Consider the following 138952-nt stretch of genomic DNA (forward strand, 5'->3'; position numbering starts at 1 on the left):
AGACCTAAGTGGTCGTAAGTAACAGAGAGACAGAAGATCAGAAACAACTCTTTGCTGGCTCCTCCAGCTCCACAAGCAGCAATCCACAAATCAAACAGAAATTTGCAAATTGAACTAGCAGGAGCCCAAGAGGAGAGGCTGCTCTTCCTGCAACAATTTTCTTAGGAGTCAGCCTGTGTCCATTGCTGCCCCCAGCAGAATGGGCATCCTGAGCACCAGAGGGGCTGGAACACACATTCCATGGAGAATGAGGCGTGGGCAGCCCAGAGCTGTTCAGAGTGAATCTTTAGAAGCTGACTGGAGCTTGCAGAAACAACACTGAGCTCACCTGGCTTTTTGTTTGATAAGGGATTCATCATCTCTTCAATGATACTGAAAACAGCATCTGATACTAGAACCGCATTTCCAGGTTAAAAAAAAAAAAATTCTTAAAATTCTTGAAGACCTGGCAAATCAAATATATATAAAGCCCAAGGGAAGAGGAGGGGCAGACACTGATCTTTTCTCTCTGGTGACCAGTGGCAAGACCCAAGAGAATGGAGAGCTGGGCTGGGGCAGGGTCAGGCTGGAGATCAGGAAAGGTTCTTCCCCCAGAGGGTGTTAAGCACTGAACAGGCTCCCTAGGGAATGGTCACAGCCTCAAGGCTGCCAGAGCACCAAGAGTGTTTGGATGACACTCTCAGGCAGAGGGTGGGATTGTGGGGTGTCTGTGCAGGGCCATGAGTTGGACTCTCTGATCCTGACGGCCCCCTCCCAACACACGAGATTCCATGATTGTGTAATTAAGAAATCAATTTGCTTATCCTGCTGTGACAAGGTGAAGTCTAAGGATGTAACCACTCCTCTCAAAGACTTTCTATCCACGCATCTGAAAGGATTTTGCTAAATATCAAAGGCCCAGTGGTATTGCCTTCCCTATCTGTTAGGCTTATGAAAGCAGCAATGTTTGAAGTCAGATTTTTTTGTTTAAAAGCATTGCACATTCCCTGAGCTGCTGTAGAGTCCAGAGTCCTGCTGCTCACCTTACAGCACCTTCGAGGAACACCCTGATAAACCTCACTGTTACCCATTAACAGTGTTACCCAAGAGCCCATTAATTATGTGCCTTTCTCTCCGCTGTGACAAGGCTCCCTGAGTGTGGTAGGACACCTAACAGATGTTGGGTCAGGTACACTTGGAATCTGCGAATTCCGGGAAAGAAAAGTTACCACCCAGACAGGGTCAGCACTGCGGCAGCAACAGCCAAGGTAGAGCTTTCCCACAAAACTTTTTACTATTTCCAAAGATTGTGTGATTATTTCTGGTTGTTCTACATGAAAACAAATGAATAATAAAAAGTTATGTGCAGTGCCCACACACCTGAACTTACCTTTAAAGATCAGACAGGCTGAGGTACTGTATTCTCTTTTCTGTCCCTGGATCACGAACAGAAACCCTGCTGGGAGCAGTCATTAAAATTACTTTTGCCTTTTATGCTTGTGAATAAACCAAATTTTCCAGTTTTCTAAAAAGTGTAAGATCCACAGCAAATTCCAGAACTACAAAGCACCACAGGAAAGAAACCTGGAATCGGTCTCTGCAACAACACTGTACCTGCCCATACCCTACAAGTGAATCCCAAAAGCACAGACAGGATGCTCCCTGCCCCCAGAACACCAAGAGAGAAATGTTCAGAGGTACTCAACTATTTAGGTCGAAAAAAGACATCAGAGATCAAGTCCAGCTATAACCCAGGACCACCAAATCCATCACTACCCTCGTTCCATCAGTGCCACACCTGCACATCTTTTCAACACCTCCAGGAATGATGATTTCTCCACTGCCCTGGGCAGCCTCTGCCAATGCTTAATAACCCCTTTTTTTGCCCCAATATCCAATCTGAACCTTCCCTGGCACAACTTGAGGCCAGTTCCTCTCATCCTGTCCCTCAGGAGCAGAGTCTGACCCCCACCTACCTCCAGTCAGGGAGCTGTAGAGTGCTGAGGTCTCCCCTGAGCCTCCTTTTCTCCAGGCTGAGCATTCCCAGCTCACTCAGCTGCTCCTCACAGGCTTTGTGCTTGCAACAGGAAATGGAAAAGTTCAGGGATAGTGTGTGGACACCTTCAGAGTTCATCCCTGGAGGGCACGAGGGTGTTCTGAAGCTGTTTGAATACCCAAAAATGCACATTAGCTTCAATAACAGGCTCTCCCTGCCTGGGGAGCATCACACTGAGCTACCAAAATCCACAGGAGTTCCACATCCCTGTTTATGTTTTGAGGAAGAAGCCTGGGATCTGAAAGAACAAGTACTTTATATTTCAGTTCAGTATTAGACAGAATTGCCAGCAGACTAACAGCAGGGCATCAAAACAGCATTTATTGACCTGGTTTAACCACATCCTACCATTACCTGCACCATGCCAGGAACAAACTGTCAGTATCTTACTAGAATTCTGTTGTTATATAAACAAAGATAAGCACATATTATCGCAATTGTATTCAAAAATATCTATTAATTTCACCAGAAATATTTACAAGTGACACTTTTTCTTGAAAAGGCTGCTTTAAGCCAGAAAAAAAAATTACAAATAGTAAAGGGAAAATCTAATAAATTAATTGAAAAATCACAATATTTGCCATTGATTGCAAAAGAATCAAAATCACATTTTTGGTTTTATTTTTTAGGGATAGCCAAGAATCCAAAAATAGTGGTTTGAGTCTAGACACTTATATAAATCTTGTGAAAGAATTAATTTGCTCCTGCAGTAACAACAGCTGCCATGTTTCCAAACTAATCTAGTTAAAAAACTGTTCTAATAAAGCCTGTATAATTTTAAGTTATTTATGTAGTCATTTATCTATGAGTTACAGTATTTGCTGGTTTATTTAGAATTTACTTCTAGAATAAAAAAGAGAAAATGCATTTTACAATGGCAGAATCTCAAGTTTCATTTATACAAATAGATTTCTATCAGTTCTTAGAAAGTGCCTGTTTATTTCTTCCACTTTGCTCCATGATATAGCCCAAAATTCAGAAAAAGCAGAAAAGTTTATTCTAATAAAGCAAGAGAACTGATGATTTTGGCCCCATGTATGTAAGAAAGAGATCTGAATGCAGGAAATGGCACCCAAATTAAATGAAAAAAAAAAATTCTATAGAGTTAAAAAAAAGAAAAAAAATCAATCCAAGGGACCATTCTAGCAAATCACCATCACCAAAAATGAATCGTTTGCCAAAGGAGTCATATGATCATAATGTCAAGCAGAGGAAGCCACTTCATGTCCAGATTGTGTCCTCACGAGGACAGGGTGGCTCCCCAGCAGCACAAGGATGACATCTAGTGACAGCCACATCCATCTGTTCCCAACTCCAGCCTTCCTAAAAACATCAGCCCAGGCTGCCATCCTCACCTGGAGTGAGAAGTTAGGGTTGTCCCTACATTTAAATGCCTGTATTAAAAAGATGCACATCTATCAGATATCTTCAAATAGTTTCCTTTCATTACCTGAATTAAAAAAAAAAATAAACCAATACCTAAACATGAAGAAAACATGGAAAAAATCAGTAATTTTATGATATATAATCTATGCACAAATTTGTTTAAACCTTCAATACCAGAGATAAAAAGATCCTCTTGCTATATTAGTGCTATGTTGTTCTAATGCAACCTCTAAAGTGCCATGTTCTTGAGTCATTTGCTGTAACTGGGATACAATCCTTGCAAAAGCTGCTCCCAAAAGATCATCCTGCACAGCATTTACTTACAAAGCTATAGTACAGAGAGATTTTAAAAAGTCACACACTCAAGCAGTAGAAAATTCTCTCAATCTCTTCAAAAACATAGAAGATGCTACAGACTTTTAACATTTTTTTCACCAACAGACAGTGCAAGCCTCACTCTGGAACCAAGAATATCCATTCACACTTCTCTAGTTAGTAAAGAACCTGGGACAAGACCAAAGTGCTTTATTACAAATAGAGCATTATTTTTCTCTGGTTCTATGCACTGCCTCTCTAATAACACATTACAAATAATACAAAACAGTAATTAAGAGTTTGTTGCTCTTTTCTTATACCCTTGTCATGTTTGTGTACTGGGAAAATGAATGTTTTTCTCAAAACATTCTCTTCTGTTTATTCTGGTGATCCAACCCCAATCCTTGTTCCCAGAAATGTAGGCTTCATTTTCACCTTTGACTGCAAAAATTGCACTGCTGAGAAGTGCAAGGAATCACAAACTGCATCATCTGAGAATTACAATACCTTATTTTACAACTGTAGTGTGTGCAAATTGTTATTTCAATTAAATTTAATAGTTACAAATATTCTCAAACCATATAAGTACAGTAGGTTCTACAGAAAGTAACACAGATAACTAATATTCTGCAACTTGAAACAAAAACAATAAATAAAAGTTTGAAGTATTAAAACTAAGAAAAAGTAATCCTGTACATTGTACAGTACCTTTTGGTTAAAGCTTCTTAGCAAAAATATACTAAAGTGTTCTAAGCATTCCAGTTACAGATGGTTCAATATTAAAATTTCAAGGTTTCCTCATCATGAAAAAAATATTGCATTTGTCCATAGGTGCAGCAGAAGATGTCTCCCTCTGAACAAGGCTCCAGTCTTTAAAAATCCAGAGACAGCAAGTCTGAATTCAAAAGAACCATTAGAAAACTCCAATACAGTACTGAGGATGTAGGGTAGTTGTGCATGAGGGATTTTTGACATTCCTTGCTCCCAGAAGCAGCTCTAGAGAGCCCACTGGATATCACTGAGGTCGGCTGGGTCTCCCAGGCCCCCGTCAGCCTCCAGGTAATTCATCAGAGCTGTCATCGCAGTGTCATCGTTCTCACAGATGGCATCGAAGTCCAGCTGGGAATTGCCACCTACACAGTGATTAAAACAGGGAGCTTGAAGCAGGCATGAGCACTGTGAAGCACTGAGAACATGGCATCTTGCAAAACAGAACTGGTTTGAAGCAGAAGTTGCCTTTGAAGTCAAAGCAAATATTTCTATGTTAAAAAAACCCTAACTTGACTCCCTTTTAGTTTAACACTATTCCTTCTTGTTCTGTGTTGTTGGGGTTGTTTTTAATTATTTTTTCCCAATTATTAAAAAATTCCCAATTAATTAAAAAATTTGCCTTTTCTCCTTTGTGTTTCTTTTTCAGTGTTTTTCTTTTTTGGTTGGTTGGTTTGGGGCTGTCAGGGTTTGGGTTTTTAAATTTTTCTGAAAAGGCTCATAGTTCAACCAGAAGAAAGCTGTAGGTTATAAATAAACAAATAAATCCCTGGCAAATGAGGGAGAAGAAGAAGATGGAAAAGTTTCTGAGAGCTGAGATACAGGATCAGCATAAACATGGCTTTTACAGCATTTGCCTTTTATGTCAAACATAATGCAGTGGCATTTTCCTCTTACAGGGCCAGGGAATCCTGCATCCAAACAAACTTAACAAGGGAAAGATAAAAAAAAATTTCTGCTCCCATTTGGAGCAGTCCTTTGTATCAACTACTCCCAGCTTGCAGCTTAGAAAGAGGTAAAGGGCTAAAGGACAATAATTCACGAATTCCAAGAAGTTCCCTGACATTGCATTGAAATACTTTTCCCTCCCTATCTCTGTCCTGGAGAGAGAACAGTAAGGTGCTTAATGAAAGTGTAAGAATACAATGGTAAACTTCACTTACAGATGTTGCTTTTTGTCATGAGATTGCCTCACTTACCAAATTTTGCTGTTTGCCTTGCAGCAATAACACATCTGTTTTCAGAGTGCTCTCATCTTCAGCCAGCCACATCTCTTTACAATTTATACATGGTGCACTCAGAAATGACACCAGTGATCAGAAATGTCAGGCCCTGCAACCCCCAGAATACCCCCAAGAGAAATAAATCTTACTGAGGAGAGGTTCATTACTGGGAAATGGAATAGCACCCTGGGTTTGTTCTGAATTCTCCAGAGCTTCTGTTTCTGAAGGACATAACTGAATCAACTCTTTATTTGGCACCTGAAAGAGCAGAATTGGTAGAAAGGTCAGAATTAGATGCTAAATTTAGTCATGAATATTACATTACAGAAACATCATAGATTCCTGTCAAATTATTAAGAATTGATTAAAGAAAGTGAAAAATATACCTCATCAGGCAGATATTTTGCATTTAGAAACAAATATTTTATAAGTTCATATGGCACTGGACCTGACTTAAATAAAAGTTGTGACTTACACAGCTGTCAAAGGTACTTCACAGCGATGGCACTGCTTGAGGGTCTAACTCAGTGTTCAGTAAATAAATCCAGCACCAAATGTACTGGTTTGCACTTTCCACATCCACTACCATAAACTACAAATTCCCAGTGACCTGATGTTTGTCACTGTCAAAACATTCCAGTTAAGAGATTAAAAAAGCCCTCATACCTCCTAGGTTCAATATGCATTAAACTATATTCATCATAGCAATAGAGATAGAAGTCATGCTAACCCAAAAAAAAGATAATTTTTTTTTCCTGATAGTTGTCTTATTTAACACATACATGTAATTTTGCAGGAGAAATTCCTAGGATTGCCCGACTTGTGTATATCCTACCAGGAAATTAATAAAGGTGAAATGCTTTCCAAAAGTATTTTAGGAACAAATGGGATCCCAAAGCCCAGAATCAAGAAGAATCTTCAATGAATATGATGAAATTATCCTTATGATGAGACATTACATAATTTAGAGAGTTCAGCATAAGTAAGTCATACCTTCCAAGTCACAATTTTAAACATTTCAAAACAGCGCAGATTTTTTTTTTAAAGTCTCTTCAAAACCATTAAGATTAAAAGTACACATTGACAAAAACAAATCAGGGCAGTCTGGCTCAAACACAGGTTGTGAGCTGACATTAACCTTTCCATTTTGGATTCTTACAGGCAGAGGTGTACTCACATCACTGCAGTTTATAGTTAAAGCTGGAGAAGGTGACTTTCTGAGGAGATGTGACGGACTTAACTCTCCAGAGGGTGAAGAATGCAACCTAAAATTGCATGTGTTTAGTTGATTTACCAGGTCACATTAATCAAACACTGAAAAACAGACTGTGTGGTGCAGAACCCACCAGACCTCCCCAGTGACAAAGCACGAGTCTGATAATTTGAAACAATAATGTCTTAAATTCTCCTCAAGATTCTAAATTATCCTGCTCCAAGTTTTGGTAGCAGAAAACAGAGGAGAGATCATAAAAGGCCACGGGTCACAATTCTATTCCTTGAGCACAGTTTTCTTCCTCTCTTGAATCACCAGCACAGTCATGTGCTCTGCCAGGCATGAGACTGACATAATTATAATGATATCTCATAATGCTATTGCTCAACCTAAAAAATGTTATACATATAATACAATAAAAATGAAACTGGAGCAACCCTCACATAATCACATATTCCTCATGCCTATCTTTACCTAAAAGCCTATTGATGGTGTTTTGCATTTATTACCTTTGTAATTCTAATATTTCATTTGCAATTTCGGTTCCTATACTTCCAGCACCAAGAACTGTTCCAGAGGACATTCCAGGTACACTTACTAAAGACTGTTTTACAGCATCTGTAGATAAAAAAAAAACCAAATCCCAAACAAAACCTTAAACCCAGAGCACTTTCATTGCAGAGCAAGGATTCATTTTAAAGTAGTTTTTGTTCTAGATATATGTATACAAGTATATATTTTCATATATGTATTCAGAAATTATATTCCTTTAAATACTGATTCATGGCAGAGGGTGTTGCAATATAAAGTGAATAATCTGTTTGTGAAAATTGTTGTTCTCCAATAGTGAAATATATTTAATCATTGCCACCTCCAGTGTCTCTCACAGACATTGCAAAGAACATGAGTTTAAAATACCCTTGGATTCCTCACCAACTGAAATCAGTTATTGAAAGAACATTTTGAAAAGCCTTGACAGCAAGATGATAGAGCATCACACAGAAACTAGAAACTTTGCATAGCAGAAAAATAATAACAAAATATGTTCTGTATCAGTATTCCCCTGTATTTTATAGATGAACTCAGCCCAGTTACATCTGTTCCAAAAACTGAGCAAAATATGAAGGGTCTGTGACAGAAGCACAATATCCTACTAACCAAATCCCCAGCTCTAACAGAAGCTGCTAGAAATTAAAAGTAGGTTATATGCACTTCTTTCTACAGTTCCATGAATTATATCAATTAGGACTCTGTAAGTAACTGGACACTGAAAAAGAAGTAGCTTTAAAAAAAAATTAATCCTTCTTTGCATGCAACCTAGAATAAAAAAACCCTGTACTGGATAAATTTAAACTGACTGATCAGGAGATGCAGCTGTGATAACTGTAAGAAGTGACACTTGCCTTCTGCAGGTTGGGAACTGTAGAGGACCTCTTCTTCAGCTGATTCCTTATGACCTCTGAGATTTAAAGAAATGAAAAAAATTCCAAACAAACCACAAAAAGTCAGCATGGGGTTTTTCCCATGACCAAAATCCAGCATATATTTATGTTTAATTTCAATAACACTTTACACAGAACCAAAGCTAACATCCTCAAACTAGGGAAATATAAGATATTCCTCACATACTTCCATGTTCAATTCTTTGTAATATTTCTGAGCAGTGGGTGAAATACTAATTTCCACTTACTCTTCAATTTAAAAACAAAGCCAGTAGGATTGTCTGTGTTCCATGACAAGGGAATAGGGCAGTCATTTTTAGTGTTAGGAGGGAAATCAGGTAACCAGGAACAAGAACAGGTCAGTGGCTGCCTTGTGTCAGCAGCTGCTGCCCTCCTTCCCTCCTGCACACAGTTGCAAATGCCCACATCTCCAGGGCAGGCAAAAAAGTGTCCTTGGGCTACTGGCCAGCACAGACTGCCTGAACTGCTCCTTGCTCTTTTCTGGGGGAAAAAGAACATGGGCAAAAGAGTGGGTGATGTTGACCTAAGGCATGAACCAGATACAGAATGGGCAAAAGGCCCCCTCAACAACTTTGTTTAACGGAAATAAAACCCCCTCTGTCCCTGCTCAAAACCCCAATCATTGGCAAAGATCCTCAGTAGCACTGGAACAATCCCAATTACAGCTCCATTGCAAGGTGCGGAGAATGAAAAAGAACTACAAATAAAAAGAAGAATTAAACACACACATTTACTGTGCCCCAGCCTCCACCCTTGCAATCAATTTGGAGAGGATCTTTCTGTCCTGCCTTGCACTTCCACCATCTATCAATTGTGCTTCTCCACCTTCTGACACCTGGGGGTAGGACAGCACTTGGAATTGGGTCAACTGTCACACAGAGGGTTGTAAAGACCAGAAGGAAAAGCAGAATTAACTTGACAGTTCCATTTATTCAAGTCTACTTCTCTTAAAGATCCTTCCCTTCTTCCTTTAACAAGAAACTCTTTCATCTCTTTTTTTCCCTGCTGGGAAACAGTGCAGTTTTTAGAGTCAAATCCACAACTTAGGCCTGAAACAAAAATAGCTGGTAAATGCCAAAAAGTGTTTGTCCAAGTTGTTCAGCCCGTTTTTGTGCAAGGTTGATGTTTTCTAGTCTTGTTCTGCTTTCTAAGCAGGTTATTTTAGTGCTAACTGTAATTATGACAAAAAATTAATGGAGAGTCATATAAATTACTTACAATACCACAGTGTTGTTTGATACAATGTACTCCAGCTCTTTGGTCCAAGGATTCATGAAACTAAACCACTGACTCTTTAAAGTAATGAAAGTCCCATCTTTTGCTCTAAATTTGTAGGAATTTGTAAATACTTTTTCTTTGTTCTGCAGCACTAGATAAGAAAAGGAAAGTTATAATCACCATATTTAAGCTTAGAAAGGTAAAGTTAGAAATAATAAATCTATTTTATAGCATCATAAAACTAAAATGTTTCTGTTGGCCAGACATAGAATAAATATGCCAGAACAAACTAGGACCTGTTCTAGAATCACATTATATAGTTTCAGCAGGGTCATAAATCTTACATAAATAAGCAAGTACTAAGTTCCTGCAAAACACTAGGAGATTCATGACTTGGTGAGCTTTAACTCGTGTCTTTAATTATGTTATCAGACACATCTGCTCTTCAGGATTCCTCTCCTTCCTTACAAAGAATGGAAGCAGATGTGCTGACATTATTCCTCCACAATTAAGGCCCTGCACCAGGAGCCAAGACAACACAAGTTTCTCCCTCCTTTTATTACAAGCCTTACAAATGCTTGTCTTAACACAGACATCACAAAGGGCAATGCTGAGGTTGGGTAGTTTGGGTTTGCAGTGCTCTCACTTGCAGTTACACATAGCTGTAAGTAGTCTGAGAGGACCAACTATTTTGTACCTTCTTTGTGTTTTTCAGCTAGGTGATTGTGATCATCTTGATGGCAGTACTCATAACAAGAAGTTCCTAGAAGCTCTTGTGGCAGATACCCTAGAATTGCTGTTGCACTGTTAGAAATAAAAACGTGAACTACAGCAGATTCAAAGCTGTTTCCTTCAGTATCAGATAAAGCAGAGCATTAATATTTAAACAAACAGATGCCTGTGTTCATGTTTGGGAAAAAAAATATAGCATTAGTACAGCTCTAAAACAATAGGAAATATTTTTCACAGCAAATTATCCATTTGCAATGAATGACAATTCGAAGGCAAAGTAAATGTTTAAACATGCAAACCACATGTACACAGAAAATACTTCTGTTTAGTGGCTCTCCCTTAGCCAGTAACGTGTGTGACAGTACTGGTCACACGCAAGAGCCAATAAAATACTCAGCAGTTGAATTTTGCTCCTCCACTCAAAGGAAGAGCAAACCAACACTTTTAGTAGAAAGAAAAGAAGACTGAAAGCAGTAACATTTCCAGTGACAATGAAATTCCAAATGCAAAGTGGTAGCTAGGTCTCTACAACAAATAAAAGTCTGGTTCAGAAAGTACAGAAAATGGGAATTTAGTTCTCACTTCTAATAAAATAATTTGAAACCTCATTTTGATAGAATGTATTTGTTACAAATGGTAAGACTCTCAGAAGTAATAACTTCTGGTTAAATGTTTTTACTTCAGTCTTGTGAAGAGCTATGAAGCTCTAACTTGAGATTTTTCTTTACGAATGAAGAAGTCCATTTTCTATAGGACAATACACTTCTATACATGATGTATTATTTGACAAAAAACAAAGCCGAAGTACACATGGTTTAAGAATTAACTGCTTCTTGTGTAGAGCAGAAAAACATTCTGAAAATTAGAATTTTTGAGAATTTTCAAAACGTTCTCAAAAACTGAGAATTCGAATTAGAACTTCTACCCTGCTGGAGAAATTACAGTTTTGACAGAGGATCAGAAAATGGAAGCAGTTGTGTCATTTCTCTTCATTAAAGAACAAAACGCTTACCGCTGATCTACATAAACAAATTTTCCATCCATGGCAAATCGTGTAACAAATTCTGTTGCTTTGACTTTTATCTCTCCACTCTTTTGTGGAACAATATAAGGGTGTAACCTCCCAATCGCAACAAGACAGTTAAAGTTACTACTGTCCTTTTCTACATCATTTTCCTCTTCTACTCCCACCTCATTAGGAGGCCAGTTCTTCAAATACCCAGTACAGTGAATGGTGCAGTATTTTCTGTGATCTAATAGAAAGAAATTAAATAAGAAGCAGTTATTGTTCAAAGAGTAAACCAAACTACTTATTTTATTGTGTTGGCTGTGAGACCAGCAATTATATTTCATGCTTACCTACGCCAACTGTACAAAGTTATAGATAATTTCACAGAGTTTTTTTCAATTAATTTTGTTCTATTTCATTTGGGCTTACCTGCAGAGAGAGCTTCTAACCCTATGTAAGATTTAGGAAGATGAGGTATGGGTGTTGGCAGTTCAAACACAAGTTAGACAGAAAACAAAGCAATAACCCAGATATCACTTTGCTTTTATATTGTGAATTAAAATTAACCTGAGGCCCTCTGTAGCTTCCACATCAATTTACCTTTGGTGAGTACAATCACCTGAACATATGCTCACTGCAGCTGAAGAAAGAATCAGCTTATTTTCTATTTATCTCAGGTTTCTGAAGTTTTGTGGGAATACAAATATTTTAAATATCTTAAATTCCAGCATACACTGTCATTCATCCTTTTTTGCTCTCTAAATAACATACATAAGCATCAAGGTTTGACATTATGTATCCTACAGTAGCTGTCTTTCCAAAAAAATGCCAAAGCATTCTTGACAGCTCTATGCTGAACAGGATGCTTTCCATAGCTTTGATTTTCCTCTCTATTACAAAAAAACCCACAGATAAATGGTGCAAAAATGAGACACTGAGTTATACCGCTATGATTTTGTCACAGTTGCTCAGGTGCCTTCCCTCAAAAGTGCTTTCCCAAGAAACACTTACAGAAGGTAAATTCTTATCTCACTGAGTTACCTGACGCATCAAGGGATATCAAATTCTATTTACTTACAATCACGGGCCTCTTAAAATTTGTGGTGTATCTCAACAGTAACAGGTTACATTGAAAAACAGAACTTGGAGGATTTTTTCAGGATCAAACAATTTCAGCACACCTTTGCAAAAATCAATACTAAGTTATTAAAACAAAAGCTGGAAATTGCATTTTACAATTGAAATTTAAATTTTCACTGGAAACTTGACAAGATTATACTGCTCTATGGGCATACCAAAATATCAACTAAAGTAAAATTACTGGGAAAATGAGTGGAATTACACCAATAAATTAACTTTACCACGGAAAGGGGGGGAAAGGAAAATGCATACTTTTAAATAAACACAATACAAAAAGTAAATCAGAAAAAAAAAGTTGGTTTACTTGCTTTTTTCCCTTCAAAATAGTAGAGTTTGCAGGCTTTATTCACTCAGTTATCTTCAAGACATAACTTTAGTTTCATTCTTCTGATCTGCTCCAGTTCTTTCAAATATTTCCCTGAGACTTCTCAAATTTGACCACAACAGACCACATGCTCCTATAGAGCCACTGTACCTCAAGTTCCTCCCTCCCTCTTTCCAGGAGGGCACCGGGAGGAGAAAGAGAACAATTAGACTGTTTTTCAAAAGGTGTCCCTGTTCACATTTACACTGCTCTACAGCTACTTGGTGAGATCAGTAGGAACTAGAAAGCCATTAGTGACTTGGAATTTAAACAAGTTTCAAGAGAGAAAGCCCCCATTTCATCTCCACTCTCTGAATACCTTTCTTCTTTGGGTTGGGCAAGCACTCCTTCTCCTCTTTGACTGTGGTCCTGCTACACTTTATGCGACAGAAGAAGGAACGTCGAGCACCAGAGTTCAGCCGAGCTGGTCCAGCTTGGAAATCTGTGTGTACTTGCAAGCCAGCTTACAAAGATTTAGTAAAGTAGTTAAAAACAACCAAAACCAAGCAATAAAACTTCAGAAAACAAGGTGCTTTCTGCATTTACCTCCCAGTATTGCCCTTACTGTTTAGCTGCCTAAATTTTGTACTTACAATTAAAAAAGTTTAATAGTTTAAATAAGGCAAAGAAAACATGATTGACAGAGATTCCAAAATTAGAAAGAACTACTAAACTATTTTTAGACCCTTCTTGATATTCTTAATAGAATTTTACTACAGATGCTTTATAAACTTTCACCTTGTATTTGGTACAAGGAAGAACTGCAAAGATGCTTGTAAAAGCCAGCTATAAAATAGGCATTAGCTGCATAGTACACAAAAAAGGCATTAGCTGCATAGTACACAATGCTTTCCTTATTAGAAACAACTGTAAACTAAAGAAGGTTTGGTTACATTGGGATTGACACTTAGCATTTTCAGAGAAGACAGTGATTCTTGATATTGAAGTATTTTATCCCATGTTCGACTACATCAGGTCTTTTGTATTGACAAGACCTAGCAAATACAAGAAAAAAAAGCAGTATGCTGGTAGGAAGAATGTCAGACCACATCTTGGTAAATGCTTAACAGTGATTGCAGTAATTTAACAGAATTTCTGTAACTGTTATGATCTAAAATCAATTCTCTTCTGGGCTAGCTTTTCAACTCTAATGCATTTTAAGCAGCAGATACGCATTCAAATGTTTGCTTCGTTTGTTCATCCACACATCCATACAAACACCTGAATACATCCTGACTAATAATTAGATTTATTAACATGTCTTGAAAAAATCTGAGCACATCCAGCTCTGACTTACTTTTGCCATCTACTAGCTTCTCCCTAGGCGAGATGTCCGATGAAGAAAGTTGCTCCTTAACTTTTGCAACATCTTTTGGATGTAAGTAATCAAATAAACTTTGTCCAATTAAACTGGCCTATTAGAAAAAAACAGAAAAACAACACAACCCAAAAGAGATGAGAACCACACGATTTTGGAACAGGACCCCACACATTACTTATCTCAGGAGAACAACACCACTAAAAAAAAGTCAATACCACAGTTACTCCAAACATCAATATTTTGTTTTACATTTCATTTGTCATTGTTTAATATAATTTTTATTCAAAAGGGTAGTAAAAACATAGTTTGTTCCTTCCCTTTGAAAAACAGCAAATTTAGTGGGAGATCAAACAAGTTCTGTACAACCAAATGCTTTATTTATGTAAATAATGCAATTCCTGGTCCTAGCCAAAGAAGGTTATACAGAAAGTAATTCCACTCTTGGATTATTGGGGAAGGAGGGAAGAAATAGAAAGGAGGATGAAATATTCAACTATCTAATGACACTGAGGTCTAATTTGGTTGGACAAACTGGCACCACAGAGCCAGGAGCAGGCTGGAAGCAGGGCTCAGCTCACCACAGCACTCCTTAGCAGATGATATTTTCAGAGATATCTCCAGCTGGGATGCCATCTACCTCCTCACTCTGTTCATCCCAAGTAACTGACCGGCTGCAACACTTTCTTTTGGAACAGGAATGAATTCTCACACGAGTGGGAGAGTTTGGTTTTCCATTGCTTACCTTCAACACAGCAACCAAATCAAAGGACACAAAGGAACTGTGTTGACAAGCTCTACTCCAGACTCAAACTCAGGACAAACACCCAGCCTCCTGCCTTTTCCCAGTCCCCATTTAATCCTCATGCAATAGGAAAATGCTGAGTGCTGCTGAGACAGCCTAACAGCAGCCTTGCCAAAATATACAGGTGTAACAAACCAGATAAAGCTGCAGCATGGGATTCAGAACCTAGAACAACTCCCAAACAAGCTAATAAATCCATGGGTTTTATTACAGTCAGTCATGTCCTCTGAGTCTCCTTGTCTGGAATAGAGGAGATCTTAAGGCTCTGGAAGTAGGTATGTCTAACATGAGTGATTGCAGAAAGGCACTTTCAGTTCTTGAACAAAATCAGTGTAGAAGAAACCAACTCTGCTTTATGCTTATTCCCCTAGGATGATTCATTTCACTTTAATTAAAAACGATAGTTTGGCACTTAAAAAAAAAAAATAAAAATAAATCTATGAAAGAGTCCAGATTGGTTATCTGTACATTTATAAAGAAAACTAGAAAACTAAGATAGCACAAATGGTTTCAAAGTTACAAAAGTAGACAGATGGCAGCACTGTTTTAGCCTCTGTTTGTGAAACAGAAGTCATTGATACAAGAACAAATTATCATCCCTGGATTATTTGTGGTAGTTGCCCATCATGTTAAACACCAACCAATGGAAGGTACTTCTATTTTGCCAATTTCTCTGGCTGTACAGGCTACACTGGCTCCCATTCAGTTTGTCTCAGGTTAAGGGTACAGGCTCGGACCGTTATGTGTTACGCGGCGCATCCAAGCATAAAGGCATCACCAGGGAAAGCTTTCATTAACTTCCACTGCTGAACTACCCACTTTCCTTGGCCTAAAAAAAAACCCTAAATCACTTCACTATGTGAAAGAAAATCTTTTGCACACAGAAATTAGGACATCTTCAAATTATCCCTTCCTCTCAGACTGGCAGTTTTCTTAAGGATGATCAGCTGAAATCTGGTGCTGTTCCTCAGGTTGGGAACACTAATGTACTTGCACTTATTTTCTTACAGATATTCAGCTTTACTCTGAATAAGGTTAAATCAAAGAAATTCCAAGAAATTATACACAAGGATTGGTTTGATGTAATATAAATTAAAATATAAAAGTTTTAAAATTCCTAAGAAAATGCAAGGTAAAAGCAAGCAAGAAACAACAATAACCACCTGATCATAATTCAGTATTTTGCAAACTGATTCAGAGACAAACAGAATTTTTCCTCTGTTGCATCCAACCACAAACAGGAATCCATCTGCAGCCTGAAAATATAAAGACACTGTCTTTAAAAACACACAATTAAAATAAATAATTAATATTAATGACTACAAGGAAGCACACTTTTAAACCTGAATTTTAAAATTAAATACAAGAAAGCTGGAGAGGGGCAAGAGGAAATGGCTCCACATTGACAGATGGTGTGTTTGGATTGGACATTAGGACGAAACTGTGATGGTGGTGAAGCCCTGGCACAGGCTTCCCAGAGAAGCTGTGGCTGCCCCTGGATCCATGGAAGTGTTCAAGGCCAGGTTGGATGGGATCTGAGCAACCAGAAATTGTGGAAGGTGTCTTTGCCCATGGCAGGGCATGGAATGAGATGAAATTTAAAGTCACTTCCAATTCAGGCCATTTTGTGATTCTAAAAAAAGAAGCAATTAAGATTGCAAGGACCAAACCAGGCCTTCAACTACACACAGCTGAAGTTTCTTAACCACATCTTTGGCAAAAGTCCAGCTACAAAACAGCTTCTTTTGGGAGCCATTCACAGATCTTGGCAAAGCATTATTGCAGCAAAGGAAAAAACCTAACTGTGAATGAGGTGTGTGGGTTTATGATGAAGTGTGCAAACAAGAGGGAAAGATTTTATTCCAGGTATTTTCTGCACCTTTTGCAAAGTATATCTTTAAAAATGTCCATTTTGGTCGGACAGCCAACAACTGTGAGGATGTTCCTGCATAATTGGCAGCATTCTCTGCAATTGCATGAAGATTAAACAGGCAGACTGTACACAGATTATTGTCCCTTCCAGGGCTGCTGCCTGCCATACTCCCAAACCATCTCTGCACACCTTCATGAAATCCTGGGCAGTGCACAGAGCTTAGAAATCAGTACAACAAAACACTTGCCTGAAGGAAATAATGGGAGAAAAAGCACTGTCCAACTAAAAACTCAAGCTTTAACAAGGACATGATTTATCTGAGAGCTCCTTCCACTTACCCTAAGGATTAACTGTCGCAGTTCATCATCCTTCAGAAATGAAGGTTTATACCGGACTTCTGAGTAGGAGCTACTGGAACCTGGAAAATGGATGATTCACAGAGAGGATGCCAAAAGATACATTTTAAATTCATTTTTAGCAGAGCTATACTTGTTATGTCTTTCAGATTTTTTCTCTATGACCCCAACAGCTGAATTAAAAAAATAATTCAAGGTTCAAGAAATACTGAAAATAAAATTAAATCAAATCTCAAACATAACTGGTAATGAAAACAGACACATAACCGGTTTTTTTCTTGCCCTTTATTAACACAAACCAAGCAAACTTCTGTTCAGATATCATTAATGTGCTGCAAGAGAAATGGTACTAGGAGAACTGAATTTTCTAGAAATATTTCATAGGTATATTTCAGACCTCTTAACTAAATTCTCTTTCCTGAAACAGAATAATTCCAATAGTATCAATTATCTTTTGGCATTAATAATGCTTCATTAATACTATAAAGCCAACAATCAAAAAAACAGACTATTGTAGTTAAATCGAATGTCTCACTAAATATAGTGAAACTGACTCACTGCATGTACTGTTCTAGCACCCATGGCAAGTACTCTATAAATTAATTTTTGTTCATTACACTTTTATCCATTAAATTTTTTTTTCTTGTTACATTTTTTGTAACAGTTGAATATTTCAGCCAATTTCATCATGCACTATTACTCCACATAGTATATTCTATTCTCTTAAACCATTTGTTTTGAGGTAAATACAACTGTGCTGGGTGAAGTCCAGTTTTCACATCCTGTTGTTAAAATACAAATGCTTGAGCCGAAGATTTCTTGTTTACGCTGCAAGTGTAGTTACTGTCCTGCTGGTTTACATTATTTCCTGCTGGTTCACATTATTTCTTCATGCAGACTCTCAGTCCTTTAGAAAAACCTCAAAACCCTTTACACCTGAGCCATTTCTATGATTCTATTACTGCCAAGGTAGCAATTTAATTAATTTTGTACACTTCTTTGACCCAAAACTAACTGGGTTCTCATTAGACCTGCTTATTCATAATCAGTGGGTTTTGCAATGCAGAGGGTCTTTGATCTTTGCTTAGAGTTGACCAAATTATTATTCTGAAACAGTGGTGCCAAAACACCTAAATATTCTGTGCAGCTGATACAAGTTGCATATTGCAGAGTTTATTTAGGTATATTTTTTTGGGGGGGGGAGGGAAAAAAAAAATCCCAAAACCTAGCAATAGCAAAAGGAGAGCAAATATTCTCTGTGTAGATCCCCACACTAAAGCATTCCCTAAGATCCATTATTAACTTTGCCAGCTGACTGGGCTATCAGAAGTTTCTGTTTCTTGCTACTCTCTATCATGTTAGGGTTTTTAAGACTTTGATGTAATCAAACTCATTGACCATTTTGTTAAACTATTTTCTGTCTTGCAACTTTCCTTTTGACTCCCACACTTTCTAAAAAGGATCAAGGAGTGACCCAAGAGCAAGGCATGCTCTGAGCAGACAGAAAATAGCAGACACTGAAGGGTGGCTTTTTTTCTGCTATACTAAGAAAAAATTTAAAATTAAGTTCTGACAGCTACAGACATGTACATTTAAATGAGAAGCAGACTCGGAACTAAATACAGTAAGGAAATGTAAAATAAAATACTCTTGGTTTATTTAAAACCTGGGAAGATACACACAATAACTCCTACTAGAACAAGGATGTTTCCCAAACTCACCTTTTAAAGACTTCAAGTGCTGCACAGCCATCCGTAGCACTGTGAGTTTGTCCAGCTTTCGGGCCATGGGGTTGCACTGTGGTATCATGGCAGACAATTCCTCTATCAAATTATTCATTTTGTCTCTTCTTCTTTTCTCTGTCTGACTGTGAGCCTCTCTAAGAAGAAAAATTATTTTTAAAGTGTGATGTAGAACACATGATTTTCCCCATAATACTCAATTTCATTTTGGGAATGGAACTATCACCAGTAGCACTGCACTGAAACAGTTTTTCATATGCTACTTGTACTGGACAATTGAATTGGATTCACTTCAACAAAGATGAAATGGTCCCAATAATAATGTGAAATACTGAGGAGAAGAGATATCTCAAGCAACAATTTGATTATATTCGGCAGGAACAAGAGGTTATGAAGACTTCTAAAAGTTAAACCCTTCTTGTGACCCTTGTCATGCAAGTGATGACTTGGATACCTCAGTGCATAATCTACCAGAAATATCTCAGAAAGCTTCCCTGATAAGGTGGTACAAAGGCTGTATCAGGTTTCATCTCCTGCTAAGCCTGTCAAGAACTCAGCCACAGAAAGAGGTTCTCTTCTCAGCCAGTTTTCATCAGGAAACTCCTTCTAGGGCACATGGCTGCACATCACAAATGCATTTATAGCTCAGGTCACCTTTTCTTTACTTCTTTCTCGCACACTATGTCAGCTTTTCAGCCCATCTCCTCCCCTCTAACACCCTCCAGCAGATCAAGGAAAGTTTCATTCACTCTCTTTCTCCTTACCCAGCAAACAAGCCAGCCACTCAATTAAAGCCCAGATGATTTTTTTTTCTGATTGAGGCCAGTCACAGTAGTATAGTTATGCAAAATGAGGAATAAGTTTTGGTTAATTGATCTCCAAAACTTTTCCTCGTAGGCATACTGCAACAGAAGCTATTAAGGGTAATAAAGTTAACTACACCTGGCCTGTTGAGAAGGAACAAAGTACAGTTTTAAAGATTTACCTGAATACTATTTAAATTTTTTTTTTTTTCCAAAAAAAAAGCCTTCACCTTATAATTAATTCTGGGTCATTCTGCCAACCAATCAGCTTTTCTCTCTCAAAAGCCTTTTTTTAGATTTAATTTTTTGAGTTATGCTCACATCTATGGGTTCACGCAACTCTTCCTTTATGTCAGGTAAAAACAATCAAGTAATATCCTGTGTATGCTCCTTGAACTGTGAACCTCAGGAAGACAGATACATGCATTCCAGGAAAGGGAACAACCTTCCACATCTCTGAGGGTCAATAAGGAATTATAAAAAACTGGTCAGGTGGGTGCAGAAATTCAGGGAATGACTGAATGATAGAATAAGCCTTCTGTTGCTTGCCACAGCCACAAAGGCAAAGGGAGAAAAGCAGATTCCACAATAAGCTTGAGACAAACATACTGGAAGGAGATAACTGATAAGCAAACCTCCAGACACCTTTGTACTGATTCTTTTTCCCTCCAACTAATGCACCAAAAAGTAAGGAAAAAAGTTAACAATACCACATAGAAGCCATTAAAGCAATGTACTACAATCTTATAGAGCAATCTGGGACACTCTGTGAAGAAAAAATAATACTGAAGTGAAACTGTAAATATATCTTGGAACATTTTAGTTTCTTTTATTTTGTTTCAATTACAGGAACACTTCATAATTACTAGCTAGCATACTATATAAATAATACTTCTGACAGTATGCTGAGTGGATTATGTATTTCTGGTTGACATCTCACATGAAAAATGAAAGACTTATTTTTAAATCAACTTTACAGCACAGCTCTGGTTTTACTACGTGGTTTGTCTGTAGTTTAAAATATTTGTTTGGCTGCACCGTGGTCACACAACATTTTAAATCTTGCAAGTGCTCTATGTGAATTTCAGTTTATGTGAATTCAAAGTTCAATGACAAAACTTGAATAATTCCCTACACAAAAGCTTGTTCTAGAACAAGAAATCTTTGTCATGCTTTAGTCAAATCCATTTCCATGTGGAATAAATCCTAAACACCTCCAGAAGCAGACAAATCTATAAAAAACAATTCTCAAATTCATAAAGATGAAAGATCAGCTCCTTACACATGACTTGGGTGTACTACATTTAATTCTCACCTTAAAAACTTCAACCTTATGTTTTTGCTAAACCATCTGAAATATCCTGCAGCAACTTTTACCAAAACTATTTGCAAATAAAATCCTCTAGAAGGCTTTAAAAATGACTATATATTTAGCAAGGAAAAGGAAAAGCTTACTGTTAAATATTTTTTAATAAGTTTTAATGAATGTTATCCACAAACTCGTATTTTAGTATTGTGAATCTCAGTCTTCACTAGCAAAACGTATTTCTATTGAAAATGAGTACCTGAAATCTTTTACTTTAACATGTTCTTCATCTTCACTCCTAGAGAAAACAAGATACAGTTTTACATTACATATTTAATACTAGGCACTTCTTTCCTCCCACAAATTCCAGAAGATAGATGATGCTACAAATTTACTGTGGCTCCAGCAAAAGCAAACCCACAAAATCTCTGAACCATAACTGACCTAGCAAGTGATGCATAATAGAAAGAGACCAGAGCACAACTGGCAATATTCACAGTTGTGTGAACATATTAAAGGGATAGTTCATAATTATGGGGCTTTTTTTATTCTGGAGACAACAACATTACTGGAACACTCAAGATTAGACTTGATTTGATTTTTTTTGTTTTAAGTTTTATAAGAGGAGTTATCTATTTACGTTTTTATTTCTCATATCTTACTGTCAAGTTATAAAATAAGCAATCTTAAATTATATTTTAAAAAAACCAAATAACCTAAGCTATTTCCCATACACTACGGCAATGACTGGCAAGTCATAAAGTAATAAAATTGTAAATGCAACACAGTCCTAAGTGTCTGCAGCACAATAAACACTCTGCAACAGGAAACTATAAATGATGATTCAAACAAGGGCAATGAGCTTTTCCTTCCCTATGACCACTGCACTGTTCCCCACTCTTTGTGAAGAATTCATGGCCTTGGTACCATGAGGATCAAGAGGAGAGGCCATGCAGGCAGCAGGTGTCTCGCATGAGGAGATGGAAGCAGGAGGATCCTTGGAGATTACAGCTTCAGGAAGAAAGGTGCCAAAAGCTGCTGCCACCTGTAACTGAGCACTGAACCCAGTGAGGATCCAGAAGCCAAATTAACAAAGCAGAATCTGGGATATCACTGGAACCCAGCAATCTTCTAGACTGTCTGAGAAGCCCAAACACAGGAGGAGGTTTGGCTCACAACACCCCAAGATTTTCATTCACTGAAATTGTTTCAGATTTAGATGAGTTAGCAATAACTAATATTTTCCTTCCATTTTAAAATAAACTTACCAAAAATATCCATATACTGTGAATTCCAACAGAATTTACATTCTCTGACCATAAGAGAAGAGGTAAGGAGGAGCCAGACCAGCTGCAATGCAGCATGTGCCTTATTAATTAACTCTCTTTGTCCCTCAGGAGCTCCACTTGGGGAAAAAATCTAGCACAAATTTGCTGCTCAAGCAATCAGTCCCAGCCTTCAATGGATTTTTATAGCCTCTGTCCTAACAGCTGTGGTGTTGCTGATATGAATAGCTAAATTAAAACCACCTTGACTACATGAACAGAGGGCGAAATTCCACTTTGTGGCTATAATGTGGGTATATTTAATTGGTACTATAAAGGACAGAATGGGTATCAATCAGTAAAAATAAAGAATACCAGCTTTTCTCTACTTTCTCAATTGATTTATTAAATATCTTCTATTTCTTCTAAATGGAAGATATCAAACTTCCCCATTTCTTCTAAAATGGAAGCAAATGTTTTAAAGGCAGAAAATGAGGTGTTTTTACTCATGCTTTCTGTGACAAGCACCATGGAAAAAATCCACAAAGAAACAACCCATTTAACCCCAAAGAAAGAATTTTACACTCCCCTTTAAGTTTTGTACCAAAGAGTGACTTCTATGCAGAAAGGGACCTGGAGGTGCTGGCTGACAGCAGGCCCAGTTCAAAGCAGTCAATAGAGCAAAGCACATCCTGGGCTCATCAAACACCAGATGGGCAAAGAAGTGATTGTCCTGCTGTCCTCAGCACTGGTGTGCCTTCACCTTGAATATTGTGTGCACTTCTGGGCCCCAAAATGTGAGAAGGTGTTTGGTGAAGATGGGAAGGTCCCTGAAGGAATTCAGAGAAAGGCAACAAAGCTGATGAAAGGGAAAGAAGGAATGTCCTGTGGGGAGTGGCCAAGGACTCCTGGTTTGTCTGGTTTCGAGAAAAGGAGGCTGAGGCCACCTCCTTGCTCTTTGCAGGTTCCTGAGGAGGAGAAGTACACAGAGAGGTGCTGAGCTTCTCCCAGGTATCCAAGGATAGGAAACAAGAGAATGGTTTAAAGGTGCAGGGGAGGTCTAGACTGGATATTAGGAAGCATTTCTGTACCAAGAAGTGGGGAAACACTGGAACAAGCTTCCTGGAGAGGTGGGCAATGCCCCAGGCCTGTCAGTGTTGAAGAGGCATTTGGACAATGTGCCCTAACCTTTGGTCAGCACTGAAGTGCTCAGGCTGCTGGAGCGGATGATCACTGTAGGTCCCTTCCAAGGGAAACAGTCTATTCTATAAAAACACAGCACAGCTACTTACAAACAAATATTACCCAAGTAAGGTATCCAGATACAGAAAAAGAAAATGCAACAAAGTAACCATGTAATTAACAACCCTCCTGGCACATATATTCCACAAAGGGTTTGCTTATGCTGCATAGCCACCTTGTAACAGCATTATTTTAACACAGTTATTATCATTGTAATTTTAAAAGCACCTTAAAAGGTAACAACCAACAAAAATGTTTACATTCACTAATCCTGGAAGAATATGAGAATATTTCCTTTGCCTCCGTAAGTCTTCTTATTGAACAGGCACTTTTCACTCCTTCCCATTCTAAACTTCAATACTAACAAGTTTGGTAAGAGCATCATCTTAGAAAGAACTATCAGGAACCCTTAACATTGAATGGACCTGTCCATCCTGTTCCTTAACTAAATGTTTATCACCTTCTGCTGTACACAGACCTGCCCTGGATGAAGGACTCCTCAAGGAACCCCACAGCTCATCTAGGCAAACAGCAAAGTGTGTTAAGTTCACAGAACCCAAAACAGAAATAGATTCATTCATAAAAAGTACCTTTTCTGAGGATCACCATCAGCAACTTCAACTGTATCCCTGCAGAAACAGATGATAAAGTAAGTAAAATGGAGTTTGAAGCACATTAAGATGACTTGATAGACCCAAAAAACTGAAGTCAAAGAAGAAATTTAATGGTAACTCCACTTGATTGGTTATTTTCAGCCAGATCATTAGTCCTAGAATCTAATTACTACTTTTTATTAGCCAGTATTTTTCAATTAATTTTTCAACTTGGACAATAATTTTTTTTTATCTGAGAGATCCAAACTTCAGAGAAACATTACCAAGAAATCAACACTTTACCGAACAGGTAAGAATCAACAAGTGATACTGAAAAAGAATGGAGACCATTTTTTTCCCCCAGAAACTAACATATTGCTGGAGTTTTCAGTTATCCACACAATACACTTGAATCTCCAAATTGGCAGTTACATCAACAGCCACAGTACAGCTACTGCAGATCAATGGACTACATATATGAGAAGCAGTGATTAAAGAGCTTTAATAATCACAAATACATGTAAATCTCCTACTCCCCTCCTTTTTAAACATGGATATTCTTACACTAGTTAAGAGATAGTTGTAGCGCACTACACCTGCACCTTGTGTCCCTTACTTCTGCCTGATTTACACAACTTTGAACACATCACTTTTTTGGTTAACTGGCATCTGTTTGGCAGCTATAGAACAGGATAAAACAGTTCAAAGTGTCCCCTCAGCAGTCAGGTATGACCCACTTGAAAAGAATGAGCACTACAGGACGATAGTCCCCATTTTTAGGTCACAGGTCTGTCTCCACATTTAGGGAAATGGCTGCTCTGGTCACTGAAGCAGCAGTTCTAGAATAAACAATTCAACCACTAATCTTGTCTCATGCTTGAAGGTAAAATTCTAGTATGTGCCTGGGAAACTTCAAGCAACTTAAGAGCTTGCTTTTACTAGTAGGCAAAGAAGGAGAAAAAAAACCTAAAAATTAGGATTGAAATTTCAGCATTAGAGACATGTTATCCAGACACTTCAGGCCAGGAAACGGCATTACAGAATCCTCCATATATCCCTTGGATTTAAGGATTATTTTTTCTATTTTTAATAACCAGGGACTGTCAAAGAACACATTTGGAAGACATTGTAAATGTAATGGTAATGAACAAAGGAAAGAGGATTAGAAAGGAGGGAGGAAGAGGAAAAGGAAAGACAGAGACCATGTTGCATAAACAACAGACAAATGTCTCAGATTTAGACCAAGACACAGAGACTTGATTCACTTACTGGTTATCAGAATCACTTCCCTTGCGTTTCCTTGGAATGTCAGGCACAGCAGCATTGAAAGCAGTGGTGCTGGCAGCCTTAGTGACGGGATTCATGAGGCTGGGCCCTCCGCAGGCCACGCATGGGCTCCCATCCACGGAGAACTTATCTGGCAGAGAGAATAAAGGCTCAGTGTCCAGCAAGAGCTGCATCACTCTGCATCCATTTTCATCCTCACTGGAACAAAAAATTGTCTGTGTGTGGCTTCTGTGTCTCTGACACAAAAAGCCAAGGTTGCACTGCTACAAGCCAAGTCCAGCAAAGAGTGCACCACCTACCCACAGTGCTGCAATGATCTCACCAACCCAATCAACACACCAAGTCAATATGGAACAGTTCTCCCTCACACATCCTTTGCACTTAAATTCCCCTCCACCTCAGACATCCTGCTGCAAAATCACCAGCTGTGCCTTTGTAAGCAGATCAAAATACTGTGGCTCAAACTAAATGAAAATTAAAAATATAATGTGAACTGTCTTTTAATCAAGTGGGGTATCCAAAAAATTGAAGTTTGCTATAATCATATTCCTGACATAAAATCCACAATTACACAGAACATCTGCCATGGAAGTTGGAAGGGTCTCAAAAACTTGTCAAGTTCCCTTCTCAATTCTCCTCTTAAGGAAAACTGTTGTTTCTGTGAAGAACATAAGAGAAGTCAACAAGCCAAAGCAATCCTAGCAACCTACTGGGAAAGGAGAACAGTCTCAAGGAATATGAGCACTATTACACTGTTTTTCTGTCTCAACGCAGCCATCAAAAAGAATCACCCAGCTGATGTTTAGGCAGAGAGCCAGAATTATCTCTGCTTCAGCAAATGCAGGAACTCCTTTAGGCTTCATGTGCCAGTGAGGACAGATGAGAGATGAAGAGATGTCATTTAAGGAAGTGAGCATCTCCTGCTTCTAGCAGGGAGCAAAAACCAAGAGGAGTACTTTGAAAATCCAGCAAGAAGAAAATCTGGACAATTTCTTGTGAGCCTTCTCTTTTTTTTAGCATCTGTGCTGTTTGCAAAAATGTAGAAATGCGCAAGAACAATGATACAAAGGATATTTTTCCCCCCTCTTAGATGTAAACACATCTCATACCAGAAAAATGACCTTCTAGGTTTTCATTTGGTGTTGGAATACAGCTCTGGAGAGTTAAATGAAAATAGGCTAATACTCCAACAACAGCTTGCCTGGTCTTCCACTAATCCTCTCTCTATCAAATCAGACAACACAAAGTCAGCCCCTGTTTTATTTTAGAAAGCTCTTTAACTCATTAAGTCACACAGAAAAAAAGGAGGTGGAAACAAATAATCAACAAATTCTTGACAAGTAAGTGACAACCTTTGGACATCTGTGACAGCAAGAAAATCTAATTATTTGAAATACACATCACATTCAAATTAGGGATGTTAAAAATATATTAAAAGAAATTGCATTATAAATGTATGAGTATTTATATAAGACCGTGGTAGATGTCTGAAATACTTTTATGATGAGTCTCCCTAAAAGTCTCATTTTATATTTCTGTTATTAACACAATTCCAAAACAAACAAAAAATGCTGACAGATCCAAATGAACTGTTTATTTAAAAGGAGCAGTTTTAATTTGCCCAGGTCACAGCATCCTATAATTCCTGCTTAAGCTATTGAAGTATAATCAGTCTTGATGAATATTCATAAATGAGTACTTACTAAACAGCAACCTACATGGTTCCAAGACCAGAATGCCTTCAGCACAACAGATCCTTTCGCCCTGGAACAAAGCAGGACAGCACAGACCCACTGACCTAAATACTGCTCTGCACACAGATGGCCAGCCTGCTTTCCAAACACTTCCCTTTAAAGGAACAAAATCCAAGGCCTCTTTTACAGGTTTTCCAATTTATCTTCAATATTATTAAACAACCAGGTTTTTTTCCTCACATCCAAACAACAATTCCTGAATATTTATCTCTTCTACTTTTATTAAAAACACCCATTTTCATTATTCTTAAGTGAGAAAATAAAATATATTCAGATTACCAGTAGCAGTGACCTATTAAGAACTTCTACACTACAATTATTAGGTGATAAATTGAATCCTTAACACTATCCCTGGGACAAACTAAATGCCAGTATGATGGGTGGCTGATCTTGGACAAAAATGTAAGGTTAAGAATCTGTACTGATCTGTACTGACATGCTCAGCATGCAGCTTATATTCTTTATATATATGTATATAGATATATACACACACATATATATATATATTCTTAAAAAGCCCATGAACCAAACCCAAACCCCCATCAACAACGCAAAAGAAAATAAACAGAGAAATAAATTTAAAGCTTCATAACAACCAAGCATAGCTGAACAGTGATTATGTGGAGTTTAATAGAAGTGAGCAAATCTTTTTAATACCTATCACTCACTGAGCAAGAAGTGGGCAGAAACCGCTAAAGCCAAGGCAGTTTTGAGAAGTCAGGAAGAGTGATGGAAAATATTCTCTGAGGGCTCCATAGTCATCATTATGATACTGGGTGATTCCAGGCTGCCCACTCTCTCCCTGGAGTGTCCCAACCTTGTGTAAGCTGTGATGAAAGATTTCTTTCCCTCTCTGGCTACAACACTTGGTCTAGAATGCACCCCAATAACCAGGATGAGCTTCTATGATCAGAAAAAGTTGGATTGGATTTTTACCTGTCATTTGAGCACCCGGCTGAATTTCTTGCATTTTTTGGTGAATATTTTCATAACACTGCCATCACAATAAACACCTCTAAACACACATGAAGTAAACTGAAATAATTCTCAATTTCATAGCACACTTGCTTCATGAGAAATAATATCCAGAAAGACCAAGCTTTATCACAAGTTGATGTTTCCATAAAACTAAAATCATTAGTGAATTCTATAACTACTAGAAACAGTTTAAATCAACTAGAGATGTTTTGTTTGACCACCCTAAAAGCTGTTACTCACACTAGTCTGGTGTGCAAGCCAAATAAAATTCCAGCTGAGAACTGACATTTTTATTACTGTTCATTCCATTGCTAATGCCCTGGAATACTGATAGCCAGATTTTAATGGCAAGTGAACAGTTCCTCAAATACATGTTTATTATAAACTATGTCTGTCTCTCAGCATTAAGCCTATATGCTTATCTATATTACAAATCCAAAATTTTTTTAAAGCATATTATGCACATTGGGACAGATTAAAATAATGAGAATAATACAGGAATTCCTCCACTGAAATTATTCCCTCTGTGAAAAAGCAAAGGCCATCCAAACAGTACAAACACATACAAAAAACAACTCCTCCACAGCAAGTGTATGTGAAATGAAAAACTGTTAGTTGAACACTCATTTTAGTGTATTTCATAACTGGGCAAACAAAATATTTAAGGGATGGTTATCAATACATATTTCTCATAACAAGAACATCCCCTACTCTTGTGTTTTTTCTACATGGAAAAGAAATAATAATTAGAGTCCCCAAGGGGCTGGCAAAGAAGGGAACAACTGCCAAGGAGCTGCACGAAACTGCTGGGTTTGGGGAGATACAAAGACAAACAAAATCAGCCATATTCCTGTGTCAGCAAAGTTTCTGTGTCAATCCATGCAATGCATTGAGAAACAAGGCTTGGGAGACTTCACATTTTTACAATTACTGACAATAATATTTTCTAATCCCATGCCACATTCCTGAGCTGTTTTCACTACCAACAGTTTTAAGGTTTTCAATTCCTAAGCAAACACAAGCTTTTAGAACAGGTTTATGGCTGAACTCCACCAGCCATAAAAAGGGAGATTCATCTGAGCCCATAATGATGTCCACATCTGAAGTAGCCATTCTGGTCCTTCTTGGAGGGAGGAAGACATTTCTAGGGTGATTCATCTCTCCCCAGAATAGATTCCTACATTTGGCTAGATGAAATAAAACAGTTCTAGCGTGATTCATCTCAATCTAAAATAGATTCCTCCAGTTGGTTAGATGAGATACAGCCCAAGAGTGCCTATCTCAAGTCAGTAATTACACAGGGACCAAAGGAACTGCCTCAGACTTGGACATCTAAAGATAAGTGAGATAAAACCCACCGCATGTACAGAAATAACACAAAATTCTTAAAACATAAGAGCCACAGACAGCACCTATTTGCCTCATATACAACAAGTTCAAGCCCAAGACACATTTTCCAAATTATTGGTCTAATTATCCACTACCTCAAGACCACTCACCCCTAGTAGGGTTAGCTTTTCTGTCCAGGTTTGCAGGATACATATTAGCACTCCAAAAATCAGCAGGAAGATACAAGTCATGTAGTATTAATAAATTAATTAAAAGAGCTGTCAGTCAGCCCTCATTTATTAGCCAGTTTAAAAAAGAACATCCAAATTCAGCTACCAAGATATTACAGCAAAATGGGCTTGAAATAAAATATCATTAAAGAAGTACATTTATAAAGCTTATGGTGACACTTTCCATAGTCTGAGAATAAGTGAGACTTGGAGAAATGTGGCAGCTCTGCAGCTAACTAAATTAATAATGTGTTAACACTGGCACAACCTTTCCAAAAATAAGGAACTTTTAATCCAGCTTCCTATTTTGAAACACTTTCAAAGCAAAGGAGAAGAAAGAGGCTGCTTTGAATTCAGATTTCTAAGATCACGGATACCACAGACTACTAAAATGTGTATTTTCCAAAGGTATGGATGTGGTATGCACAAAACCCTCCAGCTAGGAATCGGAGCTCTGTCAATTTTAAAGAACTCCAAATTCTGGTAGAAGTGAGTGTGAAGTGGCACCTGAGGGTTGTGCAGCCCAGCAAGAGCAGTTCCTTTTAGATTGTGAAGTTCTGTCACAATCAACATAGTTTTTTCATAGTTTTTTTTTGGGGGGGGGAAGTTGTGGGGTTTTTTTTGTTGGTTGGTTGAGTTTTTTGTTTGCTTGGGTTTTTGTTGTTGTTGTTGTTTTTCTTGTTTGTTTGGGTTTTTTTTTTAAGATGTGAGACAAAACAGCTCTGCTGGGACAAAATGCTGAGGGAATCGGGATTGGTCAGCTTGGAGAGGAGAAGGCTTTGGGGTGACCTCATTGTGGCCTTGCAGTGCCTGAAGGGAGCCCACAGGAAAGATGGAGACTCTTGAGAGGGACCTGGAGTGACAGGACAAGGGGCAATGGGTTCACTCTGACAGAGGCAAATAACTCCACACCATGTAAATTGTTTTATTTTACTATGGAGTTAAATTTCTAAACTTCTAGTTTATTTTAATGAATTCTTGGTGCAGATATTCATTAGAGAGTGTGACAGTGACACAGCCTACACACGTACAGGAGTGTGTGAGAAAGAAAGTTTCAGGTGCTGTGATATTAGCACATCTGAACACCTACAGAACAAAGAATGATATTTTCTACGCATAGCTGAGAGTTGTACTAAAAAATTCTTTGAATTGATTTATTTTAGACCTTTAAAACAGGTCATGAAAAGCATTTTCAAACTCACTAACAACAAGTCTGGCATCAAGCTCATCACCAACAGTACCTCTTATTAAAAGCTGGGACAACAATCTTTGGAATGAAGTTCTTAAAACAGTAAAAATGTATGGACTAAAGCTTATTCTTTCCCCAAATTTTATAAGCATGTGTAATGCAGAAGCAAGATACAGAGAATTCAGTAATGAAATTATCTTATGAACAACACTATCCAGAGAATAAACTCTTCTATGTTAAGAACACTGGATTTGGTTTTAATCTCACAAAATGAAAAAAGGAAAAACTTAAAACACTCTGAATTACATACATTTAAATCAAATATTAACACGGGCAACTAATTACTCTCTGCATCTATTTTTACTCATTTTCATCACCTGGAAGAGAAGCAGTCAAGAATCACAACTCACCAGTAAATGACACATTTACTTAACAGATTTCAAACACAAAATATTTGGCCAAATCTATCAGTGTATTAAATAAGGCAGGAGCCAGCTAATGAAAAGATCTTCCTCAAGGCCTGGAAAGGGTACCCTGTCTTCCCAGGCACTTTCAGGTTCACATCAGGTAGAAAGCACTGATAGGAATCGGGAGTTTCATGTATCATAGCTCATTTCTGGGGAAAAAAGCAACAGACAAAAAACAAACCACAAATCCTCTCCAATTATATACTCCTAGAAGAATGGTGGACAGTTGTTTTCTTGTAAGATTGAAAAATGCTGAGTCCTATCAAGTCAGCTGCAGAACTTCCATGGTTTTATCTGGCCCTGCAGTCCAAACAGGGAATTTTCAAAAGTTCACAATGATTAGCTTCCAAAATCACCCACCAAATTATTTCTTCTTACAATGAATTTGACTCTTAGATGTGAAATGTCCTGTTTAGAGTTTGTTTTTCATAATGTGCAAATGTACCAACAATAAGCATATACTCAAGTGAAAAAAAACCCACCCTAAAAACTACTAGGCAAGTAAGTTTAGTGTGGCTATATCCCACAAACAGTTAAGATACTTTTGTCTTAAAAACAAAGAAACCCAAAACTTGTTTCTTTAAAATCCACTAAAAGAATAGGTATAAATATAGGCAGCGGAAGAAAGCAGGGATAAAACACGCTCACAATAAAACATGAAAGCCTATGTTTCACTGATTTCTTAAATCTACTTGTAAATGGAAATGCCTCTGCATTTGAAGGTTTCTTCATTTTGATGATTTTCTCTCCTTTCAGTATATGCATGATATAGAAACAACAAATCTTAAGTTTTAAGCACAGTTGAGCAGACTGCAAAAACGCTACCAAAAAAACCCCGCTGCCACCACCACCTTGTTTTCAAACGCTACATTATTTGCCACAAAATGTTACAACAGTATTTAAACAATCAAGCAGCACAGACAGAAACACGTCAAGGATTTGAGACAACAAGGATCCCCACAAACATTAAAGCACACATAACCCAAGCAGCATTTAGAAAACAACTACTAAACCTAGAAGAATTGGTGCTAACTACACAGAGTTGCAGTGATGGCTCAGGAGGGATTGGACCATTTGTGTTTCCCCACACCCCGTGCAAAACGCTCCCTTCTACTCGTTTCCAAGCAGGAACACGAGCAGCAGCTGGTGGTTTACAACCAGCCTTGATTTAGTATCAGAAACTTATGATTAAAAACATGGAAAGATCAAACCTTGGTCGCCATACAAGCGTGGGCACACACACAGAGAAAAGCCAGAATCACTATACCTAAAATACTAAATCATGTTTACCTACCAAAGGAAAAATCATACTAGAGTTTTAGGAATGCAAGGCTACGTGTGTACCAGAAACAGAGAACTACAAACTTAGTTTAAAAAAAACAAAATAAAAAACCCCAAAACCCCAGATTTTTAGTGCACATTGCATCAGTATGATGACACATCTGTCACAGCAATACAGCACAGTGACCATTAGACAGGCAGATGCCAAGAGGACGGCGCCAGGCTCTTTTCACTGCTGCCCAGTGACAGGACAAGGAGCAATGGACAAACTAAACACAAGAAGTTCCACCTCAGCCTGAGGAAGAACTTCTGCACCCTGAGGGTGGCAGAGCCCTGGAACAGCTGCCCAGGGAGGGCCTGGAGTCTCCCTCTCCGGGGACATTCCAGACCCACCTGGACACGCTCCTGTGTCACCTGCTCCAGGTGACCCTGCCTTGGCACGGGGGAGGACTAGACCATCTCCGGAGGTCTTTTCCAACCCCATTCCGTGATTCTGTTTCCGTGTGGGCGCTCCAGGTACCTCCACTGAACTCCACCGAGCGGGAGCAGCGAGCCAGGAGCGCCCAGCGGGAATTAGCCATAAACGCGAGCGGCCCCGGAGTGGCACCGGGCACAGGACCGGCCCCGAGCGCCCTCACGGAAAGACGGCAGTGCCCCACGGGCACCAGCCCCACAACAACACCCGCCCGTGCCACATCACCGAGGCGGGCGGACGGACAGACAGACGGACAGACAGACACAAACAGGCAGACACACCCTACACACGGCACCCGCCATCGCCCCCCACGCACGGAGCAACGCGCGAGAAGGGAGAGGGAGACGGGGCGCCCACCGCCCGCTCCTCCGGCGGACCCGCTCCCACCTTCCGCCGCCCGCCGCTCCTCCTCGGCGCCCTCGGCGCTTCCCGCTCCTGCTTCGGCCATGGCGGGCGGCCCCGTGCCCCGCTCCACAGCGCCCCCGGCACCGCCGGCATGCAGGGGGTGAGCTGAGGTGAGCAGAGGAGGAGCCGCGGGCGCCGGGGAGGGACCGCGGGCTGCCCCGCCAGCCGCCCCTCAGCGCCCCCGCCCCGCCATGGTCCCGCCCCGGCCCCGCGCCGCCTCTCGCGAGATGTGCGGGGCTGGCGGCGCCGTCGCGGTCCCCTCACGGTGGCCCCGCGGGTGGGGTTGGATCCGCGGCGTGCGGCGGGCCAAGGGCTGCAGTGACAAGTGCAGTAAAAGGCGATTACTGGAGAGACACACCGATGGCTTAATTCAGAACACCGATGGCTTAATTCAGAGCTGCCCGAGCCTGGGTGCTCTGTGGTGATACCGCAAATAAAGCACTACCGCCGGACTTTTCATGCCATTATTTATACACGGAAATTCAGAGTAAGGTTCCAAGCACAGCAACTCTTTTAGGCTTGTTTAGGATTTTTCATGTAAGTTTCCATGCGGCCGATTTCTATGCATGTCTTCACTTAGGCCGGGTCTTTTTGACATACAGACGTGATCGACCTGGAGTATTTTGCCAAGTTAGCATTGTATACACAGACATACATCAACACTGATTTACTACATCCTTAAAACATGTTAGTTCCAGGATGTTCTTGAGTAAGGGATGCTGGCAGCTGCCTCTTCCACTGGTTAGATCTCCATTCTTGCTGGTTAGGCTTGGAAATATACAAAGATCTTACATGAAAGAATATCCTGATTTAAGATAATCTTGACGTATTCCCCATTTTGCAACACTTGGGCTGGGCAGGGCTGGTGTTCTTTCTCTGGGTGCTGTACAGAGGATGTTTCATCTGAGGAAGCATCAGGATCCTGGAACAGTTTTGGTTGGCAGAGGACCCTGTGAGTGGTCAGAGAGCAGTCCCATCTGTCAGTGAAAAGTAGCATAAAATAGGGATAACTTTCACGAGTGTGCTGAAGTGTGTTGGCAGAGCTGTAGCTGGTTTTTTGGCAGTAGCAGGAGCACGCTTCTGAAGTGAATCTGCCATCACGGTGCTGTGGTTCACACCCTGGAGCGCTGGTGTGAGCAAGGGGTGTTCCTTGAGCACAAAGAACTCAAGGTGCACCTGTCAAAGAGTAGTGTGTTCCAGCTATTCCCAGGCATTCCTTCCCTCCAGAAGATCCCACTAGAACCAGTCTGTGAAATGAAATGAAACCCCAACAACACAAATGGACCTCAGCAGTGCCTCCTCCACAGGACAGAGCCTCTGTCCCTGTCCTGCCCCATGTTGCTGCAGCCTGTGCCCACTCAGTTCCACTTGCAGCTGTGACAGAAGAGGCTTTTGCTCAAGCACACAAGTCCTGACCTGTTCCATCTCCATGGCTGCACAGGTGCTGCTTCTCTCTGTTGGGGCACCACAATATAAGAAACATCTAAAGCTCTCAGAGAATGTCCGAAGTAAGGTTATGGAAATGATGCTGATGGGCCTGGAGGTGAAGCCACACAAGGAGCAGCTAAGGGCACTTGGTCTGTTCAGCTGAGGTCAGAGCTCACAGCACTTCTGCAGCTTCCTCACAAGGGGATGAGGAGGGGCAGGCCCTGATCTCTGCTCTGTGTCACCAGGGCCAGGACCTGAGGGCACGGCTGGACCTGGGGCAGGGGAGGGTCAGGGTGGATATCAGGAAAAAGTTCTTCCCCCAGAGGGTGCTGGGGCACTGACCAGGCTCCCCAGGGATGGTCACAGCCCCAAGGCTGCCAGAGCTCCAGGAGTGTTTGGACAGTGCTCTCAGGGATGCACAGGGTGGGATTGTTGGGGTGTCCTGTGCAGGGCCAGGGGCTGGACTTCAGTGATCCTTCCAACTGAGGATACTCCGTGATTCTATGAACGAGGGAACCTAAAGTACAGGTGGTATTGCTCACCAGTGAGGCCAGAGCTGCAGAGCTGGTGACGTGTGTGTGGAGGAAACTCCTTCTGCAGGTGTTCTTCTCCCACTGTTCTGGGGGCTTTCCCCTGTCTGTTATTAGTAATGGGGATCCTGTGGAGCTGGCAAGAGTAGCTATAATATTTTGCAAAGGATATTATGTTCTTCCATCATCAGTTCTAGTGGTCACTATCTAGGTTAAATTTTATGTCTTTAGAGCTGCAGACAAGGAATCAGTTTTTCAGATCTGGGGGCAGACTCTAGATGAAAACATCCTTTGCTAAAAGTGAATAAGAAAATGTCACTAAATACACATGAAAAGGCAATTGGGATCAGTCTCTTCTCCCAAGTAAAAAGCAATAAGATGAGAGGGAACAGCCTCAACCGGTGCAAGGGAAGGTTTAGATTAAACATTAGGACAAAATTCTTCATTGAAAAATTGGAAAAGTCTGTCAGGAAAGTGGTGGAGTCACCAGCCCCAGAGGTGTTTAAAGCATGTGTGGATGTGGCACTAGGGGATGTGGTTTAGTGTTGGATTCGGCACTGCTGCGACTTGATGGGACTCAATGATCTCCAGGGTCTCCTCCAAGCAAAATGATTCTGTGATTCTAAGGGCTTGAGAAAGTAAATCCTCGCAAAACACTGTGAGCCAAATGCATTTGAATACCTATGAATTTTATGTAATGTGGTGGAAAATCGGCAACTCACCTAGGTAGGTAGAGTTGGGGGGAAAAAAACCCAACCAGAAAACAAGGATGTGTTTCCTTCGTAGCTTTCAGAGATGTAGGCAGAATTCACTTGTCTAAACTCCAAACTATAATCTTGAGGCTGGTTCCTCAGACGCAATCCTGAACTCCATTCATGACATCTTTTATAACTGGAAGCTCCCTGCACATTTCCCATCTGATGGGGAAGCCCCTTGTCTATGTGGGAGCGGGCAGCTCAGCATCTTGCCCGTGGCAGAGCCCAAGGGTTAGAGCACATGGAAGGAGTGGGTGCATGGCTCTGACAGAATATTCCAGGGAAGAGGCCAGGGAATCATGGCTCCCAGCTGCTGAAGAAATCCCATGGTACTTCTGTGACAGGCTCAATGCACACTTCTTCATAGGGTGCTTTTTTCCCTTGAAAATCTGACTTTTCATTTTAGAGATTTATGTTCTATGTAATCCCACTGTTACTACTGCAACTATATAAATATATATATATATATATATATATATATGTGTATGTATATCTCCAGCACGATGGGTTCAGCTGGTCTTGCAGAGTTTGCATTGAAGAGAAGGAATTACAAACCCTTTCTGCCCTAAATGAAATAAAAAACAGAAGGGAGAGCTAAAAAATCAGTTAAGGTGCTGTTGCTGTCTTTGAGAAAACTGCTAGCATTAATGCACACTTGTTTTATTCATAAACCACAACTGATACTGAGAAATTTTTCTAAGGATTTATTCCCAGGGAGCTTAAATATCATCTTTTGCCCTGTTAAATACTGTCTTGCCCCAGTTTTGAAGCTGGGAGCTCCCTCCTCCAGGTTTCATCATCAGTGGACACCCAGATGCTAAGGGGATTTCAGAAGTGAGTCAGCCACACTGACTGAAAATGTTTCAGGGACTCAGGAACCACAGAAAACTGAAGATGGCTGTTATAGAGCTCAATGAGTTAAACATTTAAATAGTTCCCTGAAACTGTTTTAACAAGCTTAATAGCTAAACAGCTATTAAATACAAACTCTCTCCACATGGGAACATTAATGAGGACATTTAAAATTTTTGGGTTTTTTATTTAACTGACTCACTAGAAAAAGAACTACTGTACCTGATTCACATTTTGTTTCATATTTTTTTAGTGCAGTTGCAATTCACTGCAGAAGTTTTTGGCACTTGGTCAGAAAATCAGATCAGTCTCTTGGCAGTATTTCTCCCTGTCGTGTTCCTCCTCCATGGTCAGTGTCATGTCAGCCAGCACTTGGATAATTCCTACAAACATAAAGGGCTGCCAGATCATTAGCACAGATCTGAGAATAATTTATTATACTCATTTCTTATTCAAAGGTGGTGATGGGCTCTTCGCTGAACCTTTAATACATGACAGTAACTCGTGTTTATAGCACAGTTTGCCTCCAGTCTTGGCAGAGCAGGATCCCAGTTTATGTAAGGCACTGATTTTGAGTAGGCCACACTTGATATTTTTGCCCCATTTTAAGGTGAGCACTTTCTCTTGAGCAGCTTTCAGCAATAAAATAGGGAACAGAATGCTTTATGTAAGGCACAGATAGCCTCTTTTCTCCAAACAACTTATACAACAACGTGCTAAAGGGGTAAAAATAACAATCAAATCTTGGGGCAGTTAAATAATAGCCTGAGACTGAGCAGTTAAAGTGTCTGTATTATTCCTCCTTTTTTCCTCTTCAGTCACATCCAAAGCATAGCATGTCTCAGCTGTTTCCCAGGACGTGGGAGATGCTGCCCCAGTGATGTGGATTTCTTTGTGTATTTGCTGGGGCCAAGCTGGCCCCACACACACCTCACTGATGAGACCTGACACTGGGAGTCACTCTGTATTATTAGGGTGACTTGTGTTACTTCTCACAAAAACACCCCTGGGTGACTGCTCGGGCGAGCCAGAGAACTTTTTTCTGCTGAAACTTAATAGCAGGAAACTGAAGTGACTCAGCTTTGTAAGGACAAATAGAGATTTTTCATTAGCTTCTCTCCCAGAATACAAATGTTTATGGTTTCCCCTCAGACCGTGGTCTTATATGGCTGAAAGTACAGAATCAAGTGCGGTTTTGTAGAGGACATATGAACAAGTTAACTAGTTACAAGAATTAATCCTTTTTTTTTTTTTTAAATCTAATTTTAATCTATCTCAGTCTGTTATTTGTATTTTATTCTGCTTGAAGGTCACTGGATTACTTTTAAGGGCACCACAAGCAATTTACTGACTTTGCTACAAGTTCTGTGTCTATGTATTGGTAAAATCTGGTGTCACTTTAAAGCAATATTTCTTCCCCAAATCAGAGACTCTTTAGCTTCAAAAATTATATAAATAGCATAATCATATTGTCATTGGCCAATAGTAAAAATAAGCTCTTTAAAATTGTTTGTGCTTAATAATTACTATAGAAGCCCCCACCAAAGAAGCAAAAAACAGCACCAAAAAAAAAAATCAGGCTTCACTAGCAACGGACTGTGCTGTGCTGGTGCAATACCAGGAGCATGGATTATGTTCTGCAGTATCCAACTGGATTGTGACAGAGATATACTCTGGCCTTGGACATCTGGGAATCATGGACAAATTCCTTTCATGATGAAACAAGTCTAACTTGAGAAGAGCATCCGAATCCTACTTGCTCCTCCTCTCTAATCTCAGTATTGGAGCCAGCAGGATGGCAATTTAGTGTGTGATTTTCTAACAAAATTAAAGGCAGTCAAAAGGATTAACATTTTCCAAAGTGCTTGCTTAATTTTGGAGTCCTTGCAAGGTTCTTGCCCACAAAATAATACACTTGCTTGTAAATCTCTTACCCCAAAGTCTCTCAATTTGACAGTGCCACTTCTGATTTAAAAACAAAATAACCTTCAGTTTTGAAATAGCCTTTTTATTCCTGGCAGAAACTGTAGTTTCTGAATGCCTAATGAGAGCCTAAAAGTGGCATTTAAATAAATTGTATGTTTTGCAAAGTTTCCTCAAGACATTAGTTTGATTTTGGTTATTAAAAACCAGGTAATATTTTCCTGTTTAACATCAGAAGTGCCATGCGAGTTTCACACTGCTGTGTTTGAAGCCAAAAGGCCTCTTCTCCACACACTGCTTTTCAACCAGCTGAGTTGCATAAATAGTGAAATCTTTTTGTCTCATTTGTAAGGAGCACCAAAGCATGGCATCAGCAACCAGTTTGCTTTGAAGACCATCCTTGTTCCTGGTTTCTTTGGGCTTTAGATAGGGATCTTCTGCTGACGTCAATGGGAGTTGGATGAGACCTCAAAGAAAGCCTGCTGGACTGAAGATCTTGACGTTTGTGTCTAGATTGCCAGTGATTTCACCCTGTTCTGATCAAAAAAGTCACTGAAGTTCTTATCTGATCATCCCCTAGTATTAAATAGAGACAGTGAAGTCAGAAGTAGAACTGAAGTGTCCAAAACTGTTGCAGTTTTGCACTCCCAGTAAATCACTGCTCCCATTTGAGTTGGTTTTGTGCATGGCTGCACATGCCCAGACAAGGTTGGGGGGAATATCTTGGCATGTGCCTTCTGTTGGAGGTCCCATCACCTCCATCTCCCCCCATGCTGGGAGCAGATCCTGCACACAGCTTTGGAAGGAAGGAAGGAAGGAATGGTGTTACTTCGACCTGTCTGTAACACTCTGTAGCTGCAGTCTCTCTTGCAAGATGTGGAGCAGGGGCTGTGGTTACACTTTTACACAACAGCTTCAAGGGCTCAGCACTCACTCTACTGAGAGCTGCTCTCATCCTTCAATTCAAGGGCAGGAAATGTAGAGGCAAGGGCAAAGATTTTGTCTTTGGAGAGGGGAGGATGGGCAGAGGCACCTGGAGGGGAAGGAGATGCTGCCAGTGAAGTAAACTGCCTGGGGACAGCACGGAGAGCCAGCACGTATTCCTGGAGGAGGAGAAGCTGCAGCAGATGGTGGCTCACTAGAAACAGATTAAAGCAGCTGGTACAGAAATAAGATGCGGCACCGAGGGTCGGTTCAGATCCGAAACAAACTGTTCCAAACTGGCTTGGCTGGGAAAGGAGAACCCTGTGCTCATTCCCTCCTCAGCACAAGGAGATTGAAGTCTGTGTGCCCCATCTACCCCGGGAACAGGGACCTCCAAGGGCTCAGATAACCTGAGGAGTGGCACTGGGAGGAGCAGGAGGCAGCAAGGATGAGCTCCCTCTGCGTTGGAGAGATTAATTTCCTGTCACACCCACTGCAGCAGTGTTCCTGAGTGATGAAGTGTCCAAACCCTGGTGCCAGTTCAGTGTGTGACAGACACACCAATTTGCCCTTCAGCTGTCCCAGTATTAAAGCACTGGGAACCTGGTGGATTTTAGGAGCAGGCATTCCATGCTGCAGAGCCTGGCACAGCTGAATCCAGCGTGGCTCACAAGGAACAGGGCCTGCATCCGTCCTTAGAACCTGCTTTCACCTGGGAAATTCAAATGTGGGAGAAGCACTTTTGTACCTCTCCAATATTTAAAATTTACATCTGTGATGAATCACATTACCTTAGAGAAATGAAATCACAGAACCATGAAGGTTGGAAAAGACCTCCAAGATTGTTGGGTCCAACTTGTGACCAATCCCCACCTTGTCACCCAGACCAGAGCACTGAGTGCCACATCCAGTCCTTCCTTAAAAACCTCCAGGGATGGGGACGCCAAACTTCCCTAGGCAGCCCTTTCCAATGCTTGACAACCTTCTACATTTCCAAATACATTAAGCACTTCCTGAACTGCAAATATATGCTTGCCTGGTCCAGAGCTGGGAGCCACCAGTGTCCCCACTCCCAAAACAGACAGTTTTGGATATTCTTCCCTTCTCCCTCCTTAGGAAGATTGTCAGAAAAAGCCTTTTATTGTCTGAAGCATGTTGTTTTGCTTAGGTACAAGGCACACTTTGTACAAGAACAAAGAAATGAAAAATGTAGATATTTGCAGTATGTCTTAGAAACCCTAAACTAAGGTAAGAGATTAAACTCTTTTGTTTTAACAAAAGACTCTTTAAACAGAGATTTCCCCATGCTTGAAGGCATAGCCTTCATATTTGCCATTCAAGTGCTTTTTTTGAGGAATATCTGATTTGGTAATGCAAGGAGGTAAAGAACTAATCCTGTATTTCCTTATGATGAGTAGCTCTGCCATACAATCATGCACAGTCAAAGGAAGAAAAGTGTCATCCTATTAAATAGAATTTGCAAAATTCTGTTGCATTTTTACCTTTATTGAGAGCAGCAATTCTGGAGTGGAGGGAGGGAGGCCTCTTGTTCTTCTCAGGAGGGCTCCAGACAAGGCCAGGCAGTGTCTGCTCTCTTCTCTTGGCTTTCAGCTGCTCCATTCTGATCATCTTTTTACGCAACTTTCAGTGCTTCTGCTGCTGCTGCTCTGAACTTGGCAGGGAAAGTGGAACAGTAGGACAGAAAGGGTTCTATAGTGGATCAAAGGACACAACTGCCCCTGAAAGCCTCTCCTGGATAAATTACAGCCTGTGGGGAAGGTAAGACTCTGGAGAAGATCAGTGACCATTTGAGAAGTAGCTTCTTCACGTGACTGCAGGTGGGACAAGTCAAACAGTATTTGCTTTCCCTACTTTCTGATTGAGTGTAACAACACTGGGGTGGTTTGTTGTCCATGGAATTCAAGATGAGAATCCACAAAATAGGATCTCAATTCCTTATATGTCTCCCATTCTGGAAAAGAAATCCAGTACACGGGGGTGAAAGAAACGAAAACTGCAACTTTACAAAAAGAATGCTACTTTTATTTTCAAATGCTGTAAAAAGCCTCATATAAATCTTTATAATGCTTCTATGTAACTTTCCCAATCACAACTAATGAAACAGTCTAGGAAAAATATAGCTGTTGCATTTTGACTCCAAGAACGAGCTGCTGTGAGATCCCAACAGTAAAGGACAAGGTTCAGTGTGTTACAACGCCTGTAATTGCTTGTGTTATTGAGAAAGTGAGAGCACTTCCTAAGCATTACCTGGGCTAGACTGCAGCATTCCCTGCTTGCTGGGCACAGGAGGAATGTCAGCCCTGGGGAAGGAGCTGACAGCAGAGCTGTGTGCTGTTCCTGGTGCCCATTCCTGGTGCACCCTGGCTGAACTCCCCCCGGCAGGTGCCCTTATCCCAAACTGTCTCCAACGGCTCAGGTGGGGAACAATTGACCTATAAAAATAACACTTCTATAACTCTCCAGCAAGGCAAATTGAACAGTGCAAATGCAGTATCAACAAGATTTGATTTCTGAATGCTGGCAATTTTTTTAAACTCCTTTTGCACATGAGACAACCTCTGCTGATGTCCTGTACCTAAGGCCACTCGCTCATGCTGATTGGAGATGGAACGAAGTGCAAAAGCTCAGCTGCAGTTCCCAATCCAAGCTTCCTCCCCACTTTCAGGGAATTCCAATCCAGAATTTGGATTCAGGCTCTCCACTTCCATCGATGCACTCAAGTTTTCCCTGCTGGAATAGGTACACATCCCAGCAAACCTCTGATAACAATTTGCATACACAATTTAGCGTTTTAACAAAAGTTTAACAAAACATACTTCCAGAAAATAAATTTTCACATGGTTGCAATCATCAAGCCATTTCAGGATCTTTGGTACTCCAAGAAGAAGAAAAATAAATGGCACAGTGACAAACATTGCCAAAGGAAAACACAACCATCCAAAGAAATCAGATAGAAGTAACAAAATTAAAGATATGTTGCACTTCCTTTTTTTTTTTTGAAAGCCAGTGTAGATTAACCTGCTGTTCTCTTTAACCCAGTACAGTGTCACAGTTTCACCTTAAAAAAAAAAACCCTATCATCCTAAAAGCAGTAGTTAATATTGTTTAACTTGACTTACTGATTAAAATAATGCTATGTTTACAAAAAAATTTTAAAAACTCAACTACCACTATACAGGAGTTTATACTAGATAGGCTGCAGGCTGTTTCCTTATGGATATAACTCCTATGTGAGCACTGATATGATTAATTATCTGCAGTTTTAAATTAGTATTATCTTTAGTGTTGCAAGTAGAAGGGTTGAGCTTTTTCCCGAGTTTGTAAACCAGTGAGTATGTACAGACATAGTTGTTTAATAGACAGCTTTAAATTAAGTGTGTATTTCTCTGCCCTCCCCAAGCCTCACAGGAAAAAAAAAAATCACCAGTATCACTGAGCATTTGCAGTTTCCATGAAACTGAGCTTGTCTCAACAAGTTTGAGCAAAGACTTCTTTGTAGGTCATGTTAATGGGGTTACTGTGCTCTTCTGAAAGGTGGTGGCTGCAGGAATTCCAATTCCAGTGCACACACTGCCCCATGGATAAAACTGGAAATTAAAACCAATGAAAAGTATTTTGAATAGCAGTGTCCTTTGAGACCAAATTTGCATCTCAGGATTTTTTTTCCTGCCTGAGTTTCCCTGTTTTGGAGTCAAGGCCTTAGGAAAGGCATTCCCTTTCCTGAGAAGACTCGGGAGCTGTTGGGGCACTAGCAGAACGATGCCTGAAAGGTGGATTTAAGTGAGTTATTGTTTTTCTACAGCCTTTGGATGGCCACAGGTTGAGCCTCAGCACACTGACAAGGCTAAGAACAACACTGGAGAATTTTTAAGGACCTTGCCCCAACAGCAGTACAGGGATGTTAATCGGTGTAAGGTCTGGGAAGCAAATCTGGGAGATGAAGGAGCTGTTTCCACCTCAGTCCAGCATTCAGGCAGAAGCTCAGCTTAGCTTTGCTCTAATCCTGGATGGGCCCCAGGCAGTGGCTATCCCTCTTTGAGGAGCTGAAGACTGAAACTGTTTGGTATAAATAACAGATATTAGATGCTTCAAGGGAGACAAAACCGTGGAGGAAAGGCTGGATCAGGGATCCTGACTGGATAAGGGAAGAATACCTGCCTCTCACAGGCACTGATGCACAGAAATCTTGCTGGCAAATGGGCTCTTATGCAACAGATCAACATCCCAGTATGTTTTTCAGAGCATACAAACAATTCAGAACAGCTGATACCACAGTGCCTAACAGCAATAAATATTTCTCTAATGGCTTTAGTAGTTTCCATATTGCTACAAAAGTCTGTCCAGTGGAATCTTTCCTGCTGTATGCCAAAACATCCTGTGCCCCACTCAGAAGGGGCTGCAGACGTTTTAGGGTGCCTTTCACTGGTGTTCAGAGGAGGGAGACAGCAACAGTGACTCTGCTTGTTCAGCCACTGGGGAATTGTTCAGTGCTGTACATCTCTTTCGACCAGAAAATGACAGCAGAGATCTCTGCTGTACTGTGACAGATAAGCTGTAAGTACAGGCAGAGAAAGTCACCAGTGACCAGATAATTGCAAACTGCTCAGGGAGTACAATTCAGTCCTGAACTGCTGGTGGGCTGATGAACAAAACCAGAGCCTGCACATGGAGTTATTTCTGCTTCTATTTCCTCTGCCCAGGGAAAGGACACCTGGCTCCGCTGCCAGGCTGTCACCATCCTGCAGACTGGCCACAATAACATTTAGGTGGTCCCTGGAAATTGGGCTGCAGGCTCTGCTGATCCCTTCTAATCCCATGGCTATGCCAAGTGGAGATCCTGGAAGAAAAGGAGCCCACTGAAGAATCTGAATCTAGTGGGACACTCAGTTTCCTCTATGTGAGCAGAGGCTGTGATTCAGGAGAGGTTAGAGCAGGATCCCTTCTGCCTGCAGCTGCTCAGGGAGGAAAAAAAGAAAAAGCACCAATCTGATCACTTCTCTAGGACACATTTTGCACAGAGAGAAGAGAGTGTTTGAATTATGTGCAGCTCAAAGGTGATCTGCTTTAGAGCAGAGGCAGGAATGCAGTCTTGGAAACTCTGTCATCCCTTCTAAACTTCCTATCAGAGTATTTCCCTTCTGCTAAAAATATTGATACTTCTTATTCAGATTCCTTTTTTCTTCTGAAATTGCCAGCACGCATCATCACCTCTAACAGCAATACTGCTAACAATCATTTAAAGCAGAAATACCACTAAACAGATCACAGGGACTGCCTCACTGCCACACACTGTGGAAAAAGGGACAAAAGGGATGATGATAAAGGGCTGATAAAGTCCTGCACTCAGGGCAAGAGAGGGCACACAGGACACAAGGAGGCCCAGAGGACACTACTATTTAAAATAATTCCATATGCTACACTCATGGGGGATCTGCAGACCACAAATGGAACACCCTTGAGCAACTGCTCAGAGAGGTTTGCAAATGTGGACAGTTTTCTTTATACTGTATATCTAAACCCCACCAACTGAGCAGTACAACACCAACGCTGCATCAAATGATATGTTTCCCTCCTGGGTGGATTAGATGGTTTACAGTACAAACAAAGCCACAGTACAGAGAGGCATAATTAACCGTTATCCACACGTAGGCAGTGCAGGAAAAGCGATGCACGTTCCTTTTATTCCAGTACCTTTGTATAATAAAGTTAACAAAAATATTCAAATATTTAAAAAAAAAAAAGGAAAGGACAAAAAAAAAAAAAAAGAAAAAAAAAGCCAGCTGGCACTGCCAACTAATTCCTGTAGTAGTCTTAGAAATCCTAATCCTGTAGAATTTCCACGTGAAATCGATGCGCACCAGAGTCGATGTGTTGATAACTAACGCCAAGCGGGCCTGGTGATGCAGCTACCTGAGGTTTGTGTTTGCAATTTCCTTTGGGGGGTTGTGTTCTGTTTCACAACTTCCCAGCTTTCATGTAGGAAGGGATGGAGCCACGCTGGGTGAGCCCTTCAAACCTCTTGTAGGTGTAATTGAGGAAAACCCAGTCTTTGGATTTGTAGTCGGGTTCCGTTGTGTTTGGCACTAGAATTCAGAAACAAACAAAAGTAAACACACATTAGAGTTAAACCCAGGCTGCTTCTTAGAGGACTTTTCACAGAGCTAAACAGCCCTGAACTCTTATTTCCTTAGTCAGCAGAAACTCCTGGAAGAAATCCTGCTTCTAATCAGGTCAGTTGCCTTTTGTCAATGGTCTGAGTTATAATTTCAGCATAGAACTCTCAAGCAGAAAAAGGGGGGTTTTTGTTTTGCCTTTTTATTTTTTTTGAATTACATGTACACACTCTACCAGGTTTCCATACCTTGACAGAAGACTCTAACACACCCACAGGATACACAATTACAAACCTCATGACATTTCTGATGTTCTGATTTTGACGTATCTACACATACAGTACCATTTTCAGTGGGTTTGAAATGCCAAAATAATACAAATGTTCTTGGCATTATCCAAATATGGACATAACCAGCTTAAGCACTGGAGATGGGTTGCTTTGCATTAAAAGGACAAACTTCCTCACCATTAAATAAAAGCCACTTCAGAAAAAAAAAAATAACCAACAGCTTTTGGATCATGCTTATGGCTGTTAACACAGTACACTTAGCAGACAGCAATTAATCATCTGCCAATCTTCAAGTAACTGAAAACAGTGGGACCTGGGACTATTTGTATGTCACAGAACCAAGTCTTTTACATATGAAAATTTCCTGTAACTTGCCAAGAGAAATCAACAACTAAAAAAACCTCTGAAATGATTTACAGAGCAACTCAGGTTCATTAAATACTGCATTAAGTAATCAACTGTCTGAAAATTCTTACCCACAAATATCTCAACAATTATGTTTGGCACAAACCTCAAAAGTCACTGAAGATGAAAAGCAAATCAGTCCATGATGTTTTTCCAGAGTCTGGTTAGACAGACTGCCTGGCAGAAAACTCCACTGCTTTCTGTGCTCACTACCTGTGTAAACCCTTTTTACCAAGAGTTTGGACTCTTAAAATCTCTGGGCTTTGCAGCTATGAGAGATGACAGGTTTACACTCATATTTCAAAGAAAATATAGAGACTTGATCTACAGACTAACTTGATTGTGTCATTAGAAAAATTAACATCAACAACAACAAAGGCATCTGTGCAGTATTCTGGCATGTCACAGATAGGAGATTTGGAATTTACAATGGCAGTCTCACCTGGCTGTAAAATGTCTGATTCAGGAAATTCATCAAAGTTGGAAGTATCATCAATACTTTTGATTTCTATAGGGATTGCAGCTGGTCTTTCTCTGCAAATAAAGATAAATGCCAGAAGAGTGAATGTTGGGAAATGAGACATTAAGTTCCAGTTTTAACTTAGCTTTTTACACTTAAAGCTTCCCTTAATGCAGAGCACAAGGGTTCCACGGAGTGCATCACAGATGAATCTGACTCTCCTGTTGGGGAGATTGTTTAGTTCCCTATCCCCACTGGTGTCTTCCTGGCAGGCTTGGGGCAAACATTTTCCCACTGAGAGAGCATCCCACACTTATCTGCCACACAGCTATCACCTTGATCTTGTCACCAGCCACCACTGTGGTTACCCTGTTTCACCAACCCAGCCCAGCAGGATTGCACTTGCATCCACAGCTTTACAATTCCAGTGCTCATCAGCCTGGACCTCATCCAAAACCTTTGGACTGTAGCTCCTCTCTGTGACACTCAGCATCTCTCTCCCAAACCAGGCTGGCTCTGCTTTAGTACCTCCACAGTCAGGAAGCCCTTGAAGGAGTTTTAAGGTGGCTTTTGAAAGTGCCCAAGGAATCTGTGCCAGCAAAATGTTCCCACTGGGACACAGCACTGCGGGAAAGGCAGTGATTTACACCTGTAAACTCACCACAGGTCTAATTACTACACTTACATTTAAATCCACAGCCACCCTACAACAATTTCTTTCCGTTCTGGGCAGTCTGGAATAATCTGAGGTATCTCAAGTCAGTTAAACTCTGGCCATTTCTATGCATGTCAGCAAGGCCAGAAAACCATCAGTGTCAACCCACTACTGCCAGTAGCTGCCTTTCAAAATGAAAGATAAATTGGAAATAATTGTCCTTGACATCACACTACCTGAAATTCTTGCTTTCATAGCTTTTATTCTCCCTGTAAAACATGTGTGTATATACATACCTGATATGTCCCCAGTCTACTCCTTCAAAAAATGGATGACTTTTTATTTCCTCTACTCCATTGCTACCAATTCTGTTTTCTGAGTCAATACAAAATCTAGAAAAGGGGAAAAAACAAAGGGAATGTTACAATAAATTCCACAGAAGCAACAGTATCCAGTATCAAGAATTTCAAGAAGTTCTGTCAAATTGTTTCACCACTTGGGGTAACATCAAAGCAGCCCATTGCATCTAGGAGAGAAGGGAAATAGTAAAAGCAGAACATTGCTAAATCCTGAAACAAAAAGCCATGATGCCAATAACTGGCACCTTTTCTAAACTGCTGCATCCCCATCTTCCAGGTTTGTGAAAAGTTGCTGCATGTTCTGGTCCTGGTAAGATCAGTTTGGAAGGGAGGCTCAAATCCCTACTACTGAGAACTGCCCTGGCATGTTCTCAGCTATTTAAACATCTCTGTTTCAAAGTCAAACTAAGAATAAATATATTTAGCAAATCAGGACTGCTCTCTGATGTTGCATTTTGGAATTCCAGTGAGCCAGCCCATTCCAAACGTGCCACATCCCTATTCTGCCCTTCCCTCTCCTCAGAGGTGCAGGTGGTGCAAAGACCCAGGGCCTGTTTCTGATACAGCCCTGCTGCATAACCTCAGCTCAGACCCCACCAGTTTAGGAGAAGCAGCCATGAAACAGCAGGAAGAAAAAGGTGAAATTGGAGACAGAGGATTGGTGAGATGGGGACTGTTACCTGCTCCAGCAGGCCAGAAGGAAAAGCCTAAAATCCTAAAGAAGGAAAATAGGGAGGTGGAAGCTCTCTGACAGCAACTCAGTGACTTCAGGGATTTGTTCCAGGGAACAGCAGAGGCTGACCCTTCTCCTCTGGACTGGAAAAGCCTTTAAAGTATCTCATCCAGGAGATGGGAATACCAACATTTGCCTAGGAGTTCATTAAATCCCAGCCATTTTCTGCATATGTAGCACAGCAGGTTAGGCTATAAACTGTATCCAGCTATAAATTAAAATTCTTTTTCTTGTAGTTAGGTGTCAGTGGGGAAGAAAATCTCCCTGTATTTGTATTGCAGCCCAGCAGGCTGGGTGGTGCCAAGGACTAACAACAGACCTGTAACAACACTCAGCCCCAGGATTTGTCAGGCTTTGTCTGAACTTGAGCTTGTTTTAGTTTGGATTTATCTCTATCCATAACCCTTTAGTTTTATCTGCATCTCCCTTTAAGCTAAAACACACGTTGCCTAACTTGTCCAAGCTGTAATGGACAAAGTACCCAAAATGCCCAGGTGGTTGCTGTCCAACCTGTTTTGACCTCATTTTAATAGATTACCTATAACTAAGATGTTTTACCCCAATTTGAACCCTTCTCCTTGTAGAGGCAAACTGATAAATTCAAGTAGTCATTGTGTAAGTAGATGCACGAGCAAGACATGCTAACAAATACACTGAAATCCCTAAAAATTCTCCAAACACAGCCAGGATTGAGGAGGAAGAAATCCTCAGCAGTAATGCTCTCCTCTGTTCAGCAGAGAACTCGGGATCTTGACAAGGAAAATTGAGCAGAACAGTAGAGAAATAGATACTGAAAATGCAATATTAACTGTTTGACACAGACTTATTCATGAGGATTAGTGACAATTCAATTATTTGAGCTGTTAGTATCACTAGCTAGATGTAGGATAACTGTTTCTTGTATTTGTAATGTTTTTGTAGGTTACTGGATCACTGCTGGAACTAATTATAAATTCTAGTTTTGTGAAGTACATTCCTTTTTTTGTCTGTAACAAAATTATATAAGGTTATAGCATTAACTTTGAAAAGGAAAAAATATCAAACCCAAAACCAGTGTGGCCCCCAAACCCTCCCAGGACAAGAGGGTCATTTCTGTAAAATTTTACAAGAGGGTCATTTCTGCCCGACCTTGTCACCAAAACCTTCACAAAAACCTCAATGCAAACTAAAAACTGGGATTTTGAAAGAAGTGGTAAATCCAAAACATCCCAAGATTTCTGTTAAGTGCATTAAATGCTGGTGAGTGGTTATTTTCTTGCTGCCTCAGAGAAAAAAAAATTCTGTGTTGATCATTTTATTTTTGTTCTGTTTCTCCTTATACAATGGTAGAAATCAAGATCATTCCAGATTATTCCTTCATGTTAAACAAGTGGCAAAGAGAAAAAGACTTAAAAAATCCATCAAGGATAGTGACAGAAGAAACCAGCCTTTCCTCCAACATAAAGCTTCCTTTACACACAACAGGAAATTACCCTGATGGAAGATGATCCTGGCTGGGCAAGAGGCCAGAATTGGGTTTTTCTTACTGACCTTAGAATTAAATCCTTTGCTTTCTCTGAAATGGGCACCTCTGGAGGAAATACCAACGTTTCTTTCCAGTTCATAACTTTCCTGTAAGTCTCTTGTGGTGTTTCTGAGCAGAAAGGTGGATACCCTGCACAAACAAATAAAAAATTATTAAACTTTTCCCAGGAGAGAAGTGACCTGGGCTTTTATCACTGGGGCTCCCAAATATAACAAGTATTAGCCAGAGATTTTCTCTTCTGAACAAATGGACCCTTGTTACCTTTGAACAACTCTTAAGATGGGGTTTTTAACATACCTATTAGCATTTCATACATAATCACTCCCAAGGACCACCAGTCACACAGCTTGTTGTACCCAGTCTGCATAAACACTTCTGGAGCAATATAGTCTGGGGTTCCCACAGTAGAATATGCCTGGAAAAAAGGAATCATCTCTTTAAAAGAGAAATACTGTGGTTTTACACTTTGCAATACCTTCTCCTGGGGATTTACATACAGGATCTTGTTGTTTGGGTGAGCAAGAATCCTTAATTTGAGAATTCACAGGAACTCAAGTCCCAAGAATATTATTCTTTCATATTAATAAACGTAGAGAACCTCAAAAATAAATGGAAATCATCCTCTTTAATGTGATGAAATCATAGAATATTGCAACTGCAATATCAGAAGGCCATCTTAGCTTAAGTTTCAGGTAGCTGCATTACAAAAATACCCAAGAAGTTCTACTGTTGTGGTCTTTGTTTATTTTTAAGGTGGTAGATTCCCAGGCGTGGCATTCATGATACACAAGCCATGTATTGGGAATTTCGCTTTACTGATGAAAAATCCTCCATAAGGCAGGAGGGAGAGGAAAAAACCAAAATCCAACCAAAAAAAACCAAAAAACAACCAAATCTTTAAAGAACAAAAAAGTCCCCCCAAAGCAGTTTTGCCACAAAAATATTTTACATTGATTTGTCTGACCATAAAGAAACCCTTTGTTTGATTAAATAGACCTGAGATATTTAGGATTGAACCAATGGAAAACCAAAAACGTGGCTCTTTTCCCAACAGTGTTGATGCAAGTTGTCATTTTGGCCTTTTATTGTCTCTGTGGGACTTTTCTTCACCACACAGTTTTGCCACATCAGCCTTTACTGGACTTGAGACAAATTCTTTTCAGGGATCTAATTCCAGGCTGGAATAAGGCTGTGAAATACAGTCCCAAGAGGCAGTGTGGTGGCTGCAATGTAATCTCATTTTGTCTCATGAGGAAAGAAGCTTTTGGGGAATACTGCAGTAGATCACTTTTTAAAAAGGGTTTGGAAAAATAAAGGGTCCCAAAATTTGAGAGTTGAGGCTTTTTGATGAAAATCATGGGCAGGGATGGAAGTCTGAAAGGCCATGGCTGACAGATACTTCGCTTTGGTTCAGTTTATGCCACAAGTCCCTCCATTACTGACCACTCCTCACCACAAACTCAGGCTGGAGCACTCCAGCACCAACACCCTCCCACAGCCTTTCCACCACATTCCCTTTCAGCAGAATGGGAATTCCCCAGAGCTTTCTGAAAAGGAATTCTGCAGCCACACATCTGCTTGTGACTGAGCAGCAGGAATCAGAGCCATGAGTCCGCACTGTCCACACCAGGCCAGTGCTGCAGAGAGCCCCAGACACAGCTTGGCCACAGGGGTGAGGACACCTGAGGGCTTGGGCCAGTTGCTCACAAGGCAAACAAAGGCACAGAGAGGAGCAGGGTCTTGCTATTCCAACCTGGACCTCCTTATTTTGAGTTATTTGTGATTTTGGGGGGTTGTAGAGAGCCACATATGAGGACCTTGCAGGTTTTAAAAACCAGGAGCATTAGCACTGTTTTAATTTAACACTTCCTGTAACTAGTTTAAAAGCAAACCAAGAATTAGACATGAATTAACTCACCAGCTGTCGCCTGTTCTTCTTCCATGTTTCTGCTTTCCTCTTTGAGTTCATATTCTGAAATGCTAATTTACAAAGTAGTTATTAAATAACAAGTGTATTTGTGAGAATAAGAGAAGAAAGATTTATAGGGCTCCAGTTTTAAGTAACTATCTTGGATATTTAGAACTCTAGTCTAGAAACAAATACTTGATTATAAGTGAAAATGGGAACATGAGAATAACTACTGTCCAATGCACAGCTGAAACTCATGTAAGTAGGACACACATCAGCAATTCTAAATTAAAACTGGTTAAAATTTTTAGATCAGCTTCTGAAAAGTTTCATGCGACTGTCACTGACTGCAGTCCTTTGGCTCATGGAATCCATATCCCTCCTGAAAGAGCAGTTCTGTAACTTCACTAACATAATTAAAAATACATTACAATATAGATACATTACATTATGTGCATTCATATCTGTGTATGAACGTGCAAAAATACATGACCACTGCAGAAATCCTCATTTCTTGCCTGTGAAATGCTCCCATGACCCAGGGAACAAGCATTTCCAGTTTTCCAATTAAATGCAATCAGCCTGCTCCATCTTGCTTACCCCAGCAGAAACACAGGTACAATGTACAGCTGCAGCTCAAAACCATTTACATGTTCAACTAGGAGAGCTCATACTCACAGAAGTCACTTGGTGGGTTGTGTGTGAGGTTCCTGTAGAACTCTGTTCTGTGGGCTTTCTTTAAACCTGTGCAGAGCCCAAAATCAGACAGCTTTACATGACCCTAAAAAACAATCAGAGAACACAAACCCATTATTTACATAGGTAGTTCTTGGGAAAAAAAGAGTTTTAATCACTGCACATGCCCTCTGAGGCCATGATGGACTAGCACAGGACAAGCAGGGAAGCAAAGACTGAACCCTGGTATACTGGAAGGGTCTGTTTTCTCTCCAGCGGGCTATGACCTCCCAGGAATGGTCAAATCTACAATTTTCCAATGGTTGAGAGCAGCTACTTTGCCTGGTTTTGTTTTGAACTGGATACCATTGTGACTGAGCAAGCCTCCAGGACAAAATTCCTTTGCTTTGTTTTGATAGTAACCTTGGCTTTAATCAGATTTCCAGACATCAGGGCTGATAGAACCCATCAAACCTGACAGACCTGTGCATGCTGGGATAATGCCTGGCCTGCCTCCATTATCTTACAGATCTTCTCCAACCTAGATAACTCCATGATTTGGTGATGCTGACTGGGTGCATTTCATGGCCAGAATGGTCAGTCTGAGGGAGTTTCCACAGGTGAGTGGGTGATGAAATAAATGTAACTGTAGGAATTGAACATTTAGCATTGTCTGAATTGTCCACAGCTACTTCAAGATGCATGAAAGGAATGATACACCTTTAAATGTGCATAATATCAGCATCTGGTCACCCTGAGTGGGTTTTTTTCCTTTAAAAGCCTTGCCATAAAATGGTTAAAAGGCTTCTGAGTAAGATTTGGCTTTGTTTAAACATACTGGTGTTCTCCAGAGAAAATACACTGGGCATTCCCAGCCTTCCCTCCAGCCAGTTTACATCTCTGGGGTGGCACCAGTGGCTCCCACTGCTCTGCAGCGGGATGTGCAGCCTGGGATCTGGGAAGCACCAGCAGGTGGTGAGCCCAGTACATGCCTTGGCATCCAGCAGGAGATTGTCTGGCTTGATGTCCCTGTGGATGAATCCCAACTGGTGAATGGCATCGATGGCCAACACTGTCTCAGAAATGTAAAACTGGGTCTCCTCCTCTGATAAAGTGTCCTTCTTCATCAGTAAGGTCATCATGTCACCTCATCAAAGAGAAGAAAATAAAGCTTAGGGATCAGAATATTTTAAATCACAAAACTGTAAGAAACCCCAGTAGAATCCAAATTTAACCTTGTAACTGGCCTTACAGTTACTAATCATAAAACTATTACTGCAAGGACCTACAAACCCAACTTACTTTTTTAGCTGAAAATCCTAAACAGGAATTTTAATTGAGTGGCCCAGGAAAATACAGTGGATTTTTACACATGATAAATTTATTGCACAAACTCTTTGTACAAGGGCTTTTCTTCTGGTTTGCTTTTACTGTTAACAGCCTCAGTTGTAAAAAGCAGAAATTTCTATTAAAATGATTGTTAAATTCAAGTCTATTTAACACCCCTTCAACCTTTTTCCTTCCCCCCAAAAATCAGAAATTGTCACATGACTGGAACTTCATTTAAAAGAGTGTTAACAATTTTATTTTTACAAATTATACAGCATGCTAACAAAAGCTAAGGAAGAAGTGCCTGTACCACCTGATGCCACAGCACCCAGCTTACCTCCAGGTAAAAACTCCATAATCAGATAAAGGTTCCTTTTATCCTGGAAGCTGTAAAACATTTTCACTACCCAGGCTCCATCTGCTTCAACCAAAATATCTCTTTCTGCTCTGATATGGGCCACCTAAAATAAAAAAAAAAAAATATTCAAGGGCAAATATTGAAATATTTCAACAAGGAACACCACATTACATTCCTAGCCCTACAGCACATTTTCATGACCTTTAGCAAAGGAACTATTTTTCTAGCTCTTTCCATACTCATATTTTCCATTATTTTTACAAGACCCTAGGGTTTCTCTAGAAACACAAAGGACAGCTTGTTAAGCTGGTTCTGTTTGTTAGAAAGAACTGAAAAAGCTGATGGAAAAAGTACAAGTGAGTTCAGGAATATCTGACCTTGCTCAGGGTATTCCAGTTCCAGCTAAGGTTTTGGAAAATACAGGGAAGCTGCTACCTCATAATTAGCTGGAAATTAAGAATAATGGAGATTGGAGAAGGGGTGTGTGTTTTCACTACAACATACCCTCATCCTGGAGGAAAAATTCAAGACATATACATAGAAAAATATTTCTTGACAGCTGTGAGAAAAGCAGCAGTCTTCTGCATCTGTTCCCCAGTTCTACTGCTGAGGAACACCTTCACATGAATCTTGTCACAGGGTTGCATGGGGCAAAGGTTCTCCCTCTGCAGGAGACACTCCAGCCTGGATTTATCTGGCTTTATTTAGTCTCATTAGAAAGTACTTCTTTCCACCCTAAACTCCTCAATGCAGCTCTAAAATACAACAGGAGAACTTTGCTTAAAAATAGCCAGGATTTCTCCCAGTGCTACCAGGCTTGGGAAAAAAAAAAAACCAAACTAGATTTCTTTTTTTTTTACATGTGTCCTCTGTTGCCTCTCCACAGAACAAGGCAGGCAATGAAAATTCCAGCAGATAAACACTGGCCAGGGAAGATCACTGCCTCAAACTGAATGCAGAGCATGAGCTCAGACTCTTTCCCACATCAGGTTCTGAAATGGGGGCAGCACCACACAAATCCTGACTGCTCTGCACACCCTGCTGCTCCGCTGGTTCCCTAAATTCAGGACATGGGCTGCAGGAGACAAAATAATCTGTGCCAGGAAAAAAAAAAAGTACCACTGCTGCAGGGAAATGATGTGCAAATGATGGGTAAGGTTTGGACTAGTATGAAAAAAGTCCTCTTTTATCTCCTGAGATACCCACCCTTGATTTCTTTGCTTTGTGGTGCTAAAGTACTTGCTGTGTCCTCAGGGTGAATTGCTAGCTAAAAAGTAAAAGCAAAAACCAACCAAACTAACAAAATCAAAACAAATAAACCTCCAACAAGATTAACCCAATTATAAAGCAAACCCAAGGAACTGATGAAGCTGATGAACAATGTGACATCTGCTGGTTTTCTTTAAAAAGAACATCAAACACCTCCATTTTTATTTTGGCACAGGATTATTTTTCCAGAAGTATTTTCCTTGAAATGCAGTTTTACAGATTCAGTACTATAAGTTCCATGTTGATAAGGGGGGAAAAATAAAATCTTTGTCACTGTTCCAAATTAGTTGTACTTTTTAAATGCAGTTGCATGACCTTATTTCCTAACTTCTGCTGCTTTTGTGCTGTGGTAGCAACAGCACAGACTCTCTGGACTGCCAGACCATTGTAGGGGCTTTCAAAGGTGGAAAACATTTTCTAGAAAGGGTAAGTTTGAAATTTAGGGGACTCAGAGATCACAAACCTGCTCTTTCTCCAGCATATCTGCTTTTCTCAGTATCTTCATTGCATAAATGTGACCTGTATCCTTCTTCTGAACAAGGCGGACCTTTACCAAGAGAGAGAACCCAGTCAGTCTTCTCTGCCTCAGAAATTCACTGGAAGGCTCCAAATTGCCAGGCATGGAAAAGTTCTCTTGTTAAATATTTAAAAACACATTTAAATATGTTAAATACTGAAAAAGGAATTATTCTGCACTATGTACAACACTAACACTAATGAGGAACACTTTTTGTTTTAGGAAAAGTCAGCAGGCACAGTGAATCCAGGTAGCTTGGACTGTGTAGGTTAAAATTCAGGAGAAATTACTGATGTCACACAGGGCAGAAAGGAGGTTTATCAAGAGGGGCTGTGCCACTGCAAATCCATAACTGCAGAGGGCCATGTGGGCAACATCAGTGTGGGAAGCCATGGGAAACTCAATGTCTTCGCAGAACGGAACAAATAGCTGCCATTCTGCAATAAAACAATTCATCAAATTGTAATAAGAACGTTTCATTACAGTGGTCAATCCCATTTTAATCTCCTGTTCAAGCAAGAATGCCACAAACCTCCCCAAATGCTCCTCTTCCTATGACTTTCAAAGACTCGAAGTCATCCAAGCCGAGCCTGGTCCTCTTGAGCCGCAGGAACTCCGTTTCCTTGCGAGCATGCTGTGACCTGCGCAGCTTTTTCTGAGGACAAAGGCACAGGAATCTGTCAGTCATCTGGCAATAGAGAGTCAAGATATGCACCCTCCCTTCCTGGGAAGTTGTTCCCTGGAATCCCAACAGGAGAAAAACTTCTCCTTCTACATTTCTTTCTGAATTTCTCAAAGCATAATTCTTGAGTACAGTCTTTTCTGTAGAAGCCTCAGGCATGGTTTCCCACCTTTTTTTGGTTGGTGGTGGTATTTTAATTTTATTACTTGGTTATTAAAAAAAAATTATGAAGAAAAACTATCAAACTGGTCCAAATAAAGTTGTATCAGTACCAACACCAAAGTCACTGCCTGACTTCATTTTGGGCAGTGTGAAGGACCAATAAAAGCTGAAACTTGTATCCCAAGTGATGACAGGCAAGAAGGAGCTTAGCAAGCAGCAGAGGTCCTGGTTGCAGATGTACAACAAAATCCATTTGGTTTATGGCAGGCAAGCACTCAATTCTGAAAGAAAAATCTGTCCAAATGCCATCAACTATTTTGTCTGATGAAAATGTCACTGGGATTCACCCCGAGAGAAGACAAATGCTGCACCCAAAGATGCTGAAAGCTCAGAGTCTGCTAAGGAGGTCCCTGGATCAGGCACCTGCCAGACTCTGTGCTGGGATTACAGCATCCTTTAAAGCCACAAGATGGCAATATGCATCCACACTCATATTCCCCTTCTCAGGAGTTATAGCAGCCACAAAAACTCCAGAAGGACTGAGACACTCTCCTCCTACTTATTTCCCAGCCTATCCTGAAGGCAGACATGGTGTAATGGACCTCAGAAAAGCAACTTATTGACCAAAGTTCTCAGAGGTGGCAACCAGATTGAGATCCCTCCTCATCCATATCCAAAAGGAGAAAAGGTGTGATGACTTATTGTTTAAATCAAGAAAAAATGTTTCACCATTTTGCTTTCTACCCACTTTTAGCCCCTTTTTTCCTTGCCAAATATAACAGCAAACAATTTTAATCTTTGCAAAGCTTGCTAGCTACTTGCTGTGGCCATGTCTCATAAAAATTACAGGTTGCATGAAAAGCCTTGGATAGCTATTTTAAGTATCAGTCAAGCATATTCCCAGCTTTCCTAACATAAACAGGTTATTAAAGGGGCAACACTCATGTACAAAATAAAACCTTATGTCATACTGGCTGATGTTTCTGTGAGCTCTTCAAATGCCCATCTGAAGCAGTGGGACAAAAGCAAAGCAGTTTGTAAGGTTACTTAAGCAGCATTTACCTCCTCATCCGCAAGGCCTTCCTCTTCCATAGCTACTTCCAGCTTCTTCTGCCTGCCAAAGAAAAAAACAGGTGATTGCACCCTTTATTATTTATTAAAACCAAACATAACACCACAGCAAGTCAAAACCTTTGCTTCACATACTCCAAGTACTGAAGAATTTGCCTCAGATGGAAATTTGAAGGCAGACAGCCCCACTCCAGCCAGTTACTCATTTGTGAACAAAGCTGAGGAAAATGTAGAAGCAAATGTGCTTACATGCTTATGTACTTGCAGAACCAGGCACTAACCCTATATAAAAATATGTTATTAGAGTGATTGTATCTTGTTGAATTAAGGCTGTTTTTATCAATTATGATTACAAACCAGAATAAAAATAGGGTTTTTTTAACCATTTCTATCTCACCTCCATCTCCCACAGGCCAGCCAGCTCCAGCTTCCATCCCCTCTGTGTGATGACCTCCCCCTGGTCAAACACCTGGTCCTACCCCCCTTCTTCCCATGCCAACTAAACTCTACTACCTGGATGCATCATCCTCTCCCCCACAGTGTCCTGCCCAGGCCAGGGCTCACAGCTCCAAGTCTGCCACCAGCGCCATGCCAGGCTGGGAGGCTCTGAGAGGGGAGCAAAGCCTGGGACCCCCCTGGTGGCAGGGGCTCAGCACATGGGAATGTGGCTGCAGGACTCCTTTCTGTCCACCTGCAGGACGCTCCTTTACAGCTGCCAGGGTGCAGCTTTTTGAAGTCTGGTTACCCCCTGCAGCAGGCAAGAATTCAAAGGCTTGGAGCCAGGCTGCTGGTGCCTTTCTGCACTTTGGGAAGTACAGCAGGATCGTCTAAATTACAGGCCCTTGATAGACAGTCTATTCTTCTAACTAGAAGCAACTCCATTACATGGAATAATGACTAAATATGGTGAAGAGAGAAACCCTGCTGCTTGACTGAAAACCCTTCAATTAAAAACATTACCAGGGGAATGATAATTTCACACACTAATGACAATCCAACACAAGATTCATTACAGTCAAACACTTGGTGCTTTGACACCTAATTCAAGTGGCACTTCACACCTCAGAGACAGGACTGGGCACTGCTGGGAGAAGCTGAGTGGTGATGACCATCCCATACTCCCATGCAAGGAATACCAGGCAGCACCACCCAAGCAGAATTTACAGACTGGGATTACATTATCCCCAAAATCTTCCTGCCCACCTGAGAGCCTCTCAAACTTTCCATCATCAACCCCTTATTTCTTTGCTGCCACTTATTTCCACACCAGCTCTTTGCCTCCTTTCCTTACCCCATCACCCCATCAATCACCTCTCAGCCCTGTTTCCTATCTCCCATAAACTCCCTCCTGCAGGGTTTGGGTGTCTTGGCATGAGCTCCCTGGTGCAGAGCAGGAATAGACACCACAAGCTGCTGCCTTACCTCAAACCAAGCTCCCACCCCTCAGCAGCTCTGCAGAGTTCATTCCCCAGGGCACACGCAGAGGAATCAGAGGTCCCCAACCTCACACAGAAGGAGAAACCTCACATGTTACTGCAAAACAACACCCTGCACAGAGCAGTTTCCACAAAATGACTGATGAGGAGAAGAATTGCAGGAAAACATCAGCAGTGGAGCTCCTTGACCACTCGGTAACTGGCATGTCCACAGGTCCCCCCAAAGAGAGCCTGTGCCCTCTAGGAATTCACTCCCTGCCACCACATACAGAACTTGCCAGAGCTGTCCCATTCCTGGGGATTGAAGTGCCCTTGAACAAACAGCAAGAAAAGCTGCAGAGGGGTGAGAGGAAGCAGGGGCAGTACCTGGTTTCCCTCTCCTCGTGCTGTATAATCAGGTTGCTGTAGAAGTTCTCCAGTGTGAGTTTGGCCACCGTCACTCTCTCCCGGGTGTGGTTGCTCATGGGAAAGGATGTTGTAGTCCCTGCAGTCATCGCCATGGTAACATGTACTGAAACAGAGCAGGTCAAATCATTACTCACTTCAAAAAGAAAATAAAAAAATATATATATTCCTCTTTCCCACTCTCGAAGTTCTTAGGCACTCCAGAATTCACAGTAAAGGCACTGTTCTTTAGATATAAGAAACTCAATTAAAAGCTGCCTTATAAAATTATCCCAAGATAGCAGGAGGATGTGCTACCCACTCTCTGAAAAATAACATGTTGGCAAAACAAAGAGTGAATCATAGCAAAGAGCACTGCACGCTCCGGGCAGCTCACCCAGCGGTGCTTGTCCACAAATAAGGAAAATGTCCCTGTGGCAGACCTGGGCCCAAGCTGGGGGAGGAAAAAGGGTAGGAGAGAGAAGGATCAGGCAGCCCCCAGAGCTGGACTTGTCACAACTCTGTGACAATTTCAGACTCCAAAAATTCTAGATGCTAAAAAAAAGGATGGGATAAAATGAGACGGCAAATGGAAAAAACCCCTAAGTCCAGTCCAGAGAAGTTACTTCAAGGATAAAGATAACCATCAAATATATTTGAATTTTAAAGCTGCTCCACAAAGTTACATGTGGTCAGGTGGTACTTATGGCTTAGGGCACATGGTCACTGGGCACCTAAAAACTGGGAAGAAAGAAGAAAGCAGAAAGAAGAAAGGCTGCTCTCCTTGAGAGCTTTCATCCTGAACCCAAAGAACTTGGATGTACTGGAACAACACTTTTTAATGCTGGAAAAAGACATCTCAAGGCAGCTCTGAATGCACTGCAGCTGATCCAAGAAAGCCAGGGGAGATTAAAAAACCCAAAGAATCAGCACAGTTTGTCCTAAGATTCATGCCCTACCTGGAAGTGGGTTGACGCACTTTAGGAGAGCTTCATGGAAGAAAAGGATGAAAAGCAGTATCTCAGCCCTACTCCCATTTGGTCAGGTTGTTTTGAGGTTAGTTTTGGAAAATTACACAGAAGTACAAATCACAGAATCATGGAATGGCCTGGGTTGGAAGGGACCTCAAATGCCTTGTTCTCCACCTCCCTGCCATGGGCAGGGACACCTTCCACTATCCCAGCTTACTCAGAGCCCCTTCTGGGCTTGGACACTGCCAGAGATCCAGGGGCAGCCACAGCTGCTCTGAGCAACCTGTGCCAGGGCCTCACCACCCTCACAGGGAACAATTTATTCCTCATATCCACTCTAAACCTCCACTCTGTCAGTGTGAAGCCATTGCCCCTTGTCCTGTCACTCCAAGCCCTTGACAAGAGTCTCTGCATCTTTCCTGTGGGCTCCCTTCAGGCACTTGGCTTCCTTTTTCTTATTTATTTAATCCTTCCATTTCACCAGAGGATTGTGCAGAAGACAAATCCTGAATTAGGCTTAATTTAAGCAGATCCTATTGGCTTTTAAGGTGAACTGATTAGGGGGTTCATACAGAATAGGACTCACACGTCCACACTGGGGCAGGAGGATCGCTGAACTCTGCTTCTGGCTCTTTGTTTTGATTCTGCCTGCTGCACTCTGAGAGGGTGGGATTTTTTCCTGTGGATTTTTCATGGGATCTGATGTGACACAATAGGATATTTGTTGCCAGAAACGCAGCTGCTGTGTCACAAATAAAGGCGTTTTATACCATCATGTGGATATTATTTTAGCCGTTTATTTTGAAGTGCACAAGACACCAGAATTCTGAGAATAAAAATATATCACTTCATAAAGGCACAAAGAGGTTTTAATAGCACTACAGCTGCTTCAAAGTGATGCCAATATTTCTATTTTTAATCAATCTTTTATTCCCTTCAGTTTTCTACTGAAGAAAGATGAGATCTGTCAATTCCTAGCAGTGTTTGCTAAAAATTAGGCAGTTCTGTCCTTCACACAGAAACATCCCCCATGCTGGACACGTCTCCAAAAGCTGGGAGAACTTAGCACTGGTCTCCCTGTTGTGCTTATTGTACAATTTTACACTTTTTCCCTCAATAGGTGGGAAAAGATAAATACAAATCAGTTGATAAGAGCAAATCAAACAGAGCAACAGCTGACCACACACCGGCATCTGTGATTAAGTTATTTCAAGAAATGACCTAACAGAGTAAAAACCTGCCTTCTGATAATTTTGGAACATCAGGATAGAGCAGCATTAAGCCAGGCTTGAAATGGATTAACCTTTACTTAAGGTATAAGCAGGCACACTCTCACACCGGATACTTCTCCTTTGCACGTCCTGTATTCCTGGCAGGACAAAACAACATTGCAACTTGATTTCCTGTTCATTTGTTTTGCCCATGCTCTACACTCACAAATGCAGGCACTGCCAGACAGCAAATCCAAGTCACTGGGTTTTATTAAACTTTTAAAAAGGAGATCCCAATCCCAGCAACTGGCACCCCACACTATCAACAGTGGGACTGACCCTCATATCCTTCACAGGAGGGAAAGACAGATCAGTGTCCCCAGTTAGCTCTGCCACTGTGCGGAGAAAACCAACCCAAAACCACCACAAAGAAAATATTTGTAAAACCAGGAGATGCCTTAAGCTCTCTAGAGTCCCTAAAGTAAATGAAAAAGAGCACAGACCTGGCAGGAGGCAAGAGATATCCCACAAAATCTTGTGTGAACTCACAGCTCAGAAAATATCTTCAGCCTTTTTCCTCCTGTCTCTGCTTCCACTAACGAGCCCCCAAACACAGCACAAATCCACATCCCAGACAAAATATTCAGCTGGGAGTCACCAAGTACAGTGCTTAAGCGTGACCTTTAAAAACAAATGATGCAGAGGGATGGGGGTGGGAAGGAAAGAGCTCCAAAACAGGACCTTTTATTGACAGCATACTGCTTGTACTGACATCACCACATTAACGGGAATGCTTTGAAAAGGTACCACCCATAATTCTTGGAAATGCCCTCACAAGCCTACTAGTTCACCCAAATCCATGCCACCTCCATAATGGAACCAATCCACTCCTGCAGCATCACTGGAATTACTTAAGGCTCCCTGGACCATGAAGAATGTCATATTCAACCAGCTGGCCACATTTAGCCAGAACTCCTCTGGCTGACAGGGATCTTTCTGAAGGGCCTGGAACATCCCCAAGCATGAGGAAGAAAGACATCAAACGGGTGTAATGGACAGGAGGCACTGAGCCCGTGGGACCAGGGCTTGGAGCTGCCAGGAGCAGGGATGCCATATGTGCTGCCTGGCCCAGGAAACGAGCCCCTGCCTCCTGCAGGGATGGCTGAAATCCCAGCCTGAGCTCTCCTGATGCCAGCTCGGCACCTGCAGCATGGGGATAAGGCGCTATGGATGTGCAGCAGCCAGGAAAAATCTTGCTACCAGAGGCAGGAGGGAGAACAGCACTGAGGGGAGGAGAGGAGGGATGCTCCCAAAGGATGAGGGAGAGCAGAGAACAGCTACAGAAAGGGGAGAGCAGCCAAATGCTACTGAACTGGAGCCTTCAAGAGATGTCTCCAAGCAAGTCCCTCCTGATCCATCATTGAATAGAATATGTCAGTTGGATACAACTCTCCCTCTCCTCTCCTGGTAGAAAAATGTTGCCTAATCAAAGCATATATTTGACCTTTTTGTTCCCAGATCTTTCCTGACTGGGAAGCAGAGAAAGGCCAAGCAGCATTGACTACAACTTCAATCTGCACTCCCATTTGTCACAAGAGCTCTAAATCAAACTCTGCATCTGTTTGCCTGGAGTTTCCACCCTTTAAACCCCCACACTCAGATTCTACTACACCACTGGTAACTCCAAACCCCTCATCCTCTCTGGAGTACCTCTTAGCAGCTCCCTCAGCCTGTCATTAATGTTTTCATTAAACTATTGGATTAAGCCTTTTATTAATGAGTGCAAAAATCACTGAGGCATCCAATCCCACCTGCTGCAGCAGCTCCAAAGAGGAGAGATGGAAGAAATCAAAGCAAATGGAGAACTGCTCTGCCCTGAAACACAGCACTTTGTGGGATCACTTTCTAATCAGGAAGGGATAAGAAGATAGAATTCAAGCCTCCTTCACAGGCAAGTCTCCTGCACAGCTGTGTCAGTAAGAAAAGCTACAGGGTATTTCAAATCAGGCTGGATCTATACTATCAAACGAATCTGAACCTAAGTCACACACTGAAAACATTTTTCTTTTTGAAGCCACATGTGTAGTACAGTTATACAGTAGCCCCAGAATAAATTTACTCAGGACTCAGTGAGTATTTAAGTTAGGGAGCAAACCCCACACCCAATTCTGCCAGAGAGAAAACCACCTTTTTTCCACATGACAGAAGGATACTGACGGTCTCCGATTTGGATTTACAATGCCAAGCTACATACATGTTCAGCAGGACAGGGAAGAGCAATCCTCCCTCCAAAATGACATCAATTTACAGAAAGACTGAAAATAATTTTAATTTATCCACCCAAGCATACCCCTAGAGCCCAGCAGTAAGAAGGCAGTTTGCTATTACAGCAAAAACTAACAATTTATGAAACTTCCATTTAACATTCCTGAGAATTTGCCTCTTGAATCAAAGCCTCTGATAAGTAAGATACCAAAACATATTTTTGCCTTTAAAAATATCCGTGGTTTCAGCATGACATTGAACTTGCTCCTGAGATGAAGTATACAAATGGCATTTTTCAAGAATTAGGAAGTAAAAGAGAAAGGAGAGATGAAGCAAATACGTAGAGCACAATGAACTGGGTACCTTCAGAAATTCCAGCTGTCACCACCGTGCCCAGAGCTGGGGCTCTTCTGGGTGAGAAGTGAGAGCAGACTCTGCCTGGTTCCTTCCAGAAGCCCAACAACTCAACAAGCTAGGCACTAAACCCCAAGGCTGACAAGGATTATATTTAAAAAATTACAAGGATTATATTTTAAAAATGAGGCGCTATCTAGGAAAGCAGCACAGACACAGCAAAGCTTTGAGCACAAGTGCCAGCCCCACGGTCTCCAAATTGTTTGAATTCTCCTAAAGAGAGACAGGATATATATAAAACTGGAAAAAACCAACCCACCATACACAAATAACAGCATGATTCACACCAAGGGGCAGTGGGCAGGGCCAGACAAATGAAAAAAACAGCCCAAGGCTCAGCAGGATGATGTGGTGGGATGTACTCTGAGCAGCTTCTGAGACATGCAGCCATACGTGGGGTGAGCAAACAGACAGCAAAGATAAAAATGCTGTACAACAGCTGATAGTTCCAGTGAGGGAACAGAAGGAGAAAGTACCATCAAGCCCAGGAGGAAAATGACTTTCTGCAGTACAGTTTCTGCTAGCACAGGTTTGGCAACTATGCTGTGCATATTTTCACCACCCAGTTGTTTATACTGAACCTCCCCCTGCTGAGGATCACAGAACCGTCTGGGCTGGAAGGGACTTTGAAGACTATCCAGTTCCAGTCCCCTGCCATGGGCAGGGACACCTTCCACTAGCCCAGCTTGCTCAGAGCCCCATCCAACCCTGAAAAATGACAGCTACGGGGCAGCCTCAGCTTCTCTGTGCCAGGTCTCACCACCCTCACAGGGAAAAATTTCTTCTTCATATCCAATCTAAACCTCCCCTCTGTCACTTTGGAGCCATTGCCCCTTGTCCTGTCACTCCAGGCCCTTGTCAAGAGTCTCTCTCCATCTTTCCTGTGGGCTCCCTTCAGGCACTGCAAGGGCACAATGAGGTCACCCCAAAGCCTTCTCCTCTCCAGGCTGAGCAATCCCAATTCCCTCAGCCTTTCCTCCCAGCAGAGCTGCTCCATCCCTCTGATCCCCTTGGTGTCCCTGCTCTGGCCTGGCTCCAGCAGCTCCCTGTCCTTCCTGTGCTGGGCCCAGGGCTGGATGCAGCCCTGCAGGGGGGGCTCAGCAGGGTGGGGCAGAGGGGCAGAATCCCCCCTGCCCTGCTGCCCTGGGGGTCTGGGTGCTGCCCAGCACAGGGTCGTTCTATCTTCTTTTTCAATAACAGAGTTTAAATCCAATTCCAAAGCTTTTGATTAACCTCCAGAACCACCCAAAACTCAACAGGATCCTGAAGTCTCCAAGCAGCAAGCTGACAAGGAAACCTCATTAGTCCCATCTGTGTCAATCATGGGCCAGTATTTTTCAACTGTTGGGGTGTGCTCTTAATATTTGTGTTATTTCTAAGTACAGCTTTCTGTGCTTAGAATAGAACTTTGTCCAAAGTTCACTCATGTCAACAAAAAACCCCTTCAGCTCAATGGGTTTTGACCTAATAGTCCCATTCCAGCCTCAGGATGATGCTAGCTGCTGTTACTGAGGTTCATAATTATCAAATCAGCATGTTTGCCAAGCACTGCTCTGGGGTATGTTTCAGACAGAAAAATAAATATTTTGTTCCTCAATAATTCACGTTTTCACTAATATCACCATTCACAAGGCCCTGTTTTATTTAATCTGCTACTGAAAGGAAACAACATTCCCTGCCAGATAAAACAAATCAGATATTTCACAGGCAGATTCTTCTTTAACATTATTGCCGTGACCAAATCCTTCTGACGCCCTTCAGTTGTTACAACAGTCTCCTTTTGGGAAGTGAAAACGAAATGAGACTGCAACATGCCATCACTGACACTTCAGCATTTCATTTACCTTGTTTATTTACTTCAGCTCCTTTAGCCTTCCTTCCCCAATGTGCATTATGGTTGAATAAGTTTTGTTACTTTAAAGTTACAGAATTAATTACATTTGTTCTATTTAAAGCACCACTAAGAAACCAAGTAAAATTAGCCCCATTGGAACAGGCTTTGCTATTTAAAAGCCAAAGATGTTCAAATGTTTTAGCCATTTTCAGCCATTCTTCCCCCATGGGGCATCTGGGTGAGGCGCCTGTTATAGTCCCAGCTAAAAGCAGAAACTGCTCCATGACTCGTGAACCAAAAAGAGTGGACACTCATAGTGCCTGATCCCCAGGGCTGTGAGAAAACTCTGGGGAGACACTGCCGGGCACACAGGACTCAGGATGCAAACACTGCACAAGTCCTGCAGCCGTGATGATGATGAGGACACCAGGGAAACCTGGGGGATAGCAAGACCCAGAGAGTATTTTGGGGTGTCAGCAGCCCGCTCCAATATGCTCCCTGAACACCAGAAGACCTTAATGCACCCAAAAAAGATGTTTTCAAGATGAAAGAAGGTACTTTCCTGCCTTGAGGTTGATTCCTAAACCTAAAAACAGCAGTGTGGGGCTCTGATTAGAGCAGGCAAAAAACCCCTCTGCCAAACAGCAGGAACCCTCCCAGGCCAGGCCAGGCCTGTGTGTGTGCTGTAAGCTGGCACAAATCAGGACTGTCTCTGAAAGCAGCCATCCATTTTCCATCCAACCATCTGTTTGTTTCCCTCCCACTGCCACTCCGTGCTTTGTGCCAGCACAAGAAGCTGTATGACCCACACTGAGGAACCATTACTAGGCTGAAATAAATTCTTTTAAAAATAGCTTGAGTGAGGCTGGTTTCACCTGCAAGGATTGACAAGGGGCCCCCTGCCCCAGGCTGAGCCCACTTGGCCCTTCCCATGGAGTCAGTCCAAAAGCGGGAAATAAGCGGGCATGGCCTCCTCATCTTTTCATTTGGCTCGCAGAAATTAATCTCGGAAATCATTCCAACACACCCGCAGTAATGATAAGGAAATATTTCCTAATATGGAATAAAAACTGAATATTGGAGTTGTGCTGCACTCCAGGATTTCCTGCTATTCAAGACAGCTGAGCAGGAGAAGTCTCCTATGAACAGCAGCTGAGATTCAGCTCTCTGCTGCTTTCGACGAGCAGCAAGCGCAAATTCATTTCCCTAACAGGAAAAGGTACAGGTTGAAACTATGTAGGGGTATGCAAGAGTATACAGGGGAATATATGCATTAAAAACCCCCTAGGTCTACCTACACCTATGTAAGATCCATAAACCATGTTTATTTCCCTTGAGAGTTAATCTTTTGTTCATTCAAGTAGCAAAGAAACTTTTGATCCAAACGTCATAACCTTGGATTTCACAAACAATGGGAGACTGGCCATGTGAAGTTCAGAAAAGCAAATCTACTAATAAGGTCACTTCCATCTCAGCCCCACTTGCCTTCAGCCTTGGGTGATACAATTACATTCTTTAAGCTCTACTGTCAATAGCTGTCCCAAAGTGAGGAGCACATTTCAAGACATTCCATACTCAAAACACTCACTCAGCACTGAAGGACATGCAATGTCCTTACCAACATCCTCCTGAGCTCAGTTCTTTCAAATAACTCATTTTATTCCCTTTACTTCTTAAGGCAATCCAGCCTTTGGGGTTTAGCAGTACCCACTCAAACTGCCTCACTGAGCTTGTGTGTGTGGCTGTGGGCAGGACTCCCCCACCCACCCCAACCTCACTGAAAAAGGGGACACACAGGGATTGTATTTCTGCTCCACCTGCAGGGATGGAGGGCTAGAGCTAGGAACAGGAAGGGAACAGAAGTGCTGGTGTCTCCACACACTGCTGTCTTCCAAGGAGCGCTCCAAGTGGAAGGTCAGCTCAGGACAACACTCTGGATGACTAAATGAAGCATGAGACATGATGAGGGAACCAGACCTGCAGTCCCAAGCAGCCACTCCTTTACTTCCAGTGTTTACCACTGCATGCATTTTCATTTCCTGGGGACAAGAGCAATCAGTAGCTCGTTGGAAAGGCCACAGTGCTCTGCAGTGAAATAACATTTCATAGCTTGCTTCACCTCACTTCTATCTGTCCTTTCTCCTGACTCTCCCCACGTTTCACAGTGCTACAAATCTTTCTCCTCTCAAAACAGGAAGCTTTTCTATTTACTGGAGTAATTGCATTCCTGTGCACTTAAGCATTCTCACAGCTTTTAGCAGGTCCTTGCATCCAGGCATAAGAAAACATTGTTTTAAGACCCATTGAATTAACTGGCATAAAAAAAGCCCATGCTAAATATCTTGCTGCAATATTTTGGATCATGAAATAATTACAAACAGACCAAGGTCAACAATCATAAATCTGCTTCCTCCTCAGTTATTGGTTTTCTGGATAAAGTCTTCTCAGGTCCAATGAAAAACACGTCCCACCCTAAAACATGTACAACTGCCCAAAGGTAGCATTCAGTCACAAGGAGTTTCTTTACATCTTTTGTGACAAAGAGGCAAAAGTTGGCACAAAAGCAATGAATAAGCAAAGAAGCTTCTAACACAGCACCAGTAAAAGTTTCAAGGAAACTGTGTTACATTTTCAGATGTCATCCAAGAATCTCTGCTCTTATATTTAAGGTATTTTGTAAAGCCCTTCTACTTCCCAAGGAGCCTAGGGAAGCAGGACCTTTGGAAATTAGGAGGGACTGCTGCACTGAAGAATGCTAGAGAAGGCACCAAGTTTGCTTTTCTTTTCCACTGATGTGTGTTCAAATCCCTGACTCTTGCCAGGCTCTTTTTAGATCACATCAATCAAATTAAGTAATTACACATGATAAGTCTGTGCCAGCAAAGGAACTGACTGTTAAATGAGATGCAGAACATCAGTGCCTGGCCATGGCCTGTGCAGTGCCTCCAGTCAGGGTTAATGAGCACAACAGATCCCTCTGGCCCTGCAAAACTGTAAATGCAGGTAGTGTCTGTTGTCAGTGTACACAACACTGAAGAACAGATGTTTGCCCATTCAAATCCCACTAGAGCACTTCATTCCTTGAACTGGGATATTTGGAGCAGCAGACAGCTGTTGGCACACAAAGCAGACTAACTTGGTGAGGGCCCAGAGATAAGGAGATGTCTGTGCTTTCCTGATGTAAGAGAGGAGCACATGGTACCACCCTCCCGGTGCCTGAAGCTGGGGAGCAGATTTGGAATGGTGGGGATGTATCTGAGCCATACTCTTACCAGCAAATGACCAGCAACAGAGGTGGAGAATGAAGCTTTATCTCATAAAGGAACCCTAATGATTACACCTAATCCCATAGTGATAATAAGGATAACTGAGAAGAGAAAGCTTTACCACTGCAACTTATCATCAGAATGGATGAACAGTCAATACAACTGTGGCTAATGTATTTCAACATTTCTATCACATTGAGAATGCATATATCACAAACACACAGCAAGTGGGCAGCTGGAATTTATCCCTCTGAAATTTAGAGGTTTAGGTAGAGAGGAGACAGCTCTTGCAGAAGCAGACTGCCTCGTGAAATCCCAGAGTCTTCCTGCAGCCTTTCCTGAGCAGTCCCAACTGCTCATCTCCTCCAGGGCTGAAGGGCACCAGGAATGCTTTGCTATGACAGTCTGTATGTCCACACAGCTGCATATTCACCCTTCTAGGAAGGGCAGAGGAAGGCAAAAAAGGAACTGCATGCAGGTGAAAGATGATGAGGTTTGTGATGGGCATTAGCTCCTGGTGAGTAGTAATTCTCCAGCCTTGGCCTGGGAAAGTTCACTCAGAATGGGTGCTGTTTTCCTTTAAATTCATCTCAGATATTTGATTCTATTGTCTGGTTTCCAAGTTAAAGGAAAAGAGAAGCAATCAGGGTGTGGATAAATGCTCTGGCTATATCCAGCTGCAAGGGAAGTAGGGGAAAAAGAACAGAAGAGATCTGCTTAAGTTTCTATAAGATATTAAGGCTGTATGTTAAACATGCATGAAAGGGTAAATTTCCAGATTAAAAAGAAATAAATAAAATTTAAAGAGCCAGTTCCCTAAGCTTTCAAGATGAAATAGATTATGGCAAGAAAAACAGAAAAAGATGATAAATTCTCTAGGAGCAAACCTTTCCCACCAAGGAAGTCTTCAGAACAGAAAGCCTTGGAACATGTCCTGAGGGCTAAGCACTCTCTTGACTGAGAAAAGGAGTAGGACTCATCAGCAGAAGAGGGACTCTTCATGGAACAGGGGTCACCTCAAGCAAAGGAGAAGAAACACTCGTGCTCCTACAGAATGGCTCTCACAGTTCCTTTTCAAGGTGAAAGTCTCTACTGCCCCTGTAAGGTGACCAAGTGTCATTGTGCCTCCATTTCTTTATCTGTCAAGTGCAGATAAATACAAGTGGAGTTACCTGCAGGAAATCTGAACGGAAATACCGGTTTTGTACAAACAATGGGTCAAGATGGAGACTGGTGGAGTGGCAAATAAAGACTACTTTCAGCCAGTGATCTGAATTGCTTGACAAATTGCATACAAACAGCTATTTCCCATAAATAGTAACCAGAAAAAAACCCAAATAAGCCGTAGGAAGAATGAGATCATTTCCACTTTTGAAATATTATTTAACATTAACATTTCCTTATGGGCATGGGCCCTATGCTCAAGGCCTTTACACAGAAAAGACAGACATTGCTGCCAAGTCCTGCTTCAAGGACTTGTCAGTGCAGGTCTACAATTGGTTCTTAGAAAGACAAGAAAATTCTCAGCTTCCAGGCTTCCAACAAAGTCCCTTCCTCTCCACTGGGCTGATCCTTTGAGTCCCAGCCACACATTCCCACAGTCTTCCTAATAATGCAGCCACAGTCCAGTTAGGGCAACTCAGCAGCCTGACAAAATTAAGCTACCAACCAGCCCATGCTCTTGTGAAAAGGAGACCACTCTTCCATAAGATCAGCAAATTGGTTTGTCCCATCCTCCAACTCCACAAATTCAGTCAGAGGAGCAATTAAATAGGGACAGGCACAGAGGCCAAGGGGGAGAACAGCACTGTCCCTTTTGCAGGCAGCCAGGCTTGGACTACATCCCAGTAAAGTCTGGATACACTTGTGGCAGTGGGAGTACGGGGCTGTCCCTTTGGACAGAGGCCATTTATGTCACATTGGGTGCAACAGAAACCCCAGAGCCCCACAGTGACAACTGTTATACAAACATTGACTCTCACCAATGAGTCACATCCCTCTTGCCCCCACTTTGGCTGGCTCCCTTTGGAAATGGGCTGGTGGAGAGGAGAGCTGTGCAAAGCTCTCAAAACACAGGCTGCAACCACTTTCTGACATTCCCTTCTCTCCAGGCTGCAACAGTATAGAACACAATCCATTTGCTTCTGATGGAAATGGTCAAGGTGAGGCTAATCATGATGAACAGATGAGCACCCATACATGTGCTGCACTCCCCATGGATCACCCCAGTCACATTTACAAAGTCCAGGAAGGGTTTGTACCATGTGCTGCTCCCATTTGCCTTGTGAGCTCTCCCAAGTTCACCTAGGGCACTGCTTGGTTCCAGCACGCTGAGCAAAGCCTAGCATGGACAGCAAGCTCCAACAGCAATGCTGAGCTGCAGCAGAAACCCACCCAGCAGCACACACAGACCCAACCTGTACTTGAATCTGAATAGTTTTATGGTCACTCAAACACTTGAAGCAATGCCCAGTACCTGATCTATGGGAAGACATCAGGAACATCCATTTAAAGGCCCATCCTAATTTCTCACTCATTCCTTAATGCATCTCGTTTCAGTCTATTCAACCACTCTCCCAGAAGAGTTGCCTGCTCAGGTATCCCTAACAAAACCTCTAATGGTGACTTGAAGTGGACAAATCCTGAGGAATAAAACCACATGAAGTCTCTGTCATTTGCCAGTGATGCAAGCATTGAAGTAGTGAATATCTGGAGTTTTCTGCTTCTAATTGCAGATGATGTATGTACAGAGGAAGGATGCTGCTGTGGCTACAGCACAGGAAACTGCATTAAGTAACAGATGATCTGGATTCTACTTTATTTCCTATGTGCAAAACCAAATCATACAGAAAGAAAAAAAAAACATGTACTTAGGGTGTGCCTCTGTCACCCTACAAGAAAGCAAACATCATTCCTGTAGCCAGCAGGTCATGCATGTTAGGAGGCTTAAGGAGTTCACAGGCACAAAAGACTGGGGTATTAAGTATTAAGAAGTTATTAATTCATTCTGAAAATTCATTCTTTAACCTAAAACATGAGACATAATATGAGACATGTGGGCCCTCCTTTTTAGGTGCACTTGTGTGAGCTGCCCATTTGAGGGATGCAGCCAAGCCTGGATCTGTATCTTGTGGGTTTGGACGGGTGTGTGGCAAGATAAGCACCTGAGACAGCTTGCACTGTTCCAAAGACAGGGCTGAAATCTCACCATGAATTCAGAAACAGGGGGAAAATATATGGGAATGAGCAATAGGAAGGACACTGAATACCAATGCTCTGTGCAAGAGGCCAAATTTGGTGATAGCATGTCCAAGCTGAGCTCCAACAGACTTGGAGAAACACTGTTCTTGTGAATCCAGCAAAGAGCATTCCTCCAATGACTCTCCAGTCAATGTTTACATATTCTGTTGCTCACATGCAAATAACATTAATCAGCTGCTTTTAAAGCACTGATAATAGGCAACCTTTGGAAAGTTTTACAGTTTCCCAGTAAAGCCACACGCAGTATCAGGAATGTGGTTTGTCACACTGATATAGCACAGGGTAACAGAATATGTCCCAATTTCACAAATTACAAGGAAGCAGCTGCTCTGCTCTATTCTTGTCACTTCTGAAAATGTAAGGAGGACCAAAAAAATAAAGAAAAAGTAGTCTAATAAAGTAGTATTAGCACAGAATCAAAAACATTTACATCTGTGATTCCTCAGATGATTAATTATTGCTTCAATTGAGCCTTAAAATATATTTTAACTTGCACTCATTTACAAAATGAAAAGCAAGTGAAAGCCCTTATTTTAGAACTACCCCTGGCAGTCATAAAAGGTCTGGGAGAAACTAGCACTTTTTACTCCACAGATTATGCTCCATTGATACCAAGCCCTACCTGCCTAGCCTAGATCCATAATAAAAAATTCATTACTCTCTCCAGATCTAAGATGGTAACTCAGGGTGGGAAGCAAGATCTGGAGGCTACTCTACCTTTTTTTTTTAATCCCCTTGAGTAAAATTTTGCAAAATAAATTATGGAAATTTCAGCAAATCCTGAAAGCACAGGGAAGCTGCTCTGCTGGCAGCCTCCAGGAGGGAAGGTGTGCCCTCCCTCTTCCCAGCATGCTCAAAGCTGCAAAGGTCTCTTGGGGTTGCTAGCAAGCCTCAAGCTGCTTTCCTCTCCTCTGGGTTATCCCTCCTGTTAATAACGCCAGAAAAGATCTCCATCTTGCAATGAACTGGAGCTGCAGCCTTTATTCTGCTTCCCTGTGTCATGTATCTTCCGCCCAGCCTTCAAGCAAATTATGCTTTGCCCCTTAAAAATATTTTCTAACCAGATGTGGAGGTACTTTGCAAAACTGAAACATAAACCACATGATCTTGATAATGCAAGCTGGCACCTGTATCACCTGGACTGAGAAGGAAATGAAGTAAAGCCAGCCTTCAGTCCTGGCAGGATTTTGAAGGTGTATGAGCAAGGGAAGATCCCTGACTAGTAACAAGTATCTGCAGAAGCCTGTAGGGAACAGACCCCTTCCATTTAGTAGCAGAAATTCATTCAAGAAAGCAGAGAATCCTAGAGCCATCATGGTTGGAAAAGACATGCAAGATCAAGTCCAGTCCTTGACCAAACACCAGCACATCAACTCAACCACAGCATTAAGTGCCATCTAAAATAATTTCTTGAACACTTACAGGGATGGTGAGCCACACATGCTGACACAGCACTCTCCACATACACTTCTCAAAAAATGCAGACAATTTCAGTCTGATTTCAGAAATGCAGAAAGCAAAGGATAACAAAATTAATCAGAGCCACCAAGTGGCTTAAATCAAAAGTTAACTATGCAGCACTGGAGTCTGAGACACAAAGAGTAACTTGCAGAAGTTGCCAAAAACCTGAAGGAAGAAGAGCTGAGGCACAGAACGAGTGCATTAGTCCTGAATCTCACCTTGAGTTTAGTATTACAGTCAGATCAGGTCAGTGCTGGGCAAAGACACACTGCTCCTCTGGCAAGGCTTCACACAGACACACGTTTGAAAAATAAAGTGTGTGCACTTCAGGAACATAAAAATGCTTTATGGAATCCTATTTTTAACACTAAATGCCACAATGAACTATGGGAAAATCTAGAATTACAGCAGGAAACAGAAGAAAAAGCTCAGTTGACCTGAGCCCGGGGATTTTTCAGAGGTGCAACTGCGGCGGATCACAGGAGCCCTGGGGCTCAGCTGCTGTTGAGGGAGCACATTCTTCACGCTCTTTTGGAGAAAAACAAACAGATCCTGACCACTCCACTGGCAAAACAAAAGGAGGCTTGGAATTCACAAGTTCTTGCTTGCACCTGCAGGGATACTTAACAAAAGTGAACCCACTAGATCCTGTTATTGTTGACATTTCACCTGCCCCAGAGAGCTACTCAGAAGTCACACAGCAGTATCAGGGTGTTCACTCGAGGCAGCACAACTGCAAGTCCACCCTTCCCTACACCCATATTTTTTCCAACTGTAGTCACCCTTGCAGGAGGTAGAAGCAAACATCTCCTCCCAGTGCTTCTCCAAGTCCACTGAGCACCCAGGATGGTTAAGAAGTCCAACTGCCTTGGATGTGCAATTTTAAACACCCAAAGCCAGGTAGATGAATCCTGCCTGGCATCTGACACAATGCCAACTCTCATTGTGCTGAAGATATCTGGAATGAGTCTTTGGATTTAGCAGCTTGCTTCTCCTCATACTCTCCAAAGCCTCTAACTGTTGGCTATGCCTGCCACAGGTTTCTCAAGCACCTTTAGACTCATCCTCAGCAAACAGATTTCACTTTCAGTTAAATTATGTTCCAAAAGCCCAGTGAAGCAAAGAAACTAGGTGGCATCCCTCCTCCCCCCATCCCCACCTGCACCACAGGACACTGGACCCTCCAGCAGAAGAGGGCAAGCCTGCAATGTGGATAGGCACAGCTCCCACCAAATTTAAGACACTTTGAATACAACTGTGGCTTGAGCATCTTGTCATTTTTACAGCCTTTAACTCCGGGCACCTCACAGACAGTAAAAATATTCTTCACATAAAGAAAGAAGATGCAGATCTGAAGCTCTATATTTAGCACTTGGTAAAAATACCTCTTTGGAGACATTCCTTGCCAAATAGGTGCCAAAACTTCAAAGGCTGAATTATCATGTTGAAATATTTGAAATGCAAGTTGTTATGATTCTTGTGAGGCATGGCTGGCAGGCAGAGATGGCATCTTTCAGCTCCCAGACCTGGTCCAGGCAGTAACTGGAAACAGCTCTTTGGTGGCTTATGTGAAATGAGTCAAGAGATCTCAGTCCAGCTCTCAGCAAATTAGGAACCACATCACAAAAGCATCTGTAAGAGTCACTTCCTTTGTTGATACCATTCTGAAGGCCAAGGACTGAATAAGGTAGGGAAAAAGAATTACCCTCCCTCAAAATAGCACTCTCCTTTAAAACACAAATTACTTTTATCCAGCATCTTTTGTGAAAGCATCCCAATGTATTTTTGCTAAATATGAACTAATCTAAGTATTCCTTTAAGTAATACCTGAAATCCAACACTTTACCAGTAGTAAAGCCCAAGACTTACTGGCTTCCAACATGCTAGAACCATGCAAAAGGAGAGCAGGAATATTCCCATCCCACATTCTAACTGTATTTCTTTCTGGAGCCAACAGAAGTTTCAGAGCTCTCAAGCATTTTTCTTTAAGAAAATTCAGCACAAAAGCAGAGGTTCCCCTTGAACTAACCACTTCACTTCAAAGAAATCAATCATTAGTTACATTTGCCTTGTATCTTGCCAGTAAAATGGCATGAAGCAAGCGAGCCAAATTTAGAAAATTAAGTAACAATATTTTAGACTCTGCTTTAAGAAAACAAAGTAATTTTAGCTGGATGTGTCACAATTCAGAGCAATAGCTTTGAAAGCATCACTCGATTCCATTAATTAACTGGAACTTTTTGGGATGGCACAAGGTAACTGAATCTAATCACACAATATTAGGGGATTGGTGCTGCTCAGTAAATTCAGAGGTGCCAAGTTGAGCAAAAAGAATGTGTTTCATTCAGAGATGAAAGCTTCTGAATTTTGGTGCTTTGTGAACAGCTGCTAACCTGATTGAACAATGCCTGTGAAGTACACAAGGTCAAATGTGGTGAGTACCTTAAAGAGTACCACATTTCAATATTGAAAAAGCACTTGTGAAAAACATCTCAGCACACCCGTATCTGCCTAGCACTTAAAAAATGTCCTAAGTATCCACAGCAGAGGCAGGATTATTCTTTGTCAGTCCCCTCTCCCTCTAAGTTGATGAGAATTATACCACCAAATTCAATATGGGCAGTAGATTTATCAAAAAAAAAAAGGCTTCTTGGTTAGAATTAGCATTGACTGAGGTACCAAAGGAAATCAAGAATTACAAGAAATTCTTAGGTGTTTATTTTATTCACACATTAGTCAATGCCATTAATCTGGAAAGCCATTGGAATGCATTCAGTAAAGCTTCCTTAGCTAAATTTTATTTCACTAAAGACCCTACAATCAGGGTCAAGCAGAAACTACCTTCCTGGTCTATCCAAGGAAGGGAAAGCAAAGGCAAGTGCTTGCTATAGCACAGGACAAAAAGCTCCTGTTTCCCTGCCTTGATGTACATAAATACTGGCAGCCCACTCGTGTCAGTGACTTCATCTTGTAAAACAGGTGCTTCGCTGACAGCATCATCCCCACCCCTGAACAAGGAAGCTGCACCCAAAGCACCCATTCAGATGTTCCAGACAGGAGTCTGGCCTTCCATCCAAGACAAATATGGAGCCTGAGCTGCAATGCTCCTTCTTGGGGTTTCCCAGTTTGCAATATCTGAGGAGGATTTACTTTAGGATTCAAGGAGAAGGGGGGTGAGTGGTCCTTAATTAACCAGCCTTTGTGGCAAAACCCAGCCTTGCCTTGGCACGCAAGTGAGGGAGGGAACACTGACTGAAGAAAATCTCATCCTGCAACTGCATTCTCCAGCTGCACACAGGCAGATGCAGATTCACTCTCCCTGATGTCCTAAGTAAGGATAGAGAAGCTTTTGTCTTCTCAGTCTGTACGTCTTTAAAGATGACACGACTGATGAGGAGCATTGCAGCAAAAGAACCAAGAAAATACATTTATGCTCTGGTTCTCAGACTGAGAAAATTACAAGTATAGAGAAATACGAAAGACACTGTCAGGACTCATTTCAAAAATTAGCTTCTACAAGATAAAAATACAAATAACACTAACAGCTTCAGTTTCTTGGATTTTTTTTTTCTTAAAGTAAAACAATATAAGCAAAATTCTCATTATAATTCTTCTCTTGCAGTCCTTGCTCCCCAAGCAGCACAAGCTCATTATGTGCCTGGGGGTCAACACCTGAAACTGGGCTGAACCATAAACAAATCTGAAATTGGCTTTCTAAATATTGCTGCTTGTTTAACAAAAAAGGCAGAGAGAAAATTAGCTAAAACTACTTCTCTTTATTAGAATATAACAATTTCCGCCTCTCAATTACTTCATAATTACTTCCTTTTTCTTTTGTGACTTTCCACTATGATTTCAATCCTTTTAAATGCAGTGATCCAAAGTACACATTAAAAAAATATGTGTAGCCATTGGTTGTTCTCCCAGTGTTCCTTCTGGGGGATTGTTTTACAGAGCAGAATGTTATTTTGCTTATTTGAACATAAAAAGGGCAAGCATATTTCTTCTTTGTACCCTCACAAAGGCCAGAGTTTTGTATCTTACTGAGGACCAAAGGTGAAGGCAGCAGTATTTTTGGCAGGCTCCAAGGAACCTCTTTGTAGCAGAGGCGCTCAGCAAAGTTATTCTGTCAGCAGCCAGGCTGCAGCACAAGCCGTGAGCAGCAGCTCCAGTCAGTGCTGTAGGTCAGGGCATATTCAGACAGGAGAAATTCTCTCTTCCCTGGTTTTGGTGATACAATGTTCACCTCTTCCTCCGGAACTCTGAAAGGGATTTGTTCTTTCTTTTTTCATGTGCCACTACAAAAGTGGCTTACGTGTCTGAGAGCAAAAGCAGTCAGTTCACGTGAATCAGGTGCCCTCTGGGATTAAACGGGGCTTAAAGGTATCCAAGTGTGAGCCTAAAACTCTGGAGTTATGAATGAACCCCAGCTGCCAGAGACAATGCTTACAATGCTTCCAGCCTGACCTGGGAGCAGGGAACAGGGCAGCTTGTACTCAGATGCCTCCTGAAAAAACAAGTGGAAAGATCCTTTAGGTCACTCTACAGCAGCATCAGCACCACCAATTCCCATGGAAGGAACTGGGATTAGAGCTGAAACACATTAACTTAAATATATACATACTGGTCAAGCCCACTGACACAGCCATGGCCTGAAATTCTCTGCACTGATCATATCAGAATGGCATTCATTTCACACTCCTCATTGCAATAAAGCCCAGAGCAAGGCTGGGAAGACAAGAGCACACATCATCATTCCTGTCACAAGAAACATTCGTACAAGTTCCCTTGCATCTAAATTACATGGCAGGTATAACCAACCCCTTGGAAGGGCCAGAATTTACCTGCTCAAACTGATTAGCTGGTAAACACATTCTAATCCTCACCTGGATGCCTCCATACGTGACTAGCACACCAGCACAGCTGGAATCCAAGGATTCATCCCACAGATTTGTTCTCCTGTAACACTACCATAGCCACCTGGCCTCAAATATTGGAGACAGCCTTGCACATGGGGCTCACAGTGTCTTCAGAGTGTTCCTTACTCTTGAAGGAATGGGTGAATGTTGCCTGTAAACACTGTAATTACTGAGAACTAGAGCAGTCAAGAACTGGTGCAATGTAAGAAAGGTAAAAACTTTTCCAATTTCTTTGAAGGTTTGCCAGCAAAGCTTGACAATTTAAAGCATTCCACTTTGTTCTTTTCCCTTTATCACAGGCTCTTGGGAAAAAAAAAGACAAGAAGAGAAGAGAAGAAAAAGATTTAACAGGCAGAAGAATCCCCTTCTGTATTCCCTTCATCTCCCAAACAACTGTGGTATTGTTTCTCCAGTCTCCTTCTCAAAATCTTCCTGCAATTCAATCTCCTACCTGAAACTATTTTGGAAGATGCTCATTCCTACCACCACAGCTCATAACTTAGTGATTTCCAACCCATGATGCAGTGGGATGGGAGATGGACTGAGAATGTGCTGTGCCTTGACAGCAGTCTGGGGTTCACTGGGCTTGGGAACCACAGCCTACACCTCTGTTGCTTATTGTCATTTGGTCCAACTTCACTTTGATTTCACAAAGAATAAGCAACTTACAGCAACTTCCACATGTTCTTAACATAATTCTTACAGGTTTTTGTTTTGGTTTTTTTAAAGAAGGGGAAAAAAACCCACAGGAAAGTTTCCAATTGCTACTTAGGCAATTCTGCAGCGAGATCACCATATCCAGATTACAAAGGAACTAAGATGCTCAAGTGGTACAGACTTTATATGATCTCTCCTTCTCTGTTAAATTAAACACAGAGCAGGAGTGTCCATAAAATAATTAACCATAAGAGGAACCATCTAACATACTTCAGTCCAAAGTGGCCATTTATATTCTTTGCTTACAGGAGATTTGAGAGATGAATTCATGAAGAATCCCTGTTTTAATAAACCTCAATTCTCTGCCTTTAGTCACTACTTCCTAAGACTACCAATGGCTGTGAAGATTGGGTAAGGACTAAACTATAAGACTTTACTAGAAATTGTGCTTACAATATCACCAAGGGTTGATTGATTTGTTTCTCTCCTCTTCCCTACAATAAACCTGAATATTAATATTTCCTTTCCTACAGCATTCATGGAAATGTAGATACATGCTATAACTAATTTCATTAAGTGAAGGCAATAAATTAAACTATCAGAAAACTGATAAGTTTAGCAAGAGAAATTTTCCTTAGGCACAAATAAAACTTCTGATTTACACAAGAGAAATATGGCAAGTCAGTCAGAGAACAGCCACACACCTGTTCAACCAGAGCTCTTTATCACTTTAGTGGAACCAACCAAGCACAAACAAAACCAATAAAAACCAGTGACAAAGATGCAAGTTAATGACACCAGAAATTACACAATTCCTTTCTTTCACCTTATCTTGAAAGTCAGAATTTGCTGCGATGCACTTGACTGCCTTCCAAGACATTCAACTACAGGATGTGCACCACAAGGCAACCTTACTTCAGAGAATCACAGAGTGGTTGGGTTGGAAAGGACCTTAAATAACATCCAATTCCAGCCCCCTGCCACTATCCCAGCTTGCTCAGAGCCCCATCCAACCCTGAACATTGCCAGGGATGGGGCAGTCTCAGCTTCTCTGGGCAACCTGTGCCAGGGCCTCACCACCCTCACAAGGACAGTTTCTTCCTCATATCCAAAGTAAACCTCCCCTCTGTCACTTTGGAGCCATTGCCCCTTGTCACTCCAGGCCCTTGTCAAGAGTCTCTCTCCATCCTCTGGGCTCCCTTCAGGCACTGCAGGGGCACAATAAGATCACCCCCAAACCTTCTCTTCCCCAGGTTGACCAATCCCAGCTCTCCCAGCCTTTTAAACTGCCTTGGTAAGTCTCACCAAGAGTATGTGCTACACCAATGTCTGATAAGCCACAGCCATTACTCCGCTGCATGGGAATGTGCTTTAACAGCTGCCTGTTACCTGTCTGTACCAGCTGTGGCTCTCACTGATGAATGACTGCGTCCCACATCCCACAGAGAGCCTTGTATGCAGAGCACAAAATTCCCTTATAGTTCCAGAATTTACAGCTTGTTAAATTATACTTTTAATTACTGTTAAACAGGCTTCATTCTACATATCCAGTTGCTACTGTTTGAAGGAACAGGTACTCCCACTAAATCCTTACCTTGTGATTAAATTTGTTCTCCTTTCCTGCTCTGTGAACGCCACAGAGCACAGAACAGAGCAATCTTTAACTTCAGCTGTTGTAAGAAACAACAGCTGTCTTTAAACAATGCAGTGCAATGCTTTTGTCTGGGGAGCTACTAATGTAAGCTTTCCTTTTCGTACAGGACTCAGCAGGCTAAAAATTTAGTGACATTTTAAGTGGAACAATTCTTTCATCATCAGGCTGATATTTGGCTGCCATTCTGGTTACCTCCCTTATAAGGCACCAGCAAGAGGGAAGGGCAGGGAACACATTATGCAACTGCTCATTGTAAAAAGTAATTAAAACAAATTTTAAGAAATGTCTGTAATAAACACTTTTCCAATAGGCAAAAGGAGCCTGATGCTATTGGTCTAAGGTCTACCACTTCTACTGGACTATCTGGGAAAAGGGGATCTCTCCTGAAAGGTTTTCCTCCGTTTTTTCAGGAAACAGTGGAGCACTGAAGCCTGTGAACCAGCCCTGCCTTCTCCAGAGTCTGGTTCTAATCTAGCTAATCAGCCAAAGAGGCAGCTCTGCCCTGGGTAATGAAGGGGCAACACTGGGACACCTGTGTCCTGTCCCCTTCTCTGTGCGCAGGTGAGATCCATGGAAATCTAAGACATCTAATCCCAAGTAAAGGGTAAAGGGTTCTGTGGTGAGGCCATCCACATCTTGGCTGGTTTGTACACAGCAGCCCTCCAGCAGACAAGGAAATATCCTTTGGAATTTACCTATCAGTTAAGATGTAAGTTGGTTTTTACCAGTAAAGTCATAAAAACACTGAGACTTTATACCCACAGAACAGACTCAAGAGTCTCCAGAGCAGCAGTGATCTGGCAGGAAGAGGTCCCCATCTGTCCTTTTGGGGGTTCTCAGTGATCCTGGAGGAAGTTCATGGCACAGCATAAGCATGCCAAGAAGCTGTCTCCATGTCCCTGTGGCAACAGGGACATGGAGCCTGTACCACCAGCAGAGCCCCCTAAGCACACACAGATCCCCACTTGTGACAAGCTGCTCCTGCCAAGCCCCTCTGCTTTGCTGCAAAATTCAGCAGCCATTCAGTCAGGTGTCCTACTGAAGTGATGACTTTGATTCCCTCCTCATCCCTTGGCTATGGGAATGGAAGTTATGACTACTGCCCCTTCTGTACACTCCTGTGTACAAAGCTGAGTGTCTTTGCCACTCCTATGGATTGGTGTGACCCAATATCTTCATTTTAACTGCAACCAACTGAAGCACAACTCATAAGCATTATTCTACTACAGTGGCTCAAAAAAAAGGCCTTCAATCAAGTACAGCTTTCTGGAAAAGCCAAGTTTTCCAAGAGTTTGTCTGGGGGATGGTCGGCTGGGTTTTGTTTTCCTACCAGGAGATTTAATTGCTAAAATACTTTGGCACATTTTATAAATGCAGTACTTAATGTGACATTACACACAGTGCTCTCAGAATTGTAAACAGTTGTCTTTATTACACAGAGTAGAAAAAGGTTTCACAACCTTTCATCTGGTCAAAGACAAGAAAAATATTTTTTGTTTCCCCTCTGTGGAAGGAAATTTAACACACTGCAATATACCAAGGTCTTTGCTAAGACTGGAGCTCCTCTACAGCGTGTCAGTGATCACAGGCTCAAACTCTGGAACATAAGAGACATAGCTAATATAAGTTGCAATACAGTAAATACTCTTCTTCTCCCATACAGATTTGAGTTATCCCTTTACTTCCTCCCTGCCATTTCATTCTGTCACCTTTGATAAACTCCATTTGTTTGCATGACCTGCACACACCAAACCATCATGGATGTTCCCTGTTACTAAAAGGTGAATAGTTGATTCCCTTTTTACTACTTCAGGACATTCTCACTCTTGTGAAATCCCATAAACCCAGGCCTCCGTTTTAATCAACCACTGCTCTTTTTACTAGTAAAAACAAAGACAACTGTTCCTTAGACAAACAAAATCCCACAGAAGTAGTCTTCCAAATTCTAAGTCTCTTTTCTTCACATTCTGATCAGTTATAGCTGACCCATGCTTTCATGAGAGTTAACAAATTTGCAAGTCTGTAGGTATAAATATTAAAGACACACAACACAAACTAAGTTTCAGGTCTACAGTACAAACCAGAATACAAAATCCAACACCTAAATTACCAAGAAATCAGGAAATCAGCTACTTGAAGCATAAAAATTTATATTCTTTCCTGATCCACTGTTTTCCTTTGCTTTTTTAATCTGATAAAGTATTTAATGAGATATCAGTGCATGCCTTACAAGATTACCTGATTTCACAAGTAAGGCAGTGTTAACTATGACAACTGCTCATTTTAATGCTTCCCATACTACATATTTCCCACACTACTAATGCTTCAAATTATTTATGACAAGGAAACTGAGCTTTTCTTGATCATTTATTTCTTCCCCTACTTCCCATTTTGTTTTATATTGCTAAGAGGAAAATGTCCTATTACTTCCCCACGCAAATACTGGAGCAGTGAGACTGCCAGAAGTTATTCTGTAGTTTTAAACTACAGACTTGCAGGATTTTCTGTATACCTATCAAATTATAAAGTCTGCTTTGCTGCATTTGACAATTAATTTCTGAGTCTTCAAGACAAGACTCTGCCACCTTAAATACAGTTCACTATTTATATTCATAACACAAAATAAATAACTCTTCCCTGAGTTCCTACCCCACAGTACTAAATTGGCTTACCCCAGCATAACAATTTTTTGCACAACAAAAGCTGTTATTTAATCACCACACTTGGAAAAATTCTGCACCAACCCATCTCAAAAATTAGACTCCAGTTATTTATCAAACCCATATTTTCAAGCCACAGCAATGCAATTACCACTAGTGGCAGGTCTGCTCTAAGTGCAGCTATATGTTGAAACAAGCAACAAGAGAAGATTAAATGATTTCGTGGACAATTGTATGTTTGATTTATGTCAACTGCCATTACCCTAAGACACAAAGCCTCTTTCTGGGAGACTAAAAGCAAACCATTTACCATATAATATCAGCTTAGCAGGCTTTGTGCTGATGAATACTGCATTCAGAGAAGCAATTCTTTTCATTGCAATTTCCATGTCTACCCTGCACCTCCTGGAATACAAATATCAAAGTTTACCAACTGGCTTCACATTTTAACTAATGCTCAGCTTAAACTTGGTGGGAAGAACAACATTTTTATTGGAATAAACATGGACTGAGAAAAGCTGAATCTGTAGGGAAGAGATAAGCTTGAAAGCAAGACAAACTCACTGCCTAGACAGATCCAGAGGACACAGACAGTGACTAAGCTCCTTGTGGTCACCACAGGATTCAAGAGCCATCCCAAACTACAGCAGTGACCCAAGTGATTAAAAAAACTCCTACCCACTATTCAAAGTTTGGGGACAAAAAGACAGATGAGCCAAGGGAAGCAACACAGAACTCCTGAGAAAGAGGTGAGCACATCTCTGCCACCTGCACTGAACTCCAGTGTGACATCCCATATAGCTCCAACCCAGGAGAGTCCCACTGGGGACTCCACTGTGGATCAGGATCAGACCACCCAAGGTCAGCTCACACAAGCAGGGCCACAACAGATCATCTGACAGAAACCCAAAATTTCTGTTCTCCTGGGAACATTCTCTCACCAAGACCATAGGCCTGGTCCAAGTCCACTGCAAGTTAATGATGGGGTGTGCATTTGCTGTTTGGTTTGTTAAGACAGACTACCTTTCTGAAAAAAAAGGGCAGAAAGAAATAAAGCATGATACCTGTCCTCTGTAAATATTTGCTTCTGAATACTGATAAACTGGTGGCTTGGGATTTGTTTTGTTATCAAACATTGGGAAATGTTTGAGAAATAAGTGTTTAGAATTTTTTCAAGCTCTGTTAAGCAAAAATATTTAAATTTAACTTATAGTATGCCATGTACATTATGAAAAACAAATGAGTCCACAGAGCTATGCAAATTTGACTGTTCCTATCCAAGACATTTCTTAACAAAGCCAGGAAAACATGTCTACATATGACACAGAAGGTAAAATTGCAACAATTCTATTGGATACAGTAACAGATTTCTCAAATGCAATGGGGGTGCCCACTGATCATCACCTCTCAGGTCAGTAGCCCGTAGGCTCCTATTTCTTTTCACTCTTCAGAGTAAAAGTAAAAGCTGATATTCTTTCATTCCTGAAGGATAAGGAATAAAAACAATTTTTCAGATTCCTGTGTATATTCAGGCATCTTTTATGGAGCAGGCACAACTCTAGTGAGATTTATTAGCATCATAAACACTCATAAACAAGATCCCTCTGTTTTAAGTGACTTTAAAAAACTGTAATCAAACACTGAATCAGTACACTTGACAAACCCCAACATCTACAGTCAACAAAAACCCCACAGCTCGCCACAAAGAAGGTAAAAGCAAAACCAGTACATCCCACCAAATATCTTACAGGAAACTCCTCTTAAAAAAAAAACCCTAAACAAAAACGAAACGTCGGCATTGCTTCTGATTCAGAGGCTACAGCAAGGTTCACTTATTCCCAGTGTGGATTTTCCAAGAGGAAGCCAGGTACATCAGCGGAGGCACGCGTGTGAACTCTGCTATTCTAACCCAAGGCGTTCCAGATCAAGTAAAACCAAACAACAACTGCGCGACCTCTGTAAGTCCCTAGCATTTAACTTTTACCTGAGTCAATGAGAATTGTCTGCAGACACAGAGCACGAGCCGGACAGCCAAACCACGGGGGCCTCAATCCCAAACTCCTCCGGCTCTGCACAAGGTTTGGGATTTGCTCCTCCCGCCAGTGGAAACTTGTGAAGGTTGTTTGCTTTTCTAAGCGCATTACGGAGATAATTTCGTCCCTTTATTTATTTATTTATTTCTAAAGAGGGCAGGACACCCTTAAGCCCAGAGCCACGTTCTGTAGCACGAGCACAGCCCAGCCCTGACCCTGCCGGCGGGGTCTCCGCACAGCCCCGGCCCCGCTCCCCGCGCCGGGCTCACCTCGGTCCCCGCACCGACACTCCCGGGGGCACCTCAGCCTCCCAGCCGGCGGCAGGGGGACAAGCCACCCAGGGGGCTGCGGGAAGAGCCACCCCAGGGGACAGGCGGGCGAACTGCTCCGCAGCCCAGAGCCACCCCCGATCGTCCCCGCAGCCGAGGCTGAGGCTGCGCTCCCACAGCCTCCACGGCGATGGCTGCTCCTGCTGCCTCACGGTGCGGGGGGAGGAAAGAGAGGAGGCAGAAGGAGATTCCCAGTCTCCAGCGGCAGCGCACCGGGCTGTTTCCGCAGGCAGCGCCGGGGCGGAGGGTGCCCGGCTCCCCTCAGGACCCGGCTCCCCTCAGGACTCACCTCCCGCCCGGTCCGAGCGCGGCGCCGCCCCCGCGCTAATGGCAGCGGGCGGGCCCGCGGTGGGGGCCGATGTTTACCCGCCGGCTCTCGCGAGAGCCGCGCGCCGCCGAGCCCCGCTCCGCCATTGGCCGCGCCCGCCGGGGCGCACCGCCCGCCCCGCCCCGCCCCTGCCCGCTCGCCCCGCCCAGCCCCGTCCCGCGGCGGTGGTGGCGGCGGCGGCGGCAGTGTCCGGGGGCCGGCCGGGCGGGAGTGGAGCGGAGCGGAGCGCCGGGGCTGCTGCGGGGCTGCCGCTGCAGCCGGGCCATCCCTGAGTGCACGGCACAGGATTGTGTCCAGACGGTTCTGGAATATCCCCAGCGAGGGAGACTCGCCATCCTCTCCGGACTCGGTCACTGCCCAGGACAGAAGTTCTGCCTCCTGCCCAGGTGGAACCTCCTGGGCTCAGTCCCTGCCCGTTCCTCTGCTGCCATTGCCGGGCCCCTGGAGCAGAGCCTGGGCCCTGCTCAGAGCCCTCCCTGCAGACAGGGACACCCAGGGCTGAGGGCCCCTCTCAGCTGGGGCTCCTCTCCAGGCTGGACAGCCCCAGCTCCCTCAGCCTTTCCCTGCCAGAGATGCTCCAGGCCCTGAATCATCTCTGCAGCCTCCACTGGCCCCGCTCCAGGAGCTCCATGTCCCTGCTGTGCTGAGGAGCCCAGGGCTGGACGCAGCACTGCAGATGTGCCTCCCAGGGCTGGGCAGAGGGGCAGGATCACTCCCTGACCTGCAATCCCTGCTCTTCCCAGTGCACCCCACGATCCTGTCCCTCCAGCCCGGCATAAACCTTGGCACTCAGCAGGCTCAGCCAGTCGGGACTCCCTGAGGGCTGGTGGCTGTGACAGGTCTCACAGTCAGGAGTTAGACTGGCCTCAGCTATGCAGAAGGCAAATCTGTGAGCTCACACTGGAGGAGTGACAAAGGACAGTCATGTGCTCCCATCACGACATGGAGCATGTGGAAGTGAGGGAAAGTTTGTCATGATGTCATCACTTGACTTGAGGAGAGTTGCTGATGAGGAGGACTTAACTGACAGATTTTATTTATTTTACCTCGTTAGTCTTTATGTAGAGATAAGGAACTTGGGAGTTCTGTGCACTAAAGCAGATTTCTTGCCCAGAGACCTCACAATTTCAAGATCTACAGGCAGAGCCAGAGAATCCACCATGGACCTCTCAGAGTACTGCGAACCTACCTGCTGAGACCAGCTTTTGAAAGCACTAGGTTTGAAATAACAGAAGCCTAAATTTAGCATGTTTTAACTTGAATGAGGTGCAGAAGTGCTTCCTGAAGAGACTGACTGTCCTTTGGGACATCTGAACTCAGGTCCCACATTTGAAACCTGCAGAAGTTGTGCACTCATGTTCACCATGTTGGAAGTACGGACACATAACCCAGAAACAGAATTAGCAAGAAGGAAAAAGACACTCTACGATAAATAAATTCAAAATAAACTGGTTATAAATCTAGAAAAGTGGTATTTCACTAAAGTTCTCTTCCCAGAGCAGAAGTCCTTAAAAATCTCTGTCAGTAACAGTGAGTGACAGACATCCCTATCCCCTAGCAGGAATGGGCACTGGTTTTGGCTGGGGATTTTGGGTGTTAGTGAGTTGTAAGCTTTGATTTCAGTACCTTACTCCTGTCTGCTCCCCAGAGCTGCCACGGGGAAGTCGGGGGAGGCAAGGTCAGTCTGGGAGGGATGATGAGGCCCAGCTGTGACAATGGAAATGGAATGAATATTCACAACGTGACGTTCCAGTTCCTGCCTTGCTGCTGGAGCTCCTCTGGTGGGTCCTGCCTGCCAGCACAGCAGATGGCAAGCACTGAAAGGCTCTTGTGCCAGTGGAAAATTACCGAGTTTTGTTGGTCCTGTGCATGTATGTGGATGTGTGAGGGGGAAGTGGGGCAAACTTCCATTTATTTAATTATTTTCAAGAGAGAAAGGGAAACAAATGGTTCCCTAAGACTAAAAAAATTACTGGCATATAAAGAACCAGTCTCTTGTTTTAGAGGAATGAGGCATGTCTGTTTGCATTTCAAGTTTTCTGTATGATTCCATATAACTTTCCTCATAAGTCAGGATTGTAAATTTTTCTAAATAAAAGCGCAATTAAAAAGAGAAACAGTATATTAATAAAAGCAGTGGCTGTTGCTTAACAGACCTATGGAAAATGAAGTATTTCATGTTTCTATTTTTGTGTGGCTGTAAAAGTATTTATGTTAGCAGACATTCCATCACAAAACACACACAGTTTATTTTAATTTTCTAATTTTAAATATATGTTCTTAACAAAGCTGTACACACAGAAGGTTATCTCACTGCTATAAAGGTCTGATTAATGGGTTCACCACTGTTGCAGTTGAAGTTAGTGGGCTGGTGCCTCATGAATATTGGAGCTTGTCCATAGTTTTTGGAAGTCTGCACACCTAAAGAAACTTACAACCAAATGCTCATCCTGAAATGAACCGTGGCAGAGCCAAACCAAGCAGATGAATTTATTTGTTGTTGAAGGAGAGCAGACAGAAATACCTAAGGTTTTAACCCAAACTGGGACACAGTGTAACCATCACCAACAGCCCAATAAACTTTTATTTCTGTGTATTTCCAGAGTTAGCCCATCATATAGAAATATAAGTATCTATTCACCGTGTAGAAGGGCAGCAGCTCTTTAAGCTGCCAGACATAGGAGTTAGACAAACATTTTGAAAGAGAATCTTTGCTCTGAGCATGCAAACTTGTGCAGGCTGCGTGCTGTGCCGCTCCTGCAGGCTGTGACAATCCGCCAGGGTCCTGCGCCCTCTGCTCCGGCTGCAGCAGCAGCAGGATCCACCCCGGGGCGCAGCAATTAAAGGCAAACACAAAAGCCCAAATACCTCTTGTCAAATTCCACCGAACCTCTGAAGCCTTCAGAAAACTCAGGGGAACGTCTGTGGCAAAGCACAACAATGTTGTCCTCGTTATTGTAGTTCAGAGGAGGGAGAGCTTGTCAGAGCAAGGACAGTGATGTGAGGGTTTGACGTTTCTTTCTTTGCAGTCAACTGGTGTAATGAATCTAAATTGCTGTATCAGAGTCATGCTGGAGATGTCTCTTGGAAAGATTCAGAGGGGGTTTTAACCATGAAAGCTCCCTCTCAGCATCAGAAATAACCTAGAAATGTTTAATTCACAAGTAGTTTGAATCTAACTACTTAATCAACATTTAGGAATCAGTTCTGACGTTCCTTTCTTTCTTACTCTTTTCCTAATACAGCCCAGGTGTATTTCTTAACAATAAGCCAGAGAAAGTCCAGAACACTTGAGATCGGTCAGAAAATAATGCAGAGCTGGGTAAGCATAGTGCAAGCCATTCAGAAACATTCCCACAAATTTTCTACTGGTTTATTAGGACCTTTTTAGCTGCTGTTGATACTTCTTGTAGCTCCTGGTCTGTCTAAACAACAGAAGTCTATAGTTTTTTAATATTCAACAGGTAGAAAGCCAGGAAAAAGACCCACATGCTTTATTCTGTTTTATGACACTTTAGTGCTGCTCCACAATTCTGATAAGATTTCACACCTGCTAAGTGCACTGTAGATCTTTAGTTGCCTGATTTCAGTGGGGCACAGTAGTGAATCAAGTGTTCAGAAAATGCTGCAGCATGGACAAAAATGTATTTTCTTAATAGGTGGAATGCAAATTTAAAAGGAGGCACATATGGTCATGCTTCATATGCTGTGTCTTACAATTGAATTACACAGTTAAGATCTTGGGTCTGCAAATTCTTGAAGAGTGAGACAACTCAGAAATTAATTTGGTTTATTCTGTGAGACCATTCATAGAAGTAACATTTGCTCGCCCACTTGTTTCCTGCCATGCTCCATATTCAGGAAATCATCATCAATATTCAAAAATACCTAACGACATCAGAAAGTCTGCACTGGTTCAGAGCTGGGCTCCGCCTCAGTCACATTTCTGCCTTCCTGGTGATCATGGCCTGACATCTAGGGAAAAGGAAGAATGGAAAAAATTCACAAAGAATTCCTTTTAAACCCTCTCCCCCTTCGCCTATCCCAATCCTGATGTTGTCTGTGTAAACAATAACTTGAAGGGTTTTGCTCTCCCAAATGTTTGTGTAGTCTACTCTTAAAATCCTGGAAACATCTTGTATTCCTAGCACATGGGACAGCCTATTGAGGGAAATTCACCTCCTTTGGCTTGTCCTGAACCTGGTTCTGAGAGCATCTTGGTGTGGATCCTGAATTTGTTACCAGCACAGATGATGAACTGCCTATTCATGTCAATCCTAGCAGTGCTACTCTTTTTTTATATCCTGTTCCTCCTCAGTTTTCTTTATTCCTAGCCTGGAAGCCATTCCATACTCTCATCAGTCATGTTGCAATGTTGCAATTTCTATTACAATTTTGGAAGGAAAGGAACCAGAATTTCACCATTCAAAGTATGGACAAAACATGAATTTAACCAGGGGAATATAATTTTGGCTTCATCTCTAAATCTAGAGGCAGAACACATCATTTGCTATGTCTCTTAAAAATAGGAAAAAGCTCAATGATGTCAACAAATCAGTAATATTAGTTCAGTTCTAAAAATGAGGTGCCTTTTGAGGGTATTTGAAACAATGCACCTCTGTTCCATACAGGCCACCACAGACTGTTCTATATCCACACCCTTTCTGTGAAAGTTCTAGTTTATACTTTTCTGAAAGCCCAGATAACTTTCTTTATATTAATAGCATCTATGTCACAGGGAAACCATTTCTATTTCCATGTGTATAGTCTAAGGAACAAAGCAACTCATTCAGCTCTACAAAATCAAGGAAATTGGTATAGTCACCTTTTAGACTGTCAGCTCATATCCTGAACATCTTAGCAACTCCCAGCAGCTCTTCCAAAACCAGGATTGCGCCAATTTTCAATACCATTGGAATTACTTCTTTCCTATGTAAGTAGTATTATTTTTTTAGTATGAATTTCTGGCTTGGCTGTGACTTTTGCAGGCAATTTGGAACCCACAGCATAGTTCTTCCTGGCACAGAGATACCAGATTCCTCAGGCAGGAATTAAGGATGTGACAAATTTGATTTGTTTTGTAAGCAATTAAAATATTTATAGCTGAGTTCGCTTAAACAACGTCATCTCTTAAAATATTATTCCTGGATTCTCCTTGGACAAAATCCTTGGTGGACTTACAAGAGACGTATTTAGTACATGATCTTTTTCCATAAACAAAGAAACATGGAAAGTTTGGAAGAAAACAGTTAACTAACTAATAATAACTATTTTTAATTAAGGAAGCTCAGTATTATTCATCAGTTAGCACAGTCAGCATTGTTTTTTCTTCAGAATTCCAGAGAAAAATGAAGGTGACAATTTTCCCAGTCAATCCCAAGGACACAAAATAATATAATAAACAAAAATACTTGTGTTTTCCACATACCTTATTCTTAGTCAGTATATTTGATCTGTTCTTACACTGGTTCAGTGGTGATCCTATGCTTTTTTCTTCTTAGCAAAGATTCTCTGCAGATTCTTTGCTAAATCCATTGGTTTTTTCTCATTATCCCAAGATATGGGAGATCACTGTGTGTTGCAAGCTTAGCCACAGTCTGTCTTCATACTCAGTGTTTGCTTCATATATGGTGATGAAGTGCAGCTTTTCTGCCTGACATAAAGCTCTCGAAATAAATTAGGGAAAAAAGAAACTGGAACAAGATGTAAACAAAATGATGCAACTTGCTGTTACATTCTGTTCCCTGTTTTTCAACACTACTGCATCTATTTTCAGGCCTCATACAGAGGTCCCAGTGAACACAGCTTCTGGAAGAACCTAGGGAGAGGATGTTCTGGCTTGGAAGGGCTGGCTGGCATCACAGCATTGTGTAGCTGGCGCGGGAGAACCAAGGACAGCCAAGCAGGCACAGGAGGCACAGAGACTGACCAACCTGACTGGAACTGGAGCTGCCACGTCTTGTGATGTAACTCAGAACACCACACTTCAGTCACAGGGCACAGGCTGGCTCTGGTGCCACAGAATGGGGCTGAAGTGACAAGCTCTCCCTCTTGGTATCTCTTGGATTGATGGTCAGTTGCAGGAGAGTCAAAACCTATGGTTCCAGAGCCTGTAGCTGAGTGTATGGAGCCAAAATGGGAGGTAAGAGGATGGATTACAAGGAAATGAGATAACTCTCAGTGGGGCTGTGAAGAAGCACTTCTGGAACCATGAAAGGTTTGTGCAGAAAGGACTGGTGTGAGCTTAGACCATAAGCTTTGTGGTCATGCTCCATTGCTGACATGAACGATCCAGCTGTACCTCAGAGGAGCTGCAAGGAAGGGAGGAGATTTTGGTGAGGGAAGAGATCAGAGCAATGGTCAGAGATAACCTGAGAAAACCACAGGTCCAAGGATCCAGGAATCTCAAGAGCAGGGCTGCTGTTTCCATGGTGGAAGAAGCAAGAGATTACTGGAAAGAACTTGGAAGGTTTTTCTAACCAAAATTAAGCTAATCCAAGGTTAGGGAAGCACTACAAATCCTTTAAGGCTCAAAAATCTTAAACCAGCTCTCCCCTCCTAAACTTTCACAAAATTTACAGAACCATGAGTCTGGAAAAAAAACAAGATGATGGTGAGGAAATCCCAGGGTTTAGGCAAGTTCTTTAGTTATTTAATCTTTTCTGCCCTGTTCCACCACTACTCTCCATTTCAATTGAATAATTGAAAGCCTGAAAAACTCCATCCTAACTACTTCCACAGATATGCAACTCCTGCTCTGCTGAGTTCTTGATTTACACTTCCAGTCCTTTCACTCTCTGTCTTCCAGCTCCATTCCCTAGAGCCTGCCCTGTTTCCTAAATCCACTTAGCAGTACCTGACTGTTCTACTACGTTTCCCCAACCACTGACAGCCTGGCAGAGGTTCTCCTCTGTTTCCAGGGTGTGTGAAGCATGTTCTTGTCATGCCTTTCATCACTGGTTCTTACTGAACAGGATAGGGGGTGTTCTCCATGTTGTTTGCTGTTTGTTAACAGCAAAAGTCTGTGCTGGATTTTTAATGCTAATCTGGTCTTCAGTGACAAAGTGGCAGAAAGGACATTTCTCCAACTTAGGCAGCAACCAGTAAACTTTGGTTCTGCTACACAAAGAGAGAAAGAAAACTCTTTGCAGAACTAGAGCTGTCAGCCTTTGATGTCTGGGTATTTCTCACACATCAATGAAATGCAGGAAAAATGTTCAGGGTTAAAAAAATGATAGTTCTCATTTTGGCAAAGGTCAGTTCTGAAATGAGCTGGCTTTTCAAATTGGCTTAGCTACCTTTAGCACCTAATGTGAAGCAGGAGATTCTAGGCAAAACATTTCAAAACCAAAGTGTAATTCTCACTTGAAAGGGGGGTTTAAGAGACAGTTTTTCTATGTGTCACACAATTCCTATAAATATACAGAAAATTAACCCATTTTTTAGGAGAAGATTAATTGTTTTGCTGGTGAAGTCTTAATAAGCTATCAAGAATCAGTTTTCAGTTGACCAAAATATTATGGGATCTCTGTCCATTTATCTGTCCTAGTTACAAACACATCCACGCACAGTCTGTAACTGAATCTGGCACATGAAGACGTAAGTGTACTGGCCTAGGCAGCAAAATCTCTGGCATTCTGAAGCTTTAATGTCAATAAAGAATATGTACCCTCTCCCATTCATCCCAAAAGTCACCCTCTGAAGGTTTTCCAGATGAAGCACTAACTGCTCTGACAGCTTCCCAACAGCTCTGGCATTCCAGCAAGAGTTTTCAAAGGTTACTAAGGAGATGGACTGGTCAACCATTGCATCTGTAGGTCAACAATCACCCTGTGAAGACCAACCTGCTAAATGGGATGACATTTTGGAGGCTCACCTCTGTTGCAGGCAGAGTTTGCAGTGGTACCAACATCTGCCCAACTTAGCCTAGAGATTTGTTCAGTTTTATTCCATTTTTCACAGTAAAAAAAAAAAAATTATGTAAACATGCTGCAATTTCCTTTTTGCTCCTTTTCTTTGTGAAACTTACTTTTGTTGCCGTCCTTTTTCCCTACCAAGGTAATTGCAAGCATAAATTCCGTAAGTAGCCTTTTCACTTTTAATATACCACAACTGCATCCTGGAATATAATGATCTAAGCACAGTCTCCGTCTGCAGAAGAGAAGAAAGTGATTTCAAGCTAACAAAATAGCTACAAACTTAATGCAGCCTCACACTTGTTTAGACTACTAATGAGGGAGAGCAATGAAAGGAAAACAATTCTGTTCCATTCCACTTATCTTGTGGGCTTGGATCTTTAAATGAAAATAATCCAATTAATCGTCACAGCATGAAGAAAATAGTTGGGTCTGATAAAAAATGAGGCAGAACCCTAAAGAAAAAAAAAAAGTATGTTTAAGGTCTTAATTTAAGCCAACAAAAGATCTGGTTCCCATGGACCAATTCCAGAGCCTTCTGTGCATTGTCCCTGAATGGGTCCAATGTCACAGAGGTGGAGTAGCCAGCTCGGGCTCATTACACTGCACCAGCAGGACCAGTTGTGTAATGCTGGATCTCTCACTGTCCTGTTGGATGGAATTCTTGTGGAGCCCTCAGGAGCACAGAGCTCTGTGCACCAGTGGATGGAGAGCAGGTAATTAAGCCTGCAGTGCTCGAGCCTGCTGTGGAGAAAGGCCACGGGGGGCCCAGGGAAGAAAAGCTTTTAAAAACTGCATCAAACATCAAATCCAGGAGCTCTGTTCTTACCCTGCCAGTTCCCAGTCAAGGATCTGCCACGTTTTTCAGGAATTACTGTGATTCAGATGCACAGGCGATGAGCTGCCAGCAGGGTGGCAGTGGAGCTGGAGCTGCCAAAGCCATTTCTCAGTCTCTCCAAAGGAACAGAATGTTAATCAATGTACTCATTTTTCTCCTTCCACTGTAATTAGCCATGCATGACCACAGTTTGACCACCTGAGTTAACTCAAAACTGTGGGAAATATCAGTGTACTCAGAAGGATTACTGACCAAAGAGAGTAGCTATGGAAGGACAAGAAGCAGTCAAATATCTGGCCTGGTTTGGTGGGGGTCAAAGCAAACAGTCAGATGGTAGGGAGTGCAGACAAAGAGGTGTAAGCATGGACAAAAACTCTCTTAGGTTTCTATGGTTTAACTAGTCTCCTGTCTCCCTGGGACAGCAGCACTCCTTAGTAAAAAACATAGCTCCAAGGCTATTTCCAAAGAGATTGCATATATTAGAGTTCTTCCACTAGCTGGAAATTTTTCATCAGCTGAACAAACTAGGAAGCCCTGCTCTTTAATGAGACTGCTGTCCTCCTTCCAGAGCAGCTGTGGCTGCCCCTGGATCCCTGGCAGTGTCCAAGGCCAGGCTTGATGGGGCTCTGAGCATCCTGGGATAGTGGAAGGTGACCCTGCCCATGGCAGGGAAGTGGAATGAAATGGTTTTTAAGGTCCCTTCCAACCCAAACCACTCTGTGATTCTTTTCCATACAGAGGTGGGGGACTGACCCACAGAGAAACTGTAAAATCACAACTGAAACCTTTATTTTTGCACCCTAAGTACTGGATACTAAGAAAACATCATGGCAGTGAATATGGAGAGGAAAAAATGTGTTGAAGGCAAACAGCAATCAAATTCTTCAGAGAAGCTGGAGAAATTTATCATCAGAAGAAAATATTCCAGAAGTGAGCAACTGGTCAAATAGTTGAAGGGGCAAAAGAATATCTTAACTCACTTTTCATAAACATTTGTTGTAATAAATAAGACCTGGAAATGTACAACAACAGGATAACATGAAAAATGGCAGAAATAGCACAACATTATGTTTACCTCCTAGCATAAATGGAATTGCTTTCTAAATTCCCTTCTAGATCTGTCTGTGCCTGTGAACCTGGAGCACAGCAACACTGGCTGGCAGGGACTCTGCAAATCATTATGTCCAAACACCCACTTGAACTGGGGCTGCCACCAACTCAGGGGTTGTCTTGTCTAGCAACGTTCTGAAAACCTCCAAGGTTTTCAGTTTGCATCTACTGCAGTGTTTTTCCATCCTCTCATCAAAAACATATCCTAGTGTCCAATCTAGACTACCCAGAAGAGTTTGTGGCCTCCCCATCTTCATAAACCATCTTACAGTGCTGAGAATTTGGCTCTTCTTTGGCTTGACATTTTTGTAGCTCCTCTCCAAGCAGTTTTGTTTTCTTTTAAATTCATCATTTTTAAATGATTATGCTACTTTACAAGATGCCAAAAGTGCTATGTGATCCTCTTTGTAACTGGGAGTGGGGAATGGGTCTCTGCACAAGGAGCATTTGCTTATCCTGTGGTTACAGGAGGAGCACAGCCAGTGAGGTCCAAGGACATCAGTCAGAGAGAGGAGAGTAGAACAAGGAGATCCAGAGATATTTGTTTTTCTTTAGGATGAAGTGCCTTCTTTTCATTTTGAGGCATTTGTATTTTATATTACAAACTTATTAATCAACTGGTAAACATTTCAACCTCATAGCTGGGACTGTGAGTTGCTTCTGCAGCTGATAATCTTCAACCAGCAGTGGCCATCAAGAGGTGTTGCTTCTTTACTATTCCCTGAAAGGTGCATTGGCTGTAATCTCATAGGCCTGAGCATCCTGAAAACTCATTTTTCTACACATATGCCTATGGATACTGTAAGAATCACACTCAGCTTCTGCTCTGGGATCTCTGCTCTGGCTCTCAGCTTCTGGGATCACCTGGAATCTTGGTGGAGAGCTCTAGGACTGTTGCCATGTATTCCTGTTAAACCATCTGGCTGAGAGATTTTTTTTTTCCCCTAGAAGTTGTACTGTGGCCTGAGCTCTTGGTGGCACACCGAATGTTGCATAGATTTAGTCAGGCCTTTTATTGCCTTTTACTGCCCATTAGAGGTTTTCTGGCAATGCATGCTGGCACTGACCTGCTGTCAGTGTGTTTCTTAGGCTGCCCCTGAGGGTGGTTTTGCTCTCATCTAGTCTCATCTGATTTTGCTTTTTTAGATGATTTTTTGTTAGACAACATCAGTTGCTGCCAAAACAGGCATGAAACATACAATGCAGTAAGCAGGTATTTAGGTGAAACATTTTGTGAAAGTGGACTTCACTGAACATTTCTGTACCCTGAGGTTTGGGGTGCTTTGGGCAAAATCCAAAGCTGTGGCTCTCCAAGCTAAGTTCAGGTGTAGTAATTGAAGTTTTATCACAAGAGATGCTGATCAGAGTGTTCTGCTTGTTCCTCCCCTCCCTGTAAGGACCTATTTTATTGAAATAATGTTAAAGTAATTCCTTACAGTCCTCTACAAAATATTGGTGAAACTGAACACTGCAAGCACCTCTGCTTTCCCCTTATTTAAGAAAAAATCTATTCCAAGCAGGTTTTTTTAATACTTCTGCTGTTCTGGTTTGTCACACTAAGCCACACCATTAATTTTAGCTCAGTGATCACGACGTTTGTGATTTTTGGAGCTTGCTCTTTTATATCCATTCTTCATTTGATTTCAAGTTCACATGCTGTATTTTGCGTGTAATCCATAGTCTACCAACTACATGAACAGAGCTATCAAAGTAAAAACTATCACTACATTTTTAATAATTGTCTGCAGCCTGGCCCAGGATTTCCTTACTATTCTTGATTAGGTAAAAAGATGAAAAGCTACTTCTCTTGCCAGTAAAAATCACATTTCAGTAGATGGACTTTTAAAAATATCATGATGTGGCACAACTAAACCCAAGAAGGCAGAGCTTATGCCGTTGTGTTATTACCCTGTCCAATTGTGCCATTCCCCTGTCCAAGAACTATTTTGAATCAAGTAGAATTGAAAAAAAAAAAAGTCACTTAAGAACTCCTGGAAAATAGAACATTTACCAAGAAATAATTAATAAGTAACCTACTGATAAAGCCGCTTCATGCTTCAAGTGTTACCACATCTGGTCTAGCAATTTTGACTTATCTAATGGTAAAACTTCCTGGTTTTGTTTTAAATTGCTGCAATTTCTTCCCCTTATGTCTAAAGCACCAGGCAATGCCTTCAGTAAGCCAGAGCACGTGGCCAGATGTCCCAGTTCTTTGTGGAGCAGTGGCAAGTCACTTTTGGTACAGTGACTCTGGAGCTACCACATCTTCTCCAGGCACACACTTACCTCATGGAGCAGATAAATACAAGCACAGATAAAACAGGGCAAATAGATGGGTTATTTGTAAAACTACATCAGCTGTAAGCAGGAGAGGTTCCCAGAGACGGGATGGCTGCAATGGCATGAAGCAGGTGACATATTTCTGCTGCTCTTGCCTGTAATGCTGCTCTGAGGTGTGTAGTAACACCAGTGAGACAATCAGGAATAAAAACAACACATGCTTCTCAATTAAAAATTTCAGCCAAGACTACAACCCCTTTGCTTGTGAAAATTTCATCACACCCTTCTTCAAGTGACACCTCTGAACAAGTTTGGGGATCTGATAGGAAAGGGACTCCTTAGAGAAATAGCTCCCAAATGTGAGCGATTGACAAAAGTTCAAGCAATATTTAAATCAGGCACTGAAACTCTCAGCCCAGTTTCTTAATCTCTCTGAAAAACACTCCCTTCAGCAAGACTCCTGATTAGAGCCAAAATGAGATATTTTCAGGTAAGGTGTTCAGAGAAGCAGGCACCATCCATGTCATTGTCAATGACAGAGCATGGCAGCACTTACCCAGTTCCAGTTCCCAGCTGAATTTCAGTCCTACACTGTTGAACTCAAGGGATGCTGCTCTTCTTATCCATTGTCACCTCTGCCTTCTTATTCCTTCCTATTGCAGTGAGGTTTGTCCCTTGTGGCACCACGTGTGGGACAAAGCCTCCCTGACTTCTGTGCTCTTCTGTGTGAGGGTTTGGCTTTAGTGATAGAGCTGAGGGCAGCAACCACATCGCTCACACCTTGCCTCTTCTCTCTCATTAATGGCTTTTATCACCACAGGATCTCTTCCTCCAGTTATTCTTCAGAGGAGAAAGGACCCTGTTGATGTCACCTGTCTTCTCCTGTGTGCATTCTAATGATGACATTTGAATTAAAAATAGAGAGAAGGACGATGTTGTAAGGAAAGTTGACTACTAGAATGGCTAGAGAAGTAAGAGCAAGACAAATTGCAGGTCTTGTTGAGCTAGGGTGCTTGAAATAAAGGGAATTAGAGATGCAATAAGTTGGTGATTTTTATATAGTATCTATCTTGCCAACAGAAGGTGATTTATCTTATACTCAATGCCAATCCTATAAACACACAAGAGGAACTTTGTAAACTTTACCTGAGTGTGGGAAGGAACATGACCAGCATTAAGGAAATTAGCAGGAAATTTCTCAGGAGCTGTGATAAGGGGCAGCTTTTAAAAATGCCTGTGTGTGCATGTGTGTGTGTTGATGTGTATTTGAAGGAATCAGGTTTACAAAAAAACATATCTATCAAAATCCCAGTGCTGGTGGAATGAAGTTTGACTCACGCTCCTTAAGAAGGGTGGAGTGCATGGATTCAGACCTGGCCCTTTGCTTTATGTATTTCTCCATTTGGTTTTACTGTATGAGTCACAAAGTACCTAAAAATTCACAGATGGAAAAGGCTGAGAAATAGCACATCTTTTTTTATGATCAACTGGACCAATTTACCATTTCAGACAGGAAGGACAATAAAATGAAATTAAGAATCTAACCTTTTACTGAAATTACTTCATGTATTCCCTCATTCAGTTAGGGAATATGAACAGTTCTAGAAACCACCAAGAAACATGAAGTCATTTGTAAAGCAACATGAAGTCATTTGTAGAAAGCTCAGATTATTACATCATCTGTCTGAACAGAGATTTATTGCTGCTAAAGTTCTGTGCTGCAGAAACACAGCATCAATAAATCATCATTTACCTTGTCAATAGCTTTAATAGGAGAGGGAACAGGCTGGAAATTTTTTTGGATGCAGTGATACTAAAAGAAGATCTGAGACTGGAGTGTTATTGCCATTAGAAATAACAATATTTACTTGTCTTTTGTAGGGAAGGTCGGGATCAGACCTGCATTAAAAAAATTCTGCTTTGTGTCATTCCTTGTGGATGTTGCCACCCCTCTGGCTGCCAGAATTGCTCATGAATGAGGGTACAGTGAGTGTTCCTCACTCACGCCAGTGGAAGTGACTGATAACCTCCAGCTCGTGCCAAAAAGCAGCAGACTGGGAAGATTATTTATGCCCAAATATTTGTGAGGCCTTTGCAACTGGAAGTACAATATAAATTCTGAATACTGTTGCTTAAGTGTGTTGAGCTCTTTGCACCGTTGAGGAACTGCAGTTTACAATGTGTCCTGTCTTTATGGGGAGTGATTTTAAATGATTTGCTGTTCTCCAAATTGTTACTGTGTTTAAGGTGGTTACTGTGTAATTCTGCAAAGCAACATGACTGTAATTTTAAGGTTGGTATGATGGGAGTTTGTACGACCAAGGCACTACTAGCTCATCCATGGTCTCATATGTACTTTCCATTTCTTGCTTTTATACTGTCCCTTGACATTTTGTAATCTTTTTGAGTATTTCCTTACTGATTGGGGATTTTGGTGCAGAAATGTATTCCTTTCTGTAATTTTAAAGAAGACTGGATAGGCATTAGTGGGTTTTTTTCCTGTGTGATACTTCTGCTTTTCATTATACTCATTAAAGACTACACCCTACATTTAATTTTCCTTAAATTGTATTCCTAGAACTCTTAATTCTGCACTCCCTTCAATATAGTTTACATTTCTGATATTTTTTAATTGTCTGAGTGTTTAACAACCACAGTCAAATACCCCTCAGTTTCCTCCCAAGAAGACTTAAAAACCCCTTCAAAAAAGTAGAATTTGTTCCAAAAGAAATTTCCAGTAAGGAACTGAAAACAAGCCTTGCTATTTCTAATGTCAAGCTATTTCACATCTGCTTTTACATCAGAAGAGAAACTAAAGTGAAAACACTCAGCATCTTTCCTGTTTGCAGGTTGTCTTTAGAAGGGAGCTCAAGGCTGGAATGGGTAGAGTGGCCCTGTATTTATTGATCTCACCTCAGTTGTCACCTGTCAGCTATAAAAGCTCTTAATGTATCAGAGGGAAGTGCTTCAAATGCAACGTGGGGATTTTACAGCAAGAAAATTGCTTTAACTGGACCTCGGGAATTGCATCATTAAGCAGCAGTCTCAATGCAGAGGTCACAGTAATAAACTGATAATTCTTTATATTTTTTACTGCATCAGAGCTGAGGGATGGAAGCTGCATGACTAAGGATTTATAAAACCAATCTCGTGGTGACTGCAGTCTTTAAGCTAAAGAAGGAATTTATGCTGCCTGCTCATGTTCACAGATGCTCTGTTTCTCTATTACTGTTTCAAATGTTAGAAAAAGTGAAGCTGTGGACATGGGATTTGTAAAATTTTTCTCTCTGCTTTACAAACTGTGGGACAGTGACCCATAGATGGGTTTATGCTCTGCAGTACATGGACATTGGAAAATGAGATTCTGAGAAAGCAGCTAGTTAAGCAAGAAACTCCCCAAACCAGCCAGAAGGAAATGCAGAGAAGTATGCCCAAGGTGAGTGTCCAAAGTCAGTGCAGAGATTAAGTAGGTGATTCTCGGTGTGCTTCTCCCTCTGTATAAACTACCTCATTGAGTCTGGTGCCTAATCCAGGTGAGCTCCTGGCATATTAAGGAAAAGGAAAAAGCCCAAACCCAAAGATAAATTGCATTCTATTTCAGCTGTATGTTAAGGCAATTGGTAAGGCAGATAGACACTTTAAAACTCACAAATTTACTGGTTTGCAGTGGGGCTGTAAAAACAAGTCTCCTAATGCAGTCTTGTTTGTGCTTTGGCCTGTGCCTCTCTTGGTTTCCATTGTGGAGATTGCTTCCATTTGTATCCCTCATGAAAAGTATGGGAGCAAAGAACTGTCCTTTTTCCAAGGAAAGGGAGAACAGCAGGGCAAAAGGCACAGAAGGCTGCAACGTAGAATCTGTGTTCCCACCCGTGACAGGTTTTCTGTGACCAAATATTTATCAAAGGCAGGTAAAGCACATCTGTTTTCATCCTGTGCATGGTTCAGGGTTGGATTTAATTGTTTTCCTGGAACCAGAGCTGGACAAGCCAGAGCCAGTTTTGTCTTGCAGGTGCCTCAGGGCTAAAGTGCAGATTGAGCACTCCTATCCTTCTTTACAGGTAAATACAGGTGTGCCAGGAATTCATGGGTGCAAAGGAAAAACCCATAGCCCCTACAAGCAAGGGAGGGAAGCTCTCTTAGGAAGCTTTGCTCTTGTCTGGATTCTCTGTTCAAGGCATTTCATGGCAGGTGTTCCACAGTGAGCACTTGCTCCAGTTCTGATCCCAGCAGATCAGCAAATCCCACGTGGAGCAGTGCAAACCTATGGCACGTGATCTTACCCAGAATCAAACCAGGTGTGTTTGAAACCTGCACTTTTCAGACTTGGAGGCTCAAGAGCATTCTCATCAAACACAAAATTCAAGTAGACAGAGGAGATCCTTCAGGGATCAAGAAGACCTCAGGAGGTAACAAAATTGGACTGGTCTGATCAGCCTCCCAAAACATGGTGCTTCCACTATTTGAAAGCTGATTCTTCACAAAAATTGTCTGTATCAGGGAAAAACCAAAAGACTTGATGGATCTTACAGATCTTTATGAGTATTATAAAAAAATTATAGCTTCTTGTGGATTGCTGGCTCATGGTTTGGGATGAAATCTTTAAAGGGAGCATGCATGTTCATTAAGATACAGTGACACTGGGAAGCCAATGCTTTTTCTGCAAGGTATGAACTCTCAGCCAAGCTTGCTCTTTGCTTTGTTCTGGGTTTTAGAGTGCTATGGTTTACTAGCACAGGACCTCCATGCACTTTCTTCTTCTTGACAGGATTTTTGGGGTTACTGAGTTTTCCACATGGGATCAGGCATTCCTATGACCTCAAAAAATCAGCGGAATCAACTGAAAATGTAACCTTGAGCATGAAAAGAAGCACTAGTGTATGATGAACTTGTGAGAGCTGGATCCATATATGAGAGCTTGATCTCTTGGCAGTCTGTGTTGTCAGGGACCAGAAGAAAACACCCAGCCTAAGATGTGTGTGCAGAGTGTGATTAAACATCTCAGTATCTCTCCACAGGTCCTCTATGCTTAGATTTGAATCACTCTTCCCCTATGTCCCTTATGAAAATGGGAGCAGTTTTTACAGTAGTGGGATGATGGCAAGAGGGGCACCTTGTGGGCAGTTTGAACCTCACCATTGGAGAGCAAATCCAAGAACAGCAGACAAAAGGCAAAGACTTTCCTGTGGTTGAAAGGTTCAGCTTTGTGAATGCTGATGCAGACCTATTTTGTTTACACACTTGCTAATTAATGGTGTTTGTCTAGGTGTCTCACTAGACTAATGGTTAGTTTTACTCTGTATATAAGACAATCTGTGGTTATAGCAGAACAGAATCTCTCAGTGTGAGTTTGTCAAATAAATGCAGATTGTGAAATACAAATATCTACTCTGTCCTGTGAGCAAAAGCCTGCACTGTAATTGTGCAAAGAGTTGTCTGGTTGAGCAAGAAACCTCCTGTGAAACCCACAGGGTCAAGAAAATACAGGTAGTGAATTTGAAATCCATGAGTAATTTCAGACTTAGTTACATCCAGCTGGTTTGTGTTGCTGAAAGCATCATTGCTTTCCCAGAGTAGGAAGGAAGGACAGAGTTATGGGGTAGATCCCCCAGCATTTGTCTGATGAGGTGTTGGGTGCACAGAGCCTGCTGCAGACCAAGAGGTTTCATGGGATAGGGACCACAGGAAGCAAATATGGCTTTGCAGTGAGGGTAAGGATGGTAATCCTGGAGTAAGAGTAAGGCAGTACCATAAAATTGTGCTTGCTTATATGTTATGATAATGCTAATTTATATTTTATGATGACACATTGCCTCTGTTGACTGCTTAATCCTTAGGAGAACTTAGCACCTGCAAGCTCCTCTGGCTCTGGCAAGTGGTTGTGAGTAGATGTGAGCTGAGGACCTCTCCCCCTTCACCCTGAAAGGCAGCTCACAGAATTAGTCCAGACACATGGTGCTTTAGGTGAGAGAAATTCCATCTTCCTGTGGCAGCAGCCAAAGGTGCAGGGCAGTTGCAGGTGTGTAAAAGGGCTGATCACTTCTAGTGGCTGGGAGTTCAGAAGGTGCCACAGAAAGCTCATGAGCAGCTTTATGTTCACCCCAGGCTTTTCCTGCTCTGCTCCTCTGTGCTGGCTCTGTGGCACAGAGCAGAGTGCTGCTCACATCTCACTGCTACCTGCTGCCCTGGCTTATCTTGCACAATATCCTTAATTAGCAGAAGCACGAGAGTGAGACAACACATGAAATTGCTGATGTGGACGAGTATTACACAGACATTTCTCTTAGTCAGTGAGAAGAGCAAATTGAAGATGTGTCAGTGTACTCACAACAGCATCACTCAGGATGACCATGCACGTGATTGAGCAAATTGCTTTCAGGGAAGTGACTCATTGCTTTGGGTTTGCTTTCTTATTTTTTTCTTGCATTATACATAATAAGCATATAAATGTGTTTTTGTTTATGGATGGCTCTGGGACAAAAGTACACATTGTGTGCATCATCAGTTAAGTAATCCATGTCTGCCTTTATCCAAGGGTGCAGGCTTCAGGAAACTGAAACAACTGAAAGATGACCATCATGTAATAATTATGTTTCAGTGTCTCCTCATATTGAGTCAGGTCATTTTGAGGGAGGATAACTTCTGGGAGATTGTTCTCCCTGAGCATCTCTTAGAAGCTGTGAGAGTCAGCATGTCTTGTTTTGCTGTGTTTATTCTGAAGTACTCCGACCTCTCTTGTCCTGTTGTTCTGGTTAATTTGTTAATGGACAATTGATTTCAAGGGAGAGGAAAGTTTCCTGTTCATAGTCAACTTTACAATCCTGCCTGCCTGGATATGTAGGATGGCAAGATAGTGGCTCCCAGATCCTATTTCTGATCTTCCACCTCCTCCCAGTAGGTATCTGATGTCCTGGTTTGCCATGTGCCCCAGCCAACAATTATGCCTGAGCAAGTCAATACTGAACAGGTGTCCCAGGGTGCAGCTTATCAGGTGCAGATTAACATCTCAATTCTACTGGATTCGGGGACTTGTGTGCTCTTCAGAAACACACAGTGACTGTGGAAGAAAGTTGGGTTAGTGGCTTTTTGTTTATTTTCCCCCACTAACCAGGAATAGAGAGGTGCGAATTTAACATCCTGTTTTATGTAAAACTTCCCGTGTGGTCTGCAACATGTCATTAGTTGAATTTGCTGTTGTCAGTAAAGAAATAATGTTTCACTGCCATTTGTGCCCTTGAAAGTCAGCCTTCAGTTCACTGGGCCTCTGTAGCCATTTGCAGGTTGTTTGAATTTAGGGGCACGGGACAAGTGTTAGAAATCCTCTCTGCTTAAGAATTCTCTGCTTAAGAACATTAAGAAGCATTTCAGTACTCATAAAAGTGAATGCTGAGCAAAGGTAATTTGAAAATTATTGCTGTGATTATCAAACTGCAGTACCAGTAAATAATGTGGTATCATAAATGTAGTAAATAATTTGCATCCAATTTCCACATTTTATTACAGCGTCTGTCTAGAATTTGAAGTGCTTCATCCCAGCAGTTTCTGCAGCTCAGCCCTGGGGGAAGATCAGGGTTTGCTGTTTTTGTTAACTCTTGAAAGCAAAATCAAAGATGGCAATTGCATCAACTTCCTACAACCAGGGGTGGAGGAGACTCCCCTCTTGATAGCTCCAGTACCAAATTCAAATCCTCCCTTAACCCCAGAACCAAATCCCTTGAAGTTTAGCCCTGGTTTTATCACTGAAAACCCTCCTAAGACTTCAGAGGAAATGCTCTGTGCAGAAGAAAAGAGCCCAGGGCTGTATCCAGCTCCGGCAAGGCAGCTCAGACAAGCCAATCTGGCAGGACCTTGCCCTGCCAAGTGCATCCTGCTGGTGACTCACCTGTGTGGCTGGGTCAGCGGCACCATGAACTATTTCCCTACTTACCTGAACTGCGCTGCAAGCAGGATGTGTGTGCAGGTTTTGCTTTTGCTAGAGAGAAGTGTGGCGAGGTCTGGCGAGCGCTGCCGTGGCCCCAAGCCTGCATTCTGCAGAGATGTTCATTGTGGGAAGGCAGACGAACGGTTCTGTGCCTCGCTGGCCATATGGCTGACAGCTCTGCAGGGCCCGGGCTCTCCAGCTGTCACACGCCGTGGCACAGCTGACAGCAGCATGTGGCTCGCTCTCCCCTTGCCCCCACTCAGGATGTTTTGAGGCTGAACTGGATCTGTGTCACTATGTGCCATCAATTTACCACTTGGCTCGCCTAAAAAGCTGTCACAGCTGCTTGTGGCTGACATCTTTCAGTTCCCCATGTGAAACAGTCTGAGGGCCCACCACTGAGTAGGTGTCTGCCTCTGGCTGGTTTCATGGGAATGAGCAGATAAGATTGCTTTTTTCTCCCATTGTGCCCATCGTGGTTATTCTTCAAAAGGCTGGAGCTGCTTTTCAGAGTTTATAAGAATGTGAGTGAAAGAGATGGCTCTGCAGGCCACCAGTGTATGCTCCCTCAGTGTCATCCCACAGGACAGGTGGTTATCCTGGAGCAGTGGGATTGCATTCGGATGTCTGTGCACCTGTGCTGTTCAGCATTTCCCCCTAATCATGAGTCACCCCCCTGCTTCAACATCTGGTGCTGTTTCTGTCCCAGGTGGAAGAGGACATGCCCCTCCCCATCAGTGCCAGCATGTCCAGGGCACTGTCACATGGTTTGTCTCTGAATTTCCTGCAGCTGATGAGGCTGCCTCTGCAGGCCAGCTGCAGCAAAGAGCTGGATTCATTCCCACAACTTCCATCTACTGGATTCTGCTCACACAGTGCTTTTCAGCTGTTCCAAGGGAATGTGTAACTGTTGTAAGGATGGACCCACATTATGGACTATACTGGTCCCCATATGGCCAAACCAAGTTCAGGAGTAGCAGCTGATACACTGCACACACCTCCCAAACCATCAGTACAGGTCAAATCTTCAGCATCCTTTAGTCTGGCCATCATAATGAAGATTCCCTTGGGAGAGCAGAGTCAGAGATGCTTTTGTTAATCAGAGCTTCTTATAGATTAAATAATCTACTTCACAGACTCACAGAATGTCAGAATGGCCTGGGTTGGTCACCTTAAAAGATCACCTTGTTCCAACCCCCCTGCCGTGGGCAGGGACACCTTCCACTATCCCATCTTGCTCAGAGCCCCATCCAACCTGGCCTTGGACACTGCCAGGGATCCAGGGGCAGCCACAGCTGCTCTGGGCACCCTGTGCCAGGGCCTCAGCACCCCTACAGGGAACAATTTCTTCCACATATCCAATCTGAATCTCCTCTCTGTCAGTGTGAACCCATTCCCCCTTGTCCTGTCACTCCAGGCCCTTGTCAAGAGTCTCTCTCCATCTTTCCTGTGGGCTCCCTTCAGGCACTGCAAGGGCACAATGAGGTCACCCCAAAGCCTTCTCCTCTCCAGGCTGAACAATCCCAATTCCCTCAGCCTTTCCTCACGGCTCAGAGTACAGTGCATTCAGGTGGTTCTCCTAAAAGGACCCACTGAAGTTTTTGGTGAGTTGATGGCTGTATCAGGAGAACACAAGGATCTGTTGACTGACAGGCAGTCAATTCATCAGATCCATGTAGTAATGGCTTGTTCAGGGCAGCTTAGTAGATTTAACTGGCTGCCATAATGCATGGGCATGAGTCTTTTAGCCTGGGTTCAGCCTCACAAAGGTTCAAAGCAGGCAGATCACATCCTCACCATGGCTGCTTTGCTATGCTCTGGAACTAATTTTAGGACTAGAACATAGTTGTAGCAGATAAGGAGCTGCACTTGTGAATTGATACCAGCACCATCACCTCACAGTGAGATAGATGACTGCACTGTGGGTGTCCCAGAGCAGTGTCCTGAGAACAATGGGCTATTCCCAGCAGGCCTGGGGCACTGGGGATGCCAGGGTGTGGGTGAGGAGCTTGTTTTCTCCTCACCAGCCTGTGGCTGCTCCTCCATGCTGAGCTGCACAGCCTCTCTGGGCACCCAGCAGATGCAGCCCTGTGCAACAGTGACATCTCCTTTTGCCTGGTCCCCCACACTCAACACAGGGAGCCCCTATGGCTGCCTTGGCTGTTTTGGCTCGCCAAGTTCAGTTTAGACACAAACCTAGGCTGGGTCCAATTAGGCTTTTCAAAGGGATCTAGGTGAGCCTGAATCCCTCTTTCGTCAGTCTTGTACTCACAAACTTTATAAGATCCCAAACAGAGATTCAGCTTGTCTAACACATTGTTCATGCTTTTCCTCATGTTTTCCTCCTCTAATCTGAAAATTCACATTTTGCTTTCATTCATTTGCTTTTGCTGTTTTTTACCTTTCTTTACTTGGGTCTTGGCCATGCCATGCAGGCAGGCTGTTATTGCTGGCCTTGCTTCACTCATCAGCAGCACTCGAGCAATCCCTCCATGCTGGGCAGCAAGATCTATTTCCAGGCCCCTTCTGGGATCTGGCCCCACCTTTTGTAACACCTTTTGCCCACAGAAAGGTTCCATGCAGTCTGGGCAAGGAGTTTATGCCTGAGAGCTGAAGTCTGTCAGCTCTTTGTTCCAGCTCTGGAGACAATCCCTTTTCAGCCTCAAATGTAGGTGTGTCTCGTGCTCTGGTTTCCAGCTTCTAACAACAAAAGGACAAAACAAAAGGGCTTCTGTTCTCAGATGGTTTCAGAATAAGGTGAAGTGCTATATTTCTTGCAGTCATAGCACTTCAAGTGATTTTGCCCTTGAGGACAGCATTACCTCACACACAACAAGAGAACGTCTGTGTGCTGAAATGTCAGGCCTCATGAGACAAAGATTTCTCTTTCTGTGTGCTGTAGCTTTCCACAGCTCTCCCTCCCAGTTGATATTTTATGGGCTCTTGTACACAGCTGTGCACAGGTTTCCTTAGCACAGTGGACAGTTTTTATTTGACACAAGGGAGGGATCATTCACAGCAAGTGGAGCAGCCAGGTCAGACTGCTTTAACACCGGTGCTCTCCCGCACAGCAGCATGTTTGCAGAGCCCTGCTTCCCCCTTGGCACGTTCTTGTTTAACAAATAGCTCAATCTCTATGGCTCTGCTTCAGCTCTGCCTTGTTTGTCTTGTCTTTCCCAGGTGCAAGTTCAGAAGGGCAGCTCCTCCTTCCTTCCACATCAGTGCCTTCACCTCAGCCAGGGGCTCTCGGCACTGTGAGCTGCAGAAGCAGCATCTCCTTAGGCCACTGCTGGAGAATGGGAACACAGCTGACATCTGATTCCCCAGTTAATCCATAGGCCCCATGCTAATTGCCTTTACACACTAGGCTGCACAGCCTAAGTGCAGGAAAACAGCTTGTGTCAATCCAGAGAACAGCTAATGAGAATAACCAGCCATTAACACATCAAATCAGATAATAAATGCTGGGAAGCACATCTGATGGCTCAGAACCTCTCATAATTTGTGAGGGTTGTTGGTTTTCTACTTCCCAGTAAAAGAGCAGCCACTCCTGCACAACTTGATTTCATAGGAAGTGGCTTTTCTTAGTATTATAGATCAAATAAAAATGTATGGTGAATTGCAGCAGCTGGGGTTAAAATCCTGGACTTACCCATTAAAAGTGTAGTCAACCAAGGCCATGTTTCACTCTGCAGGTCAAGGACTTCAGAGCAGCTGGGATAGCTGGGGAGTCTGGAGCTCTGCCAGTCCTTTTACCAACAGGCTCAGGTGTGGGGACTGGGGGAGAAGGAGCAGAAACCCACCAGTGAAGTGTGCCAGAATTCCCTCATGTGCTGCTGTACCCTGGCCTGGCTCACATAGGGTTTCTGTGTGTGAAGATTGCTTAGCATTAGTCCTTCTTATAACCACAGAGAAACTAAGGAAACACATCTGGAAATAAACTAGCTGGAGCTAAAACTTTGGGAATAGCAATTGGAGGAGTTTTCTAAACATTGGTTAGATATTTTGCTTGCCAGTCTCAAAGCTCTCCCCAGTCAATTAATGCATTTGTGTGGCACCTCTTCACAGTAGAAATTGGCAGTTGCTGAAAAGCCCTTCTCTTTGGTGTGGGAAATAGCTGAAAATCAATAGTCTGGAGAGTACAAATGCAGAACATGAAGACTGCTGAGTGCTGTCTAAGCTGGACAGTGGTGAGAAGGGAACTTGTACAGGCAATGCCATCACTAGCTGGGATTTGCTATTCCTCTTCCAGATGAAGCTGCTGTGAGATCTTTCATGACCTGTTCCCATCACTAGTTGTGTTACTGGAGCAGTGAGAGCCTTTCAGCTTCTAACTTCATCCAAGGAAGGAGTCTTGCAGTGGCACAGAGCTGCTGGAAACCTCTCTTGGGTATTTGCTCCAGCAGATGGACACTTGGAAGGGACTGGAGCTGGCTGCTGCTGCCTCATCCAGCTGCTTTGCAGAGCACAGAGCTTTTTTGTCTTGCAAGTGTCTCCTGAACACAGCTGATTCCCTCTGCACCACGTTTTCCTCTGGTAAACCACTGAGACCCTGGCCTTCCTCCTACTTCAGGGCTTTTTTAGGATGGATTTCTTCCGTCCTGGTACAGCACTGTGGAGTGAGACACTGCTCATTTTGTTGTGTCTTTTGTGTGCATCCCCTATGGGATAGAAGACCACTGTTCCCACCTAGGAGCAGAGCAGCACAGCAGGATCTGCAACTGGACCATTTTCCACACAAAGCCATCTTCTAAGAAGCATTATTCTTCTTTTCAATGTACTCATGTGGCTGTAGAGCTGGAAATAATTTTGGTATGGTTTGGTATTGAGGCAGATTATTGGTATTTCAGCCATGCATTGTGCCAGGATGCTCTTTCTGCCAGTTTTTAATGTCACTCAGAAGCAGCATATGCCCACAGCTCAATTTCCTCACCTGTCCCATGGGCATTATCAGTTTGGCATGATCAAGCAGTTGACAGCAGCTGCCTGGGTGAGTTGCACTGGAGGGACTGGCAGAAATATTTCCTCTTCCACCAGAGGACATATTTGAAATACGGGTGGATTTATAAAGCCTGCTTCATTGCATGGAAAGGCAGGGAGGATCCTTTCTTGGAGAGCTATTGAGAGCTTCACAGATGAAAATGCTGCTGACAAGTTTCAGTTATCACCAAAGTGAAAATATACCATGTTTTCCAGTTATTTCTCTTTTTGCCATGATTCTGATCCCAAAATGAAAAATACCAGAGCAAAAGAGCTCTTTATGAAAATTACAGGAAAATCGTCCCATGAAATTTGAGACCTTCAATTAGTCCACATCAGGTCTTCAAGGGGCAGAGAGTATCAATGAACAAGGAGAACATTTCTATTTCTGTGGCTCTAACTTGTTTTCAAATTGCTTTGAGCCATTTCCAGCCAGCCTAAATTCCAGCTAAATGTCTGTGTCTGTAGTGGGCTTAGTGCCTCTGGAGAGCAATTCAGAAAGCCTGAGGGAGGTGCACAGTGAGTGTTTTGATTCAGATAGCAGGAAACAGGAGACAAAGATGACACTTGGTGGCATTTAAGCCAGCTGAATATGCCCATTTTCTTCCGTTTGTTTTTTCTCATGGTGATACCAGCTGGTGTGTTTAAACATTTATTTCTGTCCTCTCTTTTTTAGGAGATGGGCTGTGTAGGAGGATGAGAGAATTCTTTTCTTCTAAGGGGCATAAGGTACAAACTCAACCTCTATCCAATGGATGCTGTAGGATCCTTCCAGAAGGAGGATCTTGTCCATGCTTCACACTGTATCTCACAAGGAAGTGGGACTTCTTCTAAGTGACTGTGAGATCAGCAATTCAGAAACAATCATCCATTTGAGCTGCACGGGTTAAAAGATAATAAATATTTGTATGGTAATTAGAATATCAAATAAAAGGCCGTACAAAGTTCTAGTCAGGAGGGAAGCAGGTGGTGCTCTGTCAGAGTAACCCTTTGGGGGCTGGATCCTCCTTTATGCACTACCAGGGGCTGTCTGTGCTCTGGAATACTCCTTGGTTTCCTGGATTTTCATAGGCATGGTGCTGTTGACCACGGGGATGTTATGCCTGTTGTCCTACCAGCCCTTCTCAGGAGGGAAATTATGGAAAGCATGGGTGTGAACCACATTGGTTGTAGGACCAGCGCCAATCCTCCACCAAAACAATTTCATTTTAGACAATAAAAAATTCTGTCAGAGTTGCTGCGTGGTTCTGGAGACCTAAGAGCCTTGTTATTTTAGGCAGGTCCTTTTTCAGTCATCAGACAGCAACTGCCACTTTCAGTTCTTCAGGGAATGAAAACCAAAACACCCAGTGATGTCGAGCTATGACATCTCTTCTCTCTGGGGACTGCAGCCTTCCAGAACACTGCTGGGAATAGGGAAGGAAAGGCAGAGAAAAGTAAAGTAATTTGTGCAGTGGAAACCAGACTGCCTTTTTCTAACCTCTGCTCCTGGGGTCTGACACCAGATCACCATTACTGCCATGTCCAGCCTGTGGCCCCAGCGTGCTCAGCTCCAGCCAGAGGTTGGATAAACCCATAAAACCCTCCTCTTCCACAGGGACAAGCATTTGGCTCCTGCTGAGGATTTTGGGAGGATTTTGTCTTGCTCCCAGAACAGACCCAGCCTTCTCCTTTGTGAAAGGCACTGGCTTTGCTGTCATCTTTCAAGCAGAACCCCTTAATGCCCTACAGGGAAGTGTGCCATGAAGATGGGCAAGTCTCTGACATCCCATTTCCTTCTTCCTTGATTGCAGCCCCTGCACTCCCTCCACACTCAAGACTCCAGGAAGGCATTAAAAACTGTTTCTTTCTATCTTTGCTACTTGCACGGCCCTTTACCCTGCAGTATTTAAATGCTTTTAATGTATTTATCTTCCCAGTAGCACACTAAAATAGGGAAGGACCATTATCCAGAATTTACAGATGAGCAATTAAGACATAGGAGCCTTAATTCCTAGTTTCTGGGAGGCATTAAAAGCAGTGTGGCCAGCACAAGGAAGAGATTCTGCCCCTCTACAGCTGGTGTGCTGCGTCCAGCTCTGGGGTGCTCAGCACAGGACAGGCATGGAGCTGTTGAGGGAGTCCAGAGAGGGCCATGAATCAAATCAGAGGGATGGAGCAGCTCTCCCGTGAGGAAAGGCTGAGACAGTTGGGCTTTTTCAGCCTGGAGAAGAGAAGGCTCCAGGCAGACACCGTTGTAGCTCTCCAGCACCTAAAAGGGGTTTATGAGAAAGATGGGGACAAACATTTTGTGAGGGCCTGATGTGATAGGACAAGGAGTAATTTGCTTTAAATTGTAAGAGGGTTGATTCAGACTACATATAAGGAAGAAATGGCTTTACAATGAGGGTGATTAAACACAGGTAAAGGTTGCCCAGAGATGTGGTGGATGCCCAGTTCCTGGAAACATTCAAGTTTCTGGGATCTGAGTAACGTGATCTGGTGGAAGATATCCTTGCCCACAGAAGTTCAAAGAGCAGGGTTTTCCCTGGTTTTATGATTACATGATTATGATTATAAACACAGCATGTATTATAAACACAACACTTACACAGAAAGACTATTACAACATATAATCATATAGAAGTGGAAAAAATATGAAAAAGCTTTGCTACTTCACAGATAATTTGCAGTTGCTTTTATATTCCCCAGCCTTGTAAAGAGCCTTTGTGAATTTTCTCAGCTAATGCTCCAGCTCTCCTTTGAGCTTCTTATCTGTCAGCTAAAGCATTTCAGATAACGTTTTTCCCATCCACCCGACTTTTCAAGCACCCTGTGAATGCAAACCTGTGAATGAAAGTGGCAACTACAATGTGTCTCACCTGCAGCCACTTAAGCACCTTCTTTCATTCTGTTTTCTGTATGAATACAGGATCATGTCCACCTTGTGCACCCTCAGAGACTTGGGGGTAGGTAGAATGGTACTTCCAGTGTATTTTTGCCGATGAATCTTTATCTACACAACAGTCTTTGGCAGGATTAGAGATTCCAACGACTGGAATGCACCTACACAGATCCCTGTGATAAAAAGAACCCTCTCTCTTTTGAATGAGGCAAGAAAAAATCATAGAATCACAGAGTGGTTTGGGTTGGAACGGGCCTTGAAGATCTGCCAGTTCCAAACCCTTGCCATGGGCAGGGACACCTTCCACTATCCCAGGTTGCTCAGAGCCCTATTCAGCCTGGCCTTGGATGCTGCCAGGGATCCAGGGGCAGCCGCAGCTGCCCTGTGCCAGGGCCTCACCACCCTCACAGGGAACAATTTCTTCCTGATATCCAATTGAAAATATCCTCCTTCAGCTTAAGACTATTGAATATATGCATTTAATATCTGCCAAACCTTTGCTTTGGCTGATCAGACCATGACTGGTTTGCAGGCAGAGAAACAGAGTTACTTGTTTGCTCTTCAGGCACATTTCAGAGCATGTCTAGAAATTCTCCTTCAGCCCCCACAGTCCAGTGCATCACAAGCTTTTGGCTTATTTTCTTCTGGAGCATCCAGCTGCAGTGCTTTGAGGTGAGGACACCAGTCAGTGCTCCAAGTGAGGACACTTGGAGCAATGGGTACTTGGCTGAGGGAGACCTGAATCCCTGCTCACACTCCAGAGGGGAATCTGGGAGTTTTGTAAAGCAGTGACACCATCAACAGTTCTGATTTTTATCCCTTCCATTTTAGTTCAAATTTAAAAACTAAAGCAGGGAATGTAGGGGACTCTTCATCTCATAAATGCATCTGCAAGGGACACATCTATTTGAAAAGGCTATTTTTTGAAGAAAGAACCTGGAGCATGAGAGCTAACTTCAGTAACTATCCCCTAGCATTCATGTAGAGCATCGTTAATCGATGGAGCATAAACCAAGGTGCTGTCCAGTGAGAAGGCTGATTTCCCTTTGTCCTTCACCAGTGTTTCAACTACAGACCTGTGAGGAGCATTTCTGGTTTGGAGATAAGATTACCCAGGTGAACACTATCTGAAAGGGAAAAAGAAGGAGAGCAACTAGTCTGAGTTATTAAAACATGAGAGTAGTTTAATTTCATCCTCTGCTCTCTGCTGACTCACTTTGACCTTGAACAAGGCCTCTTTATGTTTTCCTGACTGTAAGAAAGGACTAATAATATTTTCTGCTTCCTGGAAAAGGATGTAAATATAGCTCACCATTTCTTACGTGCTCATATGGAATGCACGGGGGTGGGGGGGACACAAAGTTACAAAGTTCTTTTTCCATGTGGCACATGCAGGAAGACTTATAATCACAAAATCCATAGCATTGCAAACTTCCATTTTGTTGTCCCACCCAGGACATTGCCTTTTTTACCCCTCTAAAATTTCATTCTTTTTTTTTTTTTTTTCCTGAAAGAGTCAATCAAAACAACTCTTCAATTCCAAGATTTGAGCTTGGAAAGAAAAAGTATGAATTATTGTCCTCTTACAAACAGTTTGGTGATTTTACTCAGAGAGATTCTGGCATCACTGTCTGATTAGGAGCAGCATCTACTGATTTAGGGTAAAATCCCTTTTAGGCCTCTGTCACAAAACATCTGGCAAGGAAGTGCTCAGCAATGGAAAACCCTGGAAATGTTACTCCTGCCATGCTTGAGCCTCTGATGAGGTTATAATTTGATGGTGGAAAAAGTTCTGAGCTAACAGGAGCAGCATTTCAGGCAGGAAAGGAGACCTGTATTCTGGAATGAGGATTTTGGACACTCTGTGGACGTGTGCACTGCCTGTATTTTTATGCTAGAGAAGGTATTACTTCTTTGGACCCTTCAGTGCGACTTTGATTCCTGAGAAGGTTCTGAAACAGCCATTAAAGCATGACTTTGTAAGTACCTCAATGATATAAACTGATAAAGGAAATATCCAACAAGGATTGTTGAGAATGGATCATGCCAAGCCTGTGGAGTTTCTGCCTTTGGCTGCTTAAGTGGCCTAGTGGGGGAAAAAAGGAGGCTACAACTCATGTGGTATAATCTCAACCCCAGTGACATTTCTGCCACTTCTTAGTGACATTCCCAAGAGCAAACTAAGGAAATAGAGTGTTGATGTGGTTGTGAAAAGAAAGGTGTGCAGTGGTTGGAAACTTGCTCCCAAAGAGTGCTCACAGCTCTTTTATGATGCTCTGTTCTGGCCCTGGCTCTGCTCAGCACTGCTGAGTTTGGAGGACCATGAGAGAACATGGTCATAGTGTTATGGGGAAATAAACCAAGGTTGCAAGTACTGTGGACACAAGCATCAGAACTCAACACATGCTTGAAAATTTAGAGGGAATCTGAAATGAAAGCAGCTAAAATTCAGTAAAGTCTTTCTCCTTTCAGATGAGAAGTTCAGTAAACAAGCAGAAAAATGGAAGTTATCACCTAGGAAGCATCACAGCAGATTTTTCTGACTGCACCCTACTGATTTAAGGTAGCATTTTGTCTCTTACCACCTGAATGTGAGGACAGCAAAGCACTGGAATGGATTGCCTATAATGACAATGAAATCTCCTGTTGGACATTTTTTAAGAACAAGGGAGACAAACATCTTTTGAAGATTTCTAGGTACCATTCACTAGAGAGTCTCTTTTTGTCCCCTCACATTCCTGGTGTTCTGTGATCCACACTACAGAGCTCCAGTCAGGTACATGTCAATAATCAGATACTGCTGAGGAAGAGAAAAGCTTTGTTCTGACAATAAAACTCTCTTTCTGTAGGCAGCAGTAGCAATTGTTCCACTTTCTGAAGAAGCAGTGAAATGCCAGCTGGAGTCCTTTGTCTCAGCTGGAAGCAGTAAGTAGAAACAGGCAAGGGAAAAGCACAGGAAAGTAATCAGCATAAGAGGGGCAGAAAAGAAAAGGCTGAGAAATGCAGCAGCTTGGAAGGGATTGATGCAGGTGGGGTAACAACTTTGCATGTCCACTTTGGGATGAGCAAGAAAGAATCAGTTTCCCTTTCACTCAAAGGATTTCAGCAGGATATCAGGATCTCTGTCTGAAAGTGTGGCAAAGCATTACTACCCAGGGATATCCATTTCTTAAGGTGAAGATAAAAACCTCAGGGTGGTGTCCAGATACTTTTAGCCTGCTTCAGCGCAGGATGTTGGGCAAAATGATCTCCTGAGACTCCTCCCAGGCTGCCAGATCTGTGAATTTATCTCTGGCAAGCATTTCTTTTGGCATGGTGGGAAAGCATAGGGAAATGGAGCCAAATGAATGTATCCGGGAAAATCACTGACTCTGGCAATGAGTGTGAACCTTTCTGAAGGAAAGAAAACAACTCTGTTGCAACATCCCACTGCCAGGATGCTTTATAAACATCATTATTTTTAGGTCATTTTGTGCATCTCAGACCCTTCCAGACTCCTGTTAAGGCCCAAAATTTCTTACAGGGGCCAGACCATGCTGTAACTTGTAGTGTTTGTGTCCTGCTCTCATTTATGCTCTGATAAGTCTCCTGAATTCTGGAGGACGTCTCTTGTGATGCTCTCCATGGGTCAAAATGTACTTTCAGAAACAGAACATGATGCACACAAGAGCTGCTTTTGGTCTGCCAATATGGTAAAAGTCCATTGAAAGCTCATTCCATTGACAGTTAAGTACATTTCTGGAAATTCTCGTCCTGCACATTTATTTCCAATTTGCTAAAATCAACTGGTGAGGACTGGGACTGCTGCCAGGACATGCCTTAACATCAAAAGTCTTCTCATCTTCCATCAGCATCTGCTTAATTGGGGCTGTAGAAAAAAGCATCTGCTGCTTTCCCTCTGTTCAGTGGTGAAAAGAAACTGCCTTGGCATTTGACAAGCTGGAAAAAGTTGAAATATTTGACTGTTAGATGGAAAATCATCCAGTGAATGTGAACCCAAAAAAATGGCACTGTTTCATGTGTTTCAACATAGAAATCCAAGTGCAGGCGATACACGCTGTGCTCTTTCAAAAGCCAAAGAAATTCTCTGCTTTTCCAGTTACTGCTCATTTTTGAGAGCTAAACCTTTCAGTGACTTCTCCTTTTACCATAATAATTTTTCTGGAGGAAAAACGATTTCATGGTGTATTACTGGGCCTGTCAGCAGGAAGAAATAATGAGCCCTCACTTTGCCATTCTTTAGCAGAGAATTTGTTGAGAAAACAGCCTCACCACTCTGCAGTTGCATTGATGTGAAAACAGCCATAAGAACTCTGGGATGTGGATTATTGGTGCTGTTACCTGGGGACTTCAGCAGCAAAAAGATGAAAAACATAGTAACAAACACTTCAGCCAGAATATCTGCTTTTTGTAAGGCAAAGAAGAGAGCTTAGAGGCAGGAACTCTTCCATGAACTGGCATTAGAACTGTACATCTCAAAGTGGGCACCCAGCAGCCGCTAGATCAGTCTGCCCCCCTGCAGACAGTGAAATGGTTCCAGCGCCACACATTTATCCCTGGCACGCCCTCCATGGCCCTGGGCAAGGCTGTCCTGAGCTCTCCAGATCCAGCAAGGTGGAATAGCTGCTTCATCCACACAGACAGCTCCACCCTGAGCCGTGTCCTGCTGCCTCCTGCCCACCTGGGGCTCACACACGGAATTTCCCATCCAGGTGGAGCAGCTGAAGCTGCTGGGGAGGAGCAGAGCAGCACTATGGTTGGATTGGGCAGAAATATCAGGGAACTTCCATTCTTTGGGAACAAAACTGTGTGCTCCCAGCTCCCCCGTGGGTTTGCCCTGCAAGAAGAGCCATGGAGGGATTTGCAGTGTTAGTTGGTGCATGGTTTTATCTGAGAGCCTGGGATCACAGCTCTAGATTTGCCCATCACTCAGACTTAAATGTATAGGGGATTAAGGCTTTGATTCGGGAAAACATTTCAACAAGAAGTCGTGTCTTTAGCAGAAGAACACTTCAAGGGCTGTGTTGAATCTGTAATAACCCCTTTTCTTTGATACTGTAAAATCTCTGTCAAGAAAGGCAGATTTTCAATGTCTTTAACTGCACTAGATAACTTGTGCAGTTACAACAATGGAATAAGAAAAAAATGCTCTTAGAAGCAAGTTAAAAGTATTTGGCACTTATCAGAGACATTTAAAATACATTTAAATATGGACAGCAATGCCATAATGCTGAATCAGTCACTACAAATCTGAATTTCCCATTAAATGCTGATGAACATTTTGCCTTAGTGAAGACTGCAGAACTCTTCCCTCCTGATGGCATGGTCTGATCTACAGCCACAGTGCCTTTACTCTAGACACTTCTAGAAAAGCTTTACCAGTGGTTGTTTTTTTCCCTCTTCACTTTTTTCTAAAGCTTAGTCTGTAGTTCTGAAACTTTGGTTCTCCCCACTTTTGTAGTCAAATCTCATTAGACACAACTATCTATAACTGAGGGATGATCTCATCCTTCCCTTTGACAGAGGAAGGCAAAAACCAGACCAGGCTGGTACATAAGGTCAGGAAAAATAAAACACATGTCTTTTGAGTATCATTAGGTATTGGAGCAGATTAATATGGAACACAACAAATTCTCTTCCAGAAGTTTTAAAATCAAGACTAGATCCTTTTCTCAAACCAGGCTTTAACCAAAAAATGCATTATTGAAGGAAATTGGATGAAGTTTAGTTGCTTCTGTTATGGAAAGGGTCAGATAAGATGATACTAATGGCCTTTTCCAGATTTAGAATTGCTGAATACTTCATTGAATGAGCAAGAGAGTGAATTTTAAGTACTTTATTATTTAAAATTAAACCTTTCTTGCATAATGTGGCACTATATTTTCTCCTGCATTACCTGATGAAATTTTTCCTTCCCGAAAATAAATAATGAAGTATGTCAGCTTCCCACAGTCTCTCTGAAATGAATAATGCACCACTCAAAGGGATCTGTTTTCTGTTTATTTCCGGCCCAAAAATTATTAGGACCTCTTAAAGAATTTTTAGAAATATCCCATTTTTGCAAAGTAGGCATTATTTTCTGACAGCAGAATTTGAGGGCAGATAGTAATTTCTCTGGATGTGTGTCACTGACATTTTTAATGTTTGCGCCTTGCTATGGGAGATGAGATAAGCAGCATAATTTCATATTAATTTCATATTTCAGTGAAGAAGTAAACATTTAAAAGCCTGCGAAGGATGGATGACACTGTCACCGAGCTGTAACACAACTCACAGGGTCATTTCATATTTCCAGCTACTCTGAAGAAACCTGAGGAGGTATTTCATATTAGATCTGCAGGTTTGGGGGTGGGCAGACTCCAAGAGGGGCATTGAAATGTTACAGCACTCAGCATGAAAAGTGCTGCAGGGCCCTGACTGCTGCCCAAGGAGGGAATGAACACAACACATCTTCACACTCCTCACTGTCCCTGAGGCTGTGCTCTGACCAGCATTATAAAAGGTTCAGGTTGGACACCAGGAAGAATTTTTTCATTGAAAAGGTGGTCAGGCATAGGAAGGAGCTGTGCAGGGAGGTGGTGGAGTCCCCATCCCTGGAGGTGTTCAAGAAATGACTGGATGTGGCACTCAGTGCTCTGGTTTAGTTGGCAGTTGGGGATGGGTCAGAGGTGGGACGCAGTGATCTTGGAGGTCTTTTCCAACCTCAATGATTCTGTGATTCTATTAAAAAAAATCATCATTAGTTTGGATAATTTCTGTGTTTTAGTCTTCAAAGTCCTTCTTTTTGGTCACCTTTATTATATTTTTACATTTAATCTGTCAGAGGTTACGATCCTTTCTATTTTCTCCCTTTGCACATGCCTCCAGCTTTTGAACTTCTTCCTCCTGCCCTTCCTTGCTCTGCTGCTGAACAAAGCTGGCTGTCTTCTGCCCTTTCCTCAAGCCTTTCTGCAAAGACACTCACCTACTGGCCTGGCACCCCTCAGCAACCTCCATCCAGCTTGCGGGAACTTAATTCTCAGAGCTGCCCCTTTTAAATCCTTTTAAAATGGTTTTTCATTCTTATATGGTTCCTCTTTCTGGAGCTGAGCATATCCATAATGGATATTTGGCCTCTGTAAATACTGTGCACTGCTCAGGTCTGAGCCAAGGGCTGGGTCTTCTCTTAGGAGCTCCCTGAAATGGAAGTATTTAAAAATTCAGGCCCAGGAAGGGAACGTAACCAGTGTGCATTGAGTGAAAAGTGCTCAGCCATTGCCTCTGAAATTGCAGATGACAAACCAGTCTGTTTGTCCTGGCACGTGTGAGGTCACTGTTTGTGCACAGCAGCTTGTCTGGTAATCACACTGAGATGTTCTGGGCTGGAAAAGCTTCCTTGAAGGGACAGGTTGGTTAAGTGGCTGATGTTCTCCAGAAAATCAGGCACAAACCCTTCTCTCCAGCTGCAATTGACAGGCTGGCAGGAGTAACACACATGTAAGGAAGTCAGTTCAGTGTCTTATCAGCCAGAGAAAGCAAAAGGAAATAAATGACTTTTGTTGTATCCTCATAATTTCCCTGAAACACGGGAGTAGATTCTGGAGTGATGGGAAAGGGAGGCTCTTATCAGAAAGAATGACTGTGCATTTATCAGTGTAATAAACATCTGGCCATACCCCACCCACTTCTGTTCCTGCCTCCTTTACCTAAGGAGAGAAGGAAGGCTGAGGATGCAGTCTTACCTGCAGACCCACATTGAGATCACAGGAAAGTGTCACATCCAATTTCAACATTCTCTCAAAAAATTCAAATCCTGAAGGATCAAGATCAAAAACCCCAGCTCTCAGAGTGCCTGTCATGAACGTGCCAAGTTTGTCTGGAAACGTGCCAGGAGACCTTGTATCAAACAAGTCTGGACCTTCTTTACACAAAATTCCTGTCTAATCCAGAAGAGCTTTTGTGTAGTGATGGCTTTGGGTGTATTTGCATACATCCAGGGAAGGGAGCAAACCTTAAGTGAAGACCAGCGTGGTGTTAACTTGGACAGAGAAATTTTGAGGGCAGCTGATCAGGTGGGGAAATGATGCAAAACTGTAAACTGAAAGTACAGACAGCAGTTGCTTAAGGATCTGTTGCAGCAGCAAAACTGTCCCATTCACCAGCATTTCCAGGTCTGTGTGAGGGAATGTCAGCTCCAGTATTCTTACCTGGCTCCATGGAGCTGCCACTGCCAGAGGAATTGTCAGGTGCTCTCTCCATAGGGGTGGGTGCACAGGGGTTCTTTCACTCAGTAAATATGAAATCTCTATTTCATAGCTTCAAACAGAAGGAAAAATCATTCAATGTTCCCCTTGACTTCTAAGCATGCTTGGAAGGATCACAAGTTTCCATGTGAAACTCAGAAGGATTCCTTGTCGTGCGGGGAGCAGATGCTCCAGGTTTCTTGGCTCCAATTTCAGATGAACAAAACCAGCAAACAAAGAGTAAACTGAGAGAGAAACAACCTGAACTGCAGCAAGCCAGAATTTGTTGTGGCAGCATCTGGCTGAGGTAACTGCTGCCATTTTACTTATTCCTATGCACTATCTTCCTCCTCACTTGAAGAAAGAAGCTCTTTAATGACAAGATCCAGGCAGATTCATCAGGAACTGGCAAAGGGGGCAAGCATGGCTGCACAGGGAAATTCCATCTACTGAGCACTCTCCCACAGTCCTACAAAACCTACACAAAGTTACATTTCCCTTTCTGATGATGCTCTCCTGACTTTAATAGAGCTGCCTCAATAATAGCAGGATTGTTAAATAATTCTTTCCAAGGCTGGAATATGCAGAGCACCAAGTGAACCAGCTTGGGAAGGCTCAGGGCTGGGTGGAAATGATTGGCTAATGGAAGCTTGTTCAGGGAATATCAGTAACTCTTTGACAGCTTGATACTGACTTTAAAAGCAAAGAATGAAAATGAATTTATAACTGGTAAGCAGAGAAAGGGTTTAAAAACCTGTCTGGGTTTTACCCACGTGGCTGCTCTTAGTCAAGGATTCCTAGGAGGAAAAGCACGAGGTCAAGTGGTGGCTCAACCCCACTTATCTCCAGGATAGTGACAAATGAAGGGCTGGATGGAAAATCATTTGTGACATGTGCAGACTTTTCCACAGCTAGTCTGAAACTTTACGTTTAACTGGTTTGGAGCATATGGAATGAAGATGGAGCAGTGAATAATAATGTATGCTTCAGTGACTTTCCCATAACACTGCAGTAACAAATAGGCAATAAAAATGTCACAAACATTGACAAAATACAGACTATCCTGTTCCTTTGTTGTGTTTTTGTCCCTAAATATAACTCAATATTGTGGCCATGATCTTTGCTTAATGGTGACCTTCAAGCTTAAAAACAAATTGGCTTTGTGGCTATATAAACACACAGAGACACACACACAGACACACACATAGGCACTCTACTTTCTGACAGCAGAAGTGAAAATCCATTCCCCCATAGGCTTTCTTGCTCAGAAATAATAAGAATGAAGTATGAAATGTTTTGGCTTTCCTGAGACATTTATGGCAACTGCCAGAAATACTGTTTTTCTAGCTTCTCACTGAAGCAGTTAGGAAATCACATCTTTAGTACATCTTTAATCCTAAATGTTTCCCCAAGTTGTTACATTGTTTATTCTCAGTTATTGCCCTTTCCCCCCCCCAATGTAAACTATAGCGTACAGCCTAAATTAGCCAGCCTTTTCTCTATTCCTGTCGTTTACCTCTCTCCTATTGTTTACCCATCTTTCTCTAGTCCTTTTAATTCTCTTTCTTGCCCTTTCTTTGTCCTTTCCAGCCTCCTTCTCTGGTATCTTAAAACTATTTCGGGATACAAATCAATGTGTGTGCTATGGAGGAAAAAAATTCTTTAGTGCTTTGACTATGAATAATATTGAAGTGTTTTTTATTTCAAAGGCTTGAAACACAGAAAAAGCTAAGGCAAAGAAAAAATGTTTTTAGGTGGGAAAAAACAATCAGAGTTTGCCAGTGGGGTGGCTCTCCTTCCTCCCACAGGAAAAGAAAAAAAAATCCTGCAATGGTTTTTCCAAGATTTTTGGGTTTAGTATGATTTTATACCAGGAAGAGAACTCGTATGATTAATATCTAAAAAAAGGAAGATAAAGAGATTGGTTAAGGAGCCTTCAAGGCAAACAGTGCTCATCACTGTAGGTCCCTGGCAAGATATTCTTGGGGAGGGCTGATGGGAAAGGCAATGTAGCCTTTGACTTCCTCAAGGCTGGGATTTAACCCCGAAGGGAAGGAAAAAGATGTGAAAAGCTTCTCCTGTGCCGCACTGCAAGTGCTTCTCAGCTCTTCCTTTGGGCAGGAGCAGCCAAAGGTTAGAGCTAGCTCTGGCAGAGATTTTGAGAGCCTGAGAGCCTGACAGCACTCCCAAAAAGCAGATGCTGTCCTGAAGGCAAAGAACTCTGAGCTGCATCACTGAGCAAGTGAAGAGAGCAGGAAAAGGAGCATTGGCATAGGAGGCTCTACAAGGAGACTTTGCTCCTGCAACAGAAATCACTCCTGATGAGAGCAGCATTTTCAGGATTACTGAGATGTCAGTGAACCCCCAGAAGGCTCCTTGCATCTCTGCTGGAACTGGGATGTGACCTGTGGGCACAGATTTTTTGTAGTTTCTTTCCAGAAGGCTTAATTAACTCCGGCTGGATTTGCAGGAATCCTGAGGATTTTCTCTAGGAGCACAACCTCTTGGAGCAAAAAAGCTCTGACAAACACCTGGAGCTCCTGACAGCTGTATCATTATCTCACCTTCTTTGTGAAGCCAGGAATAAAAGAGAAATCTTCTGTGCTGTGTTACTTCCCTAAGACTGCACTTCTAAGCCACTCAGGCTGAAAATTTAAGTTTCTTTTCTATGCTCTTATTCTGAAAATTGCAGGTATTAGTGTTCACCTCTGGCTTCAACTCTTATGGATACAGGTCTTCTGTGCATGGTTCATCACGTGTACTTCTGTGAAACAGATTTTGTAGTGCTGCTTCTTTCCCCCAGTGATATTAGGAGTGGATATTTTCCAGAATTGTTGTGCCACCATTTCTCCATGATGCTGCCTAGATTAGTTTTGAAAACACAACCACAGGTGCTACTACAGATTATATCATGTGCAGGGTCAGCCAACCAGGAGTTTTCCCTGTAAGGAAACCCTCTTAAGAGGTTGTCTTTCCCAACTCGAGTTTGTCATAAAATCCTAGAGTTAGAGTTTTTGTAGTCCCACCACAAGTACATGTAAGGACAAGGCAGCTTTTTCTCCAAACATCTCCTCTCTTCATCATCATCAGCCAGATTTCCAGGCTGCTCCCTGGGGATGCAGCAGGACCATCAGGAAGCCCTTGCTGTTGTTTGGTATCAGCTCCACAGGATATTTCAGAAGGGCTTCTGAGGCCGTGCTTCTGAGAGGTCTGTACCTCAAGAGGAAGTGTGAGTAAATATTTAAAGATGCAGTCAGTCTGCTTGACGGGCAAAGTTCACCCTAGATGGGCTCCTAGAGCAGAAGAGAGAGATTCAAGCACTTGAGAAGGTTTCTAACAAGCTCCAGCCATGGAAGACTGGAATTATTCAGAGCTAACAATTCAGTTTGATCATATTTCTAGCTCTGATAAGACATTTTTTGTAAATATAAAACATTGTGTCCATTGAGCTCCAGTTTCATTTTAGAAAGTGACCGAACAATATCCTGGACAAAGAGATATAGAGCTGAAAAAAATAAAACAAGCACTTGACAAAACCAAGAAGTGATAAAAACCCCTCAAAGTAAATACAAGATTATGGTCCTTTTTCCATGAAGCATCATTTATATAACAACATTTATCACATCTATATAACAACAGTGTTTAAACTATGACTGTTCATTCTGTATGACTACATGAAACAGCATTTCAGAGGTTTTTTTCCCCAGCAGATTCAAGCCATGAAATGCTAGAAACCTTGCAAGCTGGTTCTCTAGAGCTTGTTCCCACTGCGGAGCAGGCACTCGGTGTTGGTGTGATCCCGCAGTGTGCACTGCAGGGATCTGAGCTCCCTGCTGCAGGAAGTGAGTAACTCACTTTGACTTCAGTGGTGCTTACTCATATCCTGTGAGAAGATGAGTGGGAAGGGGGGAAACACACTAGGAGAGAAGAATCCAAGAAAAGAGGGAGACTGTGGTGGGAGGGAGATGCACTGACAAACAGTGAAGCCTCAGTCTTTAGTGGTCCTCACTTTGTGGCACAACCTAGAGAAATTTCTCAGAATGGGGGAAACACGAGTGGTAAGACACTAAGATGATCCCTAATCATGATAATTTCCTTGTGTTTCTTTTTGCAGCTTATCTTTCAGTCACACATAGAAGAAAATGAAAATGTTCAATGCAGGTGCAAGTTTGTGTTCAGAGACACGCACTGCACGTGTGTGGGGTGGCTATGCACACATTTATATGCACAAGATACAGGACTGGGTTTGGATATTTAGGGGTAAAGCTGGAAAACATGCTTAGGAGTTAAAGCCTTACTGCATGTACTACTTCAATTATCAACACTGATTTGCCTTTGCTTTATGGATCAGATCCAGGAATAATTGTGTGTAATACTTGACAAGAAGAGCCCTTACTGTGTGCAGCAACGTGTCACTTGGGAGTCTAGAGAGCACTTGTCAGCTAGATTCAGGTTTGCCCCGTGCCCAGTTCAGGTACAGAAATGCTGGATTATAGAAATGGCCACCAGCCTTGGACCAGTGGTGACAGAAGCTGCCTTTAGTGGGGGCAGAAACCATCTGTGTTTCTATAACATTCATTCTGCCCTTCCAGCAGAGCTATGAAAGGGTGCAGCTGAGGGAAAGCTGGCTGCACTAAAGGCATGCTTGGATCCACTTTTCACCTGTCATTTGGGGATGCTAGAGTCTGGCATTTGGGTTCAGGCTGGTGTTTTACTGCATAGGCTGCTTGGGCCAATAAACAGAGCTGGCTACAGCTGACACTGGCATTCTCCGGTGTATATAGCTGGGACTGGATTGATTTAATCCCTTGCTTGGATCATTAATTTCTGCACTAAGTCTGAGGGCAGACAGGGAGCATGATGAGAAGCTGATCCATTGCGTCCCAGCAGAGGCAGCTCAGGATGTGCACAGCTTGGAGCAAATGGTATTGTACCAACAGGCCAGGCTGTGCACACGTTAAGTGCTGAATCAGGCTCAGAAAGAAGGCCAAGTCTAATGCACTGTACTTAAAATGCTTCCTGAAAGGTTTTGGAACCCTCCAACATCAGTGGAGATCGTGTTCCAAAGAAATGGGTTCAAAAGAGGTCAGGACAGGTTTATTTTTATATTGTGAAAAAGCCAGAGGCACTTAAAAACGTTCAGCAAACCGCTTGTCTGCCATTAAGGAGAGCTGCAGAACCACCTGGAAATACTGTGCCTAAAATCACAGGGGGACAGAGCTTCCCAAGGGGAACAGTGCTGCCATATTTTAGAGCTGGTTTAAATCACTGTGACCCCACAGCCCACTGCACACAGAGTATCCATCCTGGCTGGGAGGGAACTATAAGCTCACAGGAACCTTGACCTTCACAAGTATTTATAAGGGAGAAGAAAAATTAGGGAGGATGGGAAGGAACAGGTGAAGACAAAAATTATTCCTGTCCTGTCCTCTCCACTCCTTTCCTTTTTCCCTTTGGCAAAGAATCCCCTTCTCCAGACCCTGACAACAGGCATGATAAAGCCTATGGCTAAGATGTTTCTGATCTCCTCTGTTCCTGGTAACAGCTTCTCTCTCCTGAGACAGCAGCTCAGTTTTTCTGGAGGCAGCCCTGCTCCCACAGCAGCAAGAAGGGTTTTTGGGCAGTAGAGCCAGCTGTGAGGCTGCTGGGTTTTGGGAGGACAGCTGTGCCAGGTCCTCAAGGGCAGAGAGCCTTTGAGGAGCCCAGGGAAGTGCCTGGAGTGAGGTGCCACAGGAGTTTGGCAGACACAGACAGCACCTGCCAGGCAAAAATAGGATGTGAAAAGCTTTGCAAAGTGAATGTAGGAAATGTTGGGTTGAGGGGCAGCATCCATGGGATCAAGCTGGTGAATCCAGCTGCCTTAGCTCCAACTCATTGTAAAGGCAGAATGGGTGATGGGTCAAGGAGACCAGATGCAGAAATAGTAGGTTACCAATTGTGTGATGCCTGCAGTATGTTACATTTATCATCTATTAGTGAATTACTGTCCTCCCTCTTTCTATCTCCCATCTTCTGACGCTTGGAATAATTTTGCTGCACTGACATACCTCAGTTTAGAATAATCATCTGTCTTTCTCATGAGTCTGGAAATAGAGTCTGGCCGCAGGGACAGTGGGACAAGCACATAATTCACTGGCCAGAAGCAGAGGTACCAAAGACTCCTCCACACAGACACCCACTCTGGTTCTCAGGTGGCACGTGACAAGCTCTAGGGGGGAGAAATTGTTGAAGTCTGATATGGTGACCTCAGTACTCAGTAACAAAACATTGTGCACAATGTTCACCTTTGCTTTCTATTACCTGTCCTATATTTATTTTAATTAGCCACCAAATCTGGCTAGCTGTGTCTGAGGGCTTCCTGGTTAAAGTCTGTTGCAAGAGTATGTAGGTCAAGCCAGCCTACTCTTGAGAGAGACTTGAATTGTATCCCTCTGAATGCTGTGCCTATGGAGTGAATCTGAGAACTCCCTGAAGTCTCTCAATGGGATTATTCTTCTCCCTGCTCAGCACCTGAAGCTGCTTTTAACATTGATATGCCAAAGCAGGTATCTCCAAACATGTGATAAGTAAACACAGCAGACTTGGGAATGAGGTATGTCTGCAAAACCCGTGTGCCACGGCCTCTCCAAAAGGACATCAAAGAAAATGTGATCAGTGAGAAATGTCTGGTCAGCTTAACCATTAACACAGACTGAACTATTCAACCTTCTTTATAAAGGCAAACTTGTGGGCAGCTCTGGTGGGATGACATTTTCCTTGAGTGACATCACTCTACAGTAATTTCTTAAAAATACTGTGATGAAACATGCAAGGAGAAAAGTATTCTGGCCTTTCCAGACACCTCTGAGTCATCCTAGACTGCTTTTTGTACCTCCAAATAGAGACAGTTAGAAAAGGTAGTTTTCTGAAAACTGTAGCAGTGACAGAGGCATTAATACAAAGAGTAATTAAAGCACATTGTTCATGTATTCTGGATCTCTAAACCTTTCAGGCAATCAGGCTATTTTCCCCCCCAACTTATACCCATTTCACAAAGATTATTTATTGTAAATCTTCATCCTTTGCAATATTAAGGCATGCAAGCTTAAAACACCTGATTAAATGGTTTCCTGGGTTTGGAGCATTATTGTGCTCCAAAATGTGGCACCTCACTGGCTGCATGGGGGAGAAAATCAGCCTCAGACAGGAAACTCTACAAATACAGCTTTCATGTTGTAGTATCATGTCCAGAGGACACTGTGGCTTTGGTCATTGTTGTGCATCTGGCCCTGGTGACAAAGGGACACACGTCCCCTTTAAGCTGCTGCTGAATTACAGCAGGCCCTAGTCCTTCCCTGGGCCTTTTATCCTGTCACACTGCAGCCACAGCTGGAGCGTGGTGAGCACACAGACCCTGTCTGCACTGGGGAACCTGACTGATTTGTCTTTTGAGTAACTTGCCCCATCCTTGCCACCCTTCCAGGTAACAAAGGCCAGCTTTGTCCCCAGCTGATGCTACCTCATCTGGTGGCCAGCATGGAATGGAGCAGTTCTGTGGTTCTTTGTGGTTCTCCTTAAAGCTGCTGCAATGAGGGACACAAAGGAAATCCTTTCCTACTGCTCCAAGGCAAAATGATGGGTTTGGATGGATAAACAGTAACACCAGTCCCTCCAGATGGGGTATCAGTGCAATTTATTGTTGCAATAATAAAGTCTTGTGCACAATGCTCACCTTTTGTTTTCTAGTAACTCTTCTTTGTTTATTCAGTTTAGTTAGCCACCAAATCTAGCTATGTTCTAGGGGCTTCCTGTCTCAAGTGTCTGTTCCAGGAGTATGTATGTCAAGCCAGCCTTCCCTTAAGAGAGGCATGAATTGTATCCCTCTGAAAGCTGTGCCCATGGAGTGAATCTGAGAACTCCCTCAAGTCTCTCAAATGGGATTTTATTCATCTCCATGCTCAGCACCTGAAGCTGTTCAGCCTGGGGTTACAGACTGTTCTGGAATGGTGAGTCTTTGCATCCCTTTTCCTCTTTTACTCCCTGTCTGTGTGCAAAGACTGGAGGCTGTGAGTCCTCCCTCCTCCTGGATATATTGACTCCCACTAGAACATGGACCACATCCACGCATTCTCAATCCATCTATCTGGATGAATGATTCCAGGCAAGGTGGAATGTTTTTGAGAGAAAAGCCTGGCATTGAATCTAGTGTTTGACACAGTGGTGTGTGGGTATCCCTTGAAATCTGTAAGCAAACATGACCACAAACAGTTTAAACAGAGACTCTTTGTTCTCTGCAACTGTGTTCATCTAGACTAAGAGACTGACCTGAAGATGTGCTCTCAAAGGACTGAGCTGAAGATTTTGAAAGAAAGGAATCCATCCAGGTGGTTACAAGGAAGAGTGCCTCCTCATAACCAATTCTGGCACACTTCTCTCCTCAGCACAAGGTTAAGGAGGGTTAAAACACCAGAACAATGCATTTCTGGCAAGTGCAGCAGCTGCCTCTATTGTGTCTGGTCGAGAGTTCCTGAGTACGTCAGGATTATGAATCATAAGCAAAAAAGAGAATTCAAAGTTGTGCGGTGCAATGTCTCCTCACAAGCATTCCAGTGCAATCCTGCAGTCCCATTTCTGGGAAATCCCATCCCCTTTGACATCAGTGGGGCAGAGTAATAAATCTCTGCTAACACCAGAGATCAGGTTTTGTGCATACTCTGGTCAGAATTCACGCAACAAGGGCTAAACACAGGATGAAAGAGGAAGGGGCTGCCAGAGGGGGAAAAACCAGCTGCACAGCACCACGTGGTGTTCAGTTCCAAGAATCCAGCGACACAACCCAAACACAGCAACCCCACCACCGTGACCCAGGAGCCACCAATAATGGAAAACCACAGGAAGTGAGCACAAGTGATCAAGGGCACAGTTAAGGTACCCATTCCCTGCAGGAGTAAGAGATGGAGTGCTTGGATAATCTAAGAAATAATCCAGTTCTATGCCATGAAGAGGTAACAAAGAATTTTAACAATTCCTAAGGCTGGGGCTAATGTCTTTTTCAAAAGCAGTAAGTCACAACAGGCTTGGACTGAACACAGGTGACTCTGGAAAATGTACAGTTAATTGCCAAAATTCTGCTGTCCCTCACTGTCAGATGGAGCAGACAGAAAGTAACCACAAGTTCACTTTACGAGGGGAACAACAAGTTGTTTGCACTTTAACTTTGTTATTTCAGAAGTTACATTGTTGCAGCTTTATTCTGGCAGCCACCAAGTGTAAAGCACTGAGCAGGATATAGGCACAATCTTGCTTATTGTGGTAAGTATTATCACTTCATTACTCTAATGATCAGATTCATTTCTGACTGTGCTCCACAGGATTCTTCCCAATAGATTTTCTCTGAAAGTAATGGTTTTTTGCATTTTAGCCTACAATTTACGGTGTATTCCACAGCCCATCAAAGTCAGGCCTTCAGATGAGGTTAATATCCACTGTCACACAACAGACAATTAAATATGACCTAGTCATAAAGAACAAGTCACACAGTCCAGGATCACTGGCATCTACAGATGCTGAGCCATTTTGTTAAATCATACAAGCTCATGACAACTTTTGTGAAGAGAAAATTGATCCCTCACTACCCAGTTACACCTGAGATTAAAACCACTGCCTTTTATCAGGCCTCACCTCCTGAATTCCTTGTCCTGTTAGAGAGGTTGGCAGGGATTTATTACTCAATTACTTTTAATTGGTCAATTAAGGACCAGGTGGAAGGAACCACACAGGTGCAAGTGGATCCCTACTCGTTCACCTGAAGCTGCTTCAAAATACCTGCAGAGGAGGCAGCCAAACATGATTGTTCTCTGCTGAAAAATACTAATGCCAGAGCAGAAATGCCCTTTGCACGCTTGAGCACACCAGAACAAGTCAGAGCTGCTCCTTCTGCCTCACTGGAGGATTTCAGTCCCTCTCAGCACATAAGCCAGCCTGTAGGAACCACGGGAAGGGTTTCTCTTGCTGTTGACTAACACCAGCAAGGGCAGATCCCACCCTGTGCTCCCCACGGATCTGTCTGGCACACCAAAAGCCTCGGGCCTTACAGAGTGCCTGGGAATGTGAGTTCTCCTTTGCTAAAGCACTCAGGTATGGGCTCTTGGATGCCAGAAGCAAGCTGGAACACTCCACCCAGATCCACTGTAGGCACCTTTCCGTAGCTGGCTCCCACAGCACAAATTAAAACCATGTAATTTGAACCAGTTCCATCATTTTATGTTCAAACTCAGTGTCTTTTGGGGAAGGAGGACGACATCATGCACCCTTTAGTAATCAAATTTAGGTGTGATGGCTTCTCCATTGCTGAGGGTGAATGCACTTCCATGCTGCAGCCCTAGCCCTGACTGACGCCACAGGGAGTGAGGAGGGACACCAGGACATCTTCTGTGACATGGGCATTAGACACTCACTCACTGCCCTTGAATTAATCCAAGATGTTTTTCTTCTTCTCTGCAGTGTTTCTCTTCCACACACATACCTAGTACCAAGGAAATACAGGATCTGCTTCCACTCCCATCAGTCACCATTTGACAGCAGTCAGACGATTCGGGTGGCTTTTCTGTAGCAGAAGCTGGACAAATTACTGCACTCTCACTGCACTGCCACACAGGGAAAGCTTCCTAGCAGCAGCCTATTGTTGGTTTTAGAACACCACCAAGAGAAAACCTCCATTGCCAAAGCTATGCTTTCAATCCCAAGTCCAGTAAACACCCAGGGTGCTCACTGGCACATCTGAACACTGCCCAGTTTTTGGAATGAGTCCTTGCTTATATTGTTTGCTGACATGAGCATTCAAAATAAAATGGCAGGCTGGCTGTTAGGAGAACCCACACTTTTTCTGATACCTCTGGAAAGAAAACAGAGAGAGGGAACAAGATTTCTTTTCAGCAAGGTTTGTTAGGTTGGGAACAATTGTATCCTGACTGCCCTGACATTTTTCCTTCTATATCAACCTTCTTCCGTGCTGTAATAAAATCTGCCTTCCCCTGTCTTTCCCAGTGGAAGGGACCCAGCACATATTCTGTTACTTGTGCCTATTCATCATTCTGCAATACCTGGAGAAAGCACCAGAGAAACTCCTGCAAGAAACCCTGCCTCCACAATCTCAAGTGTAAGAGCCCTCTTCTTCTGAGCTCTTAGCTTCAAAGGTTTTGTGCTTTCTTTTAATGAATGTGGCTTCTCTCTCTCGGGTCATGGCTTGAGAAAACAATTGGGATTTTTTTGTAGCACTTGTGGAAAGTTAATGTGCATTTAATTGCTTTCCCACACAGCCATAGAACGGAGTACATTTTTTCCTGAAAGAAGGCTTTTATTCCAATCTTCTCTTTTTAAGTGGGCAGGGTGGAGGAAGGAATTCTCAGAGCCAAACTACACAGTCCCTACTCAGCTACAAATTTCTCCTTCACAAAATTATTCATTTAGGCCATCAGTGAAGTGTGTAAGAGGCTAAACCCAGGACCCAAGTAATATTTACAGTAAGCAAATATCAAGTTAAAATGGTCAGTGGAAAACTGTTTGCACTGTTGTGTTATGCTTTTTGAGTGTTAGGTACAAACAGAAATTTAAAAGAAACGTGGTTCTGGTGTAAACAGCTGTAAAATAGACAATCCTGTGTGATCAGAGCATGAGGTGAATGTGTTCAGGTGCTTCTCCATGCTGGTTGAGTGAGCCACAGCAGCAAGAATATAAAATTCCTGGTCTAGCTACAGTGAACAAGCCTACAAGACTTTCCAGGAAACAAAAGTAAACATAAAACCTGCATCTAAGTGTACACAAACAGCATGCAGTCATTGTCAAGAGCACTCCTTCCAAGCATGTTACACTAAAAACATTGAAACAGACAGAAGCTTCCTGAAGATCATTTCCACTGTGGATGCCACTTACTGCAAGCATCTAAAACAGTGTCTGACATACCTGAAATGTGAACATAATCTGGCAAACTTTGTTTTCTGTGCTCTTTGTCGCTAGAACAGGGGTTACAGGTAAAAAGTTGCTGTCAGTCAATCAATAAAATGTTTTTAAGTCAATAAAAGTCATTCAAGCTTTCTTCCACAGATCTTAATGAAAAAGCTAGAATAAAACTTTTTCTCTAGCCTCAGGTTTAATGCCTGAAAATTGCACTTTTGTTATTTCTTATGTAAGACTATATAACAAGCAATGTAAAACACAAATACAATTTCTTTCTGTAGAGGAGTCTGCCTTTGTCTAACAGTGAGTCAGCATCATCTGACAGATCAATTTTCTCTAAGTGTAGGATGTGGATTTTGCATATCACACTCTCCAAGGGCACCTGTTGGAAACTTGGGTCGCTACAGCGTGGAATTTCACACCACACATAAGGTCAACTCAGTGGCCTCCTAGCACATCACAAAGTCTCATCAATAGGAATGAGGCTGATACGAGATACCTCAAGTTTTCTGCCCTCCAGATCTGCCTTTCTAAAACGGGGACACAACATTCCTTAACACTTGGTTGATTCTTTCTGAAGCAGTGCGTGTCTCGTATCCACGGGATCAAGAGGAGGGACCTCAGGAGGAGTCTAATTCCACCTCCTGAGCAGAGGTCAGTCAGCTGTGAGGTCAGAGGAAGCTGGCCAGAGCTTTAAGCAGCCAAGTCTTGAAAAACCTCCCAGGAATTTCAGCTTCTCTGGGGACAGTGACACAAAATTTACTTGTCCCGATGTACTGAAAAATGCTTTTCTTTGTGACCAGTCTGAATCTCCGTTGTTCCAATCTCTGTCCACCATCACCCTCCTCCTGCTAAGCACCACTGTGAGCAGCCTGGTCCTGTCTTTTCATAAGCCCCCATAGGTGTGGGCAGGCTGCTGTTAGGCATCCCCAGAGCCATCCCATGGGCAGGCTGCTCTTAGCTGTCCCAAAGCCATTCCTGTCCCCAGCCTAGCTCCCTCAGCCTCTCCTCACAGGGGATATGCTCCAGCCCATGCTGACCCTGGGGGCCCACAGCTGTTGGGAGTGTTCCAGATGCACTCCAACACGTGCTGAACACAGGGAAGTGATCCCTTTCCTCGACCTCCAGGCTGTGCTCCCCCTAACACACCTAGGATGCTGCTGGCCTGTTGTATTCCTGGGCCAGCTGCTGGCTCATGCTCAGCCTGCTGTGTACCAAGGCCTGAGCTCTATCTGAGCAGAGCTGCTCTCCAGCCTGCCAGTCTCCCACCTGTATTGTTGAAAACTCCCAACATCTTTTGGTATCAAGTCTGTGGGGATGGCCAAGACACTTTCCCCATGCCACACACAGCAGAAGCTCTCAGATCTTCCAAGATCATCTGCAATAGAAGCCAAGACTGAGTCTATACAGACATTAAGCTAAAATAACATTAATGCAATTTTTCCAGTATCTTTAAAAACAAGTGTACAAATTCCTCTGTATTCTTGTCTCTGAAAAAGAGAACAGCTGCTGGGAGGTGTTCCTTTCCTCCAAGCATGGTTGTTTATAGTAAAGAAGACTAGGCTTTGATCAGTTGCTTATGTTTACTAAATTGATTCCAACATCTTTGCCAGTGGGCTGTATGGATTCCCAGTGTGAGATGCTCCTGCTCATTTGAAGTAGCTGAGATTGTTTTTCAATGGAATTTTCCATTATGCTCTGTACTCTCTTTCTTCAAAGTACAATTTGTTCACTGGGCAATACTCCTTGTCCAACATAACATGCAGAACAATTGCTCAACACTTTGGTTTTCTTCCCACATGCTCTACCTCCATCTATTCTCTTGTCCCAACCTAAGTTTCCTTTCACAACTCTCTCACAGGTAATTTCATACGTTTGTTACCAGCTGCTATGTCCACTTTGTTCCCACCCCCCTTTGTCCCCCTCTCTCTGGTATTAAAATTTGGGAAGCAGTCAAGGCTTCTCAAGGAAGACATGGGCTGGGGATGAGCAGAGGGAGCAGCCCTGGCAGAAGGACCTGAGGGCTGTGGGTGAGAGCTGACCCTGCCCCGACCCAGAACCCAAGGACAGCAGGGCAGGGAGTTGTCCTACCTCTCTGCCCCACTCTGCTGAGCCCCCCTGCAGGGCTGCATCCAGCCATGGGGCCAACACAGGAAGGACAGGGAGCTGCTGGAGCCAGGCCAGAGCAGGGACACCAAGGGGATCAGAAGGATAGAGCAGCTCTGCTGGGAGGAAAGGCTGAGGGAATTGGGATTGTTCAGCCTGGAGAAGAGAAGGCTTTGGGGTGACCTCATTGTGCCCTTGCAGTGCCTGAAGGGAGCCCACAGGAAAGATGGAGAGAGACTCTTGACAAGGGCCTGGAGTGACAGGACAAGGAGCAGTGGCTTCACACTGACAGAGAGCAGGTTCAGATTGGATATGTGGAAGAAATTGTTCCCTGTGGGGGTGCTGAGGCCCTGGCACAGGGTGCCAGAGAAGCTGTGGCTGCCCCATCCCTGGCAGTGTCCAAGACCAGGTTGGATGCAGCTCTGAGCAAGCTGGGATAGTGGAAGCTGTCCAGCAGGGGGTTGGAATGAGACGAGCTTTAAGGTCCCATTCCATTCTATGATTCTCTGACTCCCAACCTTTTTCTAATGCACTGAAAGTAGGAGTACTATAAATGACCCAGACCCTGCAATCCTGCATGTCCCACAATTCTGGCCTGAGTAGAAGGAGATCACTACCATCACACAGTGTGTTCTGAACAGAGATGTTCAAACTCCAATAGCAGCAGCTGGACAAATCAGCACATGATAAAGGGTAAAGGAATCCATATCTCCAGTCCCTATCTAATGCTTTGTCCATTAAACAGCTGTAGCAAATCAACGTTTTCCCTATTTTCTTGTGTCAGGCCCAAAAGATAAACACTTTGCTGACCAAGCTGCAGACTGTGAAAGAGCAGGTGAAAATCTACTACAGCTCAAGTGTTGAAACATTGAACATACTTAGGATGAAACTTATTTATATCTCTGGTTAAGGTCTACTTCCAAGTGTGACTACTTATTTGATGCTTAAACAGCAACTAGAATAAAGAGCTTCCACAGTTCGGCAGTAGCAGGCTGCAGAAATAGAGCAGGTTTCAGGAATAAAAAAATAGAAGGCTATGAAATGTAAAGAACTGTGGTTCCTGAAGATGTACTGTCTCCCACAGTTCCCAAGTTAACAAATGTGAGGTGATGCACAATATTAAGCTGTAACAGGGAATCTACTATGAAGATCAAATCCCTTTTTCAGCAACA

General features: G+C 42.5%; 2 protein-coding genes across 5 annotated transcripts; both read right to left on the reverse strand.

Annotated features, from left to right (window-relative positions):
- Positions 1-2401: 2401 nt before the first annotated feature.
- Positions 2402-33668, reverse strand: BMAL2 (basic helix-loop-helix ARNT like 2). Its single transcript, XM_084205601.1, has 17 exons — positions 33547-33668; positions 25439-25586; positions 24167-24205; positions 21329-21367; positions 18940-19097; positions 17201-17280; positions 16153-16245; positions 14164-14281; positions 13186-13329; positions 11366-11606; positions 10319-10425; positions 9622-9772; positions 8344-8399; positions 7450-7558; positions 6905-6992; positions 5877-5985; positions 2402-4869 (listed from the first exon to the last, which is right to left on the reverse strand). The coding sequence occupies exons 1-17, from the start codon at positions 33605-33607 to the stop codon at positions 4733-4735; spliced, it is 1878 nt and encodes a 625-aa protein (XP_084061727.1). The 5' UTR covers positions 33608-33668; the 3' UTR covers positions 2402-4732.
- An 8378-nt stretch (positions 33669-42046) lies between these two features.
- Positions 42047-87583, reverse strand: STK38L (serine/threonine kinase 38 like; the record flags this gene model as incomplete). 4 transcript variants are annotated; one of them, XM_084205622.1, is made up of 14 exons in its annotated part: positions 87554-87583; positions 60312-60456; positions 58501-58552; positions 57127-57249; positions 56541-56624; positions 54788-54911; positions 54114-54268; positions 53125-53227; positions 52456-52517; positions 50835-50952; positions 50543-50666; positions 48217-48312; positions 47248-47339; positions 42047-46080 (listed from the first exon to the last, which is right to left on the reverse strand). In XM_084205622.1, the coding sequence occupies exons 2-14, from the start codon at positions 60443-60445 to the stop codon at positions 45953-45955; spliced, it is 1395 nt and encodes a 464-aa protein (XP_084061748.1). In that variant the 5' UTR covers positions 60446-60456; positions 87554-87583. The 4 variants fall into 4 exon arrangements, with proteins under 4 accessions (XP_084061748.1, XP_084061746.1, XP_084061747.1 ...); XM_084205620.1 differs by lacking the exon at positions 87554-87583 and adding an exon at positions 63015-63150; XM_084205621.1 differs by lacking the exon at positions 87554-87583 and adding an exon at positions 63061-63137.
- Between the last annotated feature and the right edge of the window lie 51369 nt (positions 87584-138952).

The sequence above is a fragment of the Fringilla coelebs genome, assembly GCF_963513975.1.
Source record: "Fringilla coelebs genome assembly, chromosome: 5".
Classification (NCBI taxonomy): Eukaryota; Metazoa; Chordata; class Aves; order Passeriformes; family Fringillidae; genus Fringilla; species Fringilla coelebs.

Bases quoted from the DNA above. Each gene is read 5' to 3' on its own strand.
- BMAL2 (XM_084205601.1), bottom strand. From the start codon at position 33,607: ATGGCCGAAGCAGGAGCGGGAAGCGCCGAGGGCGCCGAGGAGGAGCGG. The intron at 24,206-25,438 runs GTAAGTGAATCA...CTGTTTCTGCAG, and splicing joins GGAAGTGATTCTGATAACCA to GGATACAGTTGAAGTTGCTG. The intron at 7,559-8,343 runs GCAAGTGTCACT...TTTTATCTACAG, and splicing joins CAGTTCCCAACCTGCAGAAG to ATGCTGTAAAACAGTCTTTA.